Source organism: Myotis myotis, unplaced genomic scaffold, assembly GCF_014108235.1.
Source record: "Myotis myotis isolate mMyoMyo1 unplaced genomic scaffold, mMyoMyo1.p scaffold_m19_p_12, whole genome shotgun sequence".
Classification (NCBI taxonomy): Eukaryota; Metazoa; Chordata; class Mammalia; order Chiroptera; family Vespertilionidae; genus Myotis; species Myotis myotis.
In genome coordinates, this window is record NW_023416316.1 from 4,089,916 (window position 1) to 4,212,442 (window position 122,527).

The 122,527-nt window shown below is 55.1% G+C and overlaps 6 protein-coding genes and 1 long non-coding RNA gene across 35 annotated transcripts; 2 read left to right on the forward strand and 5 right to left on the reverse strand.

Moving 5' to 3' along the window:
• Positions 1–2,349: 2,349 nt before the first annotated feature.
• On the reverse strand, positions 2,350–17,370 carry SLC27A4 (solute carrier family 27 member 4). 4 transcript variants are annotated; one of them, XM_036329496.1, is made up of 13 exons: positions 17,104–17,370; positions 15,638–15,804; positions 13,498–13,892; positions 12,145–12,303; positions 10,565–10,634; positions 10,368–10,459; positions 9,207–9,316; positions 8,752–8,961; positions 8,465–8,591; positions 7,712–7,849; positions 7,357–7,521; positions 7,112–7,258; positions 2,350–2,409 (listed from the first exon to the last, which is right to left on the reverse strand). In XM_036329496.1, the coding sequence occupies exons 2-13, from the start codon at positions 15,796–15,798 to the stop codon at positions 2,360–2,362; spliced, it is 1,824 nt and encodes a 607-aa protein (XP_036185389.1). In that variant the 5' UTR covers positions 15,799–15,804; positions 17,104–17,370; the 3' UTR covers positions 2,350–2,359. The 4 variants fall into 4 exon arrangements, with proteins under 4 accessions (XP_036185389.1, XP_036185388.1, XP_036185387.1 ...); XM_036329495.1 differs by lacking the exon at positions 2,350–2,409 and adding an exon at positions 4,393–5,232 and having other exon boundaries at positions 17,089–17,367; XM_036329494.1 differs by lacking the exon at positions 2,350–2,409 and adding an exon at positions 4,393–5,232 and having other exon boundaries at positions 17,104–17,366.
• A 621-nt stretch (positions 17,371–17,991) lies between these two features.
• On the reverse strand, positions 17,992–20,918 carry LOC118667751. Its single transcript, XR_004971356.1, has 3 exons — positions 20,772–20,918; positions 19,633–20,504; positions 17,992–18,205 (listed from the first exon to the last, which is right to left on the reverse strand). It is a non-coding gene; the product is annotated as an uncharacterized LOC118667751 (long non-coding RNA).
• Positions 20,919–21,324: 406 nt separating this feature from the next.
• Positions 21,325–31,020, reverse strand: COQ4 (coenzyme Q4). 2 transcript variants are annotated; one of them, XM_036329501.1, is made up of 7 exons: positions 30,649–31,015; positions 30,445–30,576; positions 29,304–29,400; positions 28,688–28,790; positions 24,455–24,584; positions 23,836–23,929; positions 21,325–23,320 (listed from the first exon to the last, which is right to left on the reverse strand). In XM_036329501.1, exons 1-7 carry the CDS (start codon positions 30,716–30,718, stop codon positions 23,155–23,157), a joined length of 792 nt encoding a protein of 263 aa, XP_036185394.1. In that variant the 5' UTR covers positions 30,719–31,015; the 3' UTR covers positions 21,325–23,154. The 2 variants fall into 2 exon arrangements, with proteins under 2 accessions (XP_036185394.1, XP_036185395.1); XM_036329502.1 differs by lacking the exon at positions 29,304–29,400 and having other exon boundaries at positions 28,688–28,866; positions 30,649–31,020.
• Positions 31,021–31,116: 96 nt separating this feature from the next.
• TRUB2 (TruB pseudouridine synthase family member 2) lies at positions 31,117–39,389 on the forward strand. Of its 2 annotated transcripts, XM_036329498.1 has the most exons (8): positions 31,117–31,284; positions 31,618–31,749; positions 32,522–32,596; positions 33,998–34,059; positions 35,146–35,227; positions 37,217–37,289; positions 37,832–37,968; positions 38,766–39,385. In XM_036329498.1, exons 1-8 carry the CDS (start codon positions 31,176–31,178, stop codon positions 39,086–39,088), a joined length of 993 nt encoding a protein of 330 aa, XP_036185391.1. In that variant the 5' UTR covers positions 31,117–31,175; the 3' UTR covers positions 39,089–39,385. The 2 variants fall into 2 exon arrangements, with proteins under 2 accessions (XP_036185391.1, XP_036185392.1); XM_036329499.1 differs by lacking the exon at positions 32,522–32,596 and having other exon boundaries at positions 38,766–39,389.
• A 9,750-nt stretch (positions 39,390–49,139) lies between these two features.
• SWI5 (SWI5 homologous recombination repair protein) lies at positions 49,140–55,975 on the reverse strand. Of its 2 annotated transcripts, XR_004971126.1 has the most exons (6): positions 55,755–55,975; positions 55,441–55,489; positions 53,056–53,177; positions 52,401–52,495; positions 50,878–51,157; positions 49,140–49,391 (listed from the first exon to the last, which is right to left on the reverse strand). XR_004971126.1 is itself a non-coding variant. In XM_036329522.1 (5 exons), the coding sequence occupies exons 1-5, from the start codon at positions 55,958–55,960 to the stop codon at positions 51,093–51,095; spliced, it is 537 nt and encodes a 178-aa protein (XP_036185415.1). In that variant the 5' UTR covers positions 55,961–55,975; the 3' UTR covers positions 50,826–51,092. The 2 variants fall into 2 exon arrangements, 1 of the variants encoding a protein (XP_036185415.1); XM_036329522.1 differs by lacking the exon at positions 49,140–49,391 and having other exon boundaries at positions 50,826–51,157.
• Positions 55,976–56,095: 120 nt separating this feature from the next.
• Positions 56,096–73,256, forward strand: GOLGA2 (golgin A2). Of its 4 annotated transcripts, none has more exons than XM_036329503.1 (27): positions 56,096–56,252; positions 57,844–57,963; positions 59,626–59,706; positions 62,865–62,960; positions 63,208–63,251; positions 63,372–63,432; positions 63,856–63,915; positions 64,093–64,173; positions 64,913–64,951; positions 65,193–65,255; positions 65,340–65,433; positions 65,532–65,638; positions 66,798–66,856; positions 67,190–67,331; positions 68,503–68,592; positions 68,671–68,778; positions 69,143–69,230; positions 69,603–69,940; positions 70,244–70,357; positions 70,981–71,205; positions 71,294–71,369; positions 71,551–71,639; positions 71,909–72,127; positions 72,218–72,320; positions 72,408–72,514; positions 72,585–72,741; positions 72,832–73,256. In XM_036329503.1, exons 1-27 carry the CDS (start codon positions 56,172–56,174, stop codon positions 73,026–73,028), a joined length of 3,039 nt encoding a protein of 1,012 aa, XP_036185396.1. In that variant the 5' UTR covers positions 56,096–56,171; the 3' UTR covers positions 73,029–73,256. The 4 variants fall into 4 exon arrangements, with proteins under 4 accessions (XP_036185396.1, XP_036185397.1, XP_036185398.1 ...); XM_036329504.1 differs by having other exon boundaries at positions 63,372–63,423; XM_036329505.1 differs by lacking the exon at positions 63,856–63,915.
• Positions 73,257–74,084: 828 nt separating this feature from the next.
• DNM1 (dynamin 1) lies at positions 74,085–117,486 on the reverse strand. 20 transcript variants are annotated; one of them, XR_004971125.1, is made up of 23 exons: positions 117,203–117,485; positions 104,334–104,407; positions 103,871–104,020; positions 103,329–103,532; positions 103,050–103,148; positions 102,785–102,945; positions 100,566–100,708; positions 100,327–100,462; positions 100,103–100,170; positions 98,888–99,026; positions 91,879–91,965; positions 89,197–89,267; positions 88,920–88,971; positions 88,704–88,715; positions 86,334–86,447; positions 82,395–82,504; positions 81,504–81,615; positions 81,098–81,109; positions 80,324–80,494; positions 78,978–79,193; positions 78,383–78,598; positions 76,243–76,279; positions 74,085–74,696 (listed from the first exon to the last, which is right to left on the reverse strand). XR_004971125.1 is itself a non-coding variant. In XM_036329519.1 (23 exons), exons 1-22 carry the CDS (start codon positions 117,361–117,363, stop codon positions 76,258–76,260), a joined length of 2,556 nt encoding a protein of 851 aa, XP_036185412.1. In that variant the 5' UTR covers positions 117,364–117,485; the 3' UTR covers positions 74,085–75,356; positions 76,243–76,257. The 20 variants fall into 20 exon arrangements, 14 of the variants coding, with proteins under 14 accessions (XP_036185412.1, XP_036185413.1, XP_036185411.1 ...); XR_004971121.1 differs by having other exon boundaries at positions 74,085–75,353; XR_004971120.1 differs by having other exon boundaries at positions 74,085–75,356.
• Positions 117,487–122,527: the final 5,041 nt, after the last annotated feature.

Genomic DNA, 122,527 nt, shown 5'->3' on the forward strand with positions numbered 1-122,527 from the left:
GAAATCCACCCGGGCTCGGGTTAAACTGCCGCCAAAGCCCAGGGCTGAGCCCAGAATATCATTAGTCGGGGAGGAAGCAGGGCCCCTCCTCGGGGTGAGGGCCAGCCGCTCATTCAGATCCCTTTGAAAGTCACTCGGTCGCCCCCTCCTTTGCCGCCGCTTCAATGGGCCCCTCCGAGGTATTTAACCTTCTTCCCAGGAATTGAAAGTGAGAGGCCACGCACTGGCTTGGGCGGCCACTTGCCTGTCCCGAGGGCGGTAGGACCTCCGGGGTCGCTGGAGGCAGGCCTCCCGGGCGCAGGCTGCAGATGGGGACACTGAGGCTCCCAGAATGGGGCCTTGCCTCCCGGCGCCACCCTTCACAGGCTCCGTAGTTAATGGAGAGACTTGGACTCTCTGAGCATCAAAATAGCAGCTGCATTGTAATGGGTTTAATGAAGTAAGGCGCAGGAAGCACTTTGCACAATTCCTGGCACACAGGGAGAGTTCCCCATGCGGTGGCTATCAGCCTAAGGAAGGGGTTTGACTGCTACTAGCACCTCCTGCGGGCTCCCAGGTGCTGGAGGTGTGCCATTACTAGTGCCCACAAGGCACACATTTTCAGATCTTGCCTCAACTTTACCCCCTTCATCCCCCGTAGCCAAACTGCACTTCACTCCAGGCCTTTACATTTTGCTGCTCCTTCTGTTCAGAACACACTTCCCCTCTGATTCTTGGAGCTCTTTTTTTTTTTTTTTTTTTTTAAATATATTTTATTGATTTTTTACAGAGAGGAAGGGAGAGGGATAGAGAGTTAGAAACATGGATGAGAGAGAAACATCGATCAGCTGCCTCCTGCACACTCCCTACTGGAGATGTGCCCGCAACCAAGGTACATGCCCTTGACCGGAATCGAACCTGGGACCTTTCAGTCCACAGACCGACGCTCTATCCACTGAGCCAAACCGGTTACGGCATGGAGCTCTTTTTTGAAAAGTCTCCCTGACCTGGAAACACGCCCCCACCTACCCCACCCCGCCCCCCCACTCTTGTGCTGTCAGGAAGCCAGATTAGGTCAGCTAAGCACATACCCTTTGCTGCTTTACTGCCAGTCTCCTCTGCCTTGCCTGGGCCTGGGTCTCTATCTTGCTCACCCTGGGCTCCCTCACCCCCACCCCACCCTCTGCACAAACTCCTTTAGAATCTGCTCCATAGATGAAATTACTTGGTGCTCTGTAAACTGTGAAGCACTATATAAATGTCAGGAAATGCCCAATAGACACTATCATTAACTTCACAAGCACATACTGTGTGCACAGAGACATCTCACACAGCCATGTGTGCATGAGGCTGCAAGGCCCAGAGGCCCACCAGTCCCACCCCTTCATGGAGGGGCTGATATGGAAGTGGGAAATTTAGGCCTAGTCTGGGGTCTTAACACCTGATCATACACTAAGTGGCCAGATTATTATGACCACCTGACGTTTGTAGGCAAATTAGCTATAATTTCGCGCTGAAATTGCTAGAGGGCCAGATCATTATAAATAGGGAAGCAGGTTGTTGACCACAACAGAAGTGATTTTTTTTCTGAAGATATGGGTAAACCATGTGATTTAACAGCCTTTGAATGTGGGGTATATATATATATATATATATATATATATATATATATACACACACACTGAGTGGCCAGATTATTATGACCACCTGACGTTTGTAGGCAAATTAGTCGTACACTGCATCGTAGGGGATATGGAAGCCGAAGGCCTGTTCGAACACCTTTGCTGTCTGCAGTTACCAAGATAAAACGTCTCCAATTCGCACAGGAACACAAGGATTGGACAGTCGAGCAATGAATGTGGTCCGATGAATCATGTTTCCAGTTGCATCATGCAGAGTGAGAATTTGGCAGAAACAGCATGAAAGCATGCACCCCACATGCATGAGTACAACCCTTCAAGCTGGTGGGGGCAGTGGTATGGTTTGGGCATGTTTTCCTGGCATGATTTGGGCCCTTTAATTCGTGTGGAACAACCTCTGAATAGCACAACATACCTAAGTATCATTGCTGATCAAGTTCATCCTGTCATGTTGATGGCGTATCCCAATGGAGGTGGCTTCTTCCAACAAGACATGCGCCATGCCACGGTGCTGTATTGTGCAGGAGTGGTTTCAAGAACATGAGGGAGACTTTACCTTGCTTAGGTGGTCCCCACAATCACCAGATCTCAATCCAATTGAGCATTTGTGGGACGAAGTTAAAAGAGCCATCAAGCAGCTGGTTCCACAACCATCAAATCTCACAGAACCGGACAGTGCTATTCATCAGGCATGGTGTCAGATTCCTCGCATCACCTTTCAACATCTCGTGGAGTCAACACTAAGAAGAATCGCCGCAGTGTTGAAGGCAAAAGGTGGCCCAACGAAGTGCTGATGGGGATATATATATATCCTACATTCAAAGGCTGTTAAATCACATTATTTACCCATATATTCAGAAAAAAATCACTTCTACTATCGTGGTAAACAACCTGCTTCCCTATTTATATGGTCTGGCCCTCTAGCAACTTCAGCGCAAAATTATAGCTAATTTACCTACAAATGTCAGGTGGTCATAATAATCTGGCCACTCAGTGTATATCCCTTTTTAACTGTCATACACTGAGCAGCTATCAGCACCAGACCCCGTGCTAAGAGATTTCCATGCATGTTCACAAAGACCACAATGTAGATTCCTACAGGAGAGGAAACTGAGGCTGAGCCTGACTAACGGACTGGACCTGAACGTAGGCCTGTCTGGCCTCCGAGCTGGAGCTGCCTTTGGTGGCTGTGTTCAATCTGGAGAAAGGCTTAAGCTCCTTCCGTTGGAGGGCACGCATCGCTGAGGGTTAAAGCTACAAGGCCATATAGTCCTGTACACTGAAAGGTTTCGGGTTCGATTCCCCATCGGGGCATATACCCGGTTGTGGGTTTGACCCGATTGGGGTACGTATGAGAGGCAACCAATGGATGTTTCTATCAAATCAATAAAAAAAATAAATATACAGCCCTAACCGGTTTGGCTCAGTGGATAGAGCGTCGGCCTGGGGACTGAAGGGTCCCAGGTTTGATTCTGATCAAGGGCATGTACCTTGGTTGCGGGCACATCCCCAGTAGGGGGTGTGCAGGAGGCAGCTGATTGATGTTTCTCTCTCATCGATGTTTCTAACTCTCTATCCCTTTCCCTTCCTCTCTATAAAAAATCAATAAAATATATATTAAAAAAATAAATAAATATACATATATATGAAAAGAAGATACAAGGCCGTGCTCTCAGGCAAGCCCAGCCGCTTAGAAGCCTCACAAGCCCACCGCAGGGGTTTCTGGGATGGGTACTTGCCTGGAGGGGGGGGGGCGGTTGGGTTGGGGGGTGGGATGAGGAGAGGACTCAATCCCTGCTTCCTACTTGTCTGGGCTGAGGGCCTGGAGGGATTCTGCAGTCTCTGCACTCCCCCTGCTGGTCACACTAGGGCACTGCAGCCATGCCTGCCACAGCCCGCACGCCTCCTCCCCCTGCCCAACACCACTTGGCATCGCTTTCCAAGGGGCCAACTGCCACACGGCCCCCACCATTTGCCCCCAAGAGAAGCACCAGACTCCTCTTCAAAGGTCACTTCCCCAGGAGGCAACCCATATTCTCCTGGCCACCCTCCCCCTGCACTGTCAGCTGCTGGCCTAGGGTGTGGCCCACAGCCGGCTCCGCAGGCATGTGTGGAATGGGAATGCTCTGGCTTCCCTGTTGTCTTCTGCACCCGGAGGTGGGTGGAGCAGTGGGAAGGGCCCCCTGGCCTGTGGTTTACATTCCAGCCCCCACTACTGGCTATGTGACCTCAGCCAAGTGACACAGTGAAGACAAAAACCAGGGATGCAGTGCCTAATGCCCTGGGCTGGGTCGGACTCCTTTCCCATCAGGCCTTGCGTTTCTAGCCTGGGTGTAACTCCAGCGATGGGGCCAAGGGCATTGCTGACTCCGTAGCCCCAGTAAGACTGCTCCGGGGAGCTTTCCTGAACTCTGCTCTGCCTGGGCAGGGCCTGCAAACCCCTGGGGAAACGCACCCCAGGAAAAGGGAACCGAATGAGCAAAGGCCTGGAGGTGGGACCCTGCTCTGGGTTAGGTTTTCTCTTTCCAAGCCTCTGAGCAGCCCTTGCCTCATAATGGGTACCTTCAGTTCTCTGAATCCTCCTTATTCCATTTCACTGATAAGACTGAGTCACTTGCCCAAGACTCAGGTGGGCGCTGAAATATGGGGCTGTAGCATCTCACCTGCCCTAAGTCCAAATGAGTGAATAGATGGGTGACTGAGAGAAGGGGCCAGAGGGGGAGCAGGGGGGCCTGAGTAGGCTGGGGTGAGCTCAGGTGGCATGCACACAAGCTGGGGGAGTCAAGGCAGAGTTTATTGGCCCTTGAGTGCCCCCATCCCTCCTCTCAAAGCCAGGTCCGGACTGAGATGGAGGTGACATGGACAGACCCAGACAGAAAGGCCCTGCCTGAGGGACAGCCAGGCAGCCACCCACCAGGGAGAGGGTAGGAGGGAGGATGTGCAGTCGGGCGGCCTGCTGCAGGTCGGGGTCCTCTCCCGTCCTCCTGGAGGCGCAGGCAGAGCGGAGTCTCACACTAGAGCCGCAGCGGGGCAGGATCCTCTTCAACCAGCTGATCGACGGGCACTTTTGCCTCTGCCCACTCTACTGGCTTCCTGAGTCTGGGGGCTTATGCCCTGGTCCCATTGACAAACTCCCTGGCTCTCTGAGGAGCGCTTGGCGACCCTCCCCTCCCCCTGACCTGACCAAGACATCATCCTGAGGGGCCGTCAGTCTCAGCCTGGAGCCCTGCCCGGCCTCGAAGACATACAGGGGCATGAGGCTTTCACAGAAAGCCTGGGGGAGGGGGAGGCGGCAGTGAGTCACTTGGCAGTTTGAAGGGGGAGGCGGCCAGCACCTCACAGTTGAGGTGCTGGGCCCTGCTTGCTTTGGTCTGGCGTAACCCAGGACCCCTCTGGGGTGTGAGCTGGGGCTCTGGATCCAGTATCTGCTGGCCCTGAGAGGGACTCAGGGCAAATCACAGCTTCTCCACGCCAGCCTGGATTCGGGTGTAGGCCTCTTGGTCCAGCGGTAGATAGCGGCCCTTCCGGGCATCCAGGTAGAACAGCGGGTCTTTCACGGTGGCAGGGTCAAAGCCCTCCTTCCGCAGCTCTGTCTTCTGTAACTTAAACGTCCCTGAGGGAGCAGATGACGGGGAAGGAGAGTCAGAGGGTGCAGGCAGGGGCTGAGCTCCCGGGAACCCACCCACCAGAGTTGAAGATGCACAGAGGAAGACCGGAGACATAGGAAAGGGCACATAGGAAAGGGTCCCACCTCCAGACCTTTGCTCATTCGGTTCCCTTTTCCTGGGGTGCGTTTCCCCAGGGGTTTGCAGGCCCTGCCGAGGCAGAGCAGGGTTGCCTAACCAGCTCTAGCAGAGTTCAGGAAAGCTCCCCGGCGCAGTCTTACTGGGGCTACGGAGTCAGCAATGCCCTTGGCCCCATCGCTGGAGTTACACCCAGGCTAGAGTTTGCAGAGAAGGCTCCATCCACTCCGTTATGTCCTGTTTCTCAGAGCAGCCCTGCATCACCCACCTCCTTTTTACAAAAGGGGAAACTGAGACCCAAATAGGGAAGCTGTCTGTTCACAGCCACATACTGAGTGACGGAGAGGGAGCAGAACTTGGGTCTCTGTGAAGGCTCCTTTGAGCTGAGCACCTCCCACGTACAGTGCAATGGCATTTAATCTGCTCATCAACCTGAGTGTCCTTCCGAAGTCTGTGGATTCTAAGATGCACGTTTCAGACTGTCACATCTCTGAAATAGTGGAAGTGGCAGCAGCCTTTTTACGAGTATCAAGCAGGGCTGACATGATGATTACGTGGGAGGTGACCAGGCAAGTGAGACCGGAGGCTGAGCAGCCAGGGAAGGGCCGAGAATGGGGAGAGTCAGGGCACGGCAGCAGGGACCGAGGAGAGCAGGGTGGGGGTCTGGCCATGAACTTCCTGCCCACCAGGCAACTCCTGAGTCGTCAGGGTACCAACGACAGAAGAATGGCACCACCCTGTCACGTGATGGTAGACCCACACTCATCTCTTCCCTGGATGATGACCATGCACTCATTTCCCCACGCCCCACCCTGGCTGCCTGCTACCCTCCCACTCTCCATGCAGCAGCAAGAGGGCTTTGAAGAACACGAATCTGACCAACTACTACCCTGCTCAACCAATTCTGTGGCTTCCTCCTGCCCCCACCCCAGCCCTGCTAGCCTCTCTTCCCGGCCTCATGCCACTGCCCACCCCTCTCACTGACTCCAACTTTGGGGGCCTCCTTATACTCCGCTAGTGTCCAAGGTCTTCCTGCCTCAGGCTTCACACTTGCTGTTCCCAGAGCCCAGAATGCCTCCCACACTCATACAGTCCTCCCTCTCAATCAGGTCTCAGCTTAAACGTCGCCTCCTCAGGGAAGCTTCCTAGTCCTCCGAAACCCCTTCATTCACTTTTCTGTCAGTTTGATCTGAATTCCATTCTTAATCTTGGAATTCCTTGTCCTAAGGCTGTCTCCATTATTGCCCTAGAACAGGTGTGGGCAAACTTTTTGACTCGAGGGCCACAATGGGTTCTTAAACTGGACCGGAGGAGCGGAACAAAAGCATGGATGGAGTGTTTGTGTGAACTAATATAAATTCAAAGTAAACATCATTACATAAAAGGGTACGGTCTTTTTTTTTTTTTTAGTTTTATTCATTTCAAACGCGGGCCGTAGTTTGCCCATGGCTGCCCTAGAAGCTCCAAGAAAGCACAGGTCCTGTCAGAAATCACTACCTATCTCCCCAAGGCCTAGCACAGTGCCTGGCACATAGTTGGTGCTCAATTAACATTTCTTCCATTAGTGAATGAATGAACCTTCTCTCTCTGAAGACTCCATCTGCTCACCTGTACACAGGGAGGTCAGTTTATCAACTACCTGGCTAAGCTGTGGGTGAAGTTCAAGTGACAGCCACCCAGGTCTCTCAAGAAGGAACCGGAAGGAGCCCAGGCCTGCTAACTGCACGTCGGACAGGGGAGGAGACAAACCTGTTTTGTGAAGCTCGGGCATGAGGCGCAGGAAGATGGGACGGGCATAGAGGGGCAGCTCTTTCTCCAGCAGCTGTGCAAAGTGCTCCAGGTCGCAGCTGCCAGTGGGGTTAGCCACAGCAGCCATTCCGGCTCGGCCCTCGGTTCCTGCGGGTAGTGGAGTCAACCGTGAGCGGCTGGCAGTGCCCCCTGGTGGCACCTCCCCACACATACCTGGTATCTCCCACCAGCCCATACAAAGATACCTGGCACCTCGACCCCATATACTGCCACATCGGCCATGTCTAGCAGGCGGCTAAGTGTGCCCTCCACCTCCGTGGTGGACACATTCTCGCCTTTCCAGCGGAACGTGTCCCCTGTGCGGTCTCGGAAATACAGGTAGCCCAGCTCATCCATCACCAGTACATCACCTAGGAAGGGGGTGTGAGATAGGGCTTAGGCCAGGGAGTCCTCGCTGGATCCCAAGGGTTTGCTTGGCTGTAGGGGATGGGATTGGGGGAGTCCTGGGGAGGTGTCCTCTGAAGGTGGGAAAGACCCCTTCATCTCTCCATCCCTACCCTCTGATGGGGCTGTGAAGGGCTAGGGAGAGGGGCCACTCACCGGTGAGGTAAGCCTGGTCCCCCTTGCTGAAGACATCTTTGGCGATCTTCTTATTGTTGGCGCCCTGGTTGAGGTAGCCATCGAAGCGCCGCAGGGGGTCCTGCTGGATGATGCGGCCCACCAGCTGGCCTGGCTCACCTGGGGGCGGGAAGGCGGGGCCAGATTTGCCACGGTGGCCTCTTCCACTGGGCTCCCCCACCCCCAAATGCACCCTACATGCTGATCTGACCTCTGGTCACACTGCTTCCCAAAGAAATTCCATCCCCCGGCCCCCAAGTCTATCCCCCCAGGGCAGGGAGCTTCTCTTGGCAGGCCTGACACATGTAGGCACTCGGTGATGTCTGGTCACCTGAGCCAATGGAAACATGAACAAATAGATGAAAGGGTGGCTGAACCTTACACGGACAGTCTGGCCAAAGCAGCCTTCCCTGGGCTCCTGGCTCAGCTCAAAGAGCTGCATGTTCTGCACCACACGATCCTCTGGGCCACCCCATGAGGCAGTGCTGCCATCAGCCCCATTCCAAGGTGGGGGGACTCGGGCCCAGAGCTAAGGGGCTGAGCTAGGATCATCCCAGGCGGCCTGGACCCAGGGTCCTCAACACTAAAGAGAATAGATGAACTGAGGGAATAAACGACTAAGAGAACTGACTGACGGCCACTGGTCAGAACAGGGTTACCACCCACCCACCTGTCCTGTCTTCCTCCTGGGCCAATCCCTCCCCTCTGACCCCCAATTCCAACCCCAGGGCAGACCTGGCTGGCAGGGAAGGCAGACACCATTGGGCCCCCGGATCAGCTCCATGGTGTCCTCGTTGACACGTACCAGCCGGATGGGGTACACGAAGGACAGGATGCGGCTGTTGAAGCCACAGGCTCCCACCTGCAAAGGCCAAGACTTGGGCCTGGGCTCTCCCCATGCGCCCAAAACTGGGCCATGTGGGTGGGGGACACTCCAGCACCCGCTCCCTCGCTGGAACTCTGCCCTCCCTTCTGCTGCCAGTGCCTTCGTGATCCATCCACGTCCCCAACCTGAGTGGTACCTGGCTGTCGAAGTTGCCCAGGCTGCAGTTGCACTCAGTGGCCCCGTAGAACTCGGCCACCTGGGGGATGTTGAAGCGGCCAGAAAATTCGGTCCATATGGACTGTCGGAGGCCGTTGCCCAGCGCCATGCGCACCTGGTGCCGCTTCTCCACCTCCCGCGGCGGCTGGTTCAGGAGGTAGCGGCACAGCTCGCCGATGTACTGCACAATCTGGAGGTGCACTGGGGTGAGCCTGGGTCTCTGAGGTTGCTCTCACTCCCCGCCTCCCAGCCCCTCAGGCCCCTACCCTACTAGCTCTGTCCCTCCCACCGGCAATCCTTTCCCTCTGGGCCTCAATCTCTGCATCTGCCAGTGGACAACTGGCTGCCTCAGCTGTGAGACAGGGGTCCCCGAGTGGGGCTGGTGGGAGGGTCACGAGGGGACGGGGATGGCTCATCTCCTTCCCTCTCACTCACTGTGCAGTTGTACTTGATACAATCATCCCAGAACCGAGAGGCTGAGAATTTCTTCCGGATAACCACTGTCATGCCGTGGAGCAGGCACTGCCCGATTCCCACGATGTTTCCTGAAGGCAGAGCGAGCCCTGGAGGTCAGTGAGGTGGGACACCCTTCCCTCCAGAGCCTCGTCTTACCCAGACCTTTGGTCTCTCTCTTTCCTGTCCTCTCCCTCCAACACTAATGACAATCACTCCCCTAGTCAGACATCTTCCATGGCTTTCCTGTGCCTACTGGGTCAATTACACATCCCCCAGAGCCTGCAGAGCTGGCCCTAAGTTCCCGTTCCTATAACCGTAATGATGCCCTTCAACTGGGGGTGGGGGGCGGCCAAGCTAGCCCGCCTGGCTTCTGCACCTCACATCTGCCTGCATTGAGTACACCTCTTCCAAGAAGCCTTCCTGGCCAGACCAAGCTCTTCCCTTGAGCTGAGCTCCTGTTCCCTGGCCCTCCCGTACTCACCACACTATTTCTTGTATCATGGAAGGTGTGCTCCCATCATTCATCCTGCCCCAAACACACACCCAACTCTAAGCACCTTGAGGACAGGAACCATATTTATCCCATCTCTGTCTTCCCTTAAGCTCTTAAGACCAAGCAGCAAGGCCATGTATATCCACGGCAACAAACTGAACAGTCAGATCAGCCCAGGTGCCCTGTGGACAAGGCCATACAAGCAATCAGACTGGTGTGGCCATTTAGTTTTTGTTATTGTTGTTGTTTTTTATTTTAGTTTTTGGCCATCCTTGTTCAGAGCTCCAGTCGATGGCCACACCTGGATTTGAACCCTGATTTCACTTGAAAGCTCATGTGTTTCAACTGCAACATGCTGCCTGCCAAGAGGGAGTGTTCCTGAGGCCCTAGGGCAGTGATGGCAAACCTGTGACACGCGAACTCATTTTTTTGGTTGATTTTTCTTTGTTAAATGGCATTTAAATATATAAAATAAATATCAAAAATATAAGTCTTTGTTTTACTATGGTTGCAAATATCAAAAAATTTCTATATGTGACACAGCACCAGAGTTAAGTTAGGGTTTTTCAAAATGCTGACACGCCGAGCTCAAAAGGTTTGCCATCACTGCCCTAGGGGTTCTGGGACGGGGGAGAGGCCCACGTTACCTGCGGAGTGGTAGAGTGGGAGGCAGTCGTAGACAATGTCATCGGGCCGCATGCGAAATCCGTAGTACACCAGGGCAGCCATGCGGTAATACCTGGGAGGGCAGAGGGCGGAGAGCTCAGTGGGCCCCTGGGAAGGCAGAAGGGGAGACTCCTGGGCCCTGTCACCCCGGTTCTCCCCCCAGGCACCTGCCCCTTACCTGCTGTGCACCACGATGGCAGCTTTGGGCAGCCCCGTGGTGCCCGATGTGTAGATGTAGAAGAGCTTATCTGAAGAAAACAGACACATAAGCATCTGTAAGAGGAGGTAGCACAGGGCTGAGTGCGGAGTAAGACGGACACCCGTGTGTGTGATCATTCAGTGCCCACTCCCATCACACCTCCTCCAGAAGGCGGCTCTGATGACCCCAGACACCACTCTCTGCTCTAATGCCTGCATCTGTTCCATCGGCAAACGTTTTTCTGGGCCCTCATTCTGTGCCAGGCCCAGGGAGACAGCAGTGACCAAGAAGAGTACAGGCTCTGGCCTGGTGGAGGTTGCAGCCATGTGAGACAGGCAGGTGCAGACAGGCATTCCAACACTGAGCACAAAGGGAAGCACAGGGCCTGTCGAAGCCCAGTGGCAGCACCTGACCCAGGCTTCAGGGAGGGGAGGTGGCAACAGGGAGGGCTTCCCAAAGGAGGTGATGCCCACCTCAGAGCGTGGGGAGGTCTTAGAGCGCGGGGAGGCATGAGCTGCAGGAAGCAGGGTGCTGAGGTCGCTCCTGCACCACTGGCCATTTCTTTTTCCCACCCTGCAGCCCAGTCCAGGGACTGCCACATTACAGTTTCTGTATGAGGCTCAGCCCCCCAGGCTAGAGGCTCCAGGGGGTCCGGAACACCATGGGGTGACTGCCTGTTCCTTGTTGACCATCTCCTGCTCGTGTGTGCCTGCTGAATGCCAGCCAACTGCTGTATGAGGGCAACAGGCCGAACCAGTCTGAGTCCCTGCCCTCAAGTGGCTTACAAAAGCACCAGGAGATAAGATCTGTGTACGGCAGCTTACATGACTATAATGAGGACAATGACCTATTACTGAGCCCTTCCTGTCACACCCTAGCTTCCCAGTGCATCTCTTTCAATCCTTAGTCACTACACAAAATAGGTTCTGTTACCACCCCCGATTTTATGGCTGTAGGAACCCAAGGCTCAGAGGGGCAGCTCAGGTGTTCAGGGTCACACAGGGGAAGCAACAGAGCCAGAATATGAACTAGTCCAAGCTCTGAGCCACCAGGAGGTATAGCAAGCTCTGGGCTCCACAAGGTAGTATAGAAGAGAGAGGCAAGAGGGTCTGGGGGGCTGCCTGGAGGAGAGGGGGTGGAGACAGGCAGCCCAGTACAGGGGAGGATCACAGCTCAACAGGGGCCTGCACTGAGCAGGTGCTGGATGAATATTTAAAGGCCCCGGGCCCAACTCCAAACAAAACTCAGAAACAGCAGGTTCCTGGGCTCCGCATGACCCTGCACATGTTAGGCATCCAAGAAGGCTTGTTCGACAAATCAGAATCAGATTTTGTGAGCTCCTGTGTACTCAACACCATGCCTAGCACTTTCCTACATACCAGCTCATTGAACCTGCACAGTAACCCGAGTTACTGTGCCCATTTTCCCAGACGGAAAAGGGAGGTGACACACTCACTCCAGGTCACACAGCAAGTACGCAGAACACAGGCTCTGGCCATGAGGCCAGCGATCTGTCCTTGGCCACCTTAGGGTCGCTCTGTGGGGAGTGGGGGACTCACCTGTGAAGCCCTTGTCAGGGCGACTGGGCAGGTGCTTGGGGGCATCTTCCAGCAAGGGGTCCAGGTGCTCCGTGCTGGCAGGCACTAGGCTGGGATCCCACGGACCAGAGCAGAAGAGGCTGATTGAAGGGTCCAAGCTGGCATGGATCTCAAAGACAGCTGCGGAGGAGACAGGGCAGATCAGCAGGCTGGCCAGGAAACCGTGTTCCCAGGAACTGTGCTCATGTCAGGGCTGGGCATGTTGTCCGGGGAGGCTGGCTGGGTAGGCGGAGAGAGAAGCACCCAGGACCTCATAATAAGAAAGATGCTGATAGGAGCAACAGCTCCTATTAGCTGCTGGCTAAGTACACAGTGGGCTCTTTGTATGCATTCTCCTGCTCAGACAACCTAGGACATAGGTACCAATATCAGCCCATTTTACAAATGAGGAAATTGAGGCTCTGAGAATGAGGGACTTGCTCACAGCTAGAATATGCTGAAGCTGGGAATCGAAGCCAGCTCTATCTCACATGAAGGTTTACTAGTCCGTGGGGGTCTGGTTAGAAGGGAGGAGTGGGGCTCAGAGGCTAGTAGCCCTCCAGCCTCTCAGACAGCCTTCTCTCAGGCTCCCCCAGGCATTACAGATGTCCACCCGCCCTAGGCATGGGCCAGGTCTGGCCCACTTGGCCCCATTTCCTCTGGCTTCCTCTTTTTTGCCCAAACATCTCCACTCTCCCTGCTGAATCTGTCCTCTTCCCCTTTCAACTTCTCAATAACCTTCCCTGTCCATTACTCCACAAACCACAGCAGCGTGGGGGGAAAGAACAGGAACACTGTGGCCAAGCCCAGATCAAATCTGGGTCCCACCACTTACCAGTTGCATGAGTTCCTCACACCACTATGAACCTCAGTCTCCTCATCTACCAAGCTGATGAAGTCCCTTCCTCAGCAGGCTTTGTGAAGATTAGAGCTGCTCTTATACAGTACCATGCTCAGCACCCAGTTAACATACCAGGACAGCAGAGAATGGACTCTTGTTCGCATTTTACAGATGAAGAAATGAGGCCTAATTAGTCACAAGAATGGTTACCAATTAAATCTGAGGACTCACCTCCCACCAACCACTCTGTTAGTGCTTCAGGTGAAGTATTACCTTGAAAACAGTATGAGTAGGTACTACAGCGAGGAAACGGAGGCACAGAGAACTCTGGTCTCTTACTCAGGATCACCAGCTTACCAGTGGCAGAGCCCAGGTCGTCTGATTCTAAGGCTCATGCTCTTAACCTCTGAGCTACACAGCTTCCCCCAGGGCTGGAAGAGGTCTGTGCAAGTCCCACGAGACTTCCTGCCTGTCCCTGCCTCTTTGGGGCTCACCTGGGGCCATCTCGCTGCCAAAGATGAGGGCCCGGGCCCGGGAGGTGGTCAGGCAGTGGCGCAGGGCGTCCCGCCGCAGGTTGGTGTTGATCAGGGCGGCCTCCACGCCCAGCTTGGCCATGCCCAGCCACAGGCCGACGAACTCATTGCGGTTCTCCATGAAGAGGGCAGCCACATCGCCGGAGGCCAGGCCCCGGGCTTGCAGGAAGTTGGCCACACTGCTCGAGAAGTCATCCAGCTGGCGGAAGGTCCAGTGTGTGTCTGTGCCCTCAAAGATCAGGGCTGTCTTGTTAGGGTGGCGCTGCACCGTAGAGGCAAACAAGATGGGCACTGTCCGCCGCTGCCGCAGGTACCGCCGGACCTTCGCCTTCACCTTCAGGAGCACCAGGCCGCCACTGTGTGGGGGCCAGCGAGGGAGCTGTGACTGCTGAGGCTGGGAGTGGGGGTCCCTGCACCCCGCCCCAGGGTGCTGCCCCATGGGCCTAAGGCTCCTGAGCCCCATCACTTGCAACACTCCCCTTGTCCAGCACCTGTATGCTGGCCACTGTTACACACACCAGCCTGCTTATGTCGTTCAGGGACCAGGGCAATTACTCCCTCCCCTGTACGGAGGGGGAAACTGAGGCTCTGCCAGCAGATGGCTGGCCCTGGCTTCATAGGTGGAGATTTGAAGCCCAGTCTCTCTGGCTACAGAGTTCAACCCGTACTGCCATCCCCGTCTACTCTGAGTCTGCTGCTCCGTCAGCGCATTCTGGGCTCCAGGGCCCAAGGGAAGATCTCTTTCGGGGCCTTCCACAAGGCCATACTCTACCTCCCCCCACATTGCCCAATAAAGGATGAGTTTGCGATCTGTCCAGTCTTCCTCTCTGTGAGCCCAGCAAGGGGAGGGCTCCAGCCTAGTCACCACCTTGTCCTCTGGGCCCTGCTCAGGGTCCTGCACAGAGATGTTCAGCAGGTGTTTGTGGAATCCCTGGCCACACCCCACGCTCCTGCCCTGGCCCTGCCACCTCTGCCCCTGATCTGTCCCAGCTTCCCAGCCTCTATGCCCTTGCTGATGCTCTACCCTCTGCCTGGAATCCCTGGATCCCACCACCTTGAGGTATCTCTCAAGAACAGCTACTTTGGCCCTAGCCAGTTTGGCTCAGTGGATAGAGCATCAGCCTGCAGACTGAAGGGTCCCCGGTTTGATTCCGGTCAAGGGTACATGCCTGGATCCCCAGTGGGGGGCATGCTGGAAGCAGTCAATCAATGATTCTCTTTCCTCATTGATGTTTCTATCTCCCTTTCCCTCTCTCTGCCTCTCTGAAATCAATAAAAATAAATTTTTCCAAAAAGGAAAGAACTACTTTGCCTCCAGAAGGCCTTCTCTGATTCCCTAAGGCCCTGGCCTAAGCCATCTCTCTCGGCCCCGCTCCCACAGCTCTCCGCTGCTACCACCCTTCCTGCAGTGGCCACTCTTTTCCTTTTGAAATCAACTCAGACTGACAAATGCTGAGCTGCCTGTTCTGGGTGTGAGTCACTGTGTTGGGCACTGGGACACTACTGTGAGCAAGACTGCCAGGGTCTCTGCCAGCTTAGGGATTTACTGTGTCCCCTAAGTCTCTCTCAGACCAGTCCAAGCTCGGCCCGGGACTGGGTCTGCCTTGCTCCTCTCTGGGCTCCAGAGCCTCGCACCTGGCACAGAGGAGGCAACAGCGGGTGTTTCTGGCCCAGGACATCCCTATGGAGCACAGCTGATTCTCAGGGGGGCAGGTTTTCCCAGATATCTGACGCGGGGCCCTCTCAGACTCATGCCAACCCAAGGACAGGACCTTTCCCACAGGGTTCCTGTTACAAACTACAGACCCCTTTCAGACGTCTCCTCAACACCTCTCCCTAACAGTGTTCCATGCTATGCCCCGGGCCCCCAAGTTGGCCCCAGGCTAAGGAGCACCAAGTTATGGAGGTTCCCCAGGAGGAGACTGTGACCTTGGAGATGGAGATACGAGTGCCAGGGAAAGAGTGTGGAGAAGAGGCTGCTGCTTTGGGGCCCAGCTACCCTGTGCTGGTAGAGGCCCCGGGTCTGTTCTGCGGAAATTTTGTGGATGAGGAGCCCAGAGAGGCGTGGGAGACTCCAGGAAGGGCTAAACCGGGTACTCACAAAACATCGCGCCTGATGGTCTTGATGAAGATCCGGACGAAGCGCCAGCCGCCAGACCCCAGATAGAGGAGCAGCAGGGAAAACGCCACCTGAGTCCAGGGCAGTTTCAGCACCAGCTTGGAGAATAGCAACACTCCCAGGAGAGACGCCCCGAGCAGCATCGTGGCCTGTGAGCACAGGGTAGTCAGTGGATTCAAATGTCCAAGTTCTCCACTTCCTGGCCCGGTCAGCCAGGCCACTATGATCCCATGGGTCAACCTGTAGTGTGTCTTGGCAATACCGAGTGAGAGGGCTGCCTGGAAGGGGCAGGCTAGAGGCATTGGAGGAGAGGTGAGGCATTCCAGAAGTGATAGGCAGGAGTCTAGGTGCTAGCGCCCTTGTCCCATCTCTGCCCATAATTTTCCGAGTGACCTTGGGCAAGTCCCTTTCCTACTTTAGGACTTAGTTTCCCCCTCTGTGCAATGGGTGTAGTGGGACCTGCCCTCAAAAACCTTTCCCGCCAAAATAGGACAGTCCACTCTCCATCTAGGGTCCCTAACCAAAATGGCTTGGAGAGGGGTACTAACGTAAACACCTCTGGCTCGACTCCATACCCAAAAACCTGGGCAGGTGTGTGGATGACCAGGCCAAGCCACGACACCCAGAGGGGCAGCTTCCTGGGAAGGGGCCCTAGCCCCGTCCCTGCCCAGAGGCTCAGGCAGCGCCTTGCCTCTGCTGGCCCATAGGGGGCGACAGAGCAAACGGGGTAGAGTCCGGAGGTGCCTGAGAGGTGATCGCCCAAAAGGAAAAGATGATTGAGAGGAAGAGGGCCTTGAAGGCACCGCCACACACACACTCAGCAAGCCACTCGGATGAATACTGGGGGACTGGGCACAGGGGGAGGGGGAAACCTGGCTGGGCTGAGATTAGCGCGCTTGGGTTCTATTCCTGGCTCTTCACGGATCTGCTCAAGAGCGCGGCAGGTAGGGCTGAGTTTTCCTTCAGGTCCTGTTCCTGGGGAGGGGGTGAAGGTCACGGCTGTAATGTAGCCGGAGAGCCTCCGAGCCGGAATGAGGACATGGTCTGGACCACAGGGAGCTCTTACAGACCACCTCCCGCTCCTTCACGCGGAAAGAAAAAGCCGGTAGTACCGAACTAGCGACCCCAACTCCAAAGCCAGGATCTATCTCCAAGGTCCTCAGACTCTGGCCTTCCAGAGCCGCCGGAGCCAAGGGTAGGAGAGACCGTCCCGGAAGGCTGGAGATGGAATGTGGAGAGAAGGGGATGCCTAGTGCCTCGGGCCCCTATCCCAGGTCGGTCACTGCATACAGCCCTGGCCCTTAAAGAGCCAGGGTAGCAGCAGAGCTGCCGGCAAGGAGACAGCAGCAGGGCGCGCCCCTCACCCGAGGCCGGCACCGTCACACCTGCCTCCGACGGGCCGGGCACATTCCCCCGCCCAGGGACCCATTCGCCTGGTCTATGCTCACCCAGCGTCGGCCCCGCCGCGCGGCGCCCCGTCCAGATGCGGCCCGGCAGCGGCAGCGGAGTGGGGAGCGCGGGGGGCGTCAGCCGCCCCTGAGCGCGCAGAGCCGGGTCTCAAGATCCCTTCGCCAGCTCTGCGCCCTGCATGGCCCGGACAGTCCCTCCCGCCGCTCAGCACCGCCCGCCCGCGGCGCTCCTCCCCCGTCCTGCCTCCAGCAGCCCAAACCGGCTGCGCCGGCCGGCAACAACGCGAGCCGCAGAGCGAGAGGCGCAGGGCAGTCCCAGCGCGCTCCACGCCACCTGGCCCAGCCCGCCCTGCGCGCGCGACGGTCCGAAGTGACGCCTCCCGTGGCATTCTGGGAGTTGTAGTCCGTGCCGCAGAGACCCGTGCTGTCTTCTCTCTCCACCCCCCCCAACCCCCCAACCACCACCACCACCCCCACCCCACCCCCGCACCCAGGACCGGTAAGAGACTGGCGGGCTCTGCCTGGGCCCCGAACTCCCAATCCTCCGGCATTCGGTTCTATGGGAGAGCACCCCCCACCTGCCACATTGGCGGAGAATCGGAGTCCGCGTTTAGACCCGGCACCATTCGGCAAAGGCCCAGCACCACACCTAGGAGAGAGCTAGAAGTGTGGTTTCAGACAGAAAGGTTAGCAAGGATTAAGTTCAGTAACTGGTTCTGTGGCAAAATGGCCAGCGCATTGGACTTTTATTGGAATTTGGCATGGTTATGCTAAAGTTTTGGGTTTGAGGTCCTCCCTCAATTCCATTTTTTTATGTTCTATAATTATTTTTTCTTTATTGATTAAGGTATTACATATGTGCCCTTATCCCCCCCCTATTGCCCCCCCCCCCACGTCGTGCCCTCAGCCCCCTAGTGTCTGTGTCCATTGGTTATGCTTATATGCATGCATACAAGTCCTTTGGTTGATCTCTCCCTGGGTATTTTTTTTTTTATGGACATAGTACCTTTAGAAGGTTCAGAAGACCTGCAGATTTGAGCACCTCTCACCTCCGCTTCTGGGACAGTAAACTTGGTGCCTGGATTACTGAGTAGGAATCCTTTCTCATCCATGGTAGTATCTTGTAAGCAATCTGGCACACCTGATGGTACAAAGGGCATGGATCTGGAGACCTAACTTTGACTTCTAATCACTGAACCCTGCAGGAAATTAACCTCCAAGTCAATGACCATATTTGTCATGCCACCTGCTAAGCCCTGGGCCATTGGCCAACTTCCCAGCCCTGTGCAGCTCTGGGCCTCTGAAAACTTGGTTCCTTGATAATCAAAACATGTTGGTCATCCATGGCTGCCATCTGTCTTTGAATAGATCCCTGAATCCTTTAGTCTAGTAGAAGTCCTTAAAAAGGGGGTAGGGACAGTTTTCAGGGTCTATTCATAGGGATTAAAAATGAAAATTTGGTCTGATAAGTATTTGGACCTATTTCTTCCAGCGTATAGGGTGCCTCCTTTTGGGGGAGCTAGGTAAATTAAAGCAACTCCTTCCCCATGGGTGTTACAGTCAGGAGGCAGTGTTGCACTGGGTGCTTATGGGTGTGGACATCCAACAGACATGGGTCAACTCAAAGTCTCCATTTCTTCTTCTATGTAAAAACTAGAGGCCTGGTGCAAGAAATTTTATGCACTCGGGGGTTTGGGCGGGGGCGGGGAGGGGTCCCTCAGCCTGGCCTGCCCCCTCTCACAGTCCAGGAGCCCTCAGGGGACGTCCTACTGATGGCCAGACTGCGGCCAGAAGCCACAGTCTGGCCTCCCTCTGCGGGAGGCGACCGGGCTGATCAGGGGAATGCGCCACCCCCATCACTCTGCTGCTGCCGCCACTGCCAGCCACTGCGGCTGTGAGGCCTGAGCCCTGGGCCTCGCAGCCACTGGGGCTCACGGCTGTTTGAGCCCACGGCTGCCGTGAGCCCTGGACTCGCAGCTGCTGTGGCTTTGTCTGGATGGACGTACACCCTAATTAACATATTACCCTTTTATTAGTATAGATGAGAACATACCAATAGTGATTATCTCACAGGGTTTCATGGGGACCTTTTGAATTAGCACTTGACATACTTGTTATTGTAGTTTACAGGCTCATTGACCACAAAGCTCCTACAAAATCTAGGCATGAAGATTATCTCTGATTGTATCCACAGGGCTTAGCAAATAACAGAAGCTTGATAAATGTTTGACAGGGAGAGTGAATTGGAAGCACTGACCTTATCCACACCAGGATCCAGGGAAATAATTACGATTATTTCCACATCAACTGCGGAGGTGATATGCAAATAAGGCAAGTGAGAATTTGAAGTAGGGTGGTGGTGACCAGCCCCCCTGTTCTCCTCCACCCAGGCAGGTCACATTGGTGAAGCCAAAGCAGTAAGTCCACAGCCAGGGGGCCGGGCCTGAGGGGTAGGTGCAAGGGGACACAGAGGCAACAAGACAGTCTGCCTTCAAGTTGCTTATAGTGAGGGCGGGTGGAGATTAGATCACTAGACAAGGTTGCTCACTGCGCTTCTGTAATACCCACCACACATTATTGTGATGTCTTCTTTGCTTTGTAGTCAGATGCATCTGGGTTGCACTTCCATCCCCAACCGTGAGTCACTGGGCAAATCACCTCTCCCGATGGAGCCTCAGTGTCCTTATCTGTCGAATGGAAATCCAGCCATCATGGCCCCTGCTTCGTGGGGCTGGGCATTGATTCAATGAGATGGGCATGTCAAGCTGTCAGCGCAGGGCTGGCACCTGGGAGGTCTCAGCTGCCGTAAAGTTGCTCATCCAAGAGGGTGGGGATGCAGCTGTCTTGAGCACTGAGAACCCCCAGCAACCAGCAAACACTTAGAAGACACTAGTCCCTTCCATGGGCAGGGAAGGCCGTGTGGTGGGAAGGGGTTGGAAAGGCCTTTGTGTGCCAGGTTGAGTTTTGTCCTGGTGCAGTGAAGAGGCATTGCAGGTTCTTAGGAAGGGCAGGAGCTGGATGCTGTCATTGGTGGGACAGGCTCAGCCTAGGCTGACCTCACCGTGGGCTCCTTTCCATGGACATGACCCCCATCTGCCCTGCATTAGGGAACATCAGCACTTAAAGCTCCAGCTTTACCAGAGCCTCACATTTGGACTCACTTGAATTAAACCTCTCCAGAGTGGAGTGGTTTGATCCCTGGCACACAGTAGGCGCTTACCCCACAGACAGTCAGTCGGACGGCGTTAGTGACCTTCGAGTTGTGTAAGTCCACCCACTCTGGGTGTGTGCAAAATAAACACTCTGGTTGATTTGTACATGATGACTTCAGAGGCCTCCAAGGGCCTTCCTGGCAAGGGACAGCTTCCATTTCCTGAGTGTTTACTATGTGCAAACTGCACGAGCACATGGCCCTGTTGTGGGACAGGCATATCCTCTCCCTAATTTTAAAGAGAAGAAAACAGAGGCTCGAAGGGGTGGCCTGACGAGCGCAAGGGGGCAGAGCTGGTCAGTGTGGGCCAGGTCTGCCCTTAGAGCCTGAGCCCCCGAACACCGCTCTGGGATCAGCTACATGTGGCTTTTGTGGGGCAGAGGGAAAGGGAGCTTCCCTGTGCGTCCTGAGACAAGCTCCACCCCCCCATTCGCCCCCCCCACCCCGAGCTGTGGGACCCGGGGCACTTTCTAAACCCGAGACCCAGGGTCTTCACCATGAAGTGAGGCTGTGGTGGGGGCTGAATAAGATCTTGCATGTGGGGTGCTCAGCGTGGGGCTTGACATCCATTCCTTCAGCAACGAAGCAGTAAGCCCCTGCTGTGTGCCAAGCACTGTTCCCAGCAGTGAAAGAATAGGGTCCCTGCCCTCCTGGAGAAGACATGGAACTTGTAAGTAAAGAAACAAAATAATTTCGGAGTGCTCTGGCCCGGTAGCTCAGTTGGTTAGAGCATCGTCCCTGTTCATCAAGGTTGCAGGTTTGATCTCTGGTCAGGACACATACAAGAAGCAACCAATGGATGCATAAATAAGTGGAATGACAAATCAGTGTTTCCCTTCTTCTCTCTCGCTCTCTCTGGAATATAAAAGTAAATAAAAAGTTAAAAAAGATAATTTCTGAGTGGTAAGCACTCTAACAGGTGATGTGGAGTAAAGGGGAGGGGGCCGTCTCAGATGGCGCGGTCAGGGCAGGCCCCTAATGAGGTGACATTTGAGCACAGATGTGAATAACAAGAAGCTGACTATGTAATGACTTGGGAACAAAGATAGGAAAAAGGTCAACATGGTTTATTAAGATGAATGTAAGTTTCCAGGCAGAAGTTGACAGGGCCTCATGGCCTGCGGTAAGAACTCAGTATGCGGTAGCTATAGCCAGTATAATTGTCCTCCAGCTGGTGACAAAAATGCCACCCTTTGATCGCTTCTCGGCCTTTTGGCTAAGATCAAGTGAAAAATGCCACCCTTTGATCTGGAAGCAGGACTCTACCGGCCACCCCCGCTAATCCCAATACCCAGCGCCCATCTCTTGCGTGCTATAGAGGCCCAGGGTTGCGCAGGCACCAAGAGGTTGGAGCAGGTGAGCTACCAGGCTGGGCAGAGGCCATCTCGAGTCTGACCTTTCGCCCCTGATCTTGGCACTGTTGACTTTTACTGCTCTAGGAACAGTGCCTGGGATCCTGGGAAGCCACGGAAATGGCGGGCAGGTCTGGAAAGGCCTGTACTGCAAAGATCGATGAGGTATGAGGAGCCCACTCCAACCTCCTCCTCTTTCTGCAGAAACTCAGCTCAGGAAAAGGCTTCCCTCTTGAAAAGGCGATGGCTCCGAGGTCAGCCTCCAGCCTCCCACGTCCTCCCTCTGCCACTGGGAGCCCTAGACTGAGATGTGGCGGGCACAAGGCCAACACACGGCATGGCAGTGCTGAGCAGGTCCAGCCCCAGCTCTGTTCCTGTTGCCTCTTTAGGAAAATTCAGTAAATAGTACCACCTCCCCCCATGACTGTTGGTGTCAATGTGATAATAAACAGAAGTGTTTGGCACTGCTTAGCACACAGTAGTTATAACTACACTGTAACTGTTATTATCCCTAGGGAAACTGAGGCACAAGAAAACTAAGCAGGAGCCCTTGCAACCTGTGTTCTAGTTACTCCAGCCAAGTCCTTGCCCATCCTGGGCCTTTGTTGCCCCCGCCACACAACAAGGAACTAGTCCCTGAAAACTCTAAAGGCTCTGCCATTCTCACAGAGTATCTGGTTCTAAATCCACAGCCAGGGCCACCTACTCTTCCACGATCCCTTTTACCTGTCTGTCCCCACTCCTTGGCTCTGACCCAAGGAAAATGCCTGGTTGCTGCTCCAAGATGAACCTGTAGTCTCGCAGCTGCTCCTCCACCTGCGCACACAGTAACGCAATCGCTCCTGCCCCTTGGTCCTTCAGAGAGCATCGCCGCATGAAGCCTCCGCAATAACCAGAGTGCTGTTCTCATTCCCTTTAGCGATGAAATGGGCCGAGGGGAGGGACTGCCCCCAGGCCCTCTGCTAGAAAACCCTAGAGGAGTTAGGAGCTTGAATCTGTGGGGCCAACTTCAGGCCCGAGGTGGGCCTAGCCGCTGAAGCGCAGACTGGAGGGGGTGTTTCCTCTCGGGGCTCAAAAGCCCAAGGCTGTGTCAGCCAGCACTGGGCGAAGGCAGGGAAGCGGGCCCTCAACCTGAGGGAGCCTTTCTTCGGACGGTGGAGACTCCATTCCCCTCTGCCTCCCTCTTCTCCGGCCTTTGGGATTGGGTCGCATCCTCACTCCTGGGAAGACGCTCAGCCTGGCACCCAGAAAGCCCTGGCTGGGAGGGAGGGTCTAGAGCAGGTGTGGACCAGTGAGAGTCCAGATGGCTGGTTCCTGTCCACATGTGGTTCTCTGGGCAGCTCCAGGCTCCCCTGGGAGCTGCACTGCCTGCTCCCGCCTGGGTTGGCCCTCAGAGCCACTCAGCACTGTTACGACAAATTCTGATAAGTAATATCCCAAGGTCAATGTTCAAAGAAAAGGAACAAAGGTAGTGGCCATGGAGCCTTCTGCCTCCGGGGGAAGTGGGTGGGGTGGGGTGAGGAGGGCCTAGGCCTTGATGTGCACGGGGGGGTCCGTGATGCCCAGCTCCTCCCGCAGAGCCTTCAGGGGCTGCTCCCAGCGCCGCTCGTAGTACAGATTGAGGACACACGGGGCCCTGCGCCCGTTCTGAACTGCCCACGGGACCAGCTCCGAGACCAGCACTTGCAGGTGCCTATGGGGCAGCAGAGGGAGAAAACAGAGGGTCCTGAGGGCCGGCACACTGTGTGCCCAGCGGTCCACGTGCATTTTCTCAGTTGATCCTCACACAGACCCAAGACAAAGGGGTTATTATCACCAATTTTTAAATGAGGATGCAGAAACTCAGCGAGGTTAGAATCCCATGCCCAAAGCCACCCATCTTGACCTCGCCACACCCAGGTTTAAATTGAGGGCTACCTCACTCCAGAAACTAATGTAGATTGCCCCCAGCAGCACCTGCATCATTCTGCCTTGGCACCAAGGCCTGGCCCAAGAGACTCGAGGGTCCCATGAACTATCCAGGCTTCAGTTATTGGCCTGGAGGCCCTGGGCCAAGCCAGTTTCACCTCTCCGCCCCGTTCCTTCCACCCTGGCTTCCTGGAGGACCACTGAGGCTGCTTAGGAAGGCTGCATGCTCTTCATTTTCCTGGAGCCTTGGCCCCTTTGACATCTCCCTTGACCCCTCACCCCCACCCCTTGAGAACTTACTGGGCACTGAGTCGGATTGGTCCAAAGAGCGCGCCCAGGATGCACATGGGCAAGCCGGTCTGGACAGCCTCAAACCACTTCACCACGATCTCCCCTGCGGGACAGGGTAGAGATGGAGGTGGGAGGTGAGGAGGGGCCAGGAAGAGAGGCCAGGGATGCTCATGGCAGGGAACAGTGAGGTGTCTGCTCCCCTCTAAGGTGTCTCTTCTCTAAAGGGGTCAGCCATGCTCAGTCTGGTCTGTGCTGTGCCCAGGCACTTGGCTTGGTGGGGAGGAGAGGGCCCAAGAAAGAGCCAGAGGAAAGAAGGGCTGGAGAGGAAGTTTGGGGTCAGAATGCAGAAGACTTGACAGCCAGGCTAGTTCCTACAAGCCTTCGGGAGTTCCCGAGGGTGTCAGGAGAGGGAGCCTGCTGCTTGGATGCTTCTCATCTGTGTCGGAGCCTGAGAGGTACTGGGGCTGGCACAGATGCTACCGAGATGTTCCGATAAAGCAGAAAATGAGGCGCTATGTCAGCTCATTGGCGGGTGGCAGAGAGGCGAGCCCTGCCCGGCCCTGGTGGACAGGCTTGCTGGAGCATCCTGCCCTGCCCAACCCCCACGCTCAAGGCAGCTGGCACTCACCCAGGATGTTGGTGGGCATCCCCAGCAAGGTGTGGAGCATGTCGTGCACCTCTCGGTACCGCTGGATCACGTACGCTAGCTCCTCATCGTCCACGAATCGGGTGGGTGCCCGGGTATCTGGGGAGACCCTCTGACAACCATGAACCTCCCCTAGACCCCTTTCCCACAGTTCCCAAGGCTCAACTGCCAGCCTCTCCTTGACTCTGTCAACCACTCCCACCAAACTCATACCCTTTAGACATTTCGGGGACTTTGCTTCTGCCTATACCAGCTGACAGGGGAATCCTTCGTGATACTGGCAACCCCTCAACCCACGCCAACTCACACATAACGTACGTAATCAGTTGGAATATATGGTACAAAGGCCCCAGGGGAGGGGGAAGCAGGATTCTAATGGGGATAGAATTTCAGTTGGACAGATAAAAGAGCTCTGGAGGCTGGTTTCTAACAATGTGAGTATACTTTTTTTTTAAAAAATATATTTTATTGATTTTTTACAGAGAAGAAGGGAGAGGGACAGAGAGTTAGAAACATCGATGAGAGAGATCGATCAGCTGCCTCCTGCACACCCCTCACTGGGGATGTGCCTGCAACCAAGGTACATGCCCTTGACCGGAATCGAACCTGGGACCCTTGAGTCCGCAGGCCGATGCTCTATCCACTGAGCCAAACTGGTCAGGGCAATGTGAGTATACTTAACACTACTGACTATCCATTTAGAGATGGATAAGAACATTTAAAAAGTTTTCTTTATTGATTAATGATTGATGAATGGGAGAGAAACATGATTTGTTGTTCACGTATTGATGCATTTATTGGCTGACTCTTGCATGTACCCTGACCGGGGCTCAAACCTGAAACCCTGGCATATCAGGACAACACTCTAAGTACCAAATGAGCTATCTGGCCAGGAAAGATGGGAAATGTTATGTGTTTTTTTTTGTTTTGTTTGTTTTTTACCACAATTAGAAGTTGAGGGTAAAAAAAAGATCCTTAGCATGAGATAAGGATCCCAGCGTGTTCTCTCCCACCGCCCTCATCGTCACCTTGGTCAGTCCTGCTCATCCTTTATGACCCCGCTTAAGTGTCACCTGCAGACTGATCAGGCCCACAGCACGGTCTCCTGTAGCATGCTGCACCTCCCTATGGCACCTGACGTGACTGCATCCTGTTTAATGCATGTGCTTGTTAATGTCTCCTTTCTGGATCTGGCTGTCCCACCACTTGCCACATGTGGCCACTGGGCCTTGACATGAGACAAGTTCCAGCTGAGACATGCTATCCATGAAAATCACACACTGGATTTCAAAGACTTAGTATGAGACTAGTGTCAAGTCTCAATAATTAAAAAACATTGACTACATGCTGAAACGTATTTTAGATACACTGGGTTAAACAAAATGCTATTAAAATTAATTCCACCTGGTTTTTTTTGGCTTCACTAACGTAGCTAGCAGCAGATTTAAATTTCCTACGTGGCTTGCATTCTAGTTCTGTGAAGAGTGCTGCAGTGGTCTGGTCTTCCTGTCCCCACGCGTGGCCTCAGCCTGTCCAGAGGTTGAGAGGTTTGTGCCTTTGCAGCTTGGGGGCTGCTGGTTCAGTGCCACGCTCTATGTGTGGCCTCACTGGGTCCTACTTGCTTCTGCGGCATTCTGCTTGTGTGAAGCTGAAGGTGATCACAGTAATAGCAGCTAGAGTTCCTGAGTCCCTACTGTGTGCCTGCACTGGGTGACGTCCTTTACATATATGACCATACTTAATCTTCGTGACCATCTAGGGGGTGGAGCCTGTTACGAGCCTCAGATACAGGTAAGAAAAATGGGCCCGGCTGCTGTGGCTCAGAGGTTGAGCGTGGACCTATGAACCGGGAGATCATGGTTCGATTCCAGGGTTGCTGGCTCGACCCCCAGGAGGGAAGGGTGTGCTGGAGTCAGCCAATCCATGGTTCTCTCTCATCATTGATGTTTCTATCTCTCTCTCCCTTCCTCTCTGAAATCAATACAAAAAAAAAAAAAATTAAAAGAAAAAGAAAAATGAGGCTCAGAGAGATAAAGTAACTTGCCCAAGATCACACAACTAATCAAATGGCTGAGCCAGGATTTGAAACAAAGTTTGCTGGATTCCAAGGCCAACAGCTTTAACGTCCATTATTGATAAGCCGTATCAGTGCCCTGGACGATAAACATTAGGTCCTTTTCCTCAGATAAGGAATCTGAGCCTCAGAAAGGCCACACGACTCGCCCAGGCACTAAAGCTGGGAGGAGGCAGGGTTCTAGCTCAGCCTACTCTTCACTCCAAAGCTCATGCCTCACAATCTTGATGCCACAAGGATGACTGACCACGCTCCTTACCAAGGTCCACTCAGGGTGGGTGACTTCACTCTGAACCTTGATCTAAATCTCTGCTGGTACAAAGGTGTTACTTCACCTTTTGTGGCTGCTGGTTCCCATTCTCTGGAAGTGTCACAACTGCTCGGGCTGTTAGCACAGCTGGGGCTGTGACTGGGCGAGGTGCCAGGGAGGCCCTGCAGTCCCCTCCCCTCCTCAGTAATAGGACAAAAGGCTCTGGGGGAACTTCAGAAGGCTGTCCCTCCCTGGCTGACACTAGGGGCAGGTTACCTTGGTGCATTTCCCATTGATGAAATAATTTGCATCCTGGTGAAGTGTGAGAGAGAGGGTCTAAACTGGGGTGGGGGCAGGTGCCAGGAACGTATGGGGGCAGGTTATTTTTTCAAGGATAATAACCTAAGCAGTGGTTCTTGACTGTCCACCGGGGGACATTTGCAAAGTCTGGAGACATTTGTGGTAGTTAGGACTTAGGGAGGTGCTACTGTCATCTGGTGGGCAGAGGCCAGGGAGGCTGCTGAACATTCTACAATGCACAGCACAGCCCCACAACAATGAATTGTCCAGCCCAAAAAGTCAATAGTGCCAAGGTTGAGAAACCCAATTCCAAAGGAACCTTTACTCACTCCGTCACCTCCCCCAGCCTGGTTGGCTCCTGCGCTGGGCTGGGCAGCACTTCAGAGGTCCTTTGTGGGGATGTGTACATGTTGGCGGGTGGGGGGAGGGGCAGGGGCGGTATCCTAAGGTGCTTTTATAAATCAGATGTTACTCTCCTGCTTGAAACCCTCAGGGGCTTCCTATTGCTCCTATTACAAAATGCAGACTCCTTCCCATGGCTGGCAGGGCCTGGCCCGGCTGACCTCCCCGCCCATGGCTGCCTCCCCCGACTCTCTCCTCTGTGGCCACGTGTGTGGGTGGGTCTCCCTCTCCTGAAACTCACAGAGCCTCCCACTTGCCAATCCCTTGGGATGGTCCTCCTGTGTTTCCTCGGGGCTGGCTCCTCCTCCTCTTCTTAGTCTCCCAGGACCACCGTATGGAAAGCGGCCAACCCCACGCCCACCCTTGTCCTGTCTTGACGATAGCTGTCCTCACAGCACCATCTGCTAGAATGCGAGCTCCACAAGGTGGGCTCTCGGCGGTTTTATTCACTGCATCCCAATTACTATGAACGGTGCCTGGTAAGTGCTAAGTACTCAATAAATATTTTACGTGAATTTTTATATGACTCTTTCTTTCTTTTACTGTTTTATTTACCTCCCCAACCAGAATATTAGGTCCATGAGGGCAGAGATCTTGCCTGGCTAGTTCACTATTAGGTCCCCAGGACCTGGAACAATGTGATGACACATACCAGATGCTAAACAAATGAATGAGTTCCTCAGTAACTGGGACCCCCCCGCCCCCCCGCCGCCACCTGGGGCTGGAGAGTGCCATAACGTGCCATACCCTAGGGAAGCATAGTGTCTGGGACAGGGGGACACAGGGCAGCAGTTAACAGCGTGATCTGGGTGAGTATGCTGCTTCCATTAACACTGGCTGTATGAAGCCAGCAAGTTGCTTAACTCCTCTGAGCCTCAGTTTCATCTCTTCAGAGGGCATGATAAAACGTACTTGACGGCATTGTTGGGAGGATTCAGCAAGATCATGTGAGCCTGGCATCTGGAATACAGTAGAGGTTAATAAATGCTAGCCAGGATTCTTGGTTGGAGCGATGTTACTGGCCCATTCACCTGTCCCAGAGAAAATGACAAAGGCTTGGCACAAGAGACTGAAAAGCACTCCTGCCCACGGTGGCAACTTAGGGTTCCTCCTTTCTTGGGACGCCACTCCCATGCCTCTCATCTGACCTTCCTGGTGAGAGCCAAAGGCACAGAACCTGGATACTCACATTCACATCTAGGAAACGGAGATACTCGCGGCCGAGGGAGCCCTCAGGCAGGCTCCGGAGCTTGTCCAGGTCAAGGGTGGACAGAGAGATCCGGGGACGCTCCCTGCAAGGCAGAAGGCAGGGCCTAGGTATTGGGCGGGCACCAGCAAAGTCAGGTAAAAGGTTCTGCTGGAACAAGGCTGAGAGAGGGGAAAGGGCAGAGCATCAGTGGGGACTTCTTCGAGGGAGCTTCTTCGAGGTGGCAGGGACTGAGGAGAGGTTGCCCTTCCTGCCTATAAGGGCACAGTCTAGGCAGGCAGACCTCACAGGTGATCAGGGTACTCACCAAGGGCACTGCAGGAAGGGGTGAGGGTACAGTTAGCACGTGCTATGGAAGCTTACAAAGGGTATAGAGCCCTGTGGCTGGAACTGGGCCGAGGCCACCAGATGGCACTACCCAGGGGTCATCGTAGTGTCTATATGAATTGCATCCCTGGAGTTAAGCAGTGCCCAGCCTGTGCAGCCATCCACAGCCAGGATATGGAGAGCTCCCTAGAGGAACAGGACTGACACAATGGGACTCGAGATCCCCACAGAATATTCCCAACCGACACCCCCAGGCAGAGCTGGAACCTACTGCAGGATCTGGGCACCCTCTGAATCCCTCTTCATCTGGTCCCTGAGGACCCTCAGGGCACGGCACCCTGTGGTTTCCCCTAGAACTGCAACCATGTCTGAAAGGAAATTGGGACAAATACAGGATCTGATTAGGTAAGTTACCTGACCTGGTCTGAGTCTCAATTTCCTAACTGATAAAGATCTACCTCTTAGTTATGAGGATTCATGTTAAACACTTAGCAAATCATCCTGCACAGAGGTAGGGCTCAATACAGCTATACTTATTAGTACTGCTGTTATTAATCTGCTGGGATGAGGTAGCTCCAGTTAGCACAGTGCTTCCCAGATCACTTTCACATCCACGATCATAACACAATATAATGTCTCCATTGACAGGCACAAGCTTTGGTATCAGAGTGGTGGGTTTGAGTCCAGGTGCAGTCACTATCTAGGTGATCTTGTATAAACTGCTTCCCATTTCCAAGCCCCAGTGTCCTAGTTTGTGCAGGTAACAGCTTTCTAATAGGGTTAATGTAGAAATCAAAAGCATCATGCATAATAAAGCACTTAGCACAGTGAGCAGCCAGATGTGCTCAGTTGAGCAGTCAGCATTATCATTTTTATTAGCAGGAGTAATAGTACTCTCCAGACTTAAGGGCTGAGGAAGGCATGGCAGAATCTTAGGATGCTCTAGTTATACATCCAGCAAACATTTATCGAGCATTTATTATGGGCCAGGCACCATCCACAATACTGCCAATACTGTGGGAAAAGGGCAGTCATGGTCCCGAATCTTATAAAGTTTAATTTCTGGTAGGTGTTATCATTCAATGGTGCTTTTAAATCACCTATTTAGTCCAGAGGTTGTCACTGTGGCTGGATGACAGAATATCCTGGGAAGTCGTTTCAAAGGGGAGAGAGGCTCAGATTCCAGGCCCCTTCCTCCTGCCCTCTCCACACCTGACAGATACGGAACCCAGGCATCTGCATTCTTACGAATGTACCGGGTGATTATGAGGTACAGCCTCCAGCCTTGGGTACCCAGACCTAGTCTATTCCCCAGTGACCCGTAGGAAACGGAAATTTTGACAGAGGCCGGGGCCTGCCCAGGCTTCCAAGGCCAGGGCCTCCCAGGGAGCGCGGGGCATGGGCGGCCTTACCGTGGCGATACGGGTTGTAGAGAGCCATGCCCGCAGAGCCGGCGGTCAACAGCACCTTCTGCAGCAGGGACGTGGGGATGTGTTCGGGGTAGAGCAGGCCGGTGCCCTGGCTCGCGGCTCGGAGCGGCACATCTGCGGGGCAAGAAGGCCGGGGTCAAAAGTGTGGGGGGGACCCCAAGACTTCCCTCCGTCTCCGCCACTTGCCTGCAGCGGGGCCAGGGAGAGCTTGGAACAGACGGAGGGGACGCAGGGTCCCGCGCAGCAGCGTCACCATGACAGCACGCGCCGCCGGCAGGTCGCAGGAGGACCGGCGGGGCAGGGCCGCTGCTCCAAACTTCCTTGGCGACCGAGCGCCTGAAGGTCAGAAGAACTCGAGCCTATTCCTCTGAGTAGGGCCTTTGGGAGGCGGCGGAATGGGGCCGAGGAAAGGGCCCTATCGCTAATATGAGAAGTGAACCCAGGCGAGCTGTCTGCCACCTCCTCTACGGATGAAAACTCCCCATTTCACTTCACCCCCGGGAAGGGTGTCCCCGTCCGACCCGCTAGCACAGGGCTCCGGCGACGGAACACACTTCCTTTTCCGCACACCGTTCCCCCGAGGATGTTAGGGGGAGAACCACTTCCGGCTGCGAAACCTGCCGGCGCCCATTGTACGGACTCTATTTGGTGCGGGACCGTACGGCACTTCCGCCCGTCCAGCTTCGCCCGGAACCTGCGCCGCCGGCGCGGACATGGGGGCCGCCGGCGTGGCCCGGCTGCACGGGCTCTTTGCGACCTACAAGCCCCCCGGGCTGCACTGGAAGCACCTGCGGGATACGGTGGAGCTGCAGCTTCTGAAGGGTGAGTGCCTCTAGCCGGACTCCCGATTGCGCGCCCGTTCTCCCGGGAATCCTTTCCCGCTTCTGATCTAGCAAAATGAAGTCATGTGATCTAGTCGCCTGGGAGAGCGCTTTTCTAATCATGGGTTACGCCTCACCTTCCCTTGTGTTCACATGGGTAAACAGTAAATAAGTCATAGGGTTGGGATTTGAACTCGTCTGTTTCCTAACTGCTCTGTTCGCTGGTGCGCGCCCTGGGTCCTCGTCCGTCTCCCGCATCTCCGTACTTCCCTGCCCCTCCTACCCAGGCGTTGGGACAGAATTGACACGATGTCCTCTACCTGTGTATGCACAGGTCTCAATGCTGGGAAGCCGCCTGCCCCTGAGCAGCGTGTTCGCTTTCTGCTGGGCCCTGTGGAAGGCAGCGAAGACAAGGAGCTGACCCTCACAGCCACCAGTGTGCCCACCCTCACCAACCATCCGCTGGGTAAGGCGCATTCAGGCAGGGGCTAGGGTCGGGGTCCCTTCGCAGGAAATCTCTGTCCGGAGTCAGTACTCAGACTCCCGTCCCAGACCTTCGGAGGGCCGCAGTGGGGTTGAAGTGTTTGGCAAGGAATATGTAAATTTTCCAGATAGGAAATGATTCAGGCTTTGCAGGTTCAATTCTGCCATCATAGTGCAAAAGCAGCTGTAAGCAGTATGTGAAGCTGTGAGCCTGGCTGTATTTCAATCAAACTTTTATTTATGGACACTGAGCTTTGAATTTCACATAATTTTCATATGTCACAAACTAGTATTCACTTGCTTTTTTTTTTTTTGAATCTGTAAAAAATGGGGGGAAATATTTAACTCATGGGCCATTATAAAAACAGGCTTGAGGATTTGTCCTGTGGACTGTGGTTTGCTGGCCCTTTTACTGTTCCCAGACTCCAGGTAGGAATTGAGACCCTCGGGTGGAAGTCCTAAGGACGTAGAAGATGTTGGGAGGCTATAGGATGACCAAGGGGAACCTCTAAACCTCTTCAGCAGTGATATTCAGTGACGCTACCGTATAACAATCACAGTATGGTATAATAAGGATCTGCTTTGTACTAGATACTGTGTTAAGCTTTTTCCAAATACCATCTCATTGAAACTTCACCACAATCCTATGAGGTCCAACCTGTAGCGATAAGGCTACATACTAGGAATGAGGTCTTCACACAGCCCGGAGCCATCCTTATTTGTTGAGGAAAGGTACCTCGTCTGTTTCTTTCTAGTACGTGGACCAGCATTCACCAGCCTGAAGATTGGTGTGGGACACCGACTGGATGCCCAGGCATCTGGGGTGCTTGGTAGGTGGGGGGGTGCAGTGATATAGGCTTGGGGGAGGATTGGGAGATACCAGAAGCCCAGCCCCCTTTTAACCTGACATCCATTTCTCACCCCTATTCTCCCCTGATTCTCGCCCCAAATCCAACCAGCTGGTGGAAGGGGCTGGGGGAGTCACAGTCGCCCACCTTTTATCAAGTGATCTCTGCATGTGATGTGGTACAAAGCCATTCACCACAGCAACCTTACTAGGTAGATGTTGTATGATTTTATGAATGAAGCAAGTAAGGTCCCACAGCTTAGGTGACTTGTCCTCGGTCACATGGCTAGTGAATGCCCTCGGTCCAGAGAGGGGAAACCATCATTGCTTTCGTGGGGTCGCCAAGCATGTGACTCTGGCCTCACCAGCGAGGATCTGGACACACAAAGCCCTGAGTCATGAGCCATCTGTGTCCCCAGGGTCAGGCGGTGTCTGCATCCATACGCGACAGTCACAGTCCCCTTGTCTTGCTTCCCGGGGCACTGGCAGGCAGACATGATCTCATGCCTCCTCCCTGTCTAGGAGTGAATGGAGGACCATTCTCTCCTTCAGCCAGACGGAGAAACAGCGGGGAAAGGCAGGGAGTGGCCACAATACCCTCATTTATGAGGCCCTTCCTTTGTGCTGACTGCTTCCTGTGCGTGGCCTCAGTCTTCATGACAGGGGCCGGGCAGTGTTTTTCTCCCCACTTTACTGATGAAGAGCCTGAAGCCCAAGGAGGCTAAGGACATGCTTAGGGCCTCTCCTGACTTAAGTGCAGGTCTGTGACTGGGCCAGCGGTCTCGTAAGTGCAGGTCTGTGACTGGGCCAGCGGTCTCATACTTTTGAGGCATCAGAAAGCCCTGGAAAGCCCAGGCCGGTGCGGCTCGGATGTTTGGTTGTCATCCGGTACACCAAAAGGTTGCACGTTCAATTCCTGGTCAGGGCACGTGCCCAGGTTGCAGGCTTGATCCCAGTAGGGCATGCGGGAGGCAGCCTGTCAGTGTTTTCCTCTCATATCCATGTTTCTCTCTCTCTCTCTCTCTCTCTCTCTCTCTCTCTCTCTCTCTCTCTCTCTCCTTTCCTCTCTCCCTAAAGATCAATTTAAAATCCTTTAAAAAAAAAAAAAAAGAAAAGAAAAGAAACCCCTAGAGAGCTGGCTGAGCATCCTCGGCCCCTCCCCACCACAAGTCAGAGCCAGTGCACATGGTGGGACCCAGAAATCCACATTGTCATTTATACCCAGAGGAGCTCACTTGCTTCCTGTAGAAGAAGCTGTCCTTGCCCCCCGCTGGCTTCAGCAGCATTGGAGGCGGGAATATTATGATGGCGGTTGTGGGGGATGGGGTCCCAGGGAAACGGGAAGGGGGGGGGCAGGTGTGAGATCAGCCTGGGTTCCTTTCAGTGCTCGGCGTGGGACAGGGACGCAGTCTCCTCACCGACATGTACAACGCACACCTCACCAAGGTACCGGGGCTGGGGACAGCCTGCGTATCCTCTGGTCCTTTCCCTGGGGGCACTGGCAGGATTCTGAAGCTGAGAGGATTCCATTGGGAACATCCAGGCCATAAGTAAGCATGTTTTTATGGTCACATGCAATGGAAGACTAACAGCAACGTAACAGTGACAGCTGGCACTATTGCATGCTGGCTGCTCTGTGCTGAGCACTGTACGTGGACTCCCTCGTGAGCGCCTCACTGCTTCCCTGCAAAGTGGGATCTGTGGTTAACCCATTTTACAGACGAGAGAACTCAGAGAGAGGATGTCACTTGCTCAGGTCGTGTAGCCTGAAAGGGACAGAGCTGGAGTTTGGACCGGGATCTGTCCGACACCGGAGCCTGATCCGGACACCACTTCATTCTCTCCCCGAGACCAAGAGGTGGATGTCACTGTCTAGGCATCGGGGCGATCTGGCACCACGAGCGTGTGCAATAGGTGTCATGTTAGAAGGTCCATGTTTTTAATGGTTCAGAGCACAAACTCTGGAGCCAAAACCAGCTTCTCCCTGTGCCAGCTATGGGTCCTTGGGTGGGTTACTTCACATCTGTGTGCCTCCGCTCCTCATTTCTTAAATGGGAACGATAATAGTTCCTCTTCTGCATTGGGGTCACTTTGAAGGTAAAGTTAGTGCCCACATGCCACGTAGCCCATGGTAAATGTCCATCAGTGTCACTGTTGTCACCGTCTCTACCATCGTTGTCATCGTTACTCTGAGTTGTGGCAGAGGCATTCAGCTGCGTGGGTCATACTTCGGGGGGGGGGTGGAAGGAAGCCCACAGGGCGTGCTAGCAGGGGGCCGGCGTGACATTGTCAGGTTGCTGGAGTGGAGAGGCGTGGAGTGTCCTTCAGTGCCCTTTGTGGGCTGCCAGTCCTGACTGTCGTAGGAAAGTCCAGCATCGTTCCCCTGGGGGCAGTGGGCAGCCAGGCAGGGACTGAGCGTCTGAGCTCCCTGAGGACCTAATGGCCCCACCCCCAGTCTCAGCCCAGCACCTCCCTCAGTGCTGAGGCTCCGAGCAGGGACACAACTGGGTCTTCCCCTCCCTGTCCTCGCAGGATTACACGGTTCGCGGCCTCCTGGGCAAAGCCACGGATGACTTCCGCGAGGACGGGCGGCTGGTGGAGAAGACAACATATGGTGAGAGCCCCTGGGAGCCCAGGGCGTGTGGAGGAGCAGCTGAGGCTGCCTCCGCATTTGCTTTCCCTTGATTCCTCCCTGCCAGTCTCTTAGACACACCAAGCTCGGGCTGCTATTGGGGGGGCTTTGGACACATCGTTCTGCCAGGATTGCCCTGTGTTCCCTTGTGCCTCTTCACCTGGTTTAAATGTCACTTCCCCAGGGAAGCTTTTCTAGCCCTTATACGTGGACTAGATGGACTCTCAGAATAGTAATTAACTAGTGATTACTAGCTATTTAAAACCCATCTCCCCACCAGATTGATACCCATGAGAGTAGAAACTAATTTCACTCCTGTGGTCACACACAGCTCAGGGTCTGGGACGTGGGAGGTGCTTGTTGGATGGGGGATGGGGGATGGTGCATAGGTAGGGACAGATGGATGAATGAATGGTTGGGTGGGGTGTGGATGGCCCGTTCTTCACTTACTCTCACCATGTTCTAACACTCTCTATAATTTATCGTGTTTGTTCTGGCCAGATAGCTTAGCTGGTTAGAGCGTCGTCCTGATATGCTTAGGTCGTGGGTTTGATCCCTGGTCAGTGCACATTCAAAATCAACCAATGAATACATGTATAAGAGGAACAACAAATCGGTGTTTCTCTCTCCCTCTCCTCTCCTCTCTGTCAAAAAAAAAAAAAAAAAAATCATTGCATTTGTTTATTTGGCATATGTTTTTGAGCACCAGCCATGTTCTAGGCACTGGGAGGACATACAGTAAATTAAATGGGTCTCCAGCTACAGTGAACTCAGTCTTAACAGGAGAGCAGACACACTACACCTTCATGGCAGATTAAAGCCTGGCAAGACAACACTGTGTATGTGTAGGTGTGCGTCAGCATCCAGAACGCATCTAAAGACAACTACCAAGCTGACGCTTCTGGGGAAAAGGAAGCCAGAATTTGGAGAATAGAGGGTGGACGATGATAGAGATGATAACAGAGATAGAGATGTTTGTTGATGCGGATCTGAATTTCTTTTTTGTTTTTTTAAGATTTTTTTTTTTTATTGTATTGATTTTTTTTAGAAGGAGAGGAAGGGAGAGGGAGAGAGAGAAGCATCAATGTGGGAGGGAATTGTCCATCAGCTGCCTCCTGCATACCTCCTACTGGGATTTGAGCCCACCACCCAGGCATGTGCCCTAACCAGAATCAAACTGGCAACCTTTCAGTGCACGGATAATACCCAACTAACTGACCCACATTGGTCAGGATGCAGATTTAAATTTCTTAAAGAAGATTCATATATCAATTACATAATTAAAAAATAATGTAAAAACCAAAGAAAATTAAATGGTGAGAAAGAGACCCAGTTGCAGATGGCAGAAGCCAGGAAGAAAAAGCCACATATTCCAGGAGGACTTCCTGGAGGAGGCAGCATTTGAGTTGGCTATAAATGAGAGGAGGAGGCAGGGGCATTCCAGGTAAGACAACAGCATGAAAGAAGCCGGGCAGAAGGGATGAGAGGCCTAGGCCCTTCCAAGCTGGCAGGCCTTCGGCTACTACAACTGCTCCCTAACCTTTGGCACTTGTCCCAGCTGGGCCACAGGATCAGCCTGCCAGCAGAGTTTGTGAGTGTCCCCGGGCTTTGCTGCGGCCTGCCCCATAGTTACTCCCACTTTTCCCACTTGTTTCTGCGTTTGGACAGATGGCACCATCCCTGAATACTAGGCAAAAATCAGATTATATCTTTGAGCTTCATTTCCAGAGGAAAATGTTAGTAATCTAGAGTCTCACAGCTCCTTGAATGTGTCCTTAACATGCTGAGTTCATGTGTATCTTTCTGAGAAGAGGGGCCCACACTTCCATAAGATTCTCAAAGGCCTCTCAACCCCCAAATGGACCAGAGTATGCTCTGGGATCCCCTTCAAATTCTGAGGCTGGTTTGGGGGAGGGAGTTGGCCAGGTTGCTGTTGCCCACCTGTGTGCTAACCATCCCTGTCTTTTTCAGACCACGTGACCAGAGAAAAACTGGATCGAATCCTGGCGGTGATCCAAGGCTCCCATCAGAAGGCCCTGGTGACGTAAGTGGGGCTCCACCCACGCCTCCCTGAAACGGCCCTCTAGGAGGTGCCAGAAGAGCAAGAGTTGAATGCCCACAGGGCTCCCTTAGCCTCTGCCCAACCCAGGGGCAGATTCCACGAATCTTTTCAGAGCCTGAAACCAGACATGAACCATTCACTCCTTCCACAGCATGCAGAAGTGCTTCTGGGTTGGGTCATAGGCCAGGCCTTGGGGAAACCGAGGGGAATGAGACACCAGCTGTTCTCCTAGAGAGCGTGTGAGCTAATGAAGAGGCAGCCACAGGCCTGCATCATGGCACAGAGCCAGGGAGCAGGAGCAGGCAGCACTCGTGTGATGCTGAAGTCGGCAGAGTGCAGAGGAGGACAGGCTACATTTACAGCTTGGAAGGGCAGAAAACAGCTGCTGAAGGGGCCCCTGGAGGGGAAGGGGAGATGGGGAGGCATGAAGAGCTTCAGGAGTGGGCAGGGCCAGGGCTAATAAGCATCAACCCAGTTCCCCAACCCACGCCAGCCACCCAAGTGTGTCCACCTCCTGATCCCAGGTACTCCAACCTCGATCTGCAGACCCAGGAGGCCTACGAGATGGCCGTGAAAGGCTTGATCCGGCCCATGAACAAGTCCCCGATGCTGATAACTGGCATCCGATGCCTCCACTTTGTGCCTCCAGAATTCCTCTTAGGTAAGTTGCCCCAGGAAGTTGGAGCAGGGAGATGGGACTCCACGGAATGCTCTTGCAGAGGCCGGCACATGCCAGCCCTGAACTCTGCTGGCCAAGGCAGCAAGGACTGACGTCCTTCCCAGCCCTGGGCTGGACTTGGCCGGTCATAGGCACACAGAACAAATATTGTCCTGTCTTCTGCCAAGTCACCCTTTGAAGCCAGAACTTAACAAGCAACTGTTACGTTTAGCGGCTCACTTCCAGAGCCACCCACTGCTTCAAGTAGATGTGGGCCATCAGACAGCATTCTGCTTCCCCTGTCCCACCCAGCTTCCTCCCCCACCCCCCGCGCGCGCGCACACACACACACACACACACACACACACACACACACACTGCTTTCTTCTCCACTGGTCATATTAACGAGGGCTCCATTTCTTGGGCACTAACCAAGGCTTTCATCATGCTAAGCACCTGATAGTATCAATTATCCCTTGGACTCCTCATAGCCACCCATTTTATAGATGAGCAAACCAAGTCTTAGAGCAGCGCTTCGACCTGCCCACACATCACCTGGGGGTCTTCTTACAAGGCACATTCTGACTCAGCAGGTCTGGGTAGGGCCTGAGATTTTGTCTAACAGTCTTTCCCTACAGGGTGGTCCTTAGGCAACACTTGAATAGCAGAGCCCTGGAGAACTAAGGTGTTTTGCTAAGGTTATTTCACAGCCAGGAGATACCAGGGGGTGTGGATCTAGATCAGCGGACACCCGAGGCTGTGCTCCTGACCCCGTGTCTGTCTTTGCATGTTGCTGGCAGAGGTGCAGTGCATGCACGAGACGCAGAAGCAGCTGCGGAGACTGGTGCATGAAATCGGCCTGGAGCTGAAGACCACCGCTGTCTGCTCCCACGTGCGGCGCACGCGAGATGGCTTCTTCACCCTGGAGGATGCCCTCCTGAGGACCCAGTGGGACCTGCACAGCATCCAGGATGCCATCCAGGTCGCAGCCCCCCGGGTGGCAGCTGAGCTGGAGAAGAACTTGAGGCTGGGGCCGGGCACCCAGCAGCTCCATGGTCCAGGCTGGCATGGGGACAACGAGAGGCCAAGCCCTGCCTTGGAAAGCTGGACAGCGGGTGGGTAAAGATCAGAGTTGTTCATGAGCTGGGACGGACGACTGCAGAGAGAGTAGGGGAAGTTGTATTACATGAGATGTGAGACTTTGAAGCTGTAGGAGAAAACACTTGACCCAACTGAAAAGGAAAAACTTTTATATGGAGAAAAAGATGATACATGCATGACAGACTGATAAAAATATTTGCAATACTTAATGAAGAACTGATATCCATAATATAGAAGGAGCTCTTATAAAACAAGAAAATTGGGCAAATGACATGAATCATATGTATATATTTAAAAATAAATAAATAAATAAATAAATAAATAAATCTAGCCTGGCTGGCATGGCTCAGTGGTTGAGCATCAACCTGTGAACTAGGAGGTCACAGTTCGATTCCCGGTCAGGGCACGTGTGGGACATGCAGGAGACAGCCCATCAATGATTCAATGATTCTTTGTTGATGTTTCTTTTTCTTCCTTTTTTTAAAAAAAAATACACACACACACACACTAGTGGCCCAGTGCACAGATTTGTGCACATTGAAAGGAAGTTAATTAGAATAAATATTTTAATATCACTATTTGCCCTTTCTCTATAATAGAAGTGTCAACCAGATTCACAATCAACAATGACAGATCAAGACATGCATGCAATTGGCGCCAGTGAGAGCTTTATATGTATATCGCACATGCACGAGTCAATTTATATATATAGAATAAACTTTCTCATTAAAAAAAAAGAAAAAACGTCATAAAAAGATGACATCCGGCAATGATGACCCGAGAAGATGGGTGATCTGTACTGTTAGTGGAAATATACAGCTATAAGCTTTTAGGAGGGATCTGGTCATGTGTATCAGATTTAAACGACTACCTTATGACTTAGTTTCAGGAATATACTAACATTGGTTGTAGAAAGTTATAGATACATAGATATCATAACTACATTGTAATACAGTGGGGCCTTGACTTACGAGTTTAATTCGTTCCGTGACGGAGCTCATAACTCAAATTACTCGTATGTCAAATCAAAAAGTGAACGAGTGAGACACGTGGTGCTGGGCTGATGTGGCGTTCCTGTGACGTTCGCTGCACCAACTAGCGGTGGGGTATCTGAAGCTGGCTCGTAACCCGAATTTTAGCTCGCAACTCAAAGCAAAAAATCGGCGGAGAGACGGCTGGTATCTCGAAAAACTCGTTAGTCGGTACACTCGTAAGTCAAGGCCCCACTGTAGTTACAAGTGGGAAACATGATCACCATCCATCAGTAAGGAACTGTTTAAGTACAGCATATACAGGATCCAAAGATCTGATACCGTCAAGAAAATGACCCCTCCCCCATTTTTCTAGCCATTTTCCTGCCAATTTTATTTCTCTCGGCTTTGGATACGTTGCCCCAGTGCACTCTCTCTGTTTGGCCTGGTTGTTTTAACCTGTAGGCATGTGGGTATTTGCCACTGAGAACACTCAGACTCGAGTGAGTTGGCCTCTGGCGAGAGCTCCGGTTTGGGCCCTGAGGGGAAGCATTGCTTGTCTCTGGTCTCTGCTGTCTTCTCGGGAGCGGAGGCCCCGTCACCAGGGCTCCTCACCTTCACTCCGGGCACCCGCAGCTCAGAGCAGTGCTGAGCAGATGTGGGCTCCTGGCTGTGAGGCCTCAAAAGCCCCCTTCTCCGTAGCATGCGCAGAATGATTTCGCCCGCCTCCCCACCCCTGGGGATTGTGGTGGGGACAAATGAAATCGTGGTCGGGTGCTTGTCACAGGCCTGGCACGTACGATGCTCTCTGTATGTGAGCTGTCTGCTTGCTGTGGCTACACTTCTGAACAGTGACCTTAAAGGGTTGTCACAGGTAGAGTCGGAGGCCTTCCCTCCCTTACATTGTTTCTCTGGTATAAAAGTCAGTTGGAAAATGGGCAAACAAACACGACCTCAGCCAGGTGATTAAAGGTCAACATCAACAGTGATAAGTCATGTTGCTAGTATGTACTCTTTTTAAAAAATATATATAGCCCTAACTGGTTTGGCTCAGTGGATAGAGTGTCGGCCTGCGGACTGAAGGATCCCAGGTTCCGTTCTGGTCAAGGGCATGTACCTTGATTGCATGCACATCCCCAGTAGGGGGTGTGCAGGAGGCAGCTGATCAATGTTTCACTGATGTTTCTAACTCTCTATCCCTCTCCCTTCCTCTCTGTAAAAAAAAAAATCAATAAAATTTTTAAAAAGCTGTTCAAGCCGAAGCCGGTTTGGCTCAGTGGATAGAGCGTCGGCCTGCGCACTGAAAGGTCCCAGGTTCGATTCCGGTCAAGGGCATGTACCTTGGTTGCGGGCACATCCCCAGTGGGGAGTGTGCAGGAGGCAGCTGGTCGATGTTTCTCTCTCGTCGATGTTTCTGACTCTCTATCTCTCTCCTTTCCTCTCTGTAAAAACTCAATAAAATATATTTAAAAAAAAAAAAAAAAAAGCTGTTCAACTTTAAAAATTATATATATTGATTTCAGAGAGGAAGGGGGAGGGAGAGAGAGATAGAAACATCAATGATGAGAGAGAATCATTGATTGGCTGCCTCCTGCACGCCCCACACTGGGGATCGAGTGCGTAACTCGGCCATGTGCCCTGACCGAGAATGGAACCGGCTACCTCCTGGCGCATGAGACAAAGATCAACCTACTGAGCTACACTGGCCAGGCCTCTTGATGTGATGTGATGTGATGAAAATGGCCCTTTACATTGGAGGGCTTCCTCCCAATAACCCACAACAAATATATCAAACTCACGTGAGATGTTAATATTATGGGAAACTGCCGAGTATATGGGAATGCTCTATACTCTCAAGTTTTCTGCAAACAACTTACTAAAAGAGTCAATTAAAAAACACAAACATTGTCTGGAGAGATCGTTGAGAATCCAGGTTCTAACCCAAACTCTTGGATTCTGATTCGGTAGGTCTGGAGTGGAGCCCTCGTGGCGGGGCTCAGAGAGCTCCGGGTTCGTGAACATACCTTGGCGCTGAGGGGGGCACACCCGGAGAGCGCCCCTCACCCCTTCTCTCACCCTGCCCTGTGCGTCGCGTCCATTCGCCTGTTCCTGACTGTACCCTTTATAATAAAGTGGTAAACATAAGTGTTTCTTGGAGATCTGTGAACTGTTCAAGCAAATATCAAACATGAGGGGGTTGTGGGAACTCCTGATTTATATAGCCCGTCGGTCAGCAGTACAGGTGACCGCCTGGACTCATGATTAGCATCTGAACCTTAAGCTGTGCAATCTGTTGGCTCCAGGCAGTGTCAGATTTGAGTTAAACTAGGACACCCGTCTGGGCCTAATGAGAGCTGCAGAGTCGCTTGGTGTGAAAAACTCCACGTGCCCGGTGTCGGAAGTACTGCGTGTAGAGGACACAGTTTTCCTTCTCCTGTGTATGGGTTTAGCATGTGTGTGTGGAATGAACCCAAATGGTTAATTTTCTTCAGCAAAGTGGAATAATACCCAGTGTGTGACAAGTGGCTTCTTTCCTTGAACAACAGAGCGTGGCCATTTCTCCCTGTCTGCCCGGCAGGTCTGGCTCCTTCCTGCAGACCCTGTGGGGGTGGCCAGCTCACAGGCTCTCTGAGGAAGGCCCAGCTGCCACTGGAGCCAGGACTCTGGTGAAGAGCTCAAGCTAGGTTCTGTCATCTTATTTACCCTCTCGGGGTTAAGAGCCAGCGTGTTCGATGTTTGTTCCTGCGGAAGGGCCCTTAGCCCTTGGCCTCTCTGGCACTTACAGGGATAACTTAAAGTGAAGGCGGAAATGAGCTGCCACACTCTTTTCCTGAAAGGCTAGACTGATGCCATCGCTGCAAATGGCTCCCAGGGCCCAGGGCCCGGCCCAGAGCCTGGGCAGGTTTGGTGGGCAGCAGGCCAGGTGACCTGAAGGGAAGATGATGACAGTGATATGAATAACAGCAGCTGTCATTTACTGAGGACTTCTGGTGTGCCGGCTCTGTGCTAAGAGCTTTACATTCAAGGTCTCAGCTGCTCCCACGACCACCTGACATGAAACTAACGATTATCCCCCTTGTATGGGTAAGGAAAACTGCTCGGAAGAGACATCCTGCCTAGCAGAGGGCACCTTCGTCTGCATAGGACCTGCCCCTCCATGATTTCTGACCAAGCTGCTGGACATCAGTTTAACCGGCATGCCTCCTGAATCTCTGCCCAGAGGTGATTTCAGACCTGTCTTCCCCTCTTCAGGGTCACCCTAACCGTGGCGAGGCTGAGCCATGAGCAGGTACCTCCACCTGTGCTTACTCGAGCCATATTCACTGCCACCCCTTCCTCTTGTTTAGCATCTCCAGACCTCCGATTACCACCCCCTCCCTCTTACACCAGCCCTCCCTCAGACCAGAATCCCCAGGGAATTTAATCCCCATTTTACAGATGGGGAAACTGAGGCCTAAGAAGGTAATACTTGCCTGGGCCTCACAGCCAGTCAAGGGTAGGTTTGAACTGGGTACCCTGGCTCCAGAGCCCATGCTCGTAATCTCTCTTCACCATGACCTCCCTATCTTGACCTTGGTGGGACCTAGGCCAGCCCTGAGTTGTGTCCCCAGTGAGATTTTCCTATTGAGACCTTGGAGCCAGGGGTGATATGCATAATCAAATCCTGTCTTAAAGTTGTGGTCTTGTTAGATAGGAAACATGGGAATATATATTTCTGCACGTAGACAATTCAGAATAAAATCAAATACTTGGATTAGTGGAATCCAATCCAAAGGAGGGGAAAACTCGGTGGGCAGAGGGGATTGGCAAATCTCAATAGGTAACTGGAACGCAGGCGACATAGGCGATCACACTGAAACAGGCTAGTAAGCTAGGAATAGGGCAACTGAGGCAGAAAGTTAAACAGCAGTTTGCAGCTGTCCAGTAATCCTATCTTCCCTAAACCAAGGACACTTGAGAGTAAATCGTTTGCACTTCTCCCCAACCAGAGGGTAAATGGCTTAAATCACCCTACTCCGGGAAGTCCAATTAGTGCCATATGCCACCCCCCCTCCCCCCGCAAGAATTCCCCTAAATGTCCAGCCTTAAAAACTCAAAACGAAGGTCATAGGGTGAGCAAGCCCTCGCCTTCCTCCCCCTCCCACCTTCCCCCATTGGTATGCATCTCAGGCTTGAAACCAGGGGAGCAATGGGCAGTGGCAATACCCGCCCCCCCCCCCCCCCCCCCCCGCCCCGACCCTGTCCCCAAGGTCCCTTTTCTCTGACTTCTTGGTGAGCCAAAGCAGACCAGCCTAGGCTTATTTCCCCAGCCGTTTCCTGTGTCACCGCCCCCAGCTTTGATAAGTACCCTCTAAAATTCACCTAGGCTTGTATTGTGAAAGTTTTTTCTACACGAAGTCAAGAACCCACACCCTACCAGCCGGCTCTAGGCGGCCTCACTAAGGGCCAGGTCTCCTTTCCCGTAACAACATCACCTCATTTGGAGTCCTTATTGACACAGAGATTATAAAAGAGGTCAGAGTGGCTTATCTCGATCTCAGGATTGTGGGGGGCAGGGGTACCCCTGAGTCATGCCCAAATATTTGGTCAACATGCAGCCTCAGTCTGCAGGGAAAAACCACCCCAAATCCCTTGGGATGGTAAAATGTTTTCCTTAGTAGGTGTTTTTAACCCTGAAAGGTTAGAAATGAACAATGATTGCTAAATTGTGCCAAATGTGTAAGCAACTTGAGCTTTGTAAGTTGAGCTTTAAATTTTAAGTTAAACTATTGGGTTGATTTATTTCAAGAAAGACTTTTTAAAGCCAAATATAGTGCAAATAATTCCGTATACGAAATGTGCTCTCAGAAACACTAGCAACTTCATTAACAAACCCACAGGCTCCCACATTTGCCAGTTGCCTGCCTGGCAACTGTTTTATTGTCTGTCTCCCCTCCTTAGAATGTAAGCTCCACAAGGACAGGGATGTTTGTCTGTTTTCCTTACTATTGCGTCCGCATAGGTTAGAGCAGTGCCTGGAAAAATACTTGTTGGATGAATGAATGAATGCCCGAATAAATGAATGAGTATCCATGCCCAAATACTACAGCTTTCAAGGCAAAAGTTTTCTCTTCATACACTCCCAGCCTACTCCCCTCTCCCCCTCTCTACATGCCCTCTCTCTTATTCCTTCCCAGCCCTCCTCCCTCCACCCCTCCCCAGAGGCCACTGCACCCAGAAGATTGGCTCATTAAGGCTCCACTTTAAGCCAAAAGGACCTTGCATTCACCAGGGACCAGAAATATGCTTAGAACACACAAGCATATCATCATATAATGAGCTGACATTTGTCTCTGTGATCATTAAACCAGCCTTTATATCTATGATCACTTGTGAAGTGGCCACAGTGGGTATTATTTTACCTACTTTATAGATGTGGAAACTGAGGCCTGGAGAGGAGGAGCCCAGCCTCCTGGATCTGTCTATACGTGGCACACCACGCTGAGCTTTCTCTGTGTGGCCACAGGATAAAAAACAAACAAAAAGCCATATCCACCACCGTATTATCAACATCCGGATCTCCCCTGCATATCCCGTCAGTCCCTCCTTTGAGCACCTCCCTCCGCTGGAGACCTGGGACTCATCTGGAGATGGGCTGGATAACAGGAGGGACTGATATTAGTCACACAAAGAAGTTCCTGCGTGGGTGAGACTGGGCTCAGGATGCTGCTGGGGGTGGTGCAGGTTGACTAAGAGAGACAAGCATCAGGCGGGCGGCTCAGGTGTGGTTGGAGGAGTGGTGGGGCTGTCCTGGGGCTTCCAGAGCCCCTGTGATCAGCAGAGAAGCCTGTGCTCAGTGACTCCGTGACCAGAACTCTTCTCCATGTGGTCCGCACTCCCAACCTCTCCAGGTCCTATCTGAGCCCCTAGTAAGCCAGGACCTAGAAGAGCCCTAAGAAGGCAAGCAGGACCGGCTCCTCCCTGGCAAACCAGCCGGGCAGGTCTGCTGGTGCCAGGGTGGAGGGTGGAGCAGCAGGCAAACTCCAGCCCAGGAACAGAGCTGACAAATGCCTGGGTCTCGGGGAGCTCTGGGGAGAAGCCAGAGGAAAGCCACCTGGGTTTGGCCTAGAGCTGGCTCTGGGGCCCGTGGCTCTGGAGGTGGGTTTAGAGAGAGCTGGTTTGGAGGCAGGATTTGATCAGACATTATTACTTGTTATTAAAAGTTATTAAAAGCAATTTGTCAATTGTTAAGGAACACTCACTGGAGAGGCCAGGTACCAAGACACCTGGGTTGCTCATTAAAAAATATATAAGTCTGCCTCAGGCCTGCAAAATCAGAATCCCGAGGGAGGGGCTAGGGACTCGAATTGTTACTTACTTATTTTATTATTTTTTTGTTAATCCTCACCTGAGGATATTTTTTCTCATTGACATTTAGAGAGAGTAGAAGGGGGTGCGGAGAGAAGGGAACATCGATGTGAGGGAGACACATTGATCGATTGGTTGCCTCTTGTACACGCTCCAACCGGGGCAGGGGATCGAACCTGCAACCCAGGCCCTTGACTGGGAATCATACTCTTGATCCTTCAGTTCACAGGACGACTTTCCAACCACTGAGCATCACTGACCAAGGCCCAAATTTTATTTTAAAAAGCCCTCTCGGATACTTGTGATGCTCAGAGGTTTAGAAATTATTCCCAGGCCTTTAAAAGAGCATGTCCTTGGAGCCCTCAATCTCTGAGTCCGCTATTTACCTGTGTTTCTTTGGGAAAGTGATTTAACCTCTCGGAGCTTTATTTGCTTCATCTGGAAAATGGGGATAACCATTAGGCAAACATGCAATAGCCACACTGAGCGCTAGGTTTGGGGCCTGGCACAGAGCATGTGCTCAGCGTGTTAGCTGCCCGGATTTTCATTGCAGCTGAGATCCTGTGGGATTCTGGGATGAAACAAGAAACTGAGAGAGGCAGAGGTCAGGCGAGGATCGGCTCCTGTTCAGAGTTCCCGATGTTGGGAATGAGGGGCTCACTGAGAAGAGAGCAAAGTCTCTTACTCAGAGAAATTAGGAGAGAGGGGCCAAGGCCAAGCCCAAGGTCAAAGCTGAGGCTGTTCATTTCTGAACGCTGGCCTGGCTGCTGGGTCAGGGCCATGTGCAGATACAACTTGTAAGAAGTGCAGCAGAGATTTGTGGTTAAGACCTTGGGCTTAACTTAGAGAGTTCTGGGTTCAAGTTCTGACTCCTTTTATTAATGCATGACCTTGGGTAAGATACTCAAGAGAGGATGAGCCTCTGCCGGGCGTGTAGAACAGCACATGGCAGCCAGGCTCTGAGGTTTAGACCTGTGACCTTGAGCAGATAGCTCCTCCCCGAGCTTCAGTTTGGGGACACTGAACTGGGATACATGGGAGAACCTCACCTAGCCACTGACCCGCAGTGTTTCCTAATGTTGGTTGTTACTACCACCCAAACCTTCTCAGGGGAAACCTTTGCTTGTAGCTGGGCCCCTTACCTGGCCTTCCTCCTCTTTCTCCCTTCCCAAGGTGTCCCCTTCTTCTTCTTCTTCTTCTTCTTCTTCTTCTTCTTCTTTTTTTAAAATATATTTTATTGATTTTTTACAGAGAGGAAGGGAGAGGGAGAGTTAGAAACATCAATGAGAGAGAAACATCGATCAGCTGCCTCCTGCACACCCCCACTGGGGATGTGCCCGCAACCAAGGTACATGCCCTTGACCGGAATCGAACCCGGGACCCTTCAGTCCGCAGGCCGAAGCTCTATCCCCTGGGCCAAACCGGTTAGGGCATGTCCCCTTCTTCTAAGCAAAGCTAAAGTGGGGTGCTGGCCTGGCTGTAGTGGGTTCCATCTCCAGTTAGGGTGTATATGAAAGGAACTGATTGATGTTTCTCTCTCTCTCTCTCTCTTCTCTCTCTCAAAAGCAATAAACATATCCTCATGTTACTGTAAAAACACCTTTAAAAAAATAAATAAATAATGTGAGGTGCCAAGCAGTGACACTCCCTCGGTGAGGTCAGGCTGCCCTGAAATGACCCCTTCGGTTCCCAGGGACGAGAATGCAGGCGGTTTTGAACTTGTGTTTTGAACTTCTGTCTTGCCAGGTGATAAATATTTTCAGGGAACTTGGCCCTGGATGTGATCAAACAGACTGCACACTACAAGGTCAGAGTTCCCCCGGGCGGCCTGTTTTCCGCAGGCCCTGAGAAATGTCACTCTCTATCCACATCTCACAACCAGTTGGCTTCTTACTGACTTGGGGGGAGGAGGGGTCTCACTCCATACTCCTGGGAGGACTGCTGCCAGAGAAAACACTCTCTTCTCTAAGGGGCGCTGGGAGAATCTACTCTGTGGCCTCTGACTTCCCAGCGAGGCCCTCCAGGGGTAGCCTCCTAGCCGCTGGGCTCATCTCTGAGTGGACACTGCCCCCTTGGGGCAGCCTCTCACCATGACATCTGGGAGAAGGGAATCGCAAAAGGAGGAAATGGTCCCAGATGCTGCTTTCCTTCCAAGCGTCCTATTCAGTGCCTTAAAATTGGACCCTGACCTGGCTGGTTTGGCTCAGTGGATAGAGTGTCGGTCTGTGGACTGAAGGCTCTTGGGTTCGATTCCAGTCAAGGGCATATGCCCGGGTTGCGGGCTTGATCCCCAGTGTGGGGTATGCAGGAGGCAGCCAATCAATGATTCTCTCTCATCATTGATGTTTCTATCTCTCCCTCTCCATTCCTCTCTGAAATCAATAACAATATATTTAAAAAATATTAAAATTGGCTCCTAATGCAAAAGTCTTTGGAGCACTGGCAGTGTATTCGCCCTCAGCTTCAGAAGCTGGAATCTACCCAAGTGCCTTTGCTGCCTTCCAGAAGAAATGCAACTCAGGGCGACTGCCGGAAAGCAAGGCCACAGCAACAAGAGGGGGACTCCAGCTCATCTAATTTGTAAAGACGCGAGGGGCTTAGGGAACAAGTGACAAGTGTCCTTGCTTTCTAGTAACATGTGGAATTAGGGTTGAGAGTAAGATTAGAGTTAAGCAAAATAACTGGTATAGAGTTAAGGGACAGGAGGAAAGATATCTTGCTATAAGTTTTTATTTTTATTTGGTTAATCCTCACTCGAGGATATTTTCCCATTGATTTTTAGAGAGAGTGGAAGGAAGGGGGAGAGAGAGAGAGAAAGAAACATCGATGTAAAGTTTGATGCCAAAAAGGGGATGGAAGAAATAAAGAAAGCAAGCATCAGTTACAGGGAGGCCAGGACTAATTAAGCCAGGCTGAGAACTCAGGAGTTAAGAGGTGCTGTGGTGGGGGGGTGGAGGTGTGGGTCCCACAGCTTCTGTATTGCCAACAGAATGGTGACTTTGAGTGCTGCATAGAAATATGGGGGAAAAAGAAAAAAAGTCAATAATCCTGCTACTTAAATAAGCATGATTACTATTTTGGTGCATTCCCTCCGTTACTTTTTCCTACATGTCTTTATTGGATTAAAATGTTTATTGATTGATTGATTTGGAAAGAGAGAACGAGAGAGAGAAAGAGAGAAGATGTTTCACTTATTTATGCATCATTGGTTGCTTCCTGTATGTGCTCTGACCGGGGATGGAACCCCAAACCTTGGCGTGTTGGGACAATGCTCTACCCACCTGAGCTACCTGCCCGGGCTCTTTATCGGACTTTCTACATCCTAAGAGTTAAATCATCCAGCATGTGAGTTGCAGGAAGTGAAACTGCACCCACTCCCTATCGCTCACAACGCAGAGCTGCGCTGGACTGTGTTTGGGCTCCTTTTCTATTCACTCTCCCCCTGCACTCAGTCCTTTCGTGCCCTGGACCCAAGTTCTCTGCTTCCGGGCCTTTGCAAATGCCACGTCCCCCTGGAATGCCCTCCCGCATCCCTGTCTGGCTGCCTCCTTCTAACAGCAGGCATTGATGTCTCTTCTCCCGGGAAGTTTCTCCATGTTCCAGGTTGGGTGCCACTCAAATGTGCTCCCGGAACCCCTTTTATCAAACATGTCATTGTTTCTTAGTTCCCTGACCTCCTGCTGGCAGGCGAGCAGAGACCGAGAGACCGTGGCTCCCTGCTCCTGGTATTGACTTGAAATTTTTTTTTAAATATATTTTTCTTGATTGGTTGGTTTTTAGAAACTATTCTTACTTCACTTCATGCCAGCCTGTCCCCAAGAGCTGCTGTCACATCTGAACTCTTATGTGAATGTCCAGAGGACAGGGCCAGAGCGGCAGCTGGAACAGTCAGAACTCTTAGCAGGTCTGGTGTGAAAGCCTGTCGTTCTGGATTGCACGGAGCAGTTGCGACACTCCAGTTTCACCCTGCCAGGGATAGCTGGTCACGGTAAGCGACACCCAGTGAGGAAGTGACAGCTCACCCTCGCTTGGCAGGGGTTACAGTTAGGGATCGGAACCCTCATTCTGCAGATCAGCTTACAAGGTAAGAAATCTTCTCAATGTTGCTATTTCACTCTCAGCTCTTACTTGCTTGTCCCCAACCCAGAAAGGCAGCATTGCAAACCAACAGCTTCAGAGTTAGACTTGGGCTCGAATCCCTGTTCTGCTCCTCACTGGCTGTGTGACCTTGGGCAAGTCACTTTGCCTCTCTGAGCCTCAATTTGCTCATCTGAAAAGTGGGGACAGCAAAACTAAATCCTCATAGGATGGGTTTTAGCATTTGAGATAATGGACGTAAAGCACTTAGCACAGTGCCCGGCTCACGTAAGATTGTTCTAACAAAGGCAGGCTGGCTCCCAGGTGAGATGGGGCTATCAGAGGAGGGGGACAGCATCCAGATTCACATCAAGATTATCTACATGTTTATTTACAAATAGGACAACGTACATACATGCACAGGTGTCACTGGACCACTCGGGAGTCCTGGAGCTGGAAACACACCTTCTGCTTCCCCGGGCTCCCTCCTGCCTCGGGCGGGCTCACTGGAAAAGGGCTGCTGACACGTGCTTGCTGGAAAGCCTGGAGGTGCACTGCTTGGGCTCTCACACTTCTCATGGCCACATCGCCCGTCCCAGTGTCCGTGGACAAGGCGCTGGGAGCCTCCGCTCAGTCACTCATGTCCAGGCCAAATTCTGGATACAACTCTTTGGTGGCGACACCTCGGATCACGGCTGAAAGGAAGGATGAATGTCCAGTGGGAGAATGGCCACATCCCTGACCACCCAGCCCCCACTCCTGCACCTTCTTCCTGCTCCCCCAGTTGCCAAGATAACCCCCTGCCTGGCCATCCCAAACTAAGCTCACTGAACCCTTACCCCACTTTGCAGAGGAACCAAACAAAGTTCCCCTCCAATTTTTTCTCCACCCAGAGCAGCTGCAGCCATCTGCTGAGAATGGAAATACACATTTGCGTTTATGCAGCACCTCCTGTAAACCCGCCTGCTGCAAACCCGGCCTCCTTAGCCTGGCCCCGCTGCCTGCCCTGGCCATTTGGTGACATTCCTCCTGCTCCCTCAAAGGCCCTCTTTCCTCCCATGGGATGGGCTCACCCTCAGAGGCCTCCCCTCGCCCCCACTTGCCACCTGTTCCTGCCTCTCCATCTCTGCCCTTTGATTCATTCCTTCATGGCACTTAACACGTTTTATAATTCCTTTGTGTTCCTTAGTTAGTGACCATTCCCCTCCCCACCAACATGGACGGACACAGAAGTCACATGAAAACAGAGCCTTTCACGTGTGCACTTCTCCGAAGTGTCCCCATGCCTGTAGAGCAGCACAGGGCAGGTGCTCAGTAAACACTCACTGAGCAAGTGACAGCGGACAGGCCACCTGCTCGAGCTCCTGGGACCTAAAGGACAGGCCTCAAGCTGGGGTCTATCTAGCAAGCACATGTCCTAACCACTAGGCACAGTCACCTTGCATTGCTTTCTCCCTGCCCTGCTCATCCTCCTCTTCACCATCGATAATTCCCTCATCCTGTCTTCTCTTTCCCCCCGTTTGGGACCCATTCCTGACTGAAACAGAGAAGCCCTCCCTGCGGCAGGGGCATTCAGGGAGCGGGGCAGCTGAGAAGGACGGGAGGGTCGGCAAGTTAGAATGCCCGGGAGATGGCCATGGCCGGGTAGCTCAGTTGGTTAAGTGTTGCCCTGATACGCCAAGGTTGCAGGTTTGATCCCAGCTCAGGGAACATACAAGAATCACCCATGAATACATAAATAAGTGGAACAACAAATCAATTTTTTTTTTTTTCCCCCCCCCCCCCGCCCCGCTTTCTCTCTCTCAAATCAATCAGTCAATCAATAAAAATTTTAAAAGAAAAAAACGAACAAACAGTAGCCCAGGAGGAAAATCCAACCACCGGTGGGGGGTAGGGACTCCCTCTAAGCCTGTTTGCTCCCTGGGGCCCGCCGCTCACCTAGTTTGCCCAGCAGCATCTGGCCCACATCTTTGATGTCGTTATACTCGTGGAGCTGGGAGATGTGGTCCTCCAGCTCATCCACACTGTAGCCTCTGGGGGGAGGGATGGAGAAAGAGAAAGCGATGAGGACCCAAGGTTCAGGGAGTAACATCTATTTAACAAATGTTCACAAAGGGCCTACCAGGTGCTCAGCACTGCGACAGAGAGAAGGCAGGATAGACCCTGCCCACTGAAGCTGACAGTAACGGGATGTGTCCCTGGCAAAAGCTCCCTGTACCAACCACACTGGTACGGTGTGACCCTGGCCACGGCTGAGGGATTCACTGATGGGCACATGGGTGCTAGTCAGAAACCCCTCAAGTGTGAAACGCACATTCAACAGCTGCTCAGCCTGAGCCGTGCGGCTGGAGCAAGGGGCTGGGAAACTCAGGAGCTGCCGAAGAACCAGCTTCCCCCGGGCACTGAAAACCCCGCTGCAGGGAGGAAAGCAGGCTGGGTGCAGACGAAGCAGAGGCAGATAATGTGGGCCCCGAGAGAGGCTGCTAAGGCAGCCTGAATCTAGCGGTGCAGTTCTGTCTTTATGCTGAGCAGGAATGACTGGGCTGCAGTCACTGGGCAAGTTAAGTACACTGAGGAACCCAACTAGACTTACTCAGATATTAACTGGGAGATCTCCTTGTCCAGCACGTCCCTCTTCTCCTTCAGCTTCTGAATGTCAAGGTGCGGAGAATCCTCGCGGGCCCCATCAGCCTGGCCACCCTTGGAAGATGGCCGCTGAGTGGCACAAATAGCCATTAGCTGGACTGGCCGTTTCCACATTCAGAACCAGAAGTTGTCCCCCAGCAGCCACTCCCTGCTTCTGCCACCACCCAACCCCAAAGGTGACCACATTTCCCAGCTTCCCTTGCAAGTAGATGTGGCCCTATAACTTAGTCTGGTAAGTGGAACTTAATCAGAAAAGGTGTATGCTATGCCTGGGAACTGGCCTTCCTCCTTCCTGCCAGCTGAATATGGAAGTAACATGGAGTGAACAGCATTTTGGATGATGAGGTAGAAGCCACGTTGAAGGTGTGGTGGAATAAGACAGAGGCCTGGGTCCCTGAAGACTGTTTAAGCCACCACTATTTTGGGTTTTCTTTCACTCCCAGCCAAACCCAATTCTAACCAAAGGGCCTACCCTGGCCCCCAGTCTGAACCCAGAGATTCCGCCTCAGGTCTATGTGGATTCTTCTCTCCAGTTGGCGAAGTCGCTGGGTTTATAATCTCTTAGATAACAGAGTCTACAGTCTGTGGCTGTAGTCCATCTTTGCCTTTCTGCTTCCAAAGGCTGCACAGGCCAGTGCCTGGTGCACTGCTTATCTCCAGGAAACGGGTGTTGGACCAACGGTCTACACATGATGCAGAAAGAGACCGAGGAAGATGTGGTTCCTATTCTTAGGACGGGCAGTCACCAAAGAGTGAGTAGGCACCATCTTCCAGGCACTGGCAAGGCTCCCGGGGTTCAGCGATGGAGAAGACAGCAAGCCCGACCCTCTGCTTTCATGGAACGGATAGCCTCGTCCCAAACAGAAAACTCCCAACCATTAGCTCTTCCTCCAGAGATCTTCACTCAAAGCCCTACTCACAGGCCACGCTTCATCAGAAAGGGCTTCTCTCACCACCCATTTCAACGGTCTCTCCTCGCCTGACCGGTGTGGCTCAGTGGTTGAGCGTCAACTTATGACCCAGGAGGTCACGGTTCGATTCCCAGTCAGGGCACATGGCCGGGTTGTAGGCTCGATCCCCAGGAGGGGGTGTGCCGGAGGCAACTGATCAATGGTTCTCTCTCATCATTAATGTTTCTATCTCTCTCTTCCTCTCTGAAATCAATAAAAATATATCTTAAAAAATAAATGGCCTCTCCTCAACCACTCACTATCCCTTTGTCCTGATGTTTTATGACATCTGACATGTCATGCCTTTCATTGATAATACTAGAGGTCCGGTACACAAAATTCGTGCACTGGAGGGAGGGTCCCTCAGCCCAGCCTGTGCCCTCTCGCTGTCTGGGAGCCCTCTCTCCTTACCGCCCGTCTGCTCACTGCTCCTTATTGCTCAGCTCGCTGCTCCTTAGCCCTGCCTCAGAGGCAGGAGAGAGGCTCCGGCCACCACCACTGCGCTCACCAGCCCTTGGCCCGGCTTCTGGCTGAGCGGTGCACCCCCTGTGGGAGTGCACTGACCACCAGGGAGCAGCTCCTGCACTGAGCGTCTGCCCCCTGGTGGTCAGTGCGCATCATAGCGACCGGTTGTTCTGGTCATTCCGCAGCAATAGTCGCTTAGACTTTTAGTGTATAGATTATTTTCACTGTTGGCCTTACATCACTGGAGTGTAAACGCCACGAGGGCAAGGACTTTGTTATGCTTACTGCCGAATGCACTGCGTCTACAACAACCATACCTGGCACATAGTAGGCACGCCATACCATTGGCCAAATGAACGAGCGAATGACAAATTAGCAATCAACTAACCACAAGGTGGGAAAGTGCGTCGAAGCTGAAGTACAGTGTGCTAAGGGGATGTCTAACAGGGTCACTGGGTTGAGCCAGAAGTGGGGGTGAGGCTGCTCTGGGGAAACTCAATTGTCAAGGATGTGTAGGCATCAGCTTGGCAAAAAGCTGGAAGAAGAGCATCCCAGACGGAGGACAGGGCATCCAAATGCTCTGAGACAGGAGAGCCCGCCCGTGTGAGGGGCCCGAGTGGCTTACGTGTGGGTAGGGTGGGGGGGGAGGGGACGGTGGTGTGGAAAAGGAGCCACCATCCATCCGGCTGTGTCAGGGACGGGGAGAGACAGAGCACACTTGGGTGCCCCTGACAAGGACAGCACATGCCTCTTGTCTGCAGCTTGGAGGGCACGAGGGAAAGGGGAAGGACCGGGAGATGACCTGGAGTTTCTCCGCAGAACCAGCGGGCTGGGGGGAGGCCTTCCAGGGGGCCGGGAGAGCAGGGCCTTACCGGGCGGAGGGCGAGAGTGTGGGGACGGGGCTCAGGCATACTCACAGGGGATCGGAAGGCCCCGCGGCAACTTTTGGAAAGTCCTGGCTGCGTCCTGGAGAGGAATCCGAGGGAGACATGGCTGATTGGAACAAGGATGCGCTCCGGGAAGAAGGGGTACTGTGGCGTGTGGGAGGAGCGACGGGGCAGTCGGGGAGGGGGCAGATATGCTCCCGGGGCCAAGGGAGAGATCCCCGAGGAAGGGGAGATCCCGAGGGATGGCGGGTGCGGAGGGGCTGGTGGGGGTCTGTGGAAAGTGGGGAGTCGGGAAAGGGACGTGAAGGGATGAGCTTATCCCCTGCTGTCCGCTCCTAGCCCACCTCCTCAGTCCTGGGGTCCGGGGCCCCCGTTGCGGGGGGGTCTGCAGTGCAGGAGGGTCCAGGTCGGGGGCGGGAGAGCGACCTCTCAGGTCCGCCAGGTAAGCAAAGTCCTGCGACGGAGACCGGGAACCGCCACACAGCGAGCTGCGCGCGCACCCGGCGAGGTCGGGCCCCGCCCCCCAGAGGTGGGCGGAGACAGATTTCATTGTGACTCCGCCTGTTCCTCCCGGCCGGAGCCGGCCTGGCCACGCCCCCTTCGCTTTCATCTTTCTCATAGACCAATGATATTGAAGCACTAAGGCCACGCCCACGCAGCTGCTGCCTATAATCGCTCTGATCCCTCCTTTTCAGCTTCTTTCGCCAAGATGCGCGGTGGCTGCCGGAAGCAATTCCGAGGTGGTTTCCGGGATCGCGGTGATGTGGCCCCCCCGTCTCCCTCCCCTTCCCGAGATGTCGGAAGAAGTCCGACAGAAAAAATTGGCGGAGGCCAGGAAAAAGGTAAAAGGCGCCGAGTCGCGGCTCCCCGACTTAGCCCAAGGTCCCTTGACGGCCGGACCGTCGTCAGGGTCTGTGCTGCCTCTAGAGGCACACGGGGCCAGACCCCGGGCGCCCCTAGGCGTCCCCCCGAAAGTCTTCTCACCAGCCCCGCCCCCCCACCCCCCGCAGCCCAGCTCCCGCCCTCGCTTGTCCGCTCCGGGTGACTTTGGGCTGGTGACCCCCGAGGTTCCCGGCTCCAGGCTCGGCCCTCTCCTCCTGCCGCCCAGAACCGGACCTCCTGGGCTCCCAGGGCTTCCAGGGCTTGCTATCTCCAGGGACCCGGATCCGGGCCCGGCGCTCCCTTCCCCCAGCGCGGAGCGACGACTCGGGCGTCGGTTGGGAGGAGTGGAATGTAGTTGTGTCACAATCCCCCTGGAAACTGTCATTATCGCCCTAAGCCCCGTGTTTGATGTGACGACCCAGTCTCCTAGTGTTTTCATCCCCTTTCCGGTTCTCTGGTCACGGCCCAAATTTCCAGCTTCAAGGGGACTCGGGACTATGGGACTTATTAGGTCAGAGAGGTTTCAGGCTCCCTGACTCCAGACTGTACGTCATCCGTAGACATTGATAGCGTGAAAAGCCTGCATTGCACTGGTGAGCTCGAAACGTTGACCATATCTCTGGGTGTCGATGGGGAGAATGTGTTTTGTTTAGTTTGGTTTTCTCCCAGGTCTCTAACTCTCCAGAGAGACTTTGAAATTTTTATTCTGAATTCTCGTAACTCATGTTCTAATTCCCTATTATTCTGGAATCAGATTGGCCCGCAGTCAGTGCTCTTTGGAGTGAGATCTGCTTATCCTCTGCGGAGCACTGCACTTCACAGCTGGGAATCTTTCCCAAGCCTCATCTCAACATGGAGTGCTCTGAGTGCCGCAGGAGAAATAGCACCAGTTTTGCTGGATTCTCTTGAGAGAGGAAAAGCCTTTTATCTTAATACTAGAGGCCCAGTGCATGAATTCGTGCACGCATGGGGTCCCTCAGTCTGGCCGGCAATCAGGGCCAATCGGGGTTATGGGAGGTTGGCTGTGGAAGCCCACTGACTACCAGGGGGCAGCTCTTGCATGAAGTGTCTTCCCCCTGGTGGTCAGTGTGCGTCACAGTGACTGGTCAACTGGTTTGTTCGGTTGCTTTGGCTTTAATATATATAGAATACTTAGGGATGACATTTACGTAGATTTGTAAGATTATAATAGACGTCTCTGAAATGGTGCTTGGGTTGTCTTATTTCTGTTACCATCCCAGATTCTCTAGGGGTGCGCCTTCACTGCCTTCTGCCATTAAGCTACACTGATGCAAAAGTTTGAGAAGCAGTGGTGTACATCTCCAACAGATGCATGAAGAAGGGTCCTTATGTCTGATCACTTAAACGTTAACCCCTTCTACCTCTGGTTTTGTCCCCTGGCAGCTACTGATTTATGGCGTAACCCCCAGAACTCAGAGTCAGAAGACTTAGTTTAAATGCTATTACTGCCTTTTTTTTTTTTTTAAACTGTGAGATGTAAATCCAGGGGTTTGTAGCTGTCATGAGTCTCACCGCCTTTCCTTTTTGCAGTTGAGAGAATTCCAGCAGCAGCGAGGCATTGGTGCTCCGTCAGGAGCTAAGAAGAAAAAGAAGGTTAAAAATGGCAGTAGCCCCGAGACAACCACTGCTGATGGTCATTCGCCTGAGGATGTGAGTCTTGGCTTCCGGGGGTAGGGTGTGCAGGGAGCAGTAGAGGGCGGAGGTTAAAGATTGTGGAAGGAGTATCTAGTACTGGTTAAGAATTCTGAGTTTGAATTCTTTTTATTTTTAAATTAATTTTTATTGTTGAGGGTATTACAGATGTCCCCCATTGTCCCCCCTTTTTAAAAATTTTTACCCGAGGACATGCTTAGAGCGAGGAAGGGAGAGAGAGAGAGAAACACCTGTTGGTTGCCTTCTGTATGTGCCCCAATCAGGGATCGAACCTGCAACCCAGGTATATGTCCTGACCAGGAATGGAACTTGCAAGCTTCCATTGCACAGGATGATGCTCAACCAACTGAGCCACTATGGCCGGGCTTGAATTCTTAATTCTCCCCCTCCCTCTGCTAGGAATATGGTTTGGGGCAAATTGTTTAAGCTATTTGGGCCTGTGTTTCCACATCAGTAAAATCAGGGTAATATTGTCTTACATTTATGAAGCTTAAATGACATTGTTGTTTTTATATTAATCCCTTAATATAGGGCCTGGCGTGGGGTAAAGATCCAGTAAAGGGTAGTTGCTACTGGTCCTGCTTATCTGGTGGTTTTTCTCATCCCCAGTCTCCAGGAGAAGCCAGGCTGTGAGAACAGCCAGCAAAAGAGCCCCAGGGTACAGTGAGGAGCCCCAGGGTACAGTGAGGAGAGCCCCAGGGTACGGTGAGGAGCCCCAGGGTACAGTAAGGAGCCCCAGGGTACGGTGAGGAGAGCCCCAGGGTACAGTGAGGAGCCCCAGGGTACGGTGAGGAGCCCCAGGGTACAGTGAGGAGAGCCCCAGGGTACGGTGAGGAGAGCCCCAGGGTACGGTGAGGAGAGCCCCAGGGTACGGTGAGGAGCCCCAGGGTACAGTGAGGAGCCCCAGGGTACGGTGAGGAGCCCCAGGGTACGGTGAGGAGAGCCCCAGGGTACAGTGAGGAGCCCCAGGGTACAGTGAGGAGCCCCAGGGTATGGTGAGGAGAGCCCCAGGGTACAGTGAGGAGCCCCAGGGTACGGTGAGGAGCCCCAGGGTACAGTGAGGAGCCCCAGGGTACGGTAAGGAGCCCCAGGGTACAGTGAGGAGCCCCAGGGTACAGTGAGGAGCCCCAGGCGCTGGATTTGGAGCCTTGAGCCTGTCTCTGGGCGGCCTCAGGAAAATCACTTCCTCCACCTGGCCTCAGTTTCCTCATTTGTGAGATGATATTATTGGATCAGATTAGTGTCTTTCAAACTTATTTTTAGCTGTAATCCCTTTTGTTCAAGCAACCCTTTACTTGGAAGCCTGTTTTTTAAAGTGGAGGTGGGGTGTGGAGCCCTGCCAGATTCGTCCCTGGCATCCTGGGCCTGAGGAGAGGGTGTGATGGGCGTATTCAGAGCTGCACTGGTCAGGTGACTCCACGCTGTGTGACTGCCTCGCTCAGGGGGCTGTTGTTCATGTGCGTTGATTTCTGCCTGTGGCAAGGCAGCAAGTGTCTGTTTGGAAAGATGGCGCCGGCCATGGTATTGATCCCCTTCTCTTTCTGTAGCATTTAATTTCCCCGAACCCATCTCTTCTTCCTTCCCTGACTCTCTTGCCTCTCTCTAAGCCACTTTTCTCTTTGTCCCCCGCCCTTGTTTTTGCCTTTTCGCTTCCTGTAGATTCAGGATATTCTGAAGGTGTTGGTGTGCGACCTTAACCATTCCAATGGGGTAGCGCTCTCCCCATTGGACGATTGGAAGGTGAGGCAGTGCTGAGCCCCCTCTCTGGCTTGTTCCCTCCCAGCTGTGCATGTCCCCGAGGCTTCTCTGGTTTGGGGGGTTCTTTACTCTCTGGCTTATTTTTCTGTTGCTGTCATTAACCCTCGGCCTGTCCGTGTCTGCTTTTCCACCTTCTGGGTTGACTGGGTTTGTTTTCTTCCCCCACCTCTTCTATCACCTTGGAGCAGGTGAGATGCACCTTGAAGGTTAAAGGTAATTTGGGAATAGCTTCCAGAACAGGTGTGTAGGTTTTGAGTTTTTTGACCTTCCAAGTTTTTGAATGGCCAGTGGTGCTCTCAGACTAAGAGGTTAAATAAAACCAAACCTTCAGGTCTTGCCCTGTGGGCCTCTGTTCCCAAAAGAGCAATAGACGGCAGAGCAGTTTGTAATTTTTCAAGTTGATTAATTTTGGTTTGAGAGTCAGCTATCTAGGGTTAAGAGAAAGGGAGTAAAAATCAAATATGGACACAACCATATTCAGTGGGCTCCGAGGAAGAGAGGGGAGGAACCAGGTAGAATGCCCGCTGAGGGAGGCAGGCTGTGCTGAAAGGGGCAGGCGAGAATGTGGCAACATTCCACATGCTCAGCTGAGAAGTTGGTTTTAAATGGACTTGAGGCTGGAGGGGGTGGCATTTGGGTCTGGTTTGAAGATCCCAAGGTGGGTCACATCCATCCATATGGAGAAGGGAAAATGGAAGTTCCCGGCCAAGGGTGTGGTACAGGTAACGGCCAGGATTAGGAGCGCACAGAGCACGTTCCAGAAAGGCGGGGAGCCTGGCGTGTACCGGGCCAGGAGATGACGTCCTCCGGGTGTGATGCTGGCACTTCCTCCTTAATTGACTTCCTTGGGGGACTCTGCCAGGCCAGAGGAGTAGGGCTGAAATGGGGCCAGATCCTGTTGGAGGGAGCTTGGGGTGGAGGGCTGGGACTCGCCCTGCTGGCTGGTGGTAGAGTATTTCAGTCATCAGGACTACTCACGCCCAGTTGGTCAGGTCTCTCCAGGTGCTGTGACTCACCTTGTCAGCCGAGTGGCATGGGGAGGGCACACAGGCCTAAAGGAATCCTGAAGCTGGGATTCACATGACCTGTGCCCACATCCTTCTGTCCTTCTGGAAATGAGGATTCAGGTTCCCATAGTCCCTTCTTGCTTTTTGTTGGTGTGTGTTTTTTAAATATTTTTATTGATTTCAGAAAGGAAGGGAGAGAAAGATAGATAGAAACATCGATGATGAAAGAGAATCATTGATCGGCTGCCTCCTGCACGCCCCCTAATAGGTATCAAGCCCGAAACCCGGGCATGTGCCCTTGACCGGAATCTCTTCAGTCCACAGGCCAACGCTCTATCCACTGAGCCAAACCAGCTGGGGCTTCTTGTTTTTAAATCCTCTCTTTATCAATTACTGTTTCCCACTTAAGTTTTCTACTGCAGTAATGCAGGCCTGTGATTGCAGTATCCGGGCAGAAATACAGCATTTCCAGAAATGGGGAATAATGGAGAATTAAAAAAAAATGTTTTTAATGGAATGGGACGTTTGAGGGGAGTAGATAATGTTTTGTTTTCTTTTTTAAAAATTGATTTTTAGACAGAAGAAGGGAGGGGCGAGAGAAAAACATCTGTGTGAGAGCCAAATACCCATCGGCTGCCTCCTGCATGCCCCGCACTGGAGATCGAGCCCAAAACCCGGGCATGTGCCCTGACCTGGAATCGAACCCACAACCCTTCAGTGCATGGGACGATGCCCAACCAACTGAGCATATTCTTTATAAGCATGGACTTATAACTCCATACTTAGCTATAAGACTTAAAATTGTGAAATAACTTGGTTGCTCACAAATAGTCAAGTTGTATATATTTAAGTCTTTAGAAAAGTACTTTTTCTCCTCTGAGCTTTTTTGTGTCTAATGCTAGGGATGAGTGGGAATCCAAGATGCCAGGAGGGACCTAGACCTTGCTGGGGCCCATGGCTGGGAGGGTGCCCACCTCCCCCAAAGTCTTCTGTCCGGTCAGCTCAGAACCCCTGTTCTTACATATTAGAGTCAGTTGTACATGTTGGCAAGGCAACACCATGTTCCAGGGCCAAAGGTCACAGAGTGGACAGTAATGCAAATAACTTGACTCCACCACAGCTCCTCCAGGTTCTGCAGCACTTGCTCTAAGGAGGGTGGCAGATTGGGACTTTCAGAGGCCAGAGCTGAGGTGTCCAGAGAGCAGGCACAACTCCTCCCCCCCCTCCCCCAGAGGTGCAGCCTCTTCCTCTGGGACCCAGCTTGGCTGGACAGCTCATGGCTCCTTAGCACTGTCCTTCCTCAAGCTTCAGCTTGTCACCCATCTTCCTGTCTCTTTGCCCATCTGGCCTCTTAGCTCTCTAGAGCCAGAGTCTTGGACCAAGTGTCGGGCCTGAGCCCGGAGAGAGGCGGGTGGGGCTCTGGCCAGGCAGGTGGGGCCAGCTGGGGAGAGAGAGCGGCTTCTCCATGGCTCCTGGTCAGTCCAGGGTTGCTGTTCAGGAAGCCCGCCCGCGGGTGGATATCTTTCCTCTGCTTTCTCAGGTGGCTTCTTGGTTGGGTCGTTGTGTTGGAGCTAGGAGGTTGGGGTGGGTTTACTTTCTACCCCCAGGAACAGGGAGAGAGAGGCCTCTAGCTGGAAAGCTTCATTCCCAGCAAAGACCTGAGTCGGCAAACACAGCCAGTGGCTGGTGGGAGGAGGGGAGGGCGGGGAGGAGAGTGAGAGGAAAGCGGTGTTGACCAGCTGTTGATCCGCTGCTCCATCACTGTGCCCTCTGCCCAGCAAGGACCCAGGGTGGGGGTCACTGAGGCACAGGCAGGCTTCCCTCCTCCCTGATGGGCACGCCTTCCTTCCACCTGCTGTGGCTGCCACAGGTCGGAGCCTGGCACTGTCTTGCTGCACTCCGGGGAACAAGGCCTCTGTGTTCTTGAACGTCTTGCAGTCCTGCTTTGAGCTCTGGCCGGCCAGAAGGCTGCAGAGTGGCCCGAGCCCTGGCCGCACCCCAGAGTGGCTCCCAGCATGTGTGACTGTCACTCCACTGCAGCTACACCTGTCCTACCTGCTCCGCACCCTGCATCCATGGCAGCGAGAAGCCTTTCCCGCATGCCCCCTAACCCCCCGCTCTTTCCTGTGATAGGCGCCCAGAGACCACCCGGCCCCCGCGGCCCTGCCTCCTGATGACACCGTGTCGCCTGGCGGTGTCCTTTCCCCCAGGGCTGCTTCATCTGCTCAGGTTTGTGCCTCTCCCCCTGCCCGCTGCCCCTCTGCCTTCACCCCTTTCCTTCCCAGACTGGCCCTCGTGGATTCCCTCCTTTCTTCAGGCGGCTTCGTTCCAGGAGCCAAGCGCCCTTCCTGAGGACCAGGGTGGGGGAGGCCAAGGCCAGGTTTTCCCTCAGTTTGGGGAGCTGGAAGGTTGTCAGAATGAGCTGGCTCACCTCACCCCTGGCTTGTTCTCACCTCATGCGTTTCTTCCCGAACAGAATTATGATCCTGAAAATGTTCCTTTTGTCCTGTCTGAAAGCACGTGAGTGTCTCCTGTGGGGGCAGCAGTTGCTAGGCGGAGGGAGTCGGGGCAGGCCACTGCCCATGACCCCTTCTTTCCCATCGAGCCTCCTGCACCCCTGACTCCTGTGTTCACCCCCAGATTCTCTTCTACCGAGAGCCTGCGTCAGCTTTCCCAGCAGCTCAACGGTCTCGTATGTGAGGTACCCCAGAACCGGGAGCCCAGAGGGAGCTGGATGGGGAGGAGAAACTGTGATAGAAATTGAGGCAGAGGTTCCCAGGAGGGAGGGGAGATGCTGGGAGCAGGCACTCGGCCGGGTGAGGTTGAGCTAGTCGTTCCTTCGCTGGGCCTCTTTGAAGCTCTGCAGATGAAGGAGTTGGACCACGAGATCAGTTCCCTCCTTTTATCCTGCTGCAGGAGGCACAGATGAGAGCTGCTTGGGAGGGGTGGGTTGAGGGGGAGAGAAGAACCAGGAGAGGTTGGCACAAAGGGGTTATGGGAGGAGGGGGCCAGCTTAGGAGGCAGAAAATAAAATTTTGCCAGTTGCTGGGGAGGACAGGAAGTCGGAGGCTTAGGCGTGGAGAGGGACAGAGCATCTCCATGTGAGCTCTTTCATCTCTCCTAGTCTGCATCCTTCGTCAATGGGGAGGGACTAGCATCTTCTGCTAATATAAAGGCTCTGGAGGTGAGTGGCCCTGGACTGTGGCCCAGTGACCCTGCAGGCCAGCCTCCGGACCCCAGCGGAGGGGGCTGGGTGCCCTGCTGCCAGCTGAGACTGCCCGGACACCCCCAGGCCTAACGATTGCTCTCTCTACCTCTCCCCCCACCCTCCTCCAACTCCTCCTCTCTGCATGCGCCTCAGAGCCGGTACCAAGAACTATCTCTAGCCCTGGATTCCAGCAATCTAACAAACAAACAACTCAGTAGCGAGATAGAGGAATTGGTAAGAGTCCAGTGGGGTCCCCTGATTCCACACTGCCAATCTGGGGCTCTGAAGAAAGGGGCCGGGAGCCCTAGTGCCAAGGGAGAATGGGGTGCGGGGGGGGCCTAGGCCTCAGCTGGAGGGACCCCAGGGTGCGGAGCATGTGGCATGGCTCGCTCTGTGGCTGCCCTCTTTGCCTCCTCTCTGTCCTCCGTACACCCCTGCTTGTCAAGCCTTCTCCACACTTGCCCTGGGGACACTATTTAGGGAAAGAACTAGCTTGACTGTTGTGTCCTGGCCCTGACTCTGCCCCTAATTTGCTCTGTCTTTGACCTTGAACAAGTCACTTCTCTCTGGACTTCAGTGTCCTGAGGGTGTAGAAGTAGAGGGTTTCTAAAGTCCCCTTTAGCTCAAAATACCCAAGATGGAAAGGTGCTTGTCATTCCTATATCTGCTATTGACAGAGCCTGTCCCGTGGGCTGTGCTCTGGAATATTCGGTGAGTGAGTGAGTGAGTGAGTGAGTGCCCGGCCACACCACGAGCTGGCAGGGCGTCTTTCCCTCTCAAAGCCCGTGGCTAGAGCTTTATGTCAGTGTCCTCAGGGATCCAGGGAGCAAAGCACCTAGACCCCAAGTCTCTCTGCTTGGGAGCTTTGACGTCTCCCTTTAAAAGCCATTCCTGGTCCCTGTCATCCCTCCTCGGTCCGGGGAGCATAGTAAAAGGGACAACCTCGGTCACCTTCCTTTGATTCTTTCCACAGAAACGGCAGAACCAGGAAATTGCAGATCAACTAGAAAAAGTAATGTGATTTCTTTGTCTGCTCATTACACGGCTGAGGGGCTCAGAGGAGGAATCAGCCTGGAAAAATAAAGGGCCCACCCCTCCCGCCCCAGACCCTCCCCTTCTTCCCCCACTCCTGCCCCCTGCCAGCCTGGCCTCATTGGTGGGCTTGTCCTGGGCCATCGGTGGCACCTGGGGCATGTTCTTTGCTGTTTCATTCCTCCTCCTCCCAGTCAGAGGTGTTTCCTCTCTCCCCGCAGGAGAAGCAGGAATATAAGCAAAAGCTTGCGAAGGAACAAGGGGCCCTGAGAGAGCAGCTGCAGGTGAGCCAGGCGGAGCGTGTCCCCCATGCTCCCTAGGTGTGTGTGTCCCTCTTTCTCAGCACTGGTTTGGCTTTTCTTCCAAAGGTTCATATCCAGACCATAGGGATCCTAGTGTCCGAGAAGACAGAATTACAGACCGCGCTGGCCCATACTCAACAGGCAGCCAGGCAAAAAACAGGTGGGAATCCTCGCCCTGCCCTGCTTCCTGCTTCAGCCCGGCACACGCGCCCGCCTTGAGGGGCCATCCTTCTTTGGACTCGGTGTCTGTCCTTCCAGGAGAGGCGGAGGATCTCGCTGGTCTCCTGCAGTCTTCCCAGCAGCGCGTCGGAGACCTGGAGCGGACGCTGTGTGCCGTCTCCACGCAGCAGAAGCAGGCGGACAGGGTGAGCCCGGCCGCCCACCCAGCCACTGGGGGTGCAGCTTCTCCGGGGCGGGAGTGAGCCTCCAGTTCCCTTTTTTAAAAAAATGTTCTTTTTTTTCTTTTATTTTAGTCCTCACCCAAGGATATGTTTTCTAATTTATTTTAGAGAGAGAGGAAGGGAGAGGGAGAGAAACATTGATTGGTTGCCTTCTATGTATGTTCCTGACTAAGGGATCAAACCCGCAACCTGGGTATGTGTCCTGACCAGGAATCAAGCCCGCAACCCTCTGTTCACAGGACTGTGTTCCAGCCAACTGAGCCACACTGGCCAGGGCCCAAGGCCCATTGTGTAGCATGGAGGGTGCTGTCCGCAGGCAGCTGGGCCGTTTCCCCACTGCTTTCAAGTGTGTGGGCTGTTAGAAGCAGCCTGTGGATGAGTTGGTTGCTGTGGTTGTTGGGCATGTACTCTCCAGAGCGAGCACTGGATTTGGAGCCCAGAGCCTATGTGCCAGCCCTACCCTTAACTGGCAGTGTGCCGTGGCCAAGTCCTAGGCACAGAACAGTATTTTTAATATGTTATCCTGTGTGTAGAAAGGGGAGAAGTGTGTGTGTGATGTAAGTCATATCTGAAAGGACTCATACAATCCCAGGGGGAGAGGTACAGGGTGGCTGGGAGACATGTCACTTCTGTGCCTTTTGAGTTTGGGGCTGAGTCAGTATCATCCATTAAAAATATGAAAGATTACAATAAAAATGTAACCCCCCCCATAATGTGTCCCCACCCTAGACCTGAGTGTTCAGCCATAATTCTAAGTGATTTTAGGCAAGTGGATTAACCTCTAATGCTCCGTGTTGCTCGCCTGTAAAATGTGAACAGTGATAGTAACTGTTTCTATGGTGATTGTGAGGATTCAGAGTTTAGCGCAGCGCTGGGTAAAGTGCTCAGGAGGGTTCAGCGTGGCGAGGCTGGCAGTAGTACTGGCAGCACTACCCGCTGTCCGGGCCTGTCAGCCAGCTGTGACGCTCTACCTGCCTCTTCCACCCTCACCAAGTTCTCACTAAGCCAGTGAGAACATGGGCTTGGAAGAGCTTTGGAGAAATGGAGTGCGGCTCCATGTGAGAAAGTTGCTGTTACTCTTCGTCTGCCAGCCCACCTGACCTCACCTTTCTATTGTTTGCAGCACAACAAAGAACTCACCAAAAACCGTGATGCCCTAAAGCTGGAGTTATACAAGAACAAGTAGGATGGGGCGCGGGGCGGGGGTGCTGGGGGCGTGCTGGGGGCCTGGGCCCGGTGGTGTGCTGGGAAGCGGGAGGGACACAGGTAGCACCGCGAGGAGGCTGTCCTGGTTGGACACGTGCAGCCTGCTCTAGTCCCTGCTGTGCTGACTCAGTGCTTAACCTCATGCAACTCATGTCCTTCTCTCTGGCCGGTCATTGTGACTTTGGATCCCGGGGACCCTTCCCATGCCACTAGTCTGCGGTTCTGTGCTGAGTGCGGTGGGTGGGTTGATTGCCACAGTGACCCTTGCTGTTCTTTATTCATGCCTTTCTCCACTGCCTCTGGCCACAGCAAAACGAATGAAGACCTGAAGCAGGAAAACTCGGAACTGCAGGAGAAGCTTCGGGTCTTGGTGACGGACAAAGAGGCCTCGCAGCTCAGGGTGGAGGAGCTGCAAAAGAAGCTGGAGATGTCAGAGCTGCTGCTGCAACAAGTGAGGGACTGGGCCTAGGGAGTCCCCGCCCCCTCCAGCTGGGGCCTCTGCGGTCGTTGTGGGTGACCCCAGCCAGGAGCTGGAAAACTTGGATCCTTGTTCTGGTCCTGCCAGAGAATCCTGTAGATTTTGATAACAATCTACAACTCGGGGCCCTGCCCTGAGCTGTGGAATCAGAATCTAAGGTTTAGGGATGTTTCATTTTTGTTTTTAAAAGCATCCTGATTGAAAAACCATTGTTTTATAGACAACATTGATCAGACTGCCCCCTGAGTCTGTTTTCTCCCTCTTGGGGGACCGAACCACCAGGTAGTCAGGGTGCCCGGGTCAGAGAGCGCCTCCTCTTCAGTTTCTCCACACTGAGCAATACTCTGCCTTCATGGAGCTAACTTCCTTCCCCTGGGTCTGTCTGCCCTCCGGAGCAACACGGGAAAAGCCGCAACTCTTTGCCAAGACAGACCTGCAGACACTTTGAAAGGGGGTGTGTGTGAATCCCCGTCTTTCCTCAGATCTTTTCTGAGCCATACACCCTCCTGATTGCTGTCTCCTGGATGTGACCTGGTTGTCAGGGACCCCAGAGTGAAACACCAGTCTCCAAATTTGGTCCGGCCTGGGCAGCAAGCAGACTGCTGTTCCCGAGATAGGCAGTCTGACAAGTGGCCGGCTGGGGATAGGAGACGTCAGAGCCTCAGGGTGCTCTGAGGTTCAGATGGCTGCTCCTACTTTTGACCCAACCACTCCATTTTGAGGGCCAGCACCGGTGTGTAATCTCACTCGCTACAGCTATCTGAAAGGCCCCCAGGAAGGGTACGACGAATGTATGCTGTATTCATATGTTGGACTACTGTGCAGCCATTACACAATTAAATATATCTTGTATGCAGCAAAGTGAAATAAGTTTCAGAACCATATGTAACTGAACCCCAAGACAACACAGCTGTAATAGGCACCCCAGATTGGGAGGACTGAATCTGGCGGGAAGGTTGGAAGGACTTGGAACGCTCACTGAATCGCTGACAATGAGTATTGAGTAAATATAAACCTGTGGACGTGGTACTAATAAAGTGAGGCTAGAGCTCTTTACGGACCCTGAGTTGTTCAGACCCTTTTGGGGAGCATTCTGTGGAACTGCCGGGGCTCCGCAGATCTAACCTCATTTTCCACCATCCAGTTTTCCAGTCAGTCTGAAACGCCTGACAGGAAGGAGCAGTTACAGCAGGCGCTGGAAGAGCGGGCGCAGCTGGAGGCACACGTGGAGCAGGTGAGGCTTTGCAGAGGGAGGGGTGTGAGGAGAACGGCTCCAGGTGACCCCGGCTGACTTCTGCGCCCGCTCTTCCAGCTGAAGGAGTTGCTGAAGCAGCTACAGATGGAGAGAGACCAGTATGCAGAGAATCTGAAGGAAGAGAATGCCATCTGGCAGCAGAAGATGCAGCAGATGTCAGAGCAGGTGAGCTGTGACCTCGGCCCCCACCTTAGGGCACTTGCTCTTTCTGGGCGTCTGTGGAATGGGAATCATATCACGTGTGTGTGCAGGTAGATGCGTAAAGTGTTCTTTTTTTAATTTTTAAAAATTTTATTAATTAGAGAGAGAGAAACATTGGTTTCCACTTATTTAGGCACCATTGGTTGATTCTTATATGTGCCCTGACCGGGTATAGAACCCACAACCTTGGCTCATAGGGATAATGCTCTGCCCAGCTGAGCCACCAGCCAGGGCTGGACGTGTGTGTTTGTAGGTGGGGGCAGAGAGGGAGATGGTCGCGTGGCCATGGCACCATCCCCTCCCCCCATACTCTCCGTGCTTTGGGCAGGTGTGCAAGCTGAGGGAGGAGAAGGAGCAGAGCATGGGTCAGGTGCAGGAGCTGGAGACCAGCTTGGCCGAACTGAGGAATCAGATAGGTAAGCTGAGGCTCGCGACCTGGGAGCAGGACTCACGTCGGGGAGCTGGAGAGGCTGGCTGGAATGCCCCCGAGGAGGGGGGCAGATGGAAGGACATTGTGCAAAGGGGAAGAGGTGTATACCAGGAGCTGCCGAGTCTTGCAATCTCTCTGAGCCTCAGTGTTTCCATCTGAAAAAAGGGGTGGAGTGCCCACTGTCAGCCCAGAGTTGTCTTGAGCATGAAAATGTAGAGAACTCTACTCAAAGTGTCTTGAAAGATTGAACATCATAGGAGTGGGGATTAGTAGCAGGAAGCCAAGATTTGGGGTGAGGAACCCGAATTAGCTGTGGACCAAGAGGCGAGAGGCCCTTATTGTCTGCTTGCCTCCTCAGCTGCCCCCCCACCCCAGGAGCCCCCGGCAGGGCCCTCGGAGGAAGAACAGCGGCTACAAGCCAAAGCGGAACAGCTTCAGCAGGAACTGGAGGTCCTGACAGGGCAGCTGCGGGCCCAGATTCAGGACAATGAAAGTCTGAGTCGCCTGAATCAGGAGCAGGGGCAGCGACTGCTGGAGCTGGAGCAGGAGGCCGAGCGCTGGGGCGAGCAGGCGGAGATGCGCAAGCAGATCCTGGAGGACATGCAGAGCGACCGCACCACCATCAGCCGTGCGCTCTCCCAGAACCGCGAGCTCAAGGAGCAGCTGGCTGAGCTGCAGGACAGCTTCGTCAGGCTGGTGCGCAGCCCTGCTTGCCCAGCCTGCCCCTCCCTTGCCGAGTCCTTTCCTGCCGGGCAAGACACTCAACCCCTCTGGGCCTTTGTTGTCCCACCTTTAAAATGGGGTGGTATGGTCCTTACGTGAAATGGAGCCTATGAAGGCATCCTGTGACCCAGGGAGCCCATGTGGATGAATGTGGGGAAGCGGGGAGTTGGGGGATTCCCTCCCTGCTTCTACCCTCTTCTGAGCTGGGTGGGTTGACATCAAATTCTGGTGTCTCCAGCTGCATTGGGTGGCCACAGATTGCTTCTCTCTGTCCAGACCAACGAGAATATGGAGATCACCAGCACGCTTCAGACGGAGCAGTATGTCAAGAAGGAGCTGGCCAAGAAGCTGGGCCAGCTGCAGGAGAAGCTGGGGGAGCTGAAGGAGACGGTAACACTGCCCCAGCTGAGAAGGGCTCAGAGTCGGGCACTGGCCTCTGGGGCGGGAGGCATTGGGCAAGGATGAGCTGTTCTTCAGAGCCTGTGACTGCATTGCCCCCTGCCCCCTGCCCTCTGACCTGTACAGGTGCGTAGCCCTGTGCTGTAGGTCATCATCTCCAGTGGAGGCATGGAGCTCGCTTAGAGGGGAAGAGACGTGGTATATGGTGGGCGGCTCTTTGCAGTCAGCCCTGGCTTCTAACCTCAGCCCACTAGTCCCTATTCACGTCCCATCTCTAAGCTCAGCTTCCTTAACTTTAAAGGGAGACTAGCACTTTCCTCATGGAGGTCTGAGGATTAAACGAGAATCGTGCATGTAAAGTATCAGGCCTTTAGTGTGCAGCTTAGCAGATACTGGTTGGCGCTCTGTGCTTTTCCACGAGCCTGTGGCCTAAAGTGAAAATAGAAAGCAGGTTGTTATGAGGTAGGAGCCTGGGTGAAGGTGGCATGGGACTCTGGACAAGGGAGGCAGTCACTTAGGCCCTGGAGGGAGGGAGCCAGAGGCCTGGGCAGGAGGTCTGTGCCGATCTCAGAAGCAAGCCACCACTTGCCCTCACACCCAGGATCTTCCCGCAGGTGGAGCTGAAGAGCCAAGAGGCCCAGGGTCTGCAGCAGCAGCGGGACCAGTACCTGAGCTACCTGCAGCAGTACGTGGCCGCCTACCAGCAGCTGGCCACGGACAAGGAGGCCCTGCAGAAGCAGGTCCTGGTGCGCTCCCAGCTCATGGAGCAGCAGCAGCAAGAAGAAGTTCAGGGCCAGGAGGAGGCCAAGAAGGCCCGCCAAGAGCTGCAGGAGACCCAGGTGAGGGAGTTGGAGTGCTGGGCCCCTCAGCCCTAGTGGGAAGGCCTGCAACTTGTGTCCCTTCTCACGCTCTTTCCTGGCCCCTTAGGGGCTCCTGGAAGCTGTCAGCCAACAGAACCAGCAGCTACAGGCCCAGCTGAGCCTCATGGCTCTGCCTGGGGAAGGTAACTGGAACCGCCCAGAGGGAGAAGCCAGAGCCCGAGGGGGAGGGGACTTTTAGCAGCAAAGAGCTGAGTTAGAAGAGACCTTTAGGACAGCGGGGCAGAGCTGGGTCCCAAGCTATCTTCTTGGGCTGCTCCACCTCCCTGTGGGGTTGTCTGAGGCCCCTTTGGCTGCCCCCAACAGGCGATGGACTGGATGGAGAGGAGATGGAGGAGGAGGCTCCGTGGCCAAAGCTGAGCATCCCGGAGGACCTAGGTAGCCGAGAGGCCATGGTGAGCTGACCTCCCTGCCCTTTCCTGTCCCACCTTCCTGCTTCCCTCTGAGGTCCCTCCCGGACACCCTCGTCACCTCTTGGTTTCTACCCTCTAACTTCTCTTGATTCCCAACCTCCCCTGGGAGCCAGTGGTCAGACACCACCCCATCCCTGAACCACAGATGTGTCCATAGAGGCCCTGTGATGGGACGGTCCTCTCTGCCTCTGTGCCTCCCGCTTGTCCTGAGCATTCCCCCGCAAAAGCACACACGCACCTCTTGCCCGCAGGTGGAATTTTTTAACACGGCCTTAGCTAGTGCTGAAGAAGAACGGGCACAGCTGCGCAGGGAGCTGAAGAAGCAAAAGCTACACTGCCGGCACCTGGCGCAGCTGGCAGCCCCATCCCAGCGCAAGCTAGAGGCGGAGACCCCAGCCCCGAGCCCCGAGGGGGGCAGCGTGCCTGCGGACACCCACCAGGCCCTCCAGGTGGCCATGGACCAGCTGCAGGTGAGTGAGTGTCCCCTGGCCAGGGCCAGGGAGGGTGGGGATGGGCAGGGCAGGCGGCTGCTGAGCCCTGACCCTGCTTTGTGGCTGCAGAGCCGCTTTACAGAGGTGATGCAAGAGAACGTGGATCTGAAGGAGCGGGTTGAGGAGCTGGAGCATCGCTGCATTCAACTGTCTGGAGAAACAGATACTATTGGTGAGCGGGAAGGCCAGGGCCCGGGGCAGGGAGCGCTGTATGGCGGGCGGGGATCCCCAGCAGCTGAGCCCTCCCCGCTCTTCGCAGGAGACTACATCACCCTGTATCAGAACCAGAGGGCAGTGCTGAAGGAGCGCCACCGGGAGAAGGAGGAGTACATAAGCCGGCTGGCTAAGGACAAGGAGGAAATGAAGGTAGGGCCCCTGATCACCTCTGTGGGCGGGGCCAGGGCCGGGTGTGGCTGCTGAGTGCCTCTCTCTCCAGGTGAAGCTACTGGAGCTGCAGGAGCTGGTGGTGCGCCTGGTTGGTGAGCGTAATGAATGGTATGGCAGGTTCCTGGGGGCTGCCCAGAACCCTGCTGGGGAGCCCACGACAGCGCCCCCAGCCCCCCAGGCAACTGGAGTTGCTCATAGCCAAGGTGGTGAGTAGAGCTCTCGGAGAGGGTGAGTGGGGGGGGGGGGGGGGGCAGGTGGAGCTCTCACAACACTCAGAACCCTGCCCTTCTCAAAAGATCTCCACGAGGTGAGCCTCGCGGACGGTGTGGAGCCGGGCCCCGCTGCACTTGAGAACTCCACCGCACAGCAGATCATGCAGCTGCTGTGTGAGCTGCAGAGCCCCCAGGAGTACCCAGGCTTGAGCAGGGACCCCTGCATCCCCTTCTTCTACCGGGCCGATAGCGATGCTGGCGTGAAGATCATGGTGATCTGATAACTTGACACTACCCCCGGAGAATTATAATAGGGGCGGCAGGGATGGGGTGCAGGGACTAGGTGGGGAGAGCCCACCCAGTCCCTGCACCCCATCCCTGCCGCTCCTATTATTATTATAATGCAAGAATAAACTTATTTATTGATAACATATGACAGAGGAAGGAGGTGGGGATGGGGTTGATTCGACTCTATTTGTTTTATTTCGGAATAAATGGATTTAGCCATACTGCCTTGTGTGTTTATTTTTAAAATATGTTCTTACTGATTTCAGAGAGAGGGAGGGAGAGGGAGAGAGAAACATCAATGAGAGAAAAACACTGACCGACTGCCTCCTGCACGCCCGACACTGGGCACGGAGCCCACAACCTGGGCCTGACCAGGAATCGAACCATGACCTGGTCCATAAGTCAGCACTCAGTCACTGAGCCACGCCAGCCAGGTGCCTTGTGTGTTTCTGTTTCCGGCCACTGGGTCTTGGGTTCTGTGCCTGGGTACCGAACAGGAAGTGGGGCCTGCTAGCAGAGGGCAGGCTTCTGCGTTGTGTGGAGCCCCAGGGTGTCTGAGCATGTGCAGTGGGGATGTTAGGGATCTGGACCCGTCACATGCTGCTTGGTGAAGACTGGGGGACCCCCGGGGTCAGCCACAGGGCTCTAAGGGGCCTGAATGGCTGCCAGACTCAGAAGACTGATCTAACCCTGAGGAGGGAAAGCAGCATCCCAGCACCCGAGAGAGCCGACTTCCAGGCCAGCTGCTCTCCGATCCATGACCCTGCCCTCCCGTGGCCTGTTTGTTCAGTCCCTCCACCCTGCCGGCCCACACCCCACATCCTCCCTCCAGGCTGATGGTGCTCCTGCCCCCTAGTGGTCAGAGCAGGATTCACAGGATGAGGACCTGCAAATATCCAGGTGCTTTCCCAGTAGCTGTGGAAAGCGTGGGGCCTGGTTTTTATCATTCCTGACAGCACCCTAGCAATGGCTGGGTCCTTCCCACCCCCGCACCCCAATGTTAAACCTTCACCTCTCTCAGTGCCACAAACACAAGCCAGCAGAGGACACACTTTTCCCCATTGTCCAGAAATGGGTTTTATTTATTCTCAGCCAAGAGACAGACTGGTAGCAGTCAGAGAACCACGCAGCTGCCAATACAGCACCCCTGCGCAGGAGGAGGGAGGGGTGGGGTGGCAGCAGAGGGGGCTGGCTGTCACAGGCTGGGTGGGCATGACAGGGAAGCTCATCGGAGGTGGCACGCTTTGGAGGAGGATGTCAGGGTGACTGTGTTCCCTTATAGTTGGGTCACAAGACTCCTCAAGGACAGCACGGTAGTTCCCAGCACTAGAGGTGAGACTGTGGCAGCCATGTCTGTGTGCATGTATATATATATATGTATAATATATGGTTATTTATAGTTATTTATAGAACGGAGCAGGAGAAATACCACAGGGGCACAAGTTTCACCAACGTCACGCTGGGTGTGTCAGCTCACCACTACAACAGACTAAGTCACAGATGAAGGGGGAGGCTTTGGGGCTGGGGAGCCACTGTCAAGTCACAGAACAGCCGTCCAGGAAGGCTTGGAAAGAGGTCTCCGAGGAATAGAGGGATCTGGTTAGAGGTCGAAGGGGGGCCTGGGGCTCTCAGGACGGGATGGACTTGCCTGACCCGATCGGCTGGCAGTTGGAGAGGAAACAGAGAGAACAGGAGAGAGGAGGGAGAGAGCTGGTAAGGCAAGGGCAGCTGAGCCCACAGGCGTGTGAGGGGAGGGCAGGGGAAGAAGATGCAGGCGAAGGTGTGGGCAAGGATTCTGGAAGAGAGGGGAGAGACAAGAAAGGGGAGGTGGAAGGGAGGAGCTGGAGATGGGCGGGGCCAGAGCTTTGTGGGGTCTGGGCTGGAGGCTGGGGTGGCCCTCCCCCGCCACGCACGCTGGTCTCTCACACACCACCAGGCAGTGCACCCATAGCTCCAGACACATGCTCAGCCCCCGCTGGCTTCCTTCTTCTGTGGTTCCCTATCCTCAACCCACTGGCCCAGGCCACCACTAGCCTCAGGGAGGATGGGGCTCTGAGCCCCAGGCAACAGCCACCAGGCCTGATGGAAAAGACAGGAGAAAGAACACTGTTTCAACCAGGAGGGCAAAGCTAAAAGGATGGCTGGAGGGAGCCCTGGAGGCCTCTCTGGGTGGGCAGAAAGCTCAGGAGTCCTCTGAAGGGACCCTGGGGAGTGGAGGACAGGCAGCTGGATGCCAGTGGCCACAGGCTTATAAGTCTAAGAGGGGAGCCTCAGGTGGTCGGGGGACCGCAGGTCGCGTAGGTGAGGCTGGGCCCTTCCTGCTGGGGAAAAGCAGAAGAATGAGAGTCAGCGGCAGGGACAGAGTGGCAGGCGGGTTCGCTGGGCGAGTTCTGCGGCCCAGCCGGGATGGAACTCAGAGAGGCTGGCCTGCCCAGGTCAGCAGACACTGCCGTCCCCCTGGCTGGAAAGTGTGGGCCGCCTCTAGGAGCAACAGGCCCAGGTCTGTGAGCCCTGGGGCTGGCTGGGTGCTGCACCTGGGGCTGAGAACGCTGCCTTCAGTCGTGCACTCCCAGGCGTGACAACACCAAGGAGGCGGGGGAAGGGGCTGCGGGAGCCTGCCTCGCCTGTGAGGTGTGTTCTGGGCTGATGGTGTGGATAGGACCCCGAGGCTTTCAGAAGTCATCCACCAACCAGAGCCTTCTCCCCAGATCACTGCACAGTAGAGGTGGGACTCTGCCCTCTGGTGGATTCGGGTCCTATTGCTCCACGGCTGCGAGCTGGCCGTCCTGCCCGAGCACGGCTCAGACTGGGGAGCTGGGGAGCGAGTATGGCCCCCCAGGGTGAAGTTCCAAGGCTGCCTGAGCCCAAGCTCCCTGCCCCTACACCCTAAGCCACGAGCTCTCTGCCCTCTGGCCGCGCTGGAGAACACCCATGTCTGCCAGCTTGGGTGCGGAGCCTGTCCCAAGAGCCCCCCCAGGCTCAGCCACGGAGATCCTGGGCAGTGGCACTGAGTCCCGAGGCTCGCTGAGAAGGGAGGTGAGAGAGCAGCTGGCAGTGAGGACAGAAGGAGGAAAGAATAAGTCTGGAGCTGCAGAAGGGAGAGGGCGGGAGCCGGGCCCTGCAGTCCTAGGTGTGCCCCCCGTGTGGAGCTGGTGCAGCAGGGGCAGACACACCACTCATGCAGCAGGCCAAGAGGCATGTACCTACCGTGGCTGACGCTCCTCAGGGGTCACTGATAGTGATTCTGAAAGACAGCACGAAATCAACATGGCAGTTCACACGCACGGACAGGGCAGGCCTGGGGGTGGCGGACACGCTCACACACACGCACGGGCGTGCACACAATGCTGTGAGGCCCCACAGCCCCGCATGCACACGCTGACACACATGCCCACAAACAACACGCATCTACCTCTCCCACCTCCCACTGCCCAGCACCCGCGCTGGCTGGCACGTGCAGCATGGATCCGGGGCATGCAGCCACTTGGCACACTGAAGCACGCGGGGGCCCGAGTCACAACACAGAAGCTCGCCCGCACACAGGAGGCATTTGCACCAGCTCCCTGCACACTCATGCCTGGCGTGCTCAGAGGGCCGTCTGCAATGCTCCATAGGAACAGGTTTTGCTTTCTGAGGATCCAGTTGTCATTTCTCTGCCCAAGAGCCTTCCATGGCTCCCTGTTGCCCACCGTGTTGAGTCCTAACAAGTCCAACTTTTCTGTGGACTCTGAGGGTTCTTCAAGCTGCCCCGTTGTGCCCAGGGCAACCTTTGCTTATTCTTCCTCATTCTATCTGCACTCTGCTCCGGCCAGCGGCTCTCCTCAATGCGCCCCACACCAAGCCTTTGCCCACACTGCCGCTCCCTACCCAAATGCCTCCCAACCCTGACGACCGAGTCTTATCTCAGTCAGCACCATGACCTCACTGAGGTCAAGCTGCCCTGAGACGCCCTGAGACTGCTCTCGTCCCTGAGGCAGGACCGTGATCTGCCAAATGTTTCCTGCGTGTTAGCAAAATGGGAGTTAGAGCAGGTACCAAATCTTCAAGTTCCCGTATGCCAGACCTCAGCACAGACCTGGGCATGTCAAATGCCCTGAAGAATCTGAACTCACGTTGGAAGTTAGCCAAGTGCTCGTAGAGCCACCTTTGTGGTTAAGGAGGCATTCCTCTAGCCACTGTCTCCCTTGAGCCCCACTCCAACCCTGGGGAAAAGGCAGAATGTTAATTCTCACTTGGTCGAAGGGAGACTGAGGCCTGGGAAGGGAACACGACTTGCCTACAGGCCAGAGTGAACCAGAGCCTCTGAACTGCTCTCGATCGGTACCGTGCTGCCTGCTTTGCCCCATCTGCTTTGACCACAGGTCACCACAGAGCAAGCCTCGTCGCTGCTGCACTTCGGGCTCAGGAAGGCTGGACCCATGACCCTACCCTCCAGCCATCTGGAAACATAAATAGACGCTGTTGGTCTGATTTGTGCTTCCTCAGACATGTCCAGTGGGAACAGGGCAGACTGTTAGATATCAGAGTGAGCTTCCTTAAAAGAGGGTCATGGATCGAGAAGCAAAGCCAAGGGATGAAGTAGAATCCTTTTCCCTGAAAACCTCTGGGAAAGGGTCAGCCTTCACCCACTCCTGTCCCACACTCACCATGTTGGCCCAGGACAGGCAGGGCCAGAGGCAGGGGAAAGGAAGAAAGCCATCAGATTGTCCCATGGCTCCCACGCCCTTTCCCAGCTGCTCCATGTCCTACCCCTGGCCTGGGTGCCATTCTCACACTCTCACACCCGTGTGCACGCCCACACACACATCACACACCTCGCTGGTCACAGTCACAGCCTGGCCTCTCTCCTGTGAGTCAGAGGCGGGACACCCTCCTGGGACAGCTCAAAAGAGTCAGGACTGGGAGGTGGGGACATCAGGGTAGCCCTGCGTGTAAGTGAACAACATCTACACATTCCAGGACGTCCTGGGTTCAGATCCTCAGACCTGAGGCAGGCTCACTAGGGACTGGGTGAGAGAAGTGGAGGACAAATGGAGAAGGGGAGGAAGGAGGAATGCAATATGTGACAGATAGAGTGGAAAAGGAGGGAAGCGCCATGCAAGTGCTGGAAAGAAGGGGGCAGGTGGGAGGAGCCCCACCGCCCCCTCCCCAGAAACGACCACCTCCGGGACTCAGCGCTCCCTAGGGGGCAGGCTCCTCCAGCCCTCGGCCGGGCCACACCTCCGGGCTCTGGCACCCTCGAGGGCGGGCTCTGGCGGCCAGGGCGGACGCTGCAGAATCCAGCCACATCTCCCTCCCGGCCACGCCCGCCCGGCGGTCTCTTCCGCGGCTTTCAACCCCTACTCACCTGGGGACCCCGGGCGGGGCACGGTTGGGGCGCGAGGGCACCTGGGGGGGAGGACCGAAGGGATCAGGGGAAGCCCCCGGCCTGGAGGGCACGGGGGGCGCCGCCCCCAGGGCGGACCCAGCAGGCGGAGGCCCAGGAGCAGGGCCCCGCGACCCGGGCCGGGCTGGGGGCACGGCGGGGGCTCGGCGCTGTGGCGTGGGGCTGGACGTGGGTGACCTGCGGGCGAAAAGGAGCCGAGGACAAGAGGCGAGAGATGAGCGGCTCCGCCCCACCCGAAGCCCCGCCCCAGCCCGTGCAGGCCCCGCCCATGCACGCAAGCCCCGCCCCCGGTGGTCGCTGGAGCGTCAGCCCCGCCCCCAGGGGCTCCCACGTTCCAGCTCCGCCTCGCCCCGCAGCCAGCGCTCCACGGCAAGCCCCGCCCCGCGACAAGCCCCTCCCTCTCTAAGACCCGCCCCTCGCTCCAGTGGGAGCCGCCCCGGTGACGCGGGCGCGCCACTGCCCGGTCCCGGCCCTCCTCCCGCGGGCCCCGGGCTGGGGGGCTTTGGGGCCGTGGGGGCCGGCCCTGGTACCTGCGTCCAGCCGGTACACTCTGCACCTGCAGCCAGGAGTCGTCCACGGGCGGCGGCATGGGCGTGCTGACAGTGGTCGTGTTGATGTCGCCGATGATGCTGAGCGCCTCCTTCAGTGCGTGGTACATGCGCAGCATCTCATCCCGCCGCTGAGCTTGCTCGGCTGACTCCTCCATCAGTGTGTTCTGGTCCCCGCACGAGTACAGGTTGGCCAACAGCTCCGAGAAGATGAATTCCTTGGTCTGTGTGCAGGCAGCGAAGAGAGGAGAGGGGTGGGACCTGACGCCTTCTCTGCCCGTGGGGCCCTGCTATGACCGTACCCTGGACTGGAGGTTTTGGGGTGCAGGTCTCTGCCTAAACTCTGAGATCTCCCCAGTTTCCCATTCCCCCCAGCCCTGGTCCCTTGCCCTTTTCACAGATGATCAAGAGAGGAAAAGTGACCTGTTCAAGATCACAGGTCTGGGAGGACACTCAGGGACCATCGTACATCTAGGAAAACCCTTACGCAGCACTTTACAGTCCCACTTTCCTCATCTGTAAAATGTGCTGGTTAAATCCTTTCCAAGGACTTTCATGCTCCATTGGACCAAAATAAGGAAGATAGTTTTAAATTTTCTGAGCCCTGGAGTAACAGGTATAAATGTGCTTGGATTGGGGGAGAGGTGAGTCTCGGTGTGTAGGGGAAGGGTACCTGGCCTAGGCTCTGAGATATTCATGGAGAGATGCTGAGTTTTTTTACATCATAGGCCTGTGTCTTGTTATTCAAATATATGTTGAACAGCTCCTACATGCCAGGCACTGTGTTGCTATGCACTTTATATTAATTTACTTCTCAACTCTATTATTATCTATATTCTATACAATAAAAAGCTAATATGCAAATTGTCCCCTCCACCGGGAGTTCCACCAGTTCGACCAGGGGGCGGGGCCAGCCAAACTCCCACACCCGGGCCAGATCGGCCCCTACCCATGCACGAATTCACGCACTGGGCCTCTAGTTTTACATATAAAGAAACAGGTTCAGAGAGGGTAGTTCAATTGCTCAAAGTCACACAGCAAATCTGTGGCAGGATTCAAACACAGTTCTAATTCTCCAGGGTCTACGCTTTTTCACTGAGCCACAGGTGGTAGTGGTTCTTTAGAGTGTGTATTTTAAAACATGGTCTGGGTGTTCTCAAAAGATGCAGATTCCTAGCCCCTCCTGAAAAGCTTTCAAGCATGTTTGGAACAACTTAGGTATCTGAATCACATTATACGGTTTTTACTAGATGGTTCTGGTGTGGACCTAACCCTCCCTCCCAGGCTAACCTGGCTGCCAGCCTCCCTGGTCTCACAAGAGTACCCGCCCCCCACGGGTGGGGGGTGCACCCACATTGTTAATCATGAGGTGCATGATGGTCTTAGGCATAAGGTCGCGCACGGTCTTGTTGACGATGGCCATGTACGAGTCCACCAGGTTCCGGATGGTCTCCACCTGCCGCTCCAGCTGGGGGTCCATGGAGTGCATGAAGTTGTCTGAGCCATTCTCCTCCGTCTCGTTGGCCTACCATTGGGAACAGAGGGCATCAGGGTGGCTGGACCCTCAAAGCCAGGTTCCAGGCTCCCCAAGGTCTCAGCCCCTCCCCTCCAATGGTACCTGGAACACTGAGGCACAGAGAGAAGCAATTGGCCTGGACACATGGACACTAGCTCCCCCACATGCTCTGGGTCTCTGGGCTCTGCCCATCCCAAAGCCCCTCAGGACCCCAGACCCTCGTTTAACCTTATTTCTCTGACTCTAGAGCAGCCGTGGGCAAACTACGGCCCTTGGGCCGGATCCGGCCCATTTGAAATGAATAAAACTAAAAAAAAAAAAAAAGACCGTACCCTTTTATGTAATGATGTTTACTTTGAATTTATATTAGTTCACACAAACACTCCATCCATGCTTTTGTTCCGGCCCTCCGGTCCAGTTTAAGAACCCATTGTGGCCCTCGAGTCAAAAAGTTTGCCCACCCCTGCTCTAGAGCTTAGAATTTGCCTCCGTTTCCCAGTCCATAAACTGGGAAAGGACATCTCTAAGGTCCCTTGGTGATTCTAAAGACCTGGCCAGAGGTCGTGCCAGGCTGGAGACACATGGCAGAAGGGGAGGGAGGGGCACACTCACTTTCTCCTTGTCCTGGGAGGCCCACACCAAAACCATAGAGGTCACCACACCAGCATTGCCACCGCCAGCGAGCACAGCCGAGACAGACACACAGAGGAAAGGGGGAAGGATTGAGTGAGCCCAGGGCACTGTACCCCAACTCTAAGGCAACTGGAGACACTGCCACAGTGAAAGAGGGGGGAAGGGAAGGCAGTCACAAGAAACCACTACCACGTGACGGGGTTGCAGGACTGTGGCCGAGGAGGGGACACACAAACCCGCTATTGGAGGAGGGCAGCAGGTAGCGGAGCGATGCCTGTTATGTTTTAGCTCAGCGAGGGCTCCGGAACATGGCGTCACTGAGGATGGGGCCCCAGACTCCCCATTATAAGCAGCTTGCCCTTCCCCTCCCTGCCCTGCCACTCACCCCAACACGCTCAGGGTATACGCCAGCCCTCAGGAAGGAGGCCTTCCAGCTATCCACCTCCTCCTGTGTCTCGCAGGCCAGTTCCAGCTGCCGATAATCTTTGTAGACATTCCTGCAAGATGGGGCGGGCGGTGAGGGGACGGGCGAAGCCCATTCACCCCGGCGGTTCGGGGCTTGCACGGGCTGAGGTCCTCACGCCTGGGGCCCAGTCCCGCTTCCTCGTTTCCCAGCTGGGTGACCCCGGGCAAGTCCCTTCCTCCCTCCAAGCCTCAGTTTCCTCATCAGGAAGGCAGGTGAACAACGATTCCTGCCTCCTGGGGTAACGCGAGGGTTCAGTGACATGAGCGCTGGTATGTTCAGTTAGAAAGGGACCGAGCCCTCCCTAAGGACATCGGTGACAGTGCAGCCCCTCCTGTGGGTCTCAGCCCCACTGGCCTCCCTCTCTGACTCTCGGGGACTCCCTGATGGCAGCTATACTGAGCCCTTGTCTCTGAGTAGCACAGAGCCCATTAGAATGAGCCCTGGGTGAGGAGGTGAGAGGCCGGGACACTTACCAACGTGAGAAGTCATGACTGGGGCTCCCTTTTGTCCCAGTGCCTAGCAGAGTGTCTCATGCAGAGCAGGCAGACAGAGTGAGTGTGTGAGGACAGGGGGAGGAGGGAGCGGGAGGGAGGAGGGGGAGAGGAGGGGGTGACGGGTGGGAAGATCTTGACAAAATGCCCAGCACAGAGTAGGGGCTCCATAAATATCTGTCAAATGAATGACTAGCTGAGGGGCTTGGGGCAGGTCCCTCTCCTTTTTGTATCTGTGGCCCCCGCTTCTCCTCAGTGGGGGTGGTTTGGGGCTTGCCGGGTCCGGGGCCCCGCAGCCCTGGTGGGCGCAGGCAGGCACCTCTGCTCCGTGTTGAAGAGGGCGAAGATATGCTTGCTCGACATGAAGCCCTTCTCCACGTCCCGCAGCTTCAGGTTGTCCACGGACAGCATGTACTTCTTCTCTTTCTCCTGCGGGGAGAGCCAGGGGTGAGGCTGGCACCCTCTCTGCTACACCTCACTCCCTGAGACAGCTCTACGCTGAGGGTGCCCTGGCTTCTGGCTCCAGCCCCCTCACATTGCACAGGTGCTGTCTGACCCAAGTGCCCTGGGCTTGCTGGCAGCCCTGCTCCTAATGGCATTCAAGCCATGCCCACCACCTCTGCATACCTGCCAGAGCCCAAGCGCCCAGGGTGGCAAGGCTGAGGGTGGCTCCCAAATCTCTCCCCAAGAAAGCCCTGGAGGCAGGCCAGGCCAGCCCCAGCCAGGGACACCGCCCCCCCCCCCCTACCCTCCACCCCCACCCTGGAACCTCTTTCGCCCCCGGCCTGGCTGCTGGGCCTGCTTTGGATAAGCCTCTGACTTCATTTCCTGACTGTAGAGACAGGAAGGGGGGCCACCAGCCCCTCGGCTTCAAAGGGCTGGCTCAGCCCCCTCCCCGCAGAAGCCCATGTGTTAGCAATCAGCACACAGCGCGGGCTGGAGATGGCGAGTCTGTGTGCACACACATCTCCTCTCACCACCGTGGGCATGCCCATGAGTCTGCGCTGCAGAGCTGTGTGTCTGAGGAGGTGCCCAGCACAGCCGTGTGTCCATGTGAGCATGTGTGTGTGCCCGTGAGGATGTGTGCGCATTTACACAGATGTGTGTGGCAAGTGTCAGTGTCTATGTGTTGGCATGAACGTGACTGTAGGACACGGGTGTGCGTTCATGTGTTCCTGTGCACACAGCTTGTGTAGTGGGCTGGACGTGCCTAGTTTATCTGTAGCCGTCTGGGAGGAGTTACACGTATCCGTGGATGGGCATGTGAGTCCCAGGCCCACATGCACACGTGTGTGAGTCTGGTGGGGGCCGACATGTCTGGGGGATGCTGCATTAAGGGGAGGAGCCCAGCGATTTCTGGAGGGGGGACTCGGGGATGGGGCTCTGGGAGGAGTGGTCTCTGCTGTGTGTAACCCACTTGCCCACCCACCGCCACAGGACCCACGCTGGGGAGCGGGGGAGGTCTATGTGGGTCTTGGGGACTCAGGACTTGGGCAGGGGCCTCAGCCACGATCTCAGGTGGGGGCTGGGTTCAGGAGAACCTTGCTCCCTGTCCTGGCCTCATTCTGCCCACCTCGCTCTGCCCCTGCACCCGCCTGGCCTGTCCAGCCACATAAAGCCCTCTTTATGCCAGGCGAGTGGCCCGGCGGCCGGGAGCCCCAGAGGGCGGCTGGGGGAGGAGAGGAGGAAGTTGCACATGAGGCCAGGGAACATCTGGAAGCATTCGAGGGAGGCCCCGCCGCCACAGCCCTGAGCTCTGGGGTTGGACACTAGGCAGGAGTGGCCGCCTCCCCCCACCCCTCCCTTCCTGCTGGCCGGCCCCCTCCCCAGGCCCCTCCTTCCCAGCCACAGCGCTTGCTCACCCCTGCCACGTCAAAGGAGGCAGAAGGGGAGCCGAGAGCAGAGAGGGGACCTGGGCTGGCTGGGCTGGGGCTGGGGGTCTTGGATCTCCAGGAGCCGGGCCGAAGCTCCCACCGACGACAGCTGCCGCCGCCTGGATGGACCACTCCGTCTACCCAGTGTTTAGACTATCTGTTCAGGACTCGCAAATTGTACAGTAGTCTGCACATTGGTTAGGCTGGCTGGGTTAGACCCTCGGCGCCGCTGGAGAGCTGGACCGACCGCCATCCCAGAGCCGGGCTTGGAGCTGGGGCCGGGGGTGTGGGGGGCAGAGGGTGGGCTGGGGGGAGGCGCAGAGGGAGGGGGTGCCATCCTGCTGTGAGATGGGGTGGGGGTGCTGAGGGGGTGGTGAAGGGAGTCTGAGAAGATGGGGGAGTTGAGGAGGGCTGGGGATGTGGGTAGCTGTTTGCCCTGAGGGTCACCCAAATCCCAAAGACTCGAGGGCCGGCGGCTGGGGGAAGAAGGGGGACAGATCCCTTTCCCCTCAGCGGGACCACCTCCATGTCCCCAGATGTTCTAGTGCAAAATTCCACTCACATCCAACACATGCACACCCCCCATCTCAGGCACCCACACACCCCCCCCCCGCACTTTAAATCACACATCCATGCCCCAAGCACAGTGCAAGCGCGCACACACACACACACACACACACACACACACACGTGAGGGCACACACACATGGGTGAGGGCACACGCATACACACACACACACGGGTGAGGACACACACACACACACGGGTGAGGGCACATGCACACACACACACACACGGGTGAGGACACACACACACAGAGGTGAGGGCGCACACACACACACACACACACACACGGGTGAGGGCACGCACACACGCACACACACACATACACACACACCCTTCCAACGGAACACTGGTCCTCTCCCATCTTACATCCCAAACACATACATATTCTCAGACACTGCACACCCACACCCTCCCTCCTCAAGCCCCCCCCCCCACACACACACTTACACCGACACAAACAACACAGCACACACTCCCGAGTCATGCTTCAGGCACACAGTCTGCCCCCAGACACACATGAGACCCTCATATACCAAACAGAGATGCTTACACCCCAAACTCCCTCCCACAAAACACCCGCACACAACAGCCACAAGCCTCCCCTCCCCCTCCCAGCATTCCCCCTACCCCTTCTTCCCCTCCCCCCCATGTACACGCAGGGCCCGCTCCCACACAGCTCAACTCAAATGTCCACACAGAGCCCAAGAAAGACCCCTTTATACACAGGTATGAGGACAGGCCCCCCCCTACACTCCCTTCACCCGCATGCAGCCGGTCAGCCCCAGGTCACATTGTCAGGCGCGGGGCCTGCAGTGGGCGCCCCCAGCCCATGGGAGCCGGCCTGGGCCACAGAGCAGGAAGCAACGCCCCCACACCCGCCTGCCACGCCACCTCACACTCCATCCCTTCCCCGGCCCCTGTGCTCGGGGAGAGGCCAGGCTTGAGGTAATGAGGTCCAGATGGCTTGGCGCCCCTGCGAGTGACGACAGAGGGTCCCTCCCAAGGTGGGGATGGGGCCTGTCCAGGGCGACTTGAAGGGGGCAGAGAGCGGGGGTGGGGGGGACTGGGAGACCAAAATCACCCCCCCTTGAGCCCTGCTACCCCATTGAGAGTGGAGGGAGCCCCCTTCTCCAACGGCCCCTCAGGAAGAAGAGGGTCCCCTCCCCCACACTGCAGCCAGCTGGAGTTCATTACCACAAGCCCCCCCCCAGCCCTCCCCGCTCTCTCTGGTCACCTCTGGAATCCAGATGTGGAAGCCAAATAGGCTCATTCTTAAAGGAAACCAGCAGCAGGGGAGGGCGGTGGCTGGTGGGGGTGGTCTGTGTGCCCCACTGGGCAGGGAGGGGTTTTGAGGGGCGCCTCTGTGGGACCCCATCACTCCTGACCCCTCAGCCTGGAGGTGATCTGGGCATGCCCCTTGGACACTGGGGCCTGGGGGACTGGGATGCAGGGGTTAACAGGGTGGCTGGCAGCTGGACTCTGTGTGTCATGGGTCTGTGGGGGCCACAGAGAGGTGGCGCGCCCTGGAGCAGGAGACCAGGACGGCTGCAGGGCCGGGGTTTAGGGTTAGAGGGGTGCCTAACACCCTCACCTACCCTCTTTAGGGTGCTCAGCCCAGGCTCCCCAGTCCTGCCACGCCACCTCTGCCCAGCCCCGATGAGCCCCCAGGATTGCCTGCCCCTGATCCTTGCGGCCCAGCTCCACCCAAGGGTCTTTGATGGGATCTGTAAACCCCCCTGCTGGGCAGTCCAGTCCCTGCCAAGCCAGGGATAGGCTCTGAGCCTGTCTTTGGCCACCAGTCCAACCCCTTTACTCACCTCATCATCCTTGTACCAGGACAGATTCTCGGCCGTCAGCACAAACCAATACTCCTTGGAGCCCCCCTTCATGATGCCAATATTGTTAATGGTCAGCCAGCCCTTCCGGATGACCTGCAGGGTGAGGGGGCAGGAGGTCAGTGGGCAGAGTCCAGGCTTCCCCGGGGAGGTGGGGGTAGGCAAAGAGAGGCACTCGAAAGCCCACCCCTCCCCCAGCTTGTGGAGGCCTGGCCGGTCCGGGAGGGTGGGGGCCAGACCTGGCCTGGTTGGAACCCCCAGTGAACAGGTTGGAGGACAGGGAGGCCGAGCTCAGGGTAAAGAGCCTTCTGACCGTCAGAGCCACGTGCGTCGGGCCCTGCTGGTCCGGGGAGGAGAGGAGCCCCCACCACTGACAGTGCACAAGCCGAGCTTAGGCGGCTGACTGGTCAAGACAACTCTGAATGCCTTTTTAGCTTAAGATCCGATTTATTCTAAGGCTTGTTTCCGACCTCAGGGACTTTGCACGTGCTGCTCTTGCCTCTGCCTAGAGAGCACTTCCCCTCCTGTGTGCCTGGCAAATGCCTACTCCCCCTCTGTGTATCGGCTCAGAAGTCACATTCATTCTCAGGCAGGCCCTCTCTATCTCCCCCGTCCAGTAAAAGTCAGGACCCCCATTATAATCTTTTATCACTCTCTTAACTCTTCTACTATGACAATAACTGGGATCTTGAATTAACGTGTGTGTGTGTGTGTGTGTGTGTGTGTATCCGTTGATGTCAGCCTCTCTTGCTGAGCTGTCAATTCTCTCGATCATTGTATCCCAGCACCTTGCAGAGTGCTCAACAGACAGTAAGTGATCAATGAATACATGTGGCCTGAGTGCTACAATAGTAGGGCCCTAAGGGTCTTTGGCCCCAGACACAGGTTGGGGTGGTAGGGAGTGGGGGAGGGGGAAGGGGCTGAGCATGAGATGCCCAGGACCCTTCCTCCCTGGGGGCAGCTCGGGGTTGCAGGCAAAGGTCTCTTTCCACAGCAGGAAGCAGCAGTCCTGAGCCATCGGCACAGACCAGGACCCCTGAATTGGACTCCAAGGGCAGAGCCACGGCCCAGACCCTGGTGGAGGCCCAGACTGAGAGGACAGGGAGCTGCTTCTCCCTCCCTGGCTTCTCTTCTGAGCGTCCACAGAAGCTCCCAGGATCCTGGGGCCGGTGGGAAAGTCCTCGGGCAGGCCCACTTCTGAGACCCTCGAAGCCCTCCTTACCCTCTCCGGCTTCCCCAAGAGTCTCGAAGAGAACCCAAGTCACATGGCGGATCAGTAGCTGAGTAATGGCCTGAGCCATTAACAGGGACACGGCAGCCAGGTGCCCTGTGACTCCTCTCCCACCCGGTCCCAGTCCAGTGAAGATCCACTCAGTGTCTTGTTGCTGCCTTCGGAGTTGAGTCCAAATGCCACACCCTGGCATTGTGGACCTCAGCATCTGACCATCAGGCTTTGTCACCCGGCTCCGTGCCCTCGCTTGCAGCCTTGGTCCTCCCTCGCCACCCCCAGCCCTGCCCTCCTCCCTGCTCACCCAAACCCCTCTCCAGAGCCTCCACACCAGGACCGCCCACTCTCCCGCCTCCCACCCTGCCTGGGCCCTGCCTGCAGGCCGGGTCTCCGAGGTGCAGGGCCAGGGTCTGCCTCCTGTCCAGGGGCCAGCACAGTGTAGGCCCCAGTGAGTGTTCGCTGAACCGAACTGCCCTGGGATAATCCATTCATTAATTACTTTATTCTACTGAGCACCTATCGTGTGCCAGGCACAGGGCTGGGCACTGAGGATTTACCGATGAACAGGACAGACCCAGCCCTTCCCCTGCTGGGTTTGGGAGGGAAATAATCACATAAACACCTCGATTATTACAAAGAAACTCCAGCCTCTGGAGCAGCCCGGGACTCTGGCTCGTGTGTACAACTGGGGTGGAGAAGTGATGTGTCCACCGAGATCTGAAGGACACACCAGATGAGGAGGGACGTGTCTCATGACATGTCACTCATCGCTTTATTTCCTGGTAGAGGTGGCTCGCATGCTTCTTTCCCATCCGTCCGTCCATCCAACAGACATTTAAGCAGCACCTACTAAGTGCCAGGCCCCTGCCAGGCATTTCCCCCACCCCAGCCCACATGGTCTGCCTCTGCCTGAAGTAGCACTTAGCTCATGTGCACTGATGGACAGGTTGCTGGGACCCTGTGTGTGGCGAGGCCTTGCCTCTGGCCTGAGAGCATGTGTGGGCAACTGTGCTGGTGTGTGCAAGCCGCTCAAGCCAAAGGGTCCCCTCTTGCCCATCCCCACTGCAGTGGGCCCCTTCCTCCCCCTCGCCACACAAGCCAAGAGCCCCAGTCCTGGTACTCACCAGAATCTCATCCTGCAAAGAGGTAACCATATCAACCGCGAGAAGCATCGGGAGAGAGGAGTGAGGGTTACTGAGGCAGAGTGGGAGGCTTGTGGCTGGCAGCTGACAGGCTCCCGGGCCCCCGTGGGACCCTTCCCCTGGGGGAGGGGGCTCTCAGAGCTTGGCGTCCATCCGGCACCCTCCATCCCTCGGGCTGGGGCACGGGGGCTCACTCACCTGGTTCCCTGAAGCCTTCTTCTTGTTCATCTGGCTGCTCCTCTGCTGAGCACTGAAGGGGAGAGAGGGAAGAGTCTCATCTCAGAACTTCTCCTTCCAAGAGGCCCAGCTCCACTGCCACTGCTCAGTGGGCGCCAAACACAGAGCGTTAACCCAGAAGGCCTGGGTGTCTCTGTCTCTGTCTCTGTCTCTCTGTCTCTCTCTCTCTCTCTCTCTCTCACACACACACACACACACACACACACACAGTCACCTTCTCTGCCCAGGGAGCACTCACTTGGCAAAGCCGATGAAGTCCTCATGGTTGGTGTTCATGTACGCCAGCTCAATGTCGATGAGAAGCATGACCTTCCAGGGCACACCGGGCAGGAGGCAGGTGGGAAAGACACCACAAAGTGTTAAAATGCATGACATCCTCACAGCACGACAGGGTCCATAATAAATACATCCACAGTCTATAACGAGTGAATACATACACACATAACAGCACCCGTAACAAATGAAGAGTTCCTACACAAGAAGCACAAATCAAAATGGTCAAAGACTGGGAATGGGTAACTCAGAGAAGAAATACAGATAGCCAACAAGGATACATAAAGAAAGTTCACCCCCAGTAGTAAAGAAATGCAAGCTAAAAGCACGAGGCCCCTTTAAGCCTATCAGTTTAGTGCTAAATATTGATAATGACCCAGTGTGGGCATAATTGTGAGAAGATAGATTCTCTCATCAACTATTGGTGGAAGTGTAAATTAGGATCGAATTCTTGGAGGGCAATCGGGTAATATTTAACACTAAAATGTACAGATTCGCTTCTAGAACTACATCTCATAGATAAACTCATCAAGTGGGCAAAGATACATGCACCAGGGTGTTCAGTGTGGTGTGGTTTGCAGTAGAAAAAAACTGGGAACAGGCCAATGGCCATCAAAAGGTGAAATAGCCTGGCCAGTGTGGCTCAGTGGTTGATCATCGACCAGGAGGTGCCCAGGTTGAGGGCTCCATCCCAGTAGGGGGCGTGCAGGAGACAGCCGATCAATGATTCTCTCTTATCTTTGATGTTTCTCTCTCTCTCTACGTTCCTCTCTGTATTAAAAAAAAAAAAAGGTGAAATAGATGATGGTACCCTCTAAACAATAAAGCTGTTCAAAGGATGAGGACAGTGTCTAGGCTCCGGCTTCGGAAGAGCCTCTTTGTAAATGACGGAGACTGATGGGAGTCCTAGCTGGGTCGCGATGAGAGTGACACTCCTGATGCACCTGCTGCCTCCTGCGAGCCTGGGGCCTGTCCTCGCCGAGCCTCAAGTTCCACAAAGGAATTGTTTCCGTCTCGTAGGAGCGGGGAAGACGCCATGAGGTGAGGCCGGCGACATGTCTGACCTGGAGTAGGTGTCCGACCGACTGTGGTTCTCTGAGTCGGGTGGACCCGGAGTCTGAGTGTGCCAAGGAGGAATGCCAGGAGGGGACACACCACGCCGGTAATCGTGGTTATTCTGCCCTGGCCGGTTTGGCTCGGTGGATGGAGCGTCAGCCTGCGGACTCAAGGGTCCCAGGTTCGATTCCGGCCAAGGGCATGTACCTTGGTTGCGGGCACATCCCCAGTGGGGAGTGTGCAGGAGGCAGCTGATCGATGTGTCTCTCTCATCGATGTTTCTGACTCTCTATCTCTCTCCCTTCCTCTCTGTAAAAAAAATCAATAAAATATATTTTTTAAAAAATCAATAAAATATATTTTTAAAAAAATAGTGGTTATTCCGTGGGAGAAGCTGGGAGCAGGGAAGAGTGATGGAGGGACACTTACTTGTAACTAATCACATCTATTTTTCCTTGAGTGTTTATCACTCTTGTAATTAAAGAGACCAATAAGAATTCATAAACGACATCAAAAACAAAAATGGGAGGGGCCGAGGACAGGAAAAGGGAGGTGCAAGGATAGAGGCTGGGAAACGGGAGGCAGAGGCGGGCTTGGACAGGAGGAGGCGAGAGGGACAAGGAGAGAGGGCTCGCCTGGGAGCTCCCTGAGGGCCCTGAGGGCCTGCTCCTCGCTGCTCAGCGACAGCATTCAGTAACACGGGTGTGAGTAAACGGTTGAATGAATGTTTGATTAATGACCACAGGAGGAGGAGAGGTGGCTGGGACAGGTATGGGTGACCCAGAGAAACCGCAAATAGAGAGGGGCCCAGAGAGAGGCGGCCAGAGGACAGACTGCCAGGAAGTTGAGAAGCAGGTGTTGGGGGGGGGGTGTGAGCGGAGGGGGATGTAAAATGGTACAGCTGCTTTGGGAATCAGTATGGTGGTTCCTCAAAAAATGGTCATACATAGAATTATACAGAATTACCATCTGATCCAGCAATTCCATTTCCAGGTATCTGCCCATAAGAATTGAAAGCAGGGTCTCCAAGAGATACGTGTACACCTATGTTCCTAGAAGAACTACTTGCAATGGCCCAAAGCTGGAAACAACCCAGCTTGGTTTACCCAAACGGATGAACCAAATGTGGTGCATACCCACAATGGCACGTTATTCAGCCTCCGAAAGGCAATGCTGACATGTGTGAAAACATTATGTTAAGTGACATCAGCCAGACACAAAAGGACAAATGTCGTACGCTCTCACTTATGCGAGGACCCTTGAGTTGTCAAATTCCTAGAAACAGGAAGTAGAGTGGTGGGTGCCAGGGGCTGAGGGGAAGGGGGAGGGGGATGGGAGCTAGGATTTGTGGGGACAGAGTCTCATTTGGGGAAGATGGAAAGTTCTGGGAATGGATGACGGTGATGCTTGCACAGCAGCGCGAACGGATTTCATCCCACAGAACTGCACACTGAAGCAGTAAATTCATATAGATATTCCCGCAGTAAGAGGCAGAGGTTTGGTCTGAGGACAGGAAGCAGGCGGAAGGCTGACACAGAAGAGACAGCCGAGGGCCAGGGCGAAAGGCGAGGGAAGAGGGGCTGTGGCTCACCTGCTCCTTGGTGCGCCCCTCGCGCTCGCGGATGTGGGTGGTCACGATGCGCTCCATCTCCTCGCGCAGCCGGGGGTACTGCTGGAGCTGGGGGAGGGCGGGGGGAGAGAGCCGGTACACAGGCGGCACGGCAGGAAACACCCCAGCCCACCAGAGTCCAGGGGCCCGGGCGTGGGGCGGGAGGGGTGGGGAGAGACCTGGGGCCCAGGAAGCCCATGGCACCAAGCCACGGCCACCCCTTTCCTCCGGGTGCGGGTTCCAAGTGGCAATTCCAGGGTCTCCCTGGCTCCAGGCCTTCATCCCTGTCCTACCGAGGCCCTCGAATGGGAGGGCCTTTCCAGGGGCGGAAATGCCGTGGGAGTCAGCTCGCTCCCTGGCCCCATCTTGGAAACAGACATGGGCCGCTGGGGCCTTTGCTTGGGGGACTGTGAGCACCCAGAGCTTTCACTGGCCCCCGGGGCTGCCCCTCTCTCGAAGGTGTGGAGGGACAGCGAGGAGGGGTACCAGGCAGGGAAGCGCTATCCAGGAAGGAGCTGGGGAGGACAGGGCCCACGGTGCCTCCGGAGTCAGGCTGGGGACGGGCCATGCGCCTTGTCAGAGCTGGGAGGCGGGGAACCAGCGGTCACACATGCGGGAGCCACAGGCACGGACATGCGAGGACGTGGGGGGCATGCGGAGGGGGGCAGCAGCATGAGCAGTACCCCGCGGGGGCCTGGCTGGGCCCCTGGCCCTCCTGGTAGAACCCACCCGGTGTGCCCCTCTCTGCATGCTCCCGACTGGCACCGACATCCCCAGCCACGTCTGTCTGGCTCCGAGCTGGCCGGCCAACCTGTCTCTACCCTCCCCTTTGGGGTTAGGAGCTCAGCAGCACCACTTCCTCCCAGTTTTTATCAACGGAGGCTGAAGGGAAGGTTGCTCCAAGCCCGCCCCCTCTGCCCGTGAACTCTGCCCTCAGCTTAGCTGGGCTCTGGACCAAGCCCAGGGTGGCTCACTCTCCTCAAGACACTGTTGGATGTCCCCTCCATCAAAAGCCTGCCCAACCACCCCAAGAGCTGGATTGGGGGTCTCCCTGTCATCTCTCCTCATCAAGCAGTATTCTAAGCGCCCTGAAGGCAGGGGCGGGCAGGCGCACCTCCAGTGCTGGGAGAGGGCACATGAAGGAATAAGGGGATGGAGGAAGGATGGATGGCTGCCCTCCTTGCCAAGGCGCAGGGACACGGCTCCTCTGCCCTCTGACTCTGACCCTGCACCGCCTCGGGGAGGGAGACTCTCTGAGCTGCTGCCGGTGGGGGCTCACCCACAGGGACCTCCAGTTCTGCTCAGTGGCCCTCCCCACTCAGGGCCACATGGGCCAAGTAGGCAAAGCTAGAGACACTCGTTCCTGGGTCAGGGCACTCAGGTGGGTCCCCCTATGTGGGAAGAGAGCTGGACGTTAGCATGACTAGGTCCCGGGTGGTGACTCTGAGGGCGAGATGGAGGTCAAGGAGATGGCGGGGGGGGGGGGGGGGGGACACGGGGGGGGGGGTGCGGCATTGGAGAGGCAGGAGGATGGGGAAGGAAGCAGCGCCCTGGATGCCAGCCCAGGGAGGCAGATGTGAGCTGTCACATCCTCCCACCCTCACCCCCCCACCCCACTGTCCAGGCTGTGCCAAGGGTGTGGCTGATGTGGCCAAGCCCAGGGGACGTGGGGGAGGGGCAGCCGTAAACCAGGGGCTTAAAAACAAACTCCTGGAGAGGCCATTGGACCCTGCTGCCCCGAGAGGCTCCAGGGGTGGTTCCCACTCCTTCTCCAAGTTGGAGCAGGGATTGGGGGCTGAGTCACCACAGCCGCAGGCCTCCTCTGAGGTGGTCCCCAGGGCTCCCTTCCCGGGTGGGGTGCGGGGGAGTGGGGGAGGGTGGGCGAGGCGGGAGGAGGAGGGAGCAATTTGCCAAAGAGCATGACCAGTCCTCCCACTAACCGCCTGGATGTTACGTGCGTCAAGTTTTCCACGTGTCACACGCGGCGGGGCAGCCTCAGCCCCTGGAGTTCCCTCTTCCCTTTGAGCATCTTTTTCCATTCCCCTGCCTCTGCGCCTTCCCACAACTTTTAGCCAGTTTTTAAAAACGGAACTTTTCTCTCTCAGACCCTGGCTGAGCAGGGTGGTCAGCTGGAGCCCACCGTGGGTGGTGAGGGGCACAGGCCCCAGGGGCCACACGGCTCTGGGTTCAAAGCCAGCCCCTGCCCTGCCGGCACTCCTCGGCAGAGCGCCTCTCTGTCTGCTGGGTGAAGGGTGGGAGATGGCGCCTTCCCTCTGAGGGCTGCGCCCGCATGCCTCACACTCACTCTAGATTTCATCGGGGAGGAGAGCTGATCCCCGCAGGGCCGGGGATAATGACAGTTGACTATTTTTCAAGTCTCTGCCAGGAGTTTGGACGCTGGGACATTTGGGGAGGGCAACAAAAAAAAAAAAGGGGGGGGTGGATTTTGACACGTAGAGAAAAAAGAATTACTATCCGTGAAATAAACCAAAAGGGAAAACTCTTTTTAAAAGTAATACAAAAACTTTCCTTTGTAAATATTTTGTTGATCATTTCTTTCTGCTCACAAAAATCATACAGACTCACTGTGATTAAAATGTGTGCAGTGAAAATGGAAAAATTCCTACGTTCTTGCCCTCTCTTAAAGTGATAGCTAGCAATTTGGTGGCTATGTCTTTGGAACTTTGTCATTCATATATATTGCTCCCCTAAATACTATACATTCTTTTCTGAAACTTCTCCTCCCTCCTCCCCACAGTAGTTGTGGAGGGAACAAGTGAAAGGAAACAAGTATGCATTGCCCTTTAAGCAGCTGTAGGCATACCTTGTTCTATTGCGCTTTGCAGATGCCGCATTTTTTACAAATTGAAAGTAAAACCCTCCACCAGCAAAAAGATTATGACTCTCTGATGGTTAGCATTTTTTAGCAATTAAGTATTTTTTTAAAAAAAATTTTAATTTCAGAGAGGGAGAGAGAGAAACATCAATGATGAGAGAGAATCATTGATCAACTGCCTCCTGCACGCCCCCTCCTGGGGATTGAGCCTGCAACCCTGGCATGTGCCCTTGACCAGAATCGAACCTGGGACCCCTCAGTCTGCAGGCCGATGCTCTATCCACTGAGCCAAACCAGCTAGGGCAATAATGTGTTTTTAAGTTAAGGTATGTACATTGCTTTTTTAGACAAAATGCTATTGCATACTTAATAGACTACAGTATAGTGTAAATAGAACTGTTATATGCGCTGGGAAACCAAAAAAAATGCACGTGACTTGCTTTATTGCGGCATTTCCTTTACTGGCAGAGGTCTGGAACCAAACTCCCAGCATCTCCAAGGTAGGACTATATAGTCTTTGTCTGTGTGATGCTTTATGCAATCAGTCTCCTCTGGATGGACTTTTGGGTTGTTTCCAAAATGTTAGCATTTACAGTAATTACTTTCTCTTTTGGAATTCAATGCAGCAAAGAGTGCCATGGTTTTTAAATGTTTATATCCAGCAATCGGTCTTCTAGGAATCTATCCTAAGGAAATAATTCTAGAGAAAAAAATATAATTCTTTATAACAAAGATGTTCCTTGCCAGGTTATTTTATAATATTGAAAAACTGCAGGCAATTGAAATGTTCACCAATCGGAACATGGTTAAGTAAACGGTGCTAAATCTAGTCAATGGAATATGATACTGTCATTAAAAATGTTTATGTAGGCCCTGGCCAGGCAGCTCAGTCGGGTAGAGCATCATCCTGATACACCAAGGTTATGGGTTCCATCCCCGGACAGGGCACATACAAGAATCAACCAATGAATGCATGAATCAGTGGAACAACAAATTGATGATTCTCTCTCTCTCTCTCTCTCTCCCTCCCTCCCTCTCTCTAAAAGCAATCAACTTTAAAAAAACATATTGGGGATTAATAAGTACAAAGTGGTAGTTACAGAACCGTCACGGGGATGTACTGTACAGAGCAGGGAACACAGTCAGTAATATTGGGATGACTATGTTTGGCGTCCAATGGGTACTAGATTTATCGGGGTGATCGCTTCATAAGTTACATACATGTCGAATCACTAGGGTGTACACCTGAAACTAAAATAATACGGTACGTCAGCTGTAACTGAAAAATAAAAATTATTTTAAAAACTTGAGTTATGTCTTGACTTCTTGTGTAAAGGGATTTGAGGCAGCGTTTTCAACGTTTGACAAAAGATGGTGTTGCCTGGGATTCGCGATGCCCTGGGCTCGTGACCTAGATGTCACAATATTATGGAATGGGAGAGCCCCGTCCAGCTTTTGTTCCACCTGCACCGGGCACTGAAAAGATGCTAATTTGCTTAGTCTATCCCTATTTGACTCAAAAGCGGGCTAAAAGGAGACGGGGTTGTGAAAGGGGTGCACGTGACTAATTGCGTGTGAGCCACGAAAACTGTGATGCCTATTTGAAAAGGGAAGTTAAGGCAGATGGCCCCACCTCCCCAGCGTAGGGAGTTTTTCAAATACAGGCCAAGCTGGGCTCTTCTGCAGGGATTCCGGCCCAGCCTGCTTGGAGGGGGCAGCATGTGTGTTCTAGAAAGGCCCCCCCGGACAGCGGATGCCCAGGAACTCCCCTGGGAAGCACTGCTTCAGACACTCTGGCTAAAAGTCCTCAAAAGACTTAAAAGCAGACAAATGGGAAAAAGGCATCTAAAAGGTCACAGGGGACTCCAAAGAGGCTGACCCTGCCAGATGCGTATGGATGAACATACAATGAGTCATCCGATAGGCTTTAAGGCAAATTGGTTTTGAGGGACCGGGACAGCTCCCTTACCCCAGGAGGCCCTGATCCCAGATCTCTTTCCTCCGCCTCCCAAATCTGAATCCCCCTCTGCTTTTCCTTACGGAGACTCAGTGTCACCATCTGTAAAGTGGGGAGAACACTACCACATCTTAGGGTTGCTGAGAGGATTAAGTCAGGTAACAGGCAAGCACTTAGCTTCGTGCTTGGCACATAGCAATTGCTCAATAAATAGCAGCCTGTTCCTTATCATCAACGTTACTGTTACTCTTATTGGTGGGAGAGGCCACTGCATTGAGGATGCTTGGGTTGGAGCGAAGTCTTCTGGGCGAGATGGAGGCCTGAAGGGATTGTGAGCGCACGTAGACCCAGGGTTATAAACTGGCACGGATCCCCAGGCCAGAATCACCTGGCCAGCGTGGGCATCCACGTGGGCGGCTGAGAGGCAGCCAGGCCTGCTCAGCAGATGGTTCTGCCCACAGGAGGCCGTAGCCGTGAGGAAGGGGGGCCAGGCCCCGCCCCGCCCAGGTGGCCGCCATACCTTTTCACTACACTTTCTGATGGTGGACGTGAGCTCACTGACTACCATGTCCACACACTTGATACTGGGCTCTTTGAGCTTCTGCACCTGCTTTTTCACTGTGGCTTCAAAAGCGAGGTCAGGTGTGAAGAGGCCCGTCCTGCACCCAGGGAGGAGGAGGGGGGAGGAGGAGGAGCAGCCACAGGTGGGCGAGGGGGGGAGAAGGAGGGGAGTGAAAGCCAAGCAGGACCAGGGTCAGGGTGGAGGATGGCACAGGCATGGGGAAGAGAGAGAGACACCGACACAGAGAGAGAGAACAGAAGACAATGTGAGCGTGGGACCTGGCCCTCCCTACCGCCACCCGGGTTGGTGCCTCCCAGGTGCTGCCAGCATCCCCCAGGCTCGGGGGGTGGGGGTGCTTCTGAAGGACCAACCCCCCTGCTCCATACAAGGGCCCTGGGTCCCTCGCTCCTCAGCTGCCCTGAGCCTGCCCCCTCTCTCTTTTCAGTGCTGTCTTGGTCACAGCCTAGGGTCCTCCTAAGGGGCTGACCAAGGCGAGAACACCGCCCACCCATCCTGTTCAATTCCAGGTTTCCCAGCACTTCCTGCATTCACTCCACCTTGACTCCAGAGCCCAGCACGACCCCCTACTTCCACCAGGGGTGCTGCAGCCGGCTGCCCAGGCTGTGCCCTGCACAACTCCAGGGGGCTCCACGTGCATGGCCATGGCCAAGGTGCAGACGTGCCCCCTGGAGTTGCAGTGCTCTGCTCCGGCCCTCCCCTTTCTCCTCCAGGGGCACCCTTTGCCTTTCCTCCAAAGGGCCCTGGGGAGCTCCGAGAAACAGAAAGAGAAGAGGAAAGACAGAAAGAGTGGAGGTGGTGATAGAGAGGGGCCAGGGCGGCAGTCGGGGGAGGAAGGGAAGGGAGGCTGGGGGGTGGAATCGAATGGGCACTGGACTTGAGGTCCAAAGCCCTGGCTTACAGTAATAGCTCTGCCACCTCCTAGCTAACATGGCCTGGATCTCCTGAGCCTCGGTTTTCCTGTTGTGAAATGGGTGCCGTCCTCCCTGCCCTGCCCTCCTTGGGTGGTTCTTCGAGGCTCAGATGGCATAGCAGATGGAAGGGGGCGCTGTCTCTGGAAGGAGATGTGATGGAGGGGAAGGCGAAGGTCCTGAGTGGGGTCCTGCGTAAGGGTGGGGGGGGGAGGGGAGGCTGAAGGACAGTGGGAGTCGGGGTACCGGCTAGACCCGGTCCTCCGCACCTCTCTGGCTACCAGGCCCCTAGAGCAGCACCCAGGAAGGTCCTGTCCCTCAACTGTCTCCAAGGCCCAGGCTTTCCCAAGACCCCTCCCTGGAGCCCCCAAAGATGGCCCACCTCTGAGGGCAGCGGGGGCTCAGGGTCCCCTCAAGCCCTATTCTCCTGAGCTGGGAGCTCTTGGTGGCTCTCAGGGTCAATAGCCACGATCATTGTCATCTCACAGCGTCTAATCCTTTGGTGTCCTGGGCCCGGGGGCCAGGAGGGTGGGTGAGGCCCCCTCAGAAAGCCCCCCCCCCCGCCCCCGTCCTGGTCTGTGGTGGCCTGCCTTTCTCACCCCGCCGAGGTCTGGACATGCTACCAAGGAGGCGGTGGGGGCGTAGGGAGGGGCGCCTGTCAGCAGTGCAGGACGGGGCCGGGGCGGGGCTGGCGGGCCGCTGGTTACCTTCTTGGTGCACTGTCTAACGGTGTTGATTAGCTCCGAGATAACCATGTCCACACACTTGAGGCACGGTTCTCGGATCTTCCTCACCTGCTTTTTCACAATGGTCTCAAAGGCCATGTCTGGGGTAAAGAGCCCCGTTCTGAGCGCCCGGAGCGGGAGAAGGGCAGTGTCACAGGCCAGCTCCTGCCAGGAGGGCCCCACACCCCTGAGCTCTGCCCTCGGGTCCCCCGACCCCTCTCTGGGCCTCAGTGTCCCCATCTGCAAAATGGGCAGGAGGGATTCTAAGGAGGGACTTTCAACCGATGCTCTTTGGGGCAAGACAAGGTCTGCTATATCTGCCTTCGTGCCTTGCTTCCTCTTAAGATTCTGTTCATACACAGGTTCTGTGGCCGGGAGCGGTTTGAAAACTGCTGAACTGAGTTCTCTTTAAGAGCCTTTCCAGGAATAGGGCGTTTTATTTTAGGACTAGGAGAGATTTCTTTTTTCTGTGCCCTGGCCAGTGCAGTTACTAGTGTCAGTCTATGAATTCCCTGCCAAACCTGGAATTGAACCTGCTTGAAAGCAGGGGCATCTTGGCCTCTCACTGCCTGGCATATAGCAGGTGCTTCCAATGACCTTGTTGTGTAGATCTGGGTCCCCGAAGGGGGTCTAAGCCTTTAGGGAAGTCTATTTCCCAGGCCCCTTTCCGGCTCCACAGGCCTTGGGGTTTGCTAGAAGGCGAGAAGGTAAGAAGTGGGGTAGAATGGGACCCACGTGGGGATCCGGGGACTATGGAGGAACTGGAGGGTGAGAGGCCCTCTTCCATCCTAAAAGGACACAGGCCAGTACCAGGATGCTCCGCCCCAGGGCCTACCCATTGCTGGGCAGCTTTGTGAAGCCGCCTGGAGAGAACTGGGGTGCTGCCTCACCCTAGCGATGGGCAGGGAGCCCAGGCCCAGAGGGTGCTCTGCCCAGCTCGTCCAGCCTCCAGGCCCTGCTCCCAGGGACAGCAAAGGAGGGCAGCAGGCTGCAGGGAGCAGGTGGCCCAGGCCTCCCATCCCCCCCGCCCCCCCCCAGAGCCTGTCAGAACTGGGAGCCAGAAAGTCGAGGTTGAGGGGAGAGGGGACCCGGGCTCTTGGTCTTTCCTGAAGGAGGCTCATTCATCACTCCCAGTGCCTTTGCACTAGACCCCCTGCCTTCTGGGGTTCGGCCCCCCTCCCTGGTCCCAATACGTGCCTAATGCCATGGATATTCTTGATGGCATAGCTGATCTCCCTTCGGAGTTCCTTCTCGTCAAACTCCATCTGTGTAGGAGATTGAGAGATGGCCCGTCAGGGCCTGTCCCAACACCTGGGAGGTCAAGATGGGGCCCGCCCCACTCCCAGGACTGGGCACCAGGACCCAGGTATCCACGGGAGAGGCCTGAGCCCCCCACACTTCCCCCGGGGAGCCCGTCCTACCTTGACCAGCTCAAAGGGGAAGCGCTCGTGGAAGATGCGGTTGATGCGAGCTCCCCCCGACAGCTCATAGGTGTCGATCTGGTCCCCTGAGCCCTCAATACGCTTCTCAAAGTCCACGGCGAACTGCTGGACCATCCTGGGGGGAGAGTGGTGTGGCCTGAGGGGGTGCAGTGGAGGGAGCCCCAGGAGGGGGGAGGCGCACTCAGGGATGGGGAGTCGAGAGCTGGGGAGACCCTCACTGCAGTAGGGCCTTGGTCTTGCGTGCTGGGTCGTCAGGACGGAAGTTCTTGTACTCGTCCACCTCCTTCTCGATGGACAGCAGCTGGCTCTGCAGCTTGTTGCGCAGCCCAGGCAGCGTGTCTCGGATGTGGTTCGTCAGTTGCTGGGGGAGGGATGAGACAAGGGTTAAGGCCAAGGTCACAAGTCACAAACCCCAAATGCCCACAGGGCCAGGCAGGCACCGGAATGCCAGGGGGGCTGTAGATGTGGTGAGGTGGAGGGCTCAAGAGGGGCCATGGCCCTGCCCAGCAGAGCAAAGGCTGTCCGAGGGCAGGGCCTGGCACACAGCAGTCCTCACAGAGGTGTGTTTATTGAATTAATGAGTGAGTGACTCAATTTTCAAAGAAGCAGAAATCTAGATTTTTATTTGAGAGTACCTGCTTTTTGACTAATTTAATATTTTTATTTAAAAAAAATATTTGTATTGAATCATCCACTAAGGATCTATTGAGCCCACAACCCAGGCATGTGTCCTGACTGGGAATCGAACCTCAACCTCCTGGTTCATAGGTCAACACGCAACTGCTGAGCCACAACAACCAGGCTTGACTAATTTAATATTTTTAGATACCACAAGGGCCACATAAAATGTATTAGGGGCGCCCTGGCTGGGTGGCTCCGTTGACTGGAGCATTGCCTCATATACAGAAGTGTGGAGAGCGGCTACAGCGTTTGGACAGGTTCAAGCCTGGGACTAATGAGAGGGCACGATCCTCTCGTGGCAAAGCCACGTGCAAGCCCCAGCACAATTATAGGCAGAGGCTATAGTTGTGAGCTTGACCTTATGGTCCGAACCTGTGGTCCCACGTGGCTGAGTGATACGGGCTGCGGGAGGTGCAGCAAGTAAACAAAGCTTCACCAGGTGCATGTAATTGAGTAGATTTGAAACCCACAAGAACGATGTAAACATCTTGACCACGCCCTTACTTTGCCTCGTGGAATCTGGCTATAAAATAAAGACTCGGCTTGCAGGCCGTGGCGGTGCCTCTCCATCAGAGGGCAACGTCCCACCCAGCCCCAGCTTTATTCTCCTGTCTGTCATCTCCATCCGTCACTGCCCCCTCAGGTTTATTCATGGCCGGGCCGGCTCAGCACACAGAAGGGTCTCGGGTTCGATCCCCAGTCGGTGGGTACAGGAGGCAACCGATCGGTGTTTTTCTCTCACATCCAGGTTTTTTCTCTCTCTTTCTCCCTCCTTCTCCCTCTCAAATCAATGAAAACAACTGGCCTGTGTGGCTCAGTGGTTGAGTATCAACCCTGAACCAAGAGGTCACTGGTTTGATTCCTGGTCAGGGCACATGCCAAGGTTGTGGGCTCCATCCCAAGTAGGGGGTGTGCAGGAGGCAGCTGATCAGTGATGTTTCTATTATCCCTCTCCCTCTCTCTCTAAAAATCAATAAAAACATATTTTTAAAAAATCAATGAAAGCATATCCTCGGGTGAGGGTTTTAAAAAAATGCAGCAGGGGCAGGGATGACTGGCAGGCTGCCCCTTCTCAAGGCCTGGGGCTCATTCTGGCTAGGTCCTCACTCACATACCTCCCTGAGCCTGCACAGTGACGCGGTGAGACAGGGTCTGATCACCATGACCACCATTACAGACGCAGAGATAGGGGCTCAGAGAGCTGGACAGAGTCTCAGTGGATGGGTGACAAAGCTGGGATTGGAACCCAAGTCTGTGGCCTCCAGACTCCCAAATCCTGCCCCAGGCCACCCTGCATTCCCCACTGCCTTCCTCCTGTCAACACACACACACTTCAGCTCTTGAAGTCCCAGTCCAGATGGTGAAACATCCTAGGGGAGCCCCTGGGATGGCCACCCCCATCTCCAGACCAGCCTCTCCCCGTTTCAGAAGGAACCAAGCTCTTCAGCTCGAGTCCATGCCAATCCTGGCCTCCCAACCCAAGCCCTGGCCAGTGCGACCCTCCACACAAGATCTTGGTCTTCTCTCCATCCTGGGGGGTCCAGGGCTCCCCTCCCAGGCCCCAGACAGGGAAAGGTCAGTAAAGCTCGGTTGCCACCTCACTGTGGGACTGTGGGCAAGCTCCTTTGCTTTCTGGGTCTCAGTGTGTTTCTCTGCATAATGGGGATGCTAGCCTCTGCTGGCCACCCTCGCCAAGCACACTAAATGACTGTTCTCAGGCTGCTTTCCCCGGTCTCATTCTGGCCTGAGCCCCTACCTGGTTGAGGACCTTCTGCAGGTAGGGCGTGCCCATGCGGTCAGCCAAGTGGCGGTAGGATGGGTGGGAGAGGAAGAACTTGCGTTCAGCGGCCAAGGCAGCCGTGATGTCCTTCTTGCCATCAATGTCCTTCTGGCTCCGGTTCACCACCCCAATGTAGCCTGTGGGTGGGGCCGAGGTCAGGGCCAACCAGCCTTGGGGGGGGGGGGGGGGGCGGGGTTGACGGGGGAGGGCGGTGAGGTGAGCAGGGGCGTGGGCGGACTACCTCTGCGCAGCGGGAGCAGCTTGTTCTCCAGCACATCGCGGGCGTCTGTGCCCTCGTCCATCAGGTCCAGCTTGGTGATGACCCCGATGGTGCGCTGACCTGGAGGGCAGCGATGAGAGGGTTGTCTGCACCTGCACTTGCCCTCCATGACCCACTCCCTCCATCACCCACTGCCTGCCCCATTTATTCTCCACAGAATGGCCAACATAATGTTTAAAGGGGTAATTCAGAGCCCCCCGCCAGGCCTTGCGCCTTCGCTGGCTGTGGGTGGGCACCTACCCTGGGGGTCCACCTCCTTGGCGATCTTGAGGGCATCTGAGTTGGCCAGGTCAGAGTTGGCCGGGGACACGGCCAGGATGAGGCAGTTCTCCTTGGTGACAAACTGCATGAGCATGTCCCGGATCTGGAACTCGATGTCTGCAGGTTGGTCCCCCACCGGGACCTTGGTCATTCCGGGCAGGTCCACCAGGGTCAGGTTCAGCACTGGACAGGGCGGTTAGAGCGCGGGCTCAGGGCGAGTGGCTGGGCCGTTGCGGGGCCGATGCAGGAACAGGGCCAGGCCGGAGAGGACCCCCAAGGGAGCGTGGCCGGGGTGGGCGGGGTTAGGGAAGGTGCTGGGCGGAAGCGCGGGTCCGGGAAGGTGTGGCCGGGGTGGGCGGGGCCACGGCTGGGCGGGGCTTGGGGTAGGATGCTCAGAGGCCAGCTGTGGGGGCGGAGTCTGCGGAGGGGCGGAGCCAGCAAAGGGGTGGGGCCAAGAAAACGGTCCTCAGGGGCGAGGCTGAGCCAGGGAACCCCAGAGACCGACCGGCAGGCCTTCTCACCGTGCGGCGAGTAGACTCGGAGGTTGATGGGCACCGGCGAGATGCCTTTGTTGGTGCCGGTGACCCGGTCGGTCTCAGCCTCGATCTCCAGGCGCACCTCCTCGAAGTCGGTGAATTTCTTCCCCTTGCAGTGCAGGAACTCGGCATATTCTGCTCCAAAGGCAGGGGGTGGAGGTGTTGGAGAGGGGGCGGGATTGAGCATCATAGCTCGGAACCCACCCGAGTCCCACCTCCCACCGGGAATAGCACCCCAACCCAAACACCGCCTGCTCCTCCCTCCGCACAACAACGCCTCCTGCCCATTATGCATGGTCAACCCCACTGTCCAGATGGGGAACTGAGGCTCCAAGAGGGGGGCCCTGCCCACAGTCACCGGGCAAGCTAGTCCAGTGGTGATGCTGGGCCTCTCCTTGGGGAGGGGGTGGGGGCTGGAGAGGCCAGCCTGGCTGAGGAGGGCACCTACCTGTGGAGGCATTGACCAGCTGCAGGACCAGCGGGCGTCTGGTGACAATGCCAGATCCTCGGGGCAGGAAGTCTCTGCAGTGAATTAGAGGTGAGAGGAAGGTCACCTGTCCTGCCCCTGGGAGCTCCAGACATCCCCTAGCGCTCCCTAGCGCACCTTAGCCCACGGGCCTCAGGTCGCTAAGGGCAGATGGCAGCTGAGAAAAGTGGAACCGTGTTATAGTAATCACTATGGTACTTAATATTAGGACCTTAGAATGTAAGGCTTAAAGCATGTAACCCTGTGTGGACTGTTATAGTAATTAATGTTAGATATAGGAATACTGTGTGAGACCCAAGAATGCACCCTTGTTACCCCACTAGTACTGGTAAACAACCTATCTGATGGGAACGCCCAAAGCCTGTACACACCCATAGATTAACAGACCCCAGGTGGAGCCACACATGGCAGCCGCTGATAACACACACACCAACAAAGACCACGCCTACAGAGGGGTATATAACCAGACAGTCTGATGGACCCAGCACATAGCTCTCCTGTCACCAGAGCGTGAGGACCTGTGAGTGCTCACGTCTTGGTTTCCAGCACGAAACTTTGCCCAATTAACTGTCGATCGAGGAAAGAGCCAGCAGCCAACGGCACCGTCTACCCCTGTGTGTGTGTCAGCGAGCATCACCGGGTGGATCCTTCCCAGCGTCTGAGATCCATCAGGAACTGGTAAATAAACGCCCTGTGTGCTTGCATCTAATCTGTTCGTCTGTGTGTAATTTCTCCGGCTTGGCTCAGATCTCGGTGCTGTCTCTGTGAAAGTGTCTGACCAGAAGGTATTGGCGCAAGCCTCAAGCGGATGGTCCAGACCACCTGTGCATGTCCCACTTAGGAGCAGCACCTATATGGGAACCCCCCGCACCTCGACATAGGTGACAGGCCTTAAATATATAAGAAATAGAAGCTATTTGGGACAAACAGAGCTCCCCAAGTTCCCCAGGGCCACAGAATTTATGCATCTGAGCTGCCAGGAGACAAGACCAACAAGTCCCCAGGCCTGTCTCAGGTCAGCCCCACCCAGCTACTGCCATTCAAGCCAGAAGGAACGGAGGCACGGAATGTCCCGCGTGCATAAGTGCCCAGTGGCCACAGAGTGGATCCCAAGGAAACGGAGCCACACCTTCTCCCTTCCCTTCCGCCGTGGGGATGGGCAGCGTCTCACTTCCCCTTCCCGGGCCCCATCTGGCTGGGCTGAGGGTGAGGGGGATGGGAGGAAGTAGGAGGCAAGGAGAACTCATGCTTCTTAATGCCTACTGCATGCCAGGCTTTTTGTGGGCAATCTCTCATGGACTCCACACAATAGCCCTGTGACTTAGGTGTTCTTATTATTCCCATTTTCAGATGGGGAAACTGAGGCTCAGAGATGTTCAGGTCGCACAGCCCGTATCTAACAGAGCAGACCCTGGGCCCAGGTCTGCAGTGGAGGCTCCCTGCCCTTCAGTCCCAGGCAGACCCAGCTCCTGAGAAGAACTGGACTGAGGGGACCCCAAATCACCCGCTGCCCCCGGACCGGATGTCTGTACCACAGGCACCTGCCTGTGCGCATGTCAATCTCCGCAGTCCTTTCGGCTTAGTCTCATGGGTGCAGATTCACTCTGTCTGGTCAGCTCTTCTCATCCCTGCCCTCTCCACCCAATGGCCCCACCCAGGCTGGCACAAGTATGAGGGTGGAGTCCTCTCAGGGATGAGGCTGTTGGAACCCATAGTCATGGCACCCCCAGGGCCCTGAAAAGGGGGGAACAGGCCGGAGCCTGAGGGACTGTGTTCAGCCCCCACATTCATGGAGAGGCACATAGAGGCCCAGGAAGGGGAAAAGACACACTCAAGGTCATACAGGGCTGGGGCAGAGCCAGAGAAAGAACCCCAGTATCCTGCCCCCCCAACCCAGAGCCTGACCTAGATTCACCCAGCTTCCTGCACCCCAGGGTTGGGGCAGAGAGTTCTGGGGAAAACAGAGTAGGCCCAGGCTCCTGGGTTCAAGGCCTCTTCTTGGAGCCCTGGGGAGGGCCTGTCCTCACCCTGCCCCTCCTCTGGGAGATTAAAAGCTACTGGGGAGGAATCAGCCACTTTAATGAGGAAGAAGAAGGATGAGAAATCCTGCACTCATTCATCATTTCTAGGCGCCAGGCAAGTACTTTCCACTTTTGCAAACCTGAGCTTCAGAGGGCAGGGCTTGCGTGCTTCTGTGCACACTGTACCCCAGTGCCCAGCACAAGGCTTAGCACAAGGAGGCCTTCATATTGACTGAAACTGCAAGTCCCCAAAACAGTGCTCTGATATGGAAATTATCATTAAAAAAAAATATATATTTTTAAATTCATTTCAGAGAGAAAGGGAGAGGGAGAGATAGAAACATCAATGATGAGAGAATCACCAATCGGTGGCCTCCTGCACGCCCCCTACTGGGGATCGAGCCTGCATCCCAGGCAGGTGCCCTGACCGGTAACCTAACGGTGACTTCCAGGTTCATAGGTCAACGCTCAACCACTGAGCCACACTGGCTGGGCAGGAAATTATCATTTTGCAGATGAAACAACTGAGGCTCAGAGATGTGGAGTGACTCGTCCCAGGTTACCCAGGTAGGGATGGCGGGGCTAGGATTCAAACCCAAGTGTCTGTTGGACCCCAGAGCCTGGGAGCTTCTCTCTCAAACCCTGTGGCTCACTGAACTCGAGGAGCCAGGCCTGGCTTTTTATGTAATTCAATTCGGTTCCATCTCGGACATATTTGAGAGCAGCTGCTCTGTGCCAGGCCCTGTGCTGGGCCCTGGGGATGGGAGATGGTGAGTCAGACAGTTCCTACTCCAAGGAGCGCGCACTGTGGTGGGAGAGACAGACGAGTAAACAGATAATGCAATGCAGTGTGATATGTGCTGGAGCGAAGGTGCGCCAGGCAGCACAGAGAAGGGATGATTAACTGGGGTGTGGGGGGGGGGGCCGGGGGCTTCCTGTCTCTATCTTTCCCTCCCCTTACTGACTCCTGTGGGAGGGTCACCCCCTAGAATTTGGGATCTCCCAGGGTCATGAAGATAGGACATCTATTTTGACAGAGCTTAGGGTAGGTAGGCGGGCCTGGGGTCCACCATCTTCTGCACCAGCTCTGCACCCAGCAATACCATGGCAACAGTAGTTGCCATGGAAACTTCAGGAGGGGCTGGAAAGGATGGGACTCCCCACAGAGAACCCCCCACCCAGAGACATGGAATTTCCCTGGAGCTCTTCCCTGAGAGGCCTCAGCCTACACAGATGGGCCCAGTAAGCCCTGGCAGGCCTGAGGGGTAGGGGGTCTGAGAAGAGCCACAGAGAGGGTGCAGGGAGCCCCGGGCTAGGCTGAAGGGGCTGGTCAGGGGTCTGGGCCAGGCTGCCCAAGTCACTGGCTCCCCAGGGCTGCTTAGAGGACAAGCAGCTTATAGGAGAGATTAGAGGGCAGGGCCGCGTGTGGGAGCTGAGCCCCTCCAACCAGCATCTCCAGGGCCGGGTGGGGGTGGGGGTGCCTGGGTGCGGAGGGGCCCCAGCTCTGCCATGGCCCAGGCTCTCGAAGCGAGGCCCTCTCCAGGCCTGTATCAGGATTCCCTGGGCAGCTTGTTAAAATGCACATTTCTTAGACATGCTGGGTTAGCATCTTCTGGGGCGGGGTGCAGGGGAGGGGAGGAGAGAATCTGGATTTTAAACACGGTCCCCCCCACAAATAAACACTATCTCCATGTGATTTTCATGCTCCCTTCCAAGGTTAAGGATCGCTGGCCTAGTGGTTAGGGGCCAGTGCCGGGCAGAGGCTCTGGGTTTAAATTCCGCTTGGCCATTCCCGAGCCTGGTGAGCCTGGGCAAGTTGCTTCACTCTCTGGATCTCAAGCCCTCAGCTGTGAACCAGTATTATCTAAACTGGGTGTCGTGCACTACCCCCCGTGGCTGCAGGGGTAAGATGAGTGGCTAAGAGGGGACCCCAGAGGCCTGTTTCTCAGCCCCCCCTTGACGGGCAGTGGAGAGCACCTGCTGGCTCCCATGTCTAGGCTGAGTGCCTTGCTCCCTGCCGGATTCCCTCGCTAGGCCCAGGCCCAGCACATAGTGGGTGCTGCGGCGACACGCGAAGGAGGCAGCACAGCTGAGGCCTCGCAGCTCCTCAGCTCCAGACTTTCACCTGGACACACTGCCCCTGAGCTCTCTGCTTAAGCGTCCTCTATCACACCCGGCCGGTGTGGCTCAGTGATTGAGCATCGACCTGTGAACCAGGAGGTCACAAGTTCGATTCCCGGTCAGGGTACATGCTCAGGTTGCAGGCTCGATTCCTGGAGTGCAGGGGAGGGTGTGCAGAGGCAACCGATCAATGATTCTCTCTCATCATTGATGTTTCTATCTTTCTCTAAGATCAATAAAAATATATATCGCCTCCTGCCTGGGGACTCAGGCCTGATCCAGCCTCCAGCCCCTGCACCTCCCACCCGACTCCTGGTTCGCCTGAGGGAGGACAGAACAGGTGCCCAGAGAAAAGTGTGTTGGGCCCACCAGCCTCGTGGCCGTGTGGGCGGGACGGAGGGTGGCATGCCAGCTCTCCCTGCTCATTCTGGGCAGATGGTGGTTTCCCAGGGAGGCCTCGCCTTGCCAATTGCAGCGGCGCCTTCAAACCTGAAGCACCAGGAGGGAGGATGAAATAAACCCTCCCAGGACCCCCAGACGCCACATGCTCCCTCTTAATCGGCACCGCCACCCAAGAGGGGTCTGGAGAAAGCATGCGAAAGGTACCCCTACTCCGGTGCCTGAGCTCTGGGCCCAGAGCTCAGGGACCCTGGTTCTCAGATCCTGCTGAATGCAAACCGTGCCAGAGAGCACCATGCTTGGCCTGGCGTGGACCCAGTGGCGGTCATCCTGAAAGTCTCCTGTTTCCCGGGCTCTGATGTCAGACAGGCCTGGCATTGAATGTCAGAGCTGCCACTGAGGAGCTGTGTGGTTTAAATGACCATACCTCTCTGAGCCTCGGTTTCCACATCAGTAAAATGGGTTGCTGTGAGGCTTATGTAAGATAATGCCTGATAAATGGGAGCTGTTAGGACTATAAAGTCTGATAACTTGCTGAGAACACAGGCTGGACTCCCACAACCAGGTCACCAAATGGAGCGGCGGAGGGAGCTGGCAGGCGGGGCTCCTGGGGGCTGGCTGGAAGAGTGGGCCAGGATATTTCCAGCCAACTTGGCCCCAGGAAGTGGGAGACAAGGGGTCCAGCAGGCTCTGAGGTGCCCTCTAAAGCAGGGAGCTAGGGTGGAGGCCAGGGTGGAGGTGGGCCAAGAAATACAGTTGGGAGGAGGTGAGGCTGCCTCGGGGGCAACAAGTCCCTCTCTGTTCCTGCTGCCCCGGGGCCGGGCGCGCCCACACCACACAGCCCTGGGCTTCCAGAGGAGGCCTGAGCGTTTCAGGGCAGTCCTGGCTCTGGCATTCCCTCATGTTCTGCTGTCCTGAGAGCAGGGATGGGGCTGGTCCTGTTTGCCAACATATCCCCAGCACCTGGCACGGAGCCTGGCATATCCCGGGCACTCCCAGCACCCCTGTTGGCTGAAAGAATGATTTGAAGATGAGCTCCTCCAGTTTTCCCACCATCGCCCTCATTGTACGATGTGGAAACTGAGGCACAGAAAGGAAAGAGTGGAAATATTAATGTTTACTGCCTGTAATATTATTATATGTAAGATAATTTTTCTTGAATAATTGGTGTTTATTGAATGTAACATTATCATATTTAAAATCATTTTTCTTGAGATATTAATGTTTATTGCATGTAACATTATATTAAGATCGTTTTTCTTGAAATATTAAGGTTTACTGCATGTAACGTTATTATATTATATTTAAAATCGTTTTTCTTGAAACTAAAAAAAAAAACTGGGGGGGAAAAAAAGGGAAAAGTGTTGCCCAAGATCATAGTGCAAGCGGTGAGAGGGTAGGACTGGGACCCAGGGCTCTGGACTCCCAAGTTCGGAGCCGTCTCCACAACAACCATTTTCTCTATTAAAGAAAATCTGTGATCTTTCCTTCCACTCTATCTTTCTATCCTTCCTGCCTTTCTTCATTGCCTTTCCTTCCTTCCTTCCTTCCTTCCTCCCTCCCTCCCTCCCTTCCTTCCTCCCTCCCTCCCTCCCTCCCTCCCTCCCTTCCTTCCTTCCTCCCTCCCTTCCTTCCTTCCTTCCTTCCTTCCTTCTTTCCTTCCTTCCTTCCAAGTATTGATGACTTTATATTTTCAAAATGGAAGTAGATTTCTCTTTTGCCCCTCCTTTTAAAAATCTTATGGTCTCCCTTTAAAAAATGCTCAGCCGGCCGGCGTGGCTCAGCGGTTGAGCGTCAACCTATGAACCAGGAGGTCAGGTCAGGGTTTGATTCCCGGTCAGGGCACATGCCCAGGTTGTGGGCTCAGTGTAGGGCGTGCAGGAGGCAGCCGATCCATGATTGTCTCTCATCATTGATGTTTCTATCTCTCTCCCTCTCCCTTCCTCTCTGAAGTCAATAAAAAGATATTTTAAAAAAATACTCAGAAGTGGAGATAAATGGTGATGGAAGGAGACTTGACTTGGGGTGGTGAGCACACGCTACAATACACAGATGATGTGTTATAGATTGTGTGCCTGAAACCTATATAATCTTATTAGCCAGTGTCACCCCAATCAAGTCAATAAAAATATTCACAAAATACATAAAAATGTTTCAAAATTACAAAGCAACCATCACCCCCACACCCGGAGCCACCACGGCAAACATGTTATCACTGCGAATAGCAACCATGGCAAACGCCGATGGGTGGCTGACCGCCGGCCAGGGATGCTGCCGGGGGCTTTCAAATCCGCATCCTCACGAGGTTTTTTTCCTGGGGTGATGGAAGTGTCTAAAATTAGATTGTGATGATGGTTGCACAACTCTGTAAAGATACTCAAAGCCCTTGAGTTGTGCACTAAAACGGGTGCATTTCCTGGCATGTGAGTTTGACCTCAGTAAAGCTGTTTAAGAAATCTGCACCCTCTTGACTGATGCTGGCAGGGCTGTGAGAGGCTGGTGTAACCAGGGTCCCTGCCTTCAGTGGGGAGAAACTGAGGCTCAGAGAGACAAAGTCAGGGGCCCCTCACCCGCCCCCCCACACTGGGCTCCTCTCCACACTTAGGTAGCAGCCATCACGGACATTTCCCGTCATTCAACCCAGAGCTACATCTGGGTTTTCTTATCATTAGCTCCACCACTAAAATATTTCCCTGCTCCAAACCTCAGTCTCCCCATCAGTGAAATGGGCACAGGGCACGGAGCAAGAGACCCCAGGGGGACCCCCTGTACCCCTCCTAGGCCACACGAGAGCCCTGGCATCCCCTCTCTCGCAGTCTCAGGCCATGGCAGCATCTGCCCGTATGCTGTCCTCACTGCCGGGAGGCAGTCCCGAGGCCAAGCGGGGATCCTCTCTGGGGCCACGGATGGAGCTGGGATATGAGGGCTGGGTGTTCCCCTGGGGCCCAGGAGTTCCCTTGTGGGACAGGATGGAGGGGGGAGAGACAGGAGCAGCCTCCATAGCCCATCCCGGAACGCCGAGGGTCTAAATTCTAAATTCAGACCAGCCTGTGGGTTGTGATGAAGGCGTTCGGGTCAAGGTTGGAGGGCAGAATGCATTGTTCTGCACAGTTTGGTTGATAACTGGGATGTTTAGACCTGTGGCCCGCGGGCCTCCGCTTCGGCTCTTGTTCCACTCCTGAGGACACCGTGTCCATGACGCTTCCTCCACTCCTGCCCTGTCCCTCTGTCCCTATCGGCTCGCCTGCGTCCTCTCCCCTGAGGCTCTGACCCTCTGACCCTGGCCAAGGCCTGGGAATTCTCCTGGCGCCAGGAACAGATGCAGAGGCTGATGGCGGCTGCCAGAGTCACCTTTCACATCCAGCTCCACTGGGGTGGGGGGTGGGGGCGGGGAGATGTCCTCTGGCCGGGCTGGCACAGGAGTCCAGCTATAGGCATGGCTCGGCATGGGGCAGGTGCATGCTCTGAGCACGGAGAGGCCTGAGCCAAGCGTGGCTGCCCCGCAGGCAGCAGCAGGAGCTCCCTGGGGCCTCCTGGTCCCTGCTCCCGGGGCCTTTGCCCAGGTGTGGTCACTCCTTTTCCTAACCAAGGCCTAATTTTTACTGAGGCCCAGACTTCAATGTCAGATGCCTTCATTGGCCCCCTGATGACTCCCCTCCCTCAATACCAGGCTCCTCGTGTGTGCTTTAGGGCTTGTCTGTCCTGCTTGGCTGTGAGCCCCTGAGGGCAGGGATGGTTGGGCTTGCTCAGAGCTGTGCCCTGAGGGCTTGGCATGCTGCAAGTGCCAAGGAGACATCAGTTCCCTCTGCCCCCTACCGTCAGTGACTATCTACCTATAATGTTTCAGTTATCTCCCCATTTCTCTTTGGCCTCAGTCTCCAAATCTGAGAAATGGGACCACTAAGGTCTATTTCAAAGTAGTGAGGATGGGCTGTCCCCAGTGGGAAGGGCTGGGCTAACCAAGACAGGGGCTCTCAGAAGCCAGAGACTGTGCCGGGCTGTGATGGGATGAAGATGTGGAGGAAGGGGCGAGGGCATTGGTAGGAGGCGGCACCTGAGCAGGGCCGGCAGAGTCACCAGGAAGCCCAAAACCTTGCCTCCCAGGCTGCCGCTTGGGCTCCAGGCCCCCTGCCACACACCCTGGATGGAGATCCCCTCCCCACTCTGCCCCCCTCCCCACCCCCCGCCTGCACCTATGCCCAGGCAGGAACAGAACTGGCACCTCCTCTCAGCCAGGTCTTCCCGGGAGCACTTCCCCGGCACTATCCCAACACTCCCCACAATCCCGTGGGGGAGCTGCTAGACTGTCCCCATTTTACAGATGAGAACATAGCGGCTGAGTGGGCTCAGCTTGCAAGCGGAGAGCTGAGCTGGAAACCCCGGTCTGATTCCAGAGCCTGAGCTCCCGGTCCTTCTGCCACATTCCCACGGTCTTGGTCTCCCCAGGGGACAAGTGGGCAGGGAGGGTGGGTCCTACCCATTTGTCGACCTGCCTGGGCACCAGAGTGAGAGAGACCTGGGCGCTGTAGCCTGGAAGTCTGTCCAGGACACCCCACTCGTGGCGCTGCACGGGCATCTGTTCATGAAATGCTGGGGTGTCTGGGGGCCCACGCACACTCCTCCGTCTGAATATCCTCAAGATGAGCTCATCTACTCGACAAGAATGACTTCCAAATTTATATTCCCAGCCCCCTCCCCCCTGCGCTCCGACTTGCATTCCCACACTGCCTACCCCACACCTCAGACTCAACATGTCCAAAACCAGACTCCTGCTCTTACCCGGCTCCCAAACCTGCTCCCCCTGTACTCCCTTCATGGCACCAACACCCACCCGGGGCCAACGACGCCAAAGTCGTCTTTGATCCCTTTTCCTCGCCCTCCACATCCCACCCATAATCAGGATATGTCCTGAACCCCACCTTCCCCCTCTCCACTGCCAAAGCCTGGTCCAGGCCCCGGCACCTCTTGCCACTGCAGCAGCCTTCTCATCTGTCTCCCGCCCCTCTGCTGCCCACTCCCCAAGTCACACACTTGCTGGGATCAGCTCAAGTTACTCCACTTAAAAGCTTCTGGTAATAATGAAAACAAACCCAACTCCTCACCAAACCCTAAGGGCCTCGGAAATCTAGCCCCTGCCTCCTCGCTGAGGCCGTCCTCTGTGCTCACCAAACACCAGCCTGGCTCCTTTCTGCGCTTCAGACACACCACATTTATTCCTGCCCCAGGGCCTTTGCATGTGCTGCTCCCTCAGCATAGAATGCTTCTCCGGGGTTAGCCACATGCTTCTCGTCCCTCAGGGCACATTCCAGATGCCATCCCCTCCTGGAGACCTTGTCTGATTCCCCGGGGACAGCGGCCCTTCCTCCCTCCCCAGCGTTGACCACATTCCCAGTTGTCACGGACATGCTTCCGTGCTCACGATTTCAGCTTCCTGTCTGGAGTGCAGACTTTTGTCTTTTCTACCATAGGATCCCAGCAGGGAGCCGTGTGGACACTCCATGAATGTCGGCTGCATGACTGAGCAAATCAGCCTCAGTTTTCCCTTCGGTAAAAGGGATGAAGAAATGGCACAGAAACACCCAGACAAGTCTGAGCAGGGTCCCGGGCGGCTGCCGGGCCACCTCCATTACAGCGCTGACAGCAGGGTCCTCCTCCTGCCAGGAGCCTCTGCTTCCTCTGATGCGCTTTCCACTTCCTCTCCGTGGGGGGTTGACCCCTGGGGAGCCCCAGGAGGCAGAGCCGCTGTTACCATGCTGACGGGTCTGGGGACCCAGCCCTGGAAAGGCAGGGAGCCCATGAGGGAACAGGCCGGGCTGACTGGGGGCTCCACGGAACCTCGGTTTTCCATCTGCTCTACCCGGGCCTGCATCTGAACACCTGTGCATCCTCCGGCAGGACCGCCTTCAAAGGGCATTGGGGCGCGGAGGGCAGCGAGGGGGCCCCCACTGCACCAGTAAACCGCGGTGGCCAAGCTGGCCTGCTGTGCTGCCAAAAGCTGGCACCTCTCTCTGCTGGACAGTGAACTCTGAGAGGGTGGCGGTTGGGTCTGCCCTGGCACACAGGCACCCAAACCTACCTGAGGATCAACACCCCACTCTGATGTGTTTACAAAAGGGCCTTTACACACATGGACTCACTGCAGCCCCGCAGGCACCATCTCAGGAAGGTGGGCGGCAGAGCAGCTGTCAGTGTCCCCATCCTACAGATGGGGAAAACGGAGGCCCACACTTGGACAGCCTGTGCCCAGTGCAGGGCTTGGCTCTCTGAGGCTGTGCAGGGCCAACGCTAGAAACTGGGCTCTGCAGTCTAATGGGCACTGTCCTTCCTGCGGTGTGACCTTGGGCAAGGCACCTAGCCTCAGGGTCTCCGTTTCTTCATCTGCAGAACGGGCACCATGGCACCTGCCGCGTGGGGCTCTGTGAGCCATCCTGTGCAGCAGGGGTGGGCACATGGGAAGGGCGAGTAAGTGGGAGCTGAGCCCTTCCCCTCCATAGCCCCTGCCCAGAGCCCACGGCCTGGCACAGAGCAGGCGCAGGGCAAACATTCAGTGGATGGAAGGCAGGGATGCAGCTTGAACACTGCAGAGGGCTGGATATCCATGAGTGTCATTTCATGCACGAGGGCCTCAGGGCTTGATTATCTCAGGGTTCCCTTGGCCCCCGACTCTGACTACTTGGCCACGGGCAGCGGCCCATCTGTGTGTCCCTTGCCTGTGTCTCTGCAGCTCTTAGGGTCACGTGAGCAGGAGGAGGGTTCTTGGGAAGCTGATCCCCAAGAGACAGACGGCCGCCCCCTCTGCTGACCAGATGGGCCCAGCCACCCCCACGGTGGCTCTCCAGCATCCCACAGATATACTGTGCTGGTCAGGGCCCTTCTCTCTGTCCCTTACAGTGGGCACTGCGCTTCCCAGGTCACTCACAGGAGAGGAAGGAACCACCATCCAGTGCAACTGGCCACGTTAGGGATGGAAAACTGAGGCAGGCGCAGAGAGGGCAAGTGACTGGCCTGAGGTTTCACAGCAGAACCTGGCTTGGACCCAAGATGTCTCTCCCCAGATGGAGGGAGGGGCCTCTGCCTCCCTCTCCCACAGGCCATCTCTTCCTTGGCCATGAAGGTCATTGGAAGGAAGCTTGGGTTTCTGAAGGGGAGGGAGGGAGGGCGGGAGGGAGGTCAAGATCGATTCTCGTGCCTTCTCCCTCAGGGAGCCCAGCCCCACATCCAGCTCTTCAGCACTGGGGAGAGCGTCACCCTCTCTCTTTCCTTCTCAGCACCCCCAAAAGCCCTCTCTGCCTCCTCCTTCTTGGGGAGTCTAGGATCATGACCCTGCGCCCCTCCAAACCCAGGACCTTCTGTCTTTGCGGTGGCCCCGGACTCCCAGCCACCTGGCCCTCCCAGCGCCTCCTGGGATCAGAGGCAGGAGCGGGATTAGGTTCTGCAAATGGCTCCCCCCTCCCCGGCACCCTGCTTCCCTGTCTTAGTCATCTCTGTCCTCCGCCTTCTCCCTCCATTACCATCCCTGCCGGGCCAAGGGGAGAACGACACTGACCGGCGCCCTCCACCCAGGGGCGGCGGTGAGTAAGGGCCCTGCTGGTCAGGAAAGAATCAGAAGCGGTTTCCCCCCACCCCCTTCCCTTCCTCATCCTGCAGCCCGCGCTCCCCCCGCCGCCACCAACACTGCGCACGGATGGAGGCCGGAGCCGCAGAGGTGTGTGTGTGTGTGTGTGTGTGTGTGTGTGTGTGTGTGTGTGTGTGTGTGTGAGGGAGGCTGTGCCTGGTCCGCGATGCCCACGGGGCTATGTCCTCTCCAGGGGGCTGTGACGGGTGTCCCCTGCCCCGGCCCAGGAGTCCCCGTGGTGGGAGGGAGCTGTCCTCCATGGAGCCTAGGGGTGGTGGGCACTGCCCGGGGCCGCTGCCCCTCCAAGGGACTCCCGGAGTGGAAGCGAGGCGCTGAGTAATGCAGGCCCCTCAGTGCCCATGGGGGGGGGGGCGGGGGGACAGCCCTGTGCAAGGGTCTCCTGGCGGAGCGCGGTCCTCCCTAAAGGATGGGCGGAGGAGGGGGCGTGATACCGCGGCGACGGGCTGACGCCGGGTCGGACAAGCTGGGGGCGCTGCCTCCCCCGAGGGACCCCCGCGGAGGGTGAGGGCCGCCTCCCTCTGCTGGAGGTGGGGGGCGCGCGGTCCGCGGGTGCAGCGCCAGGGGCTTCGAGGTCGTGGCGCCGTCAGGGACGGGGGCGCAGGTCCAGGGGACTCAGGTGTCTGAGTCCGCGCTCCGAGGCGCGCCGCTCCTACCTGCCCACGAAATTCTCCAGCACCGAGCTCTTGCCCGCGCTCTGGCCGCCCACCACGGCGATCTGCGGCAGGTCGAGGTCAGCGTTCTGGCCGATGGCGGAGAAGGCGTCCTGCAGCCGGTTGACCAGCGGGATGAGATCTTCCATGCCACGGTTACCCATGGCTGCGGCGGGCCCCGCGGGCTGCGATCCGGCCGCGGCTCCCGCTCCCGGCTCTGGCTCCGCCGCCGCAGCCGCGCGCTCCGACTGCCTGCGCCGCTGCCCGCCTCCCCTCCGGGAGCGCTGCAGCGATCTGCCGCCAGAGGGCGCCCGCGGCGGTGCAGGCGGGCGGCCGTGCGCAGGCGCCGTCAGCGGCACTGTGGGGATTGTAGTTTTCTCCTTCTGCGGGTTTCGGGGCGCTTGTGTAGCGTCTGGGGGCGCGGATGCTGCACCAAAGATACCATTTCTGGGAATGGTAGAGGGTCTCACGCCAAGTACAGGGCCTCTTAGACAGTGGTCATGACTGCCTCACTCCATCTTACAGATGGGGAAACTGAGGCTTGGGGAGAGGATGGGCCTCCTCCAAGGTCACAGTCTTCTGAGCACCTACTGTAAGCCAGGCCTGTCCTGGGCCCTGGAGGTACAGCCGTGAACAAGACTGTCCTAGATCTCACATCCAGGTGGCAGGCAGACAGTAAATGACCAAACAGGTCAATGAAAGAGCAAAAGTGAAGATAGTTTATCCTAAGGGCCATGGAGGAAAGAAAGAGGCTGTGAAAAGAGGTCCTGTGTGGGTGCACAGAGTCCACGTCAGCCTGGGAGGAGTGTTGGGGGGGGGTGTTCTCGGAGGAGGTGACTTTTGAGAAGAGCCCTAAATGAGGAGAAGACACAGCTACAGGCAGATCGGGGGAGAGCATGCCAGGCTGAAGGACCAGCAGGTGCAGAGGCCCGCCACTTAGAAGGCCATTCTCGGGAGAGTTGGGACTTCCTGTCCTGAGAGGAGTAGATTTTGCCCCAACTCATCATCGTGGTGGTAAGACAGTGGGATTTGAATCAGGGACTCTTACAACCCTACCTGTTTATTCCTTTCACACAAAGAGGCCGCGGGGCCCCGGGCCTGGCCATCACCTCTGCATTTGAGGAACCTAATTTGGACTCCCTACAAGGAGGCTAGGAAAGGGAGGCCAGCCCATCCTGTGCTGTTGGGGGTCAGTGGATCGTTTCCTATGCATAAGCTAGGCAGGGGTGGGCAAACTTTTTGACTCGAGGGCCACAATGGGTTCTTAAACTGGACCGGAGGGCCGGAACAAAAGCATGGATGGAGTGTTTGTGTGAACTAATATAAATTCAAAGTAAACATCATTACATAAAAGGGTACGGTCTTTTTTTTTTCAATATTTTTATTCATTTCAAACAGGCCGGATCCGGCCCAAGGGCCGTAGTTTGCCCACGGCTGAGCTAGAGGCCTGATGCACGAAATTCGTGCAAGGGGCTCGATCCCTGCCTCGGCCCTTGCAATCCCAGTTTCGGCTTTGTCTGGAAGGACGTCCAGAAGGTCGTTCGGCTGTCTGTCTAATTAGCATATTACGCTTTTATTATTATACATAGGGCAGGGACAAAGTGGGGAGAGCAGTGGCCTGTGGATCGGAGTATCATTTATTCATCCATTTAATAAATTTTTATTGAGCCAGGCACTATACTGGATGCCAGAGATAAAGCAGGGAGAAAAATGGACAAGAAGTCCTTACTCACATGTGGCTTATAGACTAGTGGAAAAAGAGAAACAAAACAAATAAGCTAATGAACATGACTGTCACGTGGTGCTGAGTGCGTTGGGAAGCAGGGAGCTGGGGAGGTTGGAAGCAGTAGTGCTGCTATTGTGTGATCGGATGGTCAGAGGAGGCCTCTGGTAAGGTAAAAGTTGTTTTTTTTTTAAATAGTTTTATTGGTGAGGGTAAAAGTTTGAGCAGAGGCCTGAGGAGATAAGCAAGTGACACACGTGGGCATGCAGGGGAGAGATTTTTCTAGGCGGGCAGAGGGAAGAAGCAGGCCCTCCCCCAGGAGCCTGCCTGGGTCTTAGACAAGCTGTATGATGCAGTCCCTCTAGGTCTCCAAGCCTCAGTTATCTAATCTGGGTAATGGGGATAAGGATGGATCTGAGTGCCTGTGACGGGCATGGCCCTGGCCTGGCGCTGAGGAGACTCATTACACCGCTGCTTTGAGGACGCCAATGATGACAGCCCTCCGGCCAGCTGGGGCATCAGCTATGCACAATGCACATCCTGAGCAGCCGCTCCCAGCCAGCCCGTTATTATGCTCCGGGAACCCGAGAGCAGAGATGAAGCCTGGGGTAGAGCCGTTCGTTTGGGGAGGGGGCGCAGTTTGAAAATGCCTGCCTAGGGGGTGCCATCATGGCTGGGCTGTTTTTCCTAATGAGGATAGTGAAGCTTCTTGCAAAAATCAAGCTTCTGATCGTCCTCCCACCCAGAGGTAACCACTACTATAGTTCAGTGTTTCTTCTCTGTTTTTCATATGTATGCAGTTTTTACAGAAGCAGGATCACACCGCATTCCCTGTACTGCTGCACCACTGATGTCACACCAGCAGCCCCCTGAGTCTGTCGGAAACGAAGGAGGACAGGCCCCACCGTGACCTGCTGGGTCACAGCCTGGATCTACTGAGAACCAAGTGCCCAGGAGGCTCCTGCTCCGCCTGCCTCGCTGGTGCCGCTCTTTCCGCAGCCGAAGAACAGCTAGAACGGCCCCGTTCCTCGTTCATGGCTGCGTAGTTTCTCACTGTTTCTCCCTCCTCTGCTCAGAATGGTTGTGTTGAGTTGGAAGAATCGATGAATAAAATGCCACGGTGGGGTGTAGAGAGGCTGATGTTCTGGGCAGAGGAACCAGCATACGCAAAGCCGGGAATCAGAAAGGAAGTGACCCTGAGATGCACCCTGGCCTCGTTCCCCTGAGCTGTGGGTGAGGCCTGAAGGATTGCAGACGGTCTCTCCAAGCACCAGAAGCTGGGCCCGGGGGCCATGAATTCAGTGGGTCACAATGACTTGGAGTCTCCTGTGAGCGCCCAAGGGGAGAATTCTCTCTGGAGCCCCTGCAGCTTTATCATCAACGGTGCTGGCAGGTTAACACCAGGCAGGTTGGCTGGGCCCTTCCTCCTGGCCGGTTCCTGCCTGGGAGCCCCACCCTCAGGAGGGAGGAGTTCTTCTCAGCTCCTTTTGACAGGTGAGGAAACCGAGGCACAAGGAGGGCGATGAGGAGTGTGTCTAGAATCATTCCTTCATTCCTTCTCTCACTCATGTAACCGACCTTCCCCAGGCAACCGAAATGTGAGGCGCTCTGAGCTGGGTCCCAAGGACACGGGCCCAGTCAGCAGCTGCTCTCCGCCACCCGGGGGCACGTGCCACTCGCGAGGGCAGAGGTAATGCCGGGTAAGGAGGTGGCAGGTGACAAGACAAGGACACCGTGATCAAGAGCCCGTTGGGAAGTGGGGAAACGGTGACAATTGCCACCACCCCGGGCAGGTGCTCGATGAGGAAACTGGGGAAACCCTAATGCCACCCAAGGCTCCAATCGAAGGAGACGTTCACCCCACCCTTAAACGGGGACACTCAGGGGGACGGTGCCAGCTCTTCTCCACCCGAAACACACTTCCCACCCCACCAGCAGAGAGTCTGATGGGAGATTTTTTGAGGGAGGAGGAGAAGATGGACACAATCATTCTATAGTTTATCTGAAAAAAAAAAGTACAAGATTGAGAATTGGCAAGACATTCTTTATAAAGCATAATAATGTCAGGGGCTCGTGTTGTCAAGCATGAAGATATATTCCCAAACTGTAATAGTCACACTACGTGCCGTCGTGGAGACAGGCGGCCTCCTGGAGCAGAGTAGGTCTGGACATAGATCCCCACGAGCAGGGCTTATTTCCTGATAAAGACGTGTCTCAAATGAGAGGCGAGGAAGAGGCTTTGGGCTGATGCTGTCGCCTCAGACTTCACTTGGGATGCACAGAGGTGGGGGCCTCTCATTCCCCCAAACATATCCCTTCCAGTGGGGCCTTTGCCTGCAATGGGATTCATTACAACACGCGTCTAGCCCCAGACAGTGTCCCCAGAGCTTTCCTATCCACTATCCCATCTGGTCTTCAAGGAGGCAGCACAGGGTCACATGCATTCTTGAAAACGCTCCCTCCTTCCCCATGAGTCATTCAAACCAATCATAGCAAATTGGGGGGTGGGGGGGAGAGAAAGGGAAAAAACCCCCGTGAGTCCACTAGACAATATATTTATTCTTTCCAAACCGGGATCATAATGTGTATGTGGTTTTGTCACCTATTGAGTTCACTTCACGTCGTATTGGGAGTGTTTAAGTAGCCTTTGAAAACACAAAGTCTGATGGCCGTATGCTCTTCCTTAAGAAGCAGATGCCACCCTGGCTGGTTTGGCTCAGTGGCTAGAGCGTCGGCCTGCGGACTGAAGGATCCCAGGTTCGATTCGGTCAAGGGCATGTACCTGGGTTACGGGCACATCCCCAGTAGGAGGTGTGCAGGAGGCAGCTGATCAATGTTTCTCTCTCATCGATGTTTCTAACTCTCTATCCCTCTCCCTTCCTCTCTGTAAGAAAAGAAAGAAAGAAAGAAAGAAAGAAAGAAAGAAAGAAAGAAAGAAAGAAAGAAAGAAAGAAACAGATGCCATGCCCTGGCCGGTGGTTCAGGTGGTTAGAGCTTCATCCCAATACACCAAGGCTGTGGGTTCCATTCCCAGACAGGGCACACACAAGGATCAACCAAGGAATGCAGAAATAGGTGGAACAACAAACCAGTGTTTCTCTCTCTCTTCCTCTCTCTCAAATTAATAAATAAAAAATTCGAAGAACAAAAAGCAGACACCATGATTAATTTAGTTGTTCTCCTAACGTTGGTGATTTTCCAGACAGCTACTACAACTGATGTTCCTGTAAAGGACCCGCTGGTTTTAAGAACGCCCCTTTCTATTATTTCCTTGGACTAGATTCCTCCAAGTAACCAGGCAAAGGGCACAACACCTTCGTGTCTCGATGGAGACGTTGCCAATGGCTTTCCAGAAAGCAGGAAACACAGGCAGCCGGCGCAGTCTTCCCCCCTTCACCCCTCACCAGCATGGGCATTATTTTCAGTGGTTTTCTTTCTTTCTCTCTTTTTCTACTTTGGCAATTTGCTAGACTCGGTGCCAGGTGCCAGTGCTAAGCATTATGTAACACCCCCTCCCCCACCCCAGAGTGGGAACATCCATTTTCTAGGGGAAGAAGCGGGTCGGAGAGGACTCCCCCGGTGGCCATGGTCGCCGAGGCACAGGC

What these genes read in the sequence shown, in the direction of transcription:
- SLC27A4 (XM_036329495.1), bottom strand. Translation starts at nt 15,798, where the DNA reads ATGCTGCTCGGGGCGTCTCTCCTGGGAGTGTTGCTATTCTCCAAGCTG. An exon ending in ACCATCAGGCGCGATGTTTT is followed by an intron (nt 13,893 to 15,637) that starts GTGAGTACCCGG and finishes GCCCCCACACAG; the next exon opens with TGGCGGCCTGGTGCTCCTGA. An exon ending in GCCATCGTGGTGCACAGCAG is followed by an intron (nt 10,460 to 10,564) that starts GTAAGGGGCAGG and finishes CTGCCCTCCCAG; the next exon opens with GTATTACCGCATGGCTGCCC.
- COQ4 (XM_036329501.1), bottom strand. Translation starts at nt 30,718, where the DNA reads ATGGTGACGCTGCTGCGCGGGACCCTGCGTCCCCTCCGTCTGTTCCAA. An exon ending in TCTCCCTGGCCCCGCTGCAG is followed by an intron (nt 30,577 to 30,648) that starts GCAAGTGGCGGA and finishes CTTGCCCCGCAG; the next exon opens with ATGTGCCGCTCCGAGCCGCG. An exon ending in GAGGGTGCCCAGATCCTGCA is followed by an intron (nt 28,791 to 29,303) that starts GTAGGTTCCAGC and finishes TCTGCCTTGCAG; the next exon opens with GGAGCGTCCCCGGATCTCTC.
- TRUB2 (XM_036329498.1), top strand. Translation starts at nt 31,176, where the DNA reads ATGGGGGCCGCCGGCGTGGCCCGGCTGCACGGGCTCTTTGCGACCTAC. An exon ending in GGTGGAGAAGACAACATATG is followed by an intron (nt 35,228 to 37,216) that starts GTGAGAGCCCCT and finishes TGTCTTTTTCAG; the next exon opens with ACCACGTGACCAGAGAAAAA. An exon ending in CATCAGAAGGCCCTGGTGAC is followed by an intron (nt 37,290 to 37,831) that starts GTAAGTGGGGCT and finishes TCCTGATCCCAG; the next exon opens with GTACTCCAACCTCGATCTGC.
- SWI5 (XM_036329522.1), bottom strand. Translation starts at nt 55,960, where the DNA reads ATGAAATCTGTCTCCGCCCACCTCTGGGGGGCGGGGCCCGACCTCGCC. An exon ending in CGGACCCCAGGACTGAGGAG is followed by an intron (nt 55,490 to 55,754) that starts GTGGGCTAGGAG and finishes ATTCCTCTCCAG; the next exon opens with GACGCAGCCAGGACTTTCCA. An exon ending in GATGCTGCTGGGCAAACTAG is followed by an intron (nt 51,158 to 52,400) that starts GTGAGCGGCGGG and finishes CCTTCCTTTCAG; the next exon opens with CCGTGATCCGAGGTGTCGCC.
- GOLGA2 (XM_036329503.1), top strand. Translation starts at nt 56,172, where the DNA reads ATGTGGCCCCCCCGTCTCCCTCCCCTTCCCGAGATGTCGGAAGAAGTC. An exon ending in GGCAGCCAGGCAAAAAACAG is followed by an intron (nt 65,434 to 65,531) that starts GTGGGAATCCTC and finishes CTGTCCTTCCAG; the next exon opens with GAGAGGCGGAGGATCTCGCT. An exon ending in AAGAGCTGCAGGAGACCCAG is followed by an intron (nt 71,206 to 71,293) that starts GTGAGGGAGTTG and finishes CTGGCCCCTTAG; the next exon opens with GGGCTCCTGGAAGCTGTCAG.
- DNM1 (XM_036329508.1), bottom strand. Translation starts at nt 117,363, where the DNA reads ATGGGTAACCGTGGCATGGAAGATCTCATCCCGCTGGTCAACCGGCTG. An exon ending in CTGGAGAATTTCGTGGGCAG is followed by an intron (nt 104,408 to 117,202) that starts GTAGGAGCGGCG and finishes AATTCACTGCAG; the next exon opens with AGACTTCCTGCCCCGAGGAT. An exon ending in TGCACCTCATGATTAACAAT is followed by an intron (nt 79,194 to 80,323) that starts GTGGGTGCACCC and finishes GCCTGCACACAG; the next exon opens with ACCAAGGAATTCATCTTCTC.